Raw genomic sequence first — 109,791 nt, forward strand, 5'->3', positions numbered from 1 at the left:
CTACTGTGTGGGGATGGAGGGCGGGTAGCTTAAAGCAGTGCGGTTAGGACTCTAATTACAGCACTGATGAGGAGATTGCAAAGGCAAAAGAATCACAGAGCTCAGAGCTGCTTGCTCAGTGGCAGCGAGCTGACCCAGCATGCACAAAGCCCTGGATTCTACCTGATTCAAAGTCAATGGTGACCCCTCATGCCAGGCACTTAGGTAGCTGGAGACTTCTGTAGGACTGCCGTGTGACCTTCCATTTTTTTGCATACGATGAAGTGAATGGTTTCATTCTGTGATGTGCTCTCTCACCTCACAATGAGACCTAGGTAACAAAGGCAGAGGTCGGAGAGGAATGTCCGGAGAAATTGTGAGCCAAACAAACCTCCTTCTCTTAAGTGATTATCTCAGCATGCTAGGCCCCAGTTTCCCTGCTGTAAACAATAACTAGCAACCGGAGGATTTATTTGGGCTCACAGTGTGAGGGCAGCCCACAACAGCAGCAGCGGGGAGCAGGTCTGGTTCCACACCCAGTCAGGAGGCAGAAGGAGATGAATCTGCCGTTCAGCTCTTTTGCCTTTAGATTCAGTCCTGGAACCCACTCCAAGGAAAGCGCTGCCCACACTGGGGATGGGTCTCCTCACTTCTGTACCCTAATCTGGATAGGCCCTCATAGCACACTCAAAGATTCGTCTCCAAGGTGATCCTACACTCTGTCAAAGAGAGTCAGGATTAACTGTCGCACTAGGGATTCTGCTCCAGTGACAGGCAGTTAACTGACTTGAGTTTTTTAAAAATCTCTCTATGTGTAAAAGAAATTCACATATGCTTTTGCATAAAGGAAACAGTAAGAATGAACGTTTCTTCCTGGGGTTGGGGGTGGGGCAGCTCAACGACAACTTTCTTTAACTGAGACAGGGTATCTATCTAGCCTGCCCGAGTGAGGACTAAGTATTACTGCTGACTCGAAACACAGGAGCTGTAGGATGCGGGAGGGTGTGGGAGGGTGCAGGAGGGTGCGGGAGGGTGTAGAAGGTGGCTTTCTTGACACCCTTTCCTTCCCTAAAGATTGAGCCTTCATCCTCTTTAAAATGTTGGGCTATATATATACGCATATGTACTTATACACACACATACGTACACACAGATACATATTTACACATGTGTCATACACATATACATATATGTATACACACATATGTGTTACACATATACATATATTACACACACACGTGTGTGTGTGTGAGAGAGAGAGGGGAGAGAGAGAGAGAGAGAGAGAGAGAGAGAGAGAGAGAGAGAGAGAGAGAGACATCTTGGCTAAGGACCCCAGGGAACTTTTTCTGGCTGCTACTTGGTAATCTAAAGCTGCTGGTTGCAGGAAAGTGACCCACACATCTCAGCCTTCTTTTTTTTTTTTTTTTTTTTAAAGATTTATTTATTTATTATATATAAGTACACTGTAGCTGTCTTTAGATACACCAGAAGAGGGCATCGGATCTCTTTACAGATGGTTGTGAGCCACCATGTGGTTGCTGGGAATTGAACTCAGGACCTCTGGAAGAGCAGTCGGGTGCTCTTAACCACTGAGCCATCTCTCCAGCCCACATCTCAGCCTTCTTATGGCATAAGCAAAGAGTCATAAAGTTTCCTTTCTGAAGTTCCTTCAAGAGTTTCTCAACCAATCCAAAGAGGTGTCTCAAAAGAAGACATTTGAATACCTAAGAGATGTGTGGACTGGGCCCAGAGTCAGTAACCATCAGAGAAATGCAAATCAGAACCCAAATGAAGCACCACTTCCTACCAGTTGGAACAGCAACTATCAAAGAGACCACAGACAGCAAACACTGGTGGGGCTGGGGAGAGCAGAGCCTTGGCAGTGTTGCTGGGGAGCATGGACAGTGCAGCTAGTGTGGGAGCTTCCTCAAAACATCAAAGACAACTGCCATGTATAGGATCCAGCTACCCCACCTGCACTGCCTGCATTCCACAACTGGGAAAAAAAAACTCTTCCTACCAGCAGGAAATCAGATGAAAATAACACCCCCCCCCATCCAAGCTTATTCTTGGGCCTCGAATTTCCGTAGATGAACACCTGTCCTGGAGCAGCAGGGTCAGGGAACTGGAGGGACACACACCTTGTCCTGGTGTGAGCCTATGAGCCCTACTCTCCTTCCTTTCTGCAGCTCTTCTAAGAGACAGGCTTTCCCTGGCAAGCTTTTCAGAGCAGGTGATTCTTCCCCCCTGCCCCCACCCTGTGAGCTCTCTTTATTTACCTGCATAATAAGTTCAGACACTCTGGTGGGTGGAAATCTCCCCCTTCCCCCCAAAAGAATGGTGAAACCAGGGAAGGAGAGAGGGAGAGGGAAGGAGAGGGGGACAGGGGGAGGGGAGAGTGGGAGGGGATGGGGACAAGAGGGGGAGAGGGGGAGAGTGGATCTGAAGGAAAAACCTCAGAGCTCCTGTGTCCCCAACAGGCAGCCTGACAGGGCAGCTGGTCAAACAGGCTTTCCAGACCTTTGTTGGAGTTATTTACAAACATTTTCAACTTTCAGACTTCCTCTGTGGAGAGGGATTTGTGGATTTTTTTCTGCCATCAAATATCTTTTTCTTCTAGTTTCCCCTAACCACCAGGCCCAGGTTCTCTCAGCTGCCCCCCTCCCCCCCTGAGAGCCTGCTTTCCAACTCCTGGCCTGACACTGTCTACCCCCATCTCCTGTCTCTTTTCCTGTCTTCTGAGACCATCCCCCAGTGAGCATGACACCCCAGCCAGTTCAGGTTCTGCTTCAGAAATAGCGGGCGAGAGGTTGGAGCTCAGTGCTGTCGGCCATTCTATCCCCTTTGGCTGTCTTGATTGAGATCTGAGCTGCTACCAGCTGATCTGACCCAAGGCCAGAGATCCCACCTTGGTACCCATAACCAAGGATCCCACTGTCTCTGAAGCTCCATGCTCTAGTTTTACCAATTGTCCAACCAACAAATTCCCTGGAGGCTCCCAGTTTTCTCTGCACTTTTTTTCTTTAATTGTGAATCATACTGACATAGCCTGTACAACAGTACAACAGTGAGAAAAGTTTGCCTTAAGTAGAATTCACTGTCCAGAGTCACACACCCGTCAGAACAAACGCAATGGCAGCATTTCAGTCTCAGTTGGCCAGCCCTCTCCTCTGGGCGTACCCTGGTATTTGTTCCCTGCAGCCATTCTGGATTGGGGTATTTTTGCTTGGTTTCCAGGCCTTCTCAAGGAATGTTACTGGGTCAAGGCTTGGCCTTGACCTCTGACCTCTGTGCAGCTGATTCTGCCCAGGCTCCTGAAGACTGAGACTGGAGGCAAAGAGACACAGCACAGGGACAAGGATGTGTTAACTACTCTCTATGGCTGTAATAAAAAACCAGGACCCCAGCAACATGAAGAAGAGTTTGTTTGGGCTTACAGCCCCAGAGTCCACGACGGCTCAAGTAGCAGGTGTGGGGGACGGGAGCCAAACCTGGGAGCTCACATCTTGATTCACAAGTAGGAAGCAGAGAGAGAGAGAGAGAGAGAGAGAGAGAGAGAGAGAGAGAGAGAGAGAGAACAAACCTTTAAATTCTCAACTTCTACCCCAGTGACCAACAAGGCCATACTCAGGAGCCCCACCCCCCACAACAGTGCTATCAACAGGGAACCAATTTATTATTCAGAGGCGATGGGGGGACATCTCATTCAAACCACCGTACAAGGCATCCTCAGGGTTCCTTGGGCCTCAGCACCAAGACACCAACCAAGGCAGCAGTGGTCCAGATGGGGACCCACCCTTAGATACACACAGTATAAGCTACTTGTGAGACCAGAGGACGGACTTCTACTGAGCCACCTCTCTGCTTCCCCCTCTCTCGTAAGCCCCTGGTTTCTGACCTCCATGAACACTGCTGAGATGTGATTAGCTCAAAAGAATAGTGAACAGCCAATCCGAAGCTGGTTTCATACTTGAATATTCTTTTCTGTTCGTGGATGAAATTTCAAGTCCAAATCATTGAGACCGGGCTGAACAAAATCCACTAGATTAGAGCAACGGCAAAATTGATGTCCCAGGGACAATGACTCTCCCTGTGCCTGCACCATTTCTAATGTCAGGTACAGAAGTCGTCCTTCAAAGAAAATCAAACCAGTACCTGATGCAGTGCTAACAGAGTCTCTGAAAGGGGTAAGGGCGTGAGTCAGCTCACTCCATCAAAGTCCGCAGAAAGCAGTCTTCACAGAAGTAAAGGTGTTCTCTGCCTGTTCTGTCAGAGGCGACAGAGGGTGTGGGAGCAGGATGAATGGGATGGGAGGAGTTCAGAGGGCCCCTGGCTTTCCAGACACATGGTAGACTATCCCCTGAACATACTGATAGAAATGTCCCATTCGGAGTCCCAGTGTGACTTTAAGACCCTGGCCCTTTTCTTGAGTTTCCTAAACACATATCCCATAATGCAAACCTCCAAGACTCAGTCATGGTTGTCAGAAAGCCCCAGATGCAATGTTTGCCTTGCTTGGAGACCATCCCTGAAGGCTGGAGGCTGCTGCAGTTGAGCCTCCCAGTGGCCCTGAGCCTACCTACTCCTGCCTGGAACTCACCCTGCATCTCCCCCTTGAAGTGAAGCCCTTCCTTCTCTAAGACCTCTCTGGACCCCAAACTATGGGAAGGAGGACAGGTTGTCCAGTCACCTGTGGCCCTTTGCGTGGGATGGATTGACTCAAAATAACCTAGAGCCATGTGGGATGCACAGGACCATGTGGGAGGCAGCCATAGTATCATGGAAACTGCAGAGGGAATCACCATGGCAACCAGCTCTCTAGCCCTTTCTTCCCTGTGGCTTGGTCTCGACTTCCTCTCTCCAGATCAGTGCTGTAGGACCTAGGGTCTACGTAGATTTGCAGAATTGGGGAAAAAATGAGCATTTGGTATGTAGTCTCTGCACTAAAGGAGGAACCCAAAGCCCACAACCTTTCCAAAGCCACAGGTCCAACAACATTGGAAGGCTTTTCTCCCCCGTCCCAGAAATAATTTAATTGTTAGGATAAAGTCACAATGGATAAGGGTGGGCACCCCAGGCAATGACAGGTATCTTTATAAGTGAGAAAATGGAGCCATGAAGACTGACAGAAATGAAGTATAAGATGATAAAAGGTCCAGCAGAACCCAAGGAAGGGAAGCCGCAGCCGCAGAGCACCAGTAAGGGACAGCCAGAGGAGCTGCAGAGAAGCTAGGAGAGGGTCTCCAATGCGCCTAGGCTACCTCTCCCTTCGCACTTCTGAGGGCTGAGCCGTGTGGTACGGCTGTGGAAAGACTGCGTGGAAGTACTTTGTTCCGCAGTCACAGGAGACTCACGGCGCCATGGGAGCGGGGTGCGGTGGGGGTGAGGGTGGCTTTATTTAGTTCTGAGTGAGCTGTATGGCTCCTCTGTTCATGGGAGGCAGCCAGTCGTCTATTCCAGCTTGTCAAAGCCCTTTACCACCGTAGTGTCTAGAGTCATGGGAGCGCTGCCGCTGACACACGGGTGACAGGAAAGGAGTGACAATGTTCCGAGAAGGAATTTTGTTCTCCTCGGGTCCATTTCGTATGGAATGAAGAAAAAGAAAAGCTTAAATTGAAATGAATCACCCATAATGGCTGACATTTGGAAAAATAGTAATATAGCTTCCCTATATACAGGGTTGTTTTTTTTTTTCAAAGAAATGTTTCGTGTGAGTGAAATTATACATATGTATGGGTCACAGTATGCTAATTTGATGCATTGTGTAACATGGTGACAACTCTGTGTCATGTGCGTTTCTCCCTCCTTGGGCATTTACTATGTAGTATTGGGGATTGGTTCTAGTTCTTTATAAAATATACAATAAACATGACTTCATCATCCCACACCATTTTAATCTGACACTTACTTCCCCTCCCCCACCTTTCAGTGACTCCAGTGACCTCTGCTCTCAGTTTCTATGACATCACCTCCTCTGGCTTCACACGTAAGCAAGAATATAACACATGTTGGGTTTGGTTTACTTAACGTTCTTCTCCATGGAAAGGATTACATGCGTGCAGAGGCCTGCTCCCCACTGTCCCTCCTGCCCAGTCCTACCCTGACATCACCTGGGTCCCCTAAAAGGCTGCCCATCCACCTCCTTTTCTTTGCTAAGTTGTTGGATATACAGAGGTTTATCTCCATTGCGGATTACTCTATCACAGTGTGTGTACGTGTGTCCATGTGTGTGTGTGCATGTGTGCTACCACACTGTTAGGGGACCCTGCCTGGCATTCCCACTAGTCTTACATATTTGAAAATATTTCCAAGAGGATGGCCCCTTAGAAACGCAGGAAAGCCATTCTCAATCCAGAAACTAGGCTTCACCAGCCTTGCTTTTGTTTATCCTTGAGCAATTAGTGACATCACATCTTTTACAAAAGGACTTCCAGGGATGACGAGTCTTGACCTGCTTTGCACTCCTTGCTGCCTCTTGCCCTTGCTGCCTGCTCAAATGGCGTGAGGAGTCCAGTTTACTGGAAGTTTGGGTAAACAGCAGCTCTCTGAGTAATTAGTATCCAATTAGGCCACAGTTTCATGTCTGCGTGAGTCAAGCTCTTACCCAACCTCTGGGAAGAATTAAATAGGTCAGGCCTCTGTTTACAGAGCGGAGCCATGCTGACGGCTGCAGGCTGTGTTCAAGTTATCCCTGGTAGCTAGAGGAAGCCAGTCCATGCTCTCATGTTGGTCCTTGTGAAAGGGGCCTACTGAAGGCCAAACGACCGATCCCTTAGAGGGTCCGCAGTTCGCTAGTCTCAATTCACTATCTCCTTATGCTGACCATAAGGAAGGCCCAGCCCTGCCCTGCCCTATGAGTGACAAGTTTACAACACTATCCTTGTAGGCAGACGTGTATGTAGTGAGTCTCCCTGCTGACTAACATCTCAGCTGCCTTACAGTTCCCAACTATGCATTAGATTTTCAAAAGTGTATGTGTGTTCACATGCATGTAACACATATGGAGGCCACAGGTATTTTCCAGTGATGTTCCTGCCAGACTGGCTGACTTGCAAGCCCCAGAGACCTACCTGTCTCTGTCTCCCTGTGCTGGGATCACAAGTGTGGCCTCCAGTCCTGGCGTTTTTGTTTTTTTGTTTTTTGTTTTAAATGAGAGTTCTAGGGAACATACTCAGCCCTCATGCTTGTAAAGACCAGTAATTTATGGACTGAGTCATCTTCCTAGTCTCTTGGATATTTTAAATATAGTTTCCTCTGTACCCGCAGAGTACTCATTCCTGGTCAGCCCCGAAACACAATCTGTGTTCCACCTCCCTTACATAGGATGGTCTATGTTCATCTCCCTGTGTGTGTTAATACCTTTAGATTAGCTATAATAACCAGTATAAATGCAATATAAACATTATACTCTGCTTAGGAAACAATGCCTGGAACAAGACAGCAGAGATGCGGGTTTTTCCCCTTGAATAAGTTCTACCCACAGTTGGTGGCATCGTTGTTTGGAGGGAGAGCTTACAGAAGGGGAGGGGCCACCTGAGCCTGGAAAGGAGAGAGAGCAGGGCATGGCTGTGAGCTCACTACCTGCGCCCAATCATGGTGGACACTGCTCCATTGTTCTGCACACACCTTCTAAGAGGAAAAGCAAACACAATCTAGTGCAAACACAATCATGGTGACAAAGATGTACTCCAAATGGCTAGAGTGAACTGGTCTGAGCATTCCCCGTGCTTGTTTGTCGCTGGTTCGGTTGTCCGGTTTGGTTTTCAGTCTGCAGGGTCTGTCCTGCCACCTTTTGGTCCTGCGGTAGTGCACGTCTCCTGGGCTAAGTGGATCCCATTAGATGTTTACCAGCTGCGGGTTGCACATCTGTTTTTACTGCTATTGTTTGCTTGATTCTTTTTTTTTTTTTTCAGGTTTGACATTTTTCACTCCTGTCTACTTCATGTTTATTATATCCTCCTTCCTATTTCTGGGTTTAATTTTTCATCTCTTAACATGAAAGCTTAGGTCTTTTCTTAGCTGTTTCCCACAAACTTGTACATGCTGTGTTGCTATTCTCATTTAGCTCAAAATAGTGTTAATCCTTCCTGTGACTTCTTCCCTGATCCATGAGCTGTTTAGAAGTATGTTGTTTAACTTCCAAATAGTTGGGGATTTTCCAGATTCTTCTGTTGTTGACACATGAAGTTCTGCTGTGGGCAAAATATAAACTTTGTATGATTTCAATTCTCTTAAATCTGCTGGGGCCTGTTCTTGGGTTCAGCACAGGATCCGTCTGAGTGCACACACAGAGAGTGCATGCTCTGTACGCGTCACAGTCCACACGGTCACATCCACTAGTCATCTTGGCAAATAGCGATTTTTAGACCCAACACATTTGTTTTTAACCAACTTTCTGTTTGTTTGTTCAAAGTTTTAGCTCTGTGTGTGTGTGTGTGTGTGTGTGTGTAATATGGAAATGTTCATACCGTTGTGTACATGTGGTGGTCAGGGGACAACTCGTGGAGTCAATTCTCCCCTTCCACTTTTATGTGGCCTCTGGGAATTGAACCCAGATCACCAGGGTTGCGCAGCAAGCACCGTAACCCACTGAGCCCTCTCTCCGGCCCTTGTTTGCTCATCCTATGAGATTTGCCCACTTCCCCTTGGGCTCACCCATGCCCACCTTCTGAGTATTTTTACCCTCATATAGGCTCTCTCAGCCTTTTGATCAGAGTGTCACCAATGTGCATCGTGTAGCTACAGGATAGCTGAGTGAGTCTACCATCTTGCTTTTTTCCTTCCCATGTCTCCTAAATCCCTATTATACCTTTGCTTCCCATTCTAATGTTCTGGGGTGGATGCATAGTCTCTATTTTATACAGGTTATTGGGTGAAAAGCTATACCCCTGGTATTTCAAATGTGCACAGTCTAAGACGCACTCATGCTAAGATACTCAGCACCCAGCAGCTCAGCCACTCCATAGGTAACACCGCGTCCTTAGAATATCACACCTTTGCCAGATTTCTGCTGGGCTGCTTTATTTCTTGTGTGATTTTGACTGAAAAAATATGGTTTTGCTATTTCGCCTCAAATTTTGAGGACCTTTCTCTAAAGACAGGGTTTCACTGTGTAGTCCCGAGAGATCCACCTGCCTCTGCCCCCCCCTCCCCCAAGTGCTGGGGTTGAAGGTGGGCACCACATCTGGCAAATTTTAAGTGACTTAAAAAGTCACATCCACTTCTCTTGTGTGGGGAATGAGTACCCCTGTGCTCTCACGCAGAAGGCCAGAGGACCACTTCTTTCCTCCTACTCTACGATTCTGGGATTGTTCACATTGTCAGCTCTGGTGGCACCTTTGCCTGCCGAGCCACCTCCTGGCCCTTAAGTGACTTTAAAAGAAAAAATTTAACAAGGCAAATATTTTGGATGTATCCATCTGTCTGCTTAGCAGTGCTGGGTAATCTTTAAATCACGCAGACATAGGTTTCTTACGCCTGTGGTTTAAGGGACTTAGCTTAAATTTACTCTCCTAAATTTATGGCGGGTCCCTGGAAGTGAAGCGGAGTGGGTCTTTGTTTCCAAACGGATTTTGTTCCCATTGCCAAACAGTTACTTTCCACTCGTTAACACAGGGCTTATTTACTATCTGTCAATCTGCCTACTGTTAAACACACCCTGGTTTTCTCTTTGGCACTGCGTGGTTCTGAGAGAAATCCATTGCCACTCTTGCTCTCTTGGCACAGATGTTCCTTCCCTTGCTCTGTTCACAAGAATTCTTCTACTCTTTTAAGCTATTTTATATGAGGTTTTATCATGGACTGTATACACAAATGTGTATGCATGTGTGTGTGTGTGTGTGTGTGTGTGTGTGTGTGTGCGCGCGCGCGCGCGCGCACGCTATGGTACAGGCTTCTTAGGTGTCTAGCTGTATGATTTTCATCATAATTGGAAACACTGCAGCCATTACCCCTTCGGTGTCTTCTGCTTGTCCTCTCAGTGACTTCAGGGAGCTGGAGGACTTAAGCCTGTCTGCATATCACTGGAGTTCTCAGATTTTGACTCTCCGTGTTTCTTACTGACTTACCTTGCACGCTGACAGGGTTCTTGACCAGTATGTGACCAAGCTGTCTTTTTGCTCCTTTCTCATTTGGGCTATGCTAAATCTAGTAGGTCTATGTATGGCCTGGTTTGGGATCCAGATAACTCTGGGTTTCTTTGGAGGCTGCAGGGCTTCACTTTGGAAGGTAGCTAAGTAACCTGAAGGCTGGACACCTGGCAGGCCCACACATGCTTTACTAGGGGAGTCTAAAATAAAGATGCTCCAGCAGGGCCCGATGCTGCCCGGGTGGAAGTGGCTTCTCCAGGCTGTTCTGTGTGGAGCCTCTGTTCTCACAAGTCAGAATTTAATATCCCCCCCTGGGTGACCCCCACAGGGCCTAGTCCTTGAGTTATATCTTATAGCTCCCTGGTCATTTTCTACCTATAGATATTAAGGTGCATGCTGAGGGGAGCAAACTGCAATGCTCGCTAAAACCCACAAAAGCCCCCATGCAATTTTTACAGCTGTTATTCTGAATAGCTTCCTTCTGTTTGGAACTCTGCTCTGCAACTTTCCGTAACATTAGTTTCACCCGCTGCCTGAACTGTCATGGCTACCTCTTCAACTCATTGAAAAGCTACAGGGCTCTGTTTAGGATGCAACTTCTGCATCCGACATCTGAAAAATGCCTCAAGATAGAAAGTCAGGCACGTGTAGTTTAACCTTCAGTTTGCCCATTATTGGGGCTCATCTATGTTTCCATGGCTTAGGTGCTCCTCAAGGGTTCATTTACTAGGGCTTGGTCTCGAGACTGGAGACAGAAGAGGTGTTGAGACTTTAAGGAGTGGGTAGATTGTACCACTAGGACACAGCCCTCAGGAGGGATTAGCATAGCTCCCTTGGGATCATCATTCTCCCAAGACTGAAAAGGCCAACTCTACTTTAGAGGAGGAAGTTCCAGGGGAGGGGTTGGGAAGAGGACATTTCAAGAATCTGATTGAAGTGTTATACACATGGCATAACCAAACTCACTCTTTTGTACAACTCTTATTAAGGTTTCAATTTGAAAAGAAATAGGAGTGAATCTAATTTCTCCTGTACTCTGGTTTTCTTTCTTGTCATGTGATCTCTGTCTCTCACACAAAATGCCTCCACAATGCCTCCTACACTGATAAGAGACTGTGCCCTAACCTAGGGGACCCTCCTCAGAGAAGGCAATGCAGCCACCTGGATTTCAGCCTCTGTCAGCTAAATAAACCTCTTCCCTTTACACGGATCTCAGATGCTACTCTGAAACAATGCAATGGGAAACAAACTAACAATAGCACCAAACTATTTAAAGTCCATTTCTAGAAGAGCCGTCTAATCTGTTGTATCCAGATGTCAAGTAGCCGGGTAGTCAGGAAGCCTGGGTCTTGTTATTTCCTCAGGGTCAGAGGGCGGCAATGTCTATTTTTTTAAGTTAATTTGCGTCAATAGTTCTTTCTCCCTTTGTGGGTTTTTTGTTTGTCTGTTTTGTGCTCTCTCTCTCTCTCTCTCTCTCTCTCTCTCTCTCTCTCTCTCTCTCCATTCTCTCTCTTCCTTAGATTGGCTTCTGTGCCTTGTATTTCTTTCAAATTAAATTTGACGTTATCATATGTAATGGTTTTTAAGTTCCTAACTCATTAACCTTTATCTGTTGGTAGGGTTTAGGTAGGATTTAAATATGCATGTTCCTCACAGGCTCCTGGCTTCAAGGCTTGGTCCCAAGCTGGTGATGGAGGTGGTACTAGCTAAGGAAGTAGGCCCTAGGGGGTATCTCAATTCTTGTCCCTTCTGGTCACCTCTGCTTTCTGCCTCCACTGCACAATCTTGCCATCCAGGTGTCTTGCCTTACCTCAGACCCAGGGCTGCAGAGCCAGCTAACCATGGCTTGAAACCTCTGAAACTGAGAGCCAAAAATAAACCCTTTGTTCAGGGTTTGTCTCAGGTATTTTGTCATAGCTATCTGTGCCGCCCTGTCTCCTGTGCCCCCTCTCCTGTGCCCCCTCTCCTGTGCCCCCTCTCCTATGCCCCCTCTCCTGTGCCCCCTCCTGTGCCCCCTCTCCTATGCCCCTCCTGTGCCCCCCTCTCCTGTGCCCCCTCTCCTCTAACTCCATCTCCTATGCCTCCCTCTACGCCACCTCCTCTCCTCTTCCTTTCCATTTTATTTTAAAGTTCTGATTCAGAACTATGATCCTCACATTTTATTTTAACTTTTAGGCCCTGTAGTTAAGTTAGGACTATAGCTCACACAATGAGCAGGCCATGAATGATTCCAGACCATGTGAGCAATTAGGTAAGATCCAAATACTCTCGGGCATTGACACACCACAACCCACCTTTGTAAAGCACACAGCCTGGAAGAAAACCTATGCACCAAGAAGGACTCTCAGCCCCTGTATTTGTGTTGTTTGTGCCGGGAACTGAACACTAGGCCTCACGCACGCTAAGCAAGCAGTTCATCACCGAGCTGCATCCCTAGTCCAGTTAACAACATTCTCTGTGTTTCCCTGAAACCCTTTGGCAGCCACCGATCTGTTTTTTGTCATGGAGGACTTGCCCATTGCAGAGTGTGATGAACACAGAACCGTACAGGAGTCATATTTGGTGGTTAGTACTTTTCACTAAATACACAGACTCCAGTTCCCATCCAAGCTGAGCATGGGTTCAGTTCATTCTTTGATGGCAGACAATGTGTCCTGTTCTGACTTTCCATTCTTCATCTGCCAATGCCGGCCTTCTCATCCTTTGGTTATTATGGGCAGTGCTGCCAGGAACACTGGTGTACAGATGTCTGTGTAGACACGTGTCCTCGGTGCTCATGGAGTGGAACCACTGAGTCAGATGACTGCTCCAAGACCAGCTCCTTGGGGGAATTTTCAAACCGTATTTCAAGGCAGCTTCATCACGAATGTTTATTGCTGTCTGTCTTTCCTTCTTCCTGAGAGCTATCCTGGCAGGAAAAGCCTGTCACGCTGCCACTCTTATCTGTGGTTTCTTTTCCAGTAAAGATTTCAACTCTCTATGTATAGAGCCTTTGATTCTCTTTCCTCAGATCAAACCTGTTTTTTTTTAAGACTATCACCACTCATGTACGGTTTTTTTACTTCTAAAATTAGCAAAGTGTTAAGTTTACTGTGACCTTTTCAAATATCCTGAGTTTTTCTCTCCTTGCACACTCCTGGCCTTCCTTTACCCTTCCGTCCTGGTAGTTGCTTTTCTACTTGGATGGCACGCAGCCCCTATTAACCTCCATGCCTTCCTCAGCAGCGTTCCCCCTTCTCACAGTCTCTTCCCTGATTTCATTAACTGTACTCCAACTCACCCCCACATATATACACATCCATAAGCCAGAACCCATGATAAAAGAGACCATGGAATGTTTGTGTTCCTGAATCCGAGTTAATTTTTCTCTTGGCCAGGGTTTCCACTGCTGTGACAGATCACCACGACCATAAACAACCTGGGGGGTGGGGGTTTATCTCCGCTCACGCCAGGTTCTCTTGTGTTGGTGAGCACGGTTCACTTTTCCGTACATACCTCTATTCTCGCTCAGACACTATAACCAAAGAATATTAGTGGGTGAGGTGAGCTTGGGTGGGGAAGGTTTGAAAAGAGATTGCTGGTGTCAGGTTTCATTTGAGAAAGTAAATTTCTGTGGGGGAGACAGGTAAGAACCCTAGCATCTGGGAAACAAAGAATCGGTTGGTTTTATAGCCATCTTTTGGCAGAGCCATAGAGAGTCAGTGCCACGAAGGACGGTTCACTCCTGTAGTACAAAGCTGGCATAGTGCGGCAAGTCTCTCCACCATCTTTCCTGCTGTCAGACCTCTGTATCCCAGATGCTAGGAGGGATTCTGGATCTGGAGTAGAATCAGTCAGATGCTGGCAGGAGACAAATGGGTGCCAGCAAGCAGGTCTCGCCATCGGAGGCCATGGAAGTAGGTGCATTAGTCTCTTCTGGCCGGGTTTCTGAAGTCCAGTTCCTAGAAACAGGTACAGGGCAGTAGGTGGTGGAAGGAGTTGATGCATGTGCGATTGGAAATTTCCCCTAATGGTTGTTGTTACATAGCAACCAAATAGTCCCTGATCTCACTGAGATTCTGCAAGATTTATCACACCCTCTGAAAAGTCACTCCTGTCCGGAGTACATTCTACAGTCTGCGCTATGAACAGTGGCATTCATCAACACGAGAGGTGGGGCAGTTATAACACATTTTTCTGCAGAGAGTCGAATCTAGATAAACGGTTCACAGAAGGTTTGTCTAAGAGGAAAAGTTAATGTGCTACCAATTGGAATGAAACTCGAAAAAGTCAGAAACAAACCCTGGTGACTCAGAAAAGGGAGGGAGGCTCTTACACATGACTTACTATGGGGACCAGAAATCTATCTGGCAGTGGAAAGTTAGTATTGGATAATTCAAAAATATTTGGCAATGGTTTGACATAAAATACTCCATCATCAAGCAATATCTGAGAATGAAAATCTGATCGTTGAATGTGTACCTCCTAAATGTAGCAGGCAGGGTGGTAGCCTCAGGGGAGCAAACTGCAGTAAAAGATCAAAGACTCTGGCAAGTGAACATTAAAAGCAAGAGATGGCTGTGGATCTGCTGCATACGAAGCAAGCTTTTCCTAACCTGTAGGAGACCGGCCCAGTGAGCCAGGGTTGATATCAGTTCTATAGATGAGGACAGGGCAAACATTTGAAAAATGGCAAAGAGCCCGTTCAATGAAAAGTGGGTGTTGGCTTTGGAAGCTCTGCCGTTGGTGGCATCCCCTGTGATGTCCACAGGTGCTAGGGCTCTTCTGCTTTCCCAGGGGAACCAGAAAGGCAGAGCAGGTCACGGCTGGGAGGCTCTGGCCAGGGAAAAGTTTGGAAGGAAGGACTCTGAAAGCTCCTGAGGCTGCTGCTTCCAAGCCCTGTGAGGGATGTCTGTGAAGGTCCAGGCCTGAGCCCTGGTCCCAACCAAAGAGTGGAGCAAGAGCCTGCCGCTGCAGACATGTTGGGCTCCTGCCCTTGGACCCCATGGGAACAGGAACCTTCAGAGGAGGTCTCAGCCTCTCTCCCACAGATCTCAGAAAGAACATTAGTGAAACATTAACATCAGTGTAAACACACACGCACACACCCCGAAACAGTGGACCCCAAAATAGTGGAGGTGGGCCAAGGCACAGGATAGAGAGATAAATGGGTTTGCCGAAATAGAAAAGCATTCTGAGGAAACCGAAACTCATAGAATCAACGCTTGTAGGGAGCAGAAGGTCGAGCTGATACCATTCAACGTTTCATTCTTAAAATCCCCGTGTGCACATAACTAAGAAAACAGGGACACTGAACATGTGGAAATCGCAAGGATAAAATATTTCTCCCTTTGGCTAACCTAACCAAGAGCATACAAGAAAATTAGACATTTCCGGGGTCAGAGGAGGGAAGAGATAGTGGGAGAAATATAGGAATGCAGGCCAGAGGTCAACTGATAAATTCTCAACCAAATAATTCCTGAGACCTGGGAGATAAGAGCATCAGCTGCACAGTTGTGCTATTCAAAGGCCGTGATGGGTGGTGCCAGACTTTACTTCTCAAGAAGACATTTTAGAGAAATATTTATATGCCTCTAAATTGAGACACAATTTGTTCAAAATGCTGGGAGGGAGGGGAGCGGCAGTGAGAGAGGCGGTAACTGGGAACATGGAGATAGGAAGTTCCATAGTGAGCTGGTTCACAATGAAGATGTGCAGCTCTTACACTGTTGAATAAAAAGCTTGAAGGATTAGTGCAGGCAGATGACTCAGAGGGTAAAGGTCCTCAGTTTGTAAGCCTGGGAACCCGAGCTCTAACACCAGAACTCAAGTAAAGGTAAAAGGGGAGAACTGACCCCACAAAGGTGTACACATACAAACACACACACACACACACATGCACATGCACATGTGCACACACAGGGGCACACATATACACACATGCATGCACACATACACGATACATGTGCACACATATACACACTCATAGTAAGTATTTGTTTTTAATTTTGAAAAAGTAAACTAAAGAAGAAACAAGAATGACAAGCAGCTTTAATATCCTACTCTGAAAAATATAATGAAGATTTTTTCAAATGAGAAAGCTTTAGGGAGCGTGGTAACAACACGGATATAAGAAGAAAACTTAAATGTGAGTATATTACCAACCACAGATAAAATTTAAAGCTCAATTAAAATATCCCAAAAGGGACTTTCAAAGTTTTGAAAACATTAGTTACATCAAAATAGCATAGCCGAGAAAAAGATCCCAGAGACGCATAGTCTGTCTGTGAGTCTAAATCAACCCAAGCTCCAGTGTGTGACAGAAATAACACACACACATAGACACACACACACACACACACACACACACACACACACACACGCACACGCACACGCACACGCACGCACACACACGCACACAAGCTATAGGTCAGATTTAGATAAAAATAACGTTCCAATCCTAATGTACTTATAAATTATCTTAAGGAATTTTCTAGCAACCCTGAGGAAAACCTGTTCTACCTTAAGATGGGATGGCTTTAACATTAGAAAGTCTAGTATTACAGTGCTTCATGTCAATATTTCCCTCTAATGGAGATTGGTGGGCATTGAACATCAACTGAGACACATTTGAGAAGGCCTGAGTGAGGGTGAGGTGTGAGCAGAGGCTATGATAGAAAGGGCACCACATGGTAGGGAAGGTGTTGAGGTCCTTGGGTACATCAGACATCAGGAGGTCGTGGGGGCGGGTGGTGGAAGGGTGCAAGGCGGATCAGGGTTCATGGAGGAAGAAGAAAATCAACGAAAATAATTTGTTTAAAAATGCCACCATACAAATCTAAAGCCAGGTATGCTGATTTAAATAGTTAAATAAAGTCTTGGGAAAGGTCATAAGTGAAGAATGGCTCCTTTCATGTTGTGGTCACTCAAATGGCAGCATCTAACTGAACTGAGGAGCGTGGGAAGCATTTCTGAGGAAATTAAAAGAAAGGACAGTGCCTGCTTGAATTATGACTTCCCAGCGTGGAGAAGATCTGGGCCAGGTCGTAGGCTCTGAATAGAAATTACAGCTGTAGCTATTAGAAAGGGGAAGGTCAAAAGTTCACACTATACTGAGGATGATTAAATAGCATTAAGTAATTGGTTCCCAAGGGGACTAAGGCTAAAACACAGAATTTAGAAGAAAGTTTTAAAGGGGATAAATTTAAAACTGCTAAGTGCATGCCGGACAACAACCTTTCCATACACCCCATGAACAAACTGGATGCATGGTCTTACTGCCTCACACCATTCCAGTCTTCCAGGGAATGAACACACACACACACAGATACATGCATACATACACATGCACACACATACAAATATTCACACTGCATGTGCATACACATACGTACACAGATAACATATACACATACAGCTGTGCACATGTATACACACAGATATATGCACACATGCACACACACATGCAGATACATGCATACACATATTCACACTGCATGTGCATACACATGTACATACACACACATACACACACATATACCCATTGCATAGACATACATATATATACACACACATGCACGTGAACACCTATACACACACAAGCACATGTACATGCATGCACACACACACGTATGCACACACGTGCACACACACACACACACAAGTAACAAAACCAATAAAATTCAAGACAAAGGTCAACAGATGAGACAGATTCTAGGTGGATCTGAGAAATAACTTGAGGTTAAGAGCTCTTCCAAATGCAGGGTAACACTGGGAGTATAGTCTGAGATATGGTTGGGATGGATGATGGTGGGAACAGATCCCTGGCCTCCTGGGCTAGTCAGTCCGCCTAGAATCTAATTTAAGAAAATGAAGGTGACATCATCGCAGGTGTCTTTCCAGAACGTAAGTTTACAACACTTCTGGCTAGCAAAGTTGGAAGGGAGACAGGGCTTTAAAACCCTCAAGTTATTCTCTTGGTGGATGCTCAGCCTCTTTGTCTTCAAATAAAAGTGTCTGTGTGTCTTCCTCCCCCTCTAGGCTCTGGTGCTTCACTGAGAAATGTCAACTGCAGAAGCAGAAGAAAGCACGAGGTGAAAGACAGCACAGAACGTTCTCGTCTTTAAGACTATAAATATTTTGCCTTCTAGAAGGGATCTCCCATCATGAAAGCTTCAGCTCTTCCTGAATCTGTAAAAATGAACTATGGCACTTATGATAACTCCTAAATTCAAGCTGTATTTGCTGAATTGACTGGTAACATTTGAAAATCAATCTCTTGGATGTTTACAGAAGACCAATATGGTGGGGGAGAGAGGGGGAGTTCAATTCAAAACAAAAAGTCGAACTGCCAGTCAAAATACTCCATTCCTGCCAGGCACAGTGCTGTGCAGCTTAAATCCCAGCGCTTGGGAGGCAGAGTTTGCACCTAGCCTGGTCTACGGAGTGAGTTCCAGGTCGGCCAGCTCTACACAGAGAGACCCTGTCCCAAAACTACACACATTCTGTTCCTAAGCCTGAGTTATTTAGTAAAGTCAGCAAACCATACAAGCAGAGCTCTTCCTTTTGCTGAAAATCCTGCATTAAATGTTTACGAAGATCTGTGGGAGGTACTAGAGAGAGGGTATAATATCTCAAGAAACTTAGAGTGTAACTAGAAAGAAAAAGATAAATTAAGAAATAGGTAATATAATTCCTACAAATCAAGATTTAAAAAACAAACAAGTAATTCCATTTTAAATGTGGAAGAAAGCAGACCCAGGCAGAATAAATGAATGGGCTAAGCCCATAATAGCTTGTTAGTGGGAAAATGAAAACTGAAATTACAACAAGGTGTCACTCCATAGCTGTTAGAATTGCTCCCATAAAAATGATTGACAGCAAACTGTTGTCAGGATGCTGTGTGCCTGGGACATGCATGCATTGCTGGGGGGAGGACATGCTGTATTCCTAGGACATGCATGCATTGCTGGGGGCAGGACATGCTGTATTCCTAGGACATGCATGCATTGCTGGGGGCAGGATATGCTGTATTCATGGCACATGCATGCATTGCTGGGGGGAGGATGTTGTGTGCCTGGGACATGCATGCATTGCTAGAGACAGGATGCTGCATGCCTGAGACATGCATACATTGCTAGGAGCAGGATGCTGAATGCATGGCACATGCATGCATTGCTAGGGGCAGGATGTTGTGTCCCTGGGACACGCATGCACTGCTGGGGACAGGATGGTATGTCCCTGGGACATGCGTGCACTGCTGGGGACAGGATGGTGTGTGCCTGGGACACGCATGCACTGCTGGGGACAGGATGTTGTGTGCCTGGGACACGCGTGCACTGCTGGGGACAGGATGGTGTGTGCCTGGGACACGCGTGCACTGCTGGGGACAGGATGTTGTATGCCTGGGACACGCGTGCACTGCTGGGGACAGGATGGTGTGTCCCTGGGACATGCGTGCACTGTTGGGGACAGGATGGTGTGTGCCTGGGACACGCGTGCACTGCTGGGGACAGGATGGTGTGTCCCTGGGACATGGGTGCACTGTTGGGGACAGGATGGTGTGTCCCTGGGACACGTGTGCACTGCTGGGGACAGGATGTTGTGTGCCTGGGACACGCGTGCACTGCTGGGGACAGGATGGTGTGTGCCTGGGACATGCATGCACTGCTGGGGACAGGATGGTGTGTGCCTGGGACACGCGTGCACTGCTGGGGGGAGGACATGCTGTATTCCTAGGACACGCATGCACTGTTGGGGACAGGATGGTGTGTGCCTGGGACATGCATGCACTGCTGGGGACAGGATGGTGTGTGCCTGGGACATGCATGCACTGTTGGGAACAGGATGGTGTGTGCCTGGGACATGCATGCACTGTTGGGGACAGGATGGTGTGTCCCTGGGACACGCGTGCACTGCTGGGGACAGGATGGTGTTCCCTGGGACACGCGTGCACTGCTGGGGGCAGTGAAGAACAGCAAGTAAGTGCACATCCACCCTCTGACCCTTCGCTGCTAGATACGTCCCAGAGGGGAACTGTAACGTCTACATAAAGACACATGCGGATGTTCTATAGATGCCTTGCCTACTAAGATAAAACAATGTCCACTGACAAGAGAGTGGGCATTGGGCAGCGAAGGAACAAGGTACTGATGAATGAATCCACACCCTGCCCACTGTACAACAACAAAGCAGACAGAGTCAGAAAGCGGCTGCCACCAAAACTGTGTGTGGTCAATAACTCACTGCAAAAGTGCAGCCCGGAAAGCCTGTGGGTGTAGACATGTCTGGACCCTGACCGAATGGCTGTTGGATAGCTCTAAAATTGTCCAGTTTATCAAACTAAACATTTCCAAGGATGTGCTACGTTGTGCTTTGGTTGTACTCTGACTCTCGGATGCTTAGAAAATGTAAAATTAGAAATAGTTACAAAGGGTTTGCATTGTGCCAACTTCGAGATCCTTCAGATTGGTGAGTACCACAGAGCACAAGTTTGCCAGTAAGTTCTCGTCGTGGTTGTGAGAGATGCCACGGTGAGGCCATTTGCTCTGTGGAGATAGGAAGCCACCTCTGGTGACTGTAGCACTCAAACCTTTGGTGTCTGAGGCTCAAACTGAAGCATGGGAGGAGCCATACCACAGGCTTCTCCTCACTAGCCTACAAATGCTCTGTTGGGGATTTCACATGCAGAATGCAATTGTCGTATGAAATAGAATATTAGTCACAACACAAGAAGTGCAAGGAATGTTTTTTTTGTTGTTTGTTTGTTTGTTTGTTTTTCGGAGCTGAGGACCGAACCCAGGGCCTTGTGCTTGCTAGGCAAGCGCTCTACCACTGAGCTAAATCCCCAACCCTCAGGGAATGTTTTAGTGAGGCTTAAACCAAAAGTAAACTCTTACCTTCTGCAGAATAAGCCCACTGAACTAAGACGCATGTATCTATTCTTAGGTAATACAGCCCCACAGGAGTGAGGAGGTTAAAACTGGCTCTGTGACTTCAGACACATGGACATCTCTGGTGTGACACTAGTTGCCACATTGAGATGCACTCTTTCTATTAATGTTGTCACTCAAACAGATAGTTTGATAGGGCAAATTGAAAGGAGGAATGATTTATTTTAGTTTACACTGTCAGAGGGTTTGATCTGTTAGGACAGAGAGCATATTTCCTGTCAAGGCAGGAAGTAGGAAAAGGAAAATTCAGGCCTTATTTCCTCTCTCTCTTGTCTTACCATGTCCCCAGCCCTTGGGATGCTGCTGCCCACATCCATGGTGGGTTAGTTCTTTGTGGAAAATTCTTCACAAGGCACCCAAAGATGTGACTCGCCAATGGCCAAGGTGACTCTAAATGCAGACAATATAACAATGAAGATTAAGAGCCTTCAAATCCTACCATATTATCTCCCGGAACTCTGCTCATGGTAACAACACACAATTACCTTAAAAGTGTTTGCATATTGCCAAGAGCTGAGTGGTAGGGCTCCCTCAAATTCGTATGCTACAGTTTGATCCTTAAGTGAAAGAGCTGAGAAGCAGCATGGAGGTGACTGGGTCATGAGAACCCTGCTGAAGAGCTGTGGTGAAGATGGCATGAAGGTGTTTTGGGCTGGAGTGGGAGGCACAGGGGTAGAGAGAGTGTGATTTACAGCTGTCTCCTCCACTGTTAAAACCACCAAGTCACTCTGGGATTCAACAATTCAAGTACCAACGTGCTCCTTAGCGTGCTTTTGCTCAAGTGTGAAGCCATTTTCCCTGACTCCATTCTCACCTGATTCCCATTTCACCCCAGTTTCCACTTCTTCCCCCTCTCTTGAGACTCCAACCATACCTGTCAACCTTGCTGTTGCTTAAACATATGGCTGCTCCTGCCTTATGTGCAAGGGGCAGGAGAGATGCTCAGAGGTTAAGAACACTGGCTGCTCTTAGGACTCAGGTTTGGTTTCCAGCACCCATACGGCGGCTCGCAACTGTCTGTAGCTTCAGTCCCAGAGAATCTGATGCCCTCTTTTGCCTCTGTGGATACGAGGCACATACATGGCGCATGTATATATATATATATATATATATATATATATATATATATATATATATATATGCAAAAACTTATACACATAAAACAGAAGTAAATCTTTTTTTAAAGGATCTTAGTGGAAGCTATTCCACCTGCCCATTCCTTTCCCCTTAGATGCTCCGAGAGCTAATTTGTACACCTCTCACAAAGGTCATCCTTAGGGGGTAACCTTGACTGTCACCATTTAAAAGCATGCTCTGTTCTTCCATTAGCCATTTGCACACTGTCCTCTCTTGCTCTGCATTTCCTGTGTGTCCCTGGAGCTCATCACATGCTGTTCTGTACCTTGTGCTGCTTTGTTGAATTTGTTACGATATTATTTATCGTATGATTTTATTTTGTTTCTATTTCCTACTTCCCCTGCAACAATGTAACAATGCAACAGTGTAACCCATTGTACTCCTCTTTGTTTTACTGGTTAACTTCTCTCATGGCCCTAGATTCTTGACTGTCCAATAAATGATTCAGTAAATATTAATCACATAAATGTGTTACTTTTTTCAATGCCTCTCTAAGTTAACCAATGACTGTACCTTTACCATTGCAAGTCTCTCTTTTCATTTTTTTTCCTTCCACCTACACAACCTTCCACTCGGGATATTAATGAACAATGTTTTGGTCATCAAAAACTATAATGACTATTCTAAAAAATGCTATTATGCTGACCATCTGTCTCCCTAGTGGAAGTCAAGGTCTCCAGTAGTACTATATTATCTTCTTCTCCCTTACTGCAGTACAGCATGTACCAAATCAACACTACAAGGAAATACAACAAATGCCTCTGAGTGGCTCTCTCCTTAACTTGTACGCCAAGCAAAAACCTAGAAAATCAATGCGTGAAGGTTGTAGCTTTTGCATGGAACTGAATTGTAAATGATTCATCTCATTTGATAGCTGGGGACTGATTTGTTATGGTAATTTAGAAATTGGTGATGAGATGTGTGTGTGTGTGTGTGTGTGTGTGTGTGTGAGAGAGAGAGAGAGAGAGAGAGAGAGAGAGAGAGAGAGAGAGAGAGAGAGAAAGAGAGAGAGAAACATGATGCTACTGGCTTCACACAGAGGGTTGACCAGACAGTTAGGAATCAAGTGTCCCTGAAGAAGGTGATCATTTTCTATGTGAGTCACCAAGTATTCACCAGTATTCACTGTGACCTTTAGCACAGCTCTCCTGCCATCTGTTGCTTTCTGTTTCTAGATGTTTCCCTTATTCTTTTCTTACCACCAACTGATTGGTGCCATGCATGAGACAAAATGAAACTATCTGATAGTTGCTATTAGCCTGGTAATAATGGTTCCCATCCCTTGGGTCATCAATAAGACCACAAAGTAGATGCCCTTGGGTAGGATAGGAATTTCCAGCCAACCAAATTCATCTTAAGAATCGTGTGACGGTTAATTTCATGTATCTATTTGGCTGACATATAGATTGAACATGTATAGAAGGGAGAACTGTAAGCTGAGGAATACCAAAGGCCCTCTGTAGTACGGGCTAGCCTCATCTATCAGCTAAAGATCTGAGTAAAATGGAAAGGCTACCTGGGAGGAAAATACAAAATCCTTTCCTTTTGGGCTCCTTGAGCAGAGACATTGGTCTTCTCCAGCCTTCGGTCCTTCTTAGGCCTCTGCTCTGCATCTTCAGGTCTCGGGGCTTCTTGGTCTTCATCGTTAGCTCAGACATGGCCAGCCCTGAAGAAGGAGCAGCTTACAATGCTTTCTGCACCTCTGCTCTGTGCTGAGCAGATCCCAAGGCAGAGCAGCAATAGCAGGTACAGGAATCAGGGCTTCAGTGTAATCTACAGAGCCAAGCAAGACAGCGAGGGACCCCAAAAGACTTATGTTTGACAAGAACTTGGCTAACTCCTCTCTTGAACCCACTCCTCTTAGGACATCTATAGTCATGATGGTCTTTTCTCTACACTGCTCTAAATACCTAGAGTCAAAGCCTCTTTATCTCTGGCTACCGTTCAAGACATATTGCCTTCTTCCCTACCCCCTGCAATCTAATTCAGCCTTCGGTTTGGAAAGCAGATGGACACTTTACTGTGATGAGTCATGACTGTTATACCAAGCCAGTAGCTACCAGTTACTCCCCAGTCCTCCACAAAAAAGTATCACGATAGCCCAAATTCCTACCTCAGCAGAAGCTGAGCTTCCCTAAGTACCAGGACAACAAAGGAGGGGCCCATGGATACCACAGAGCGTCCTCATGCCTGAAGACGTCCCCTTGGCCAGCACATGGCAGGTAGATGTGGCAAGCCACCTGTAAGGACAGGAAAGTGAAGGTTTCCAAGCCTACATGGTGCCTAGAAAGTTCCCTTGTCTGTAACCAACCCCCTCCCCCAGGTACTTGCTTTGGGAAAATCACAGGTATCCAGAAAACAACCTGCTTGCTGCCATATTCCCAGCAACTGCGCTGCACAGTGGAGCCAGGGAGAAAGCCACGTGACACTGTTGGATTGCTGGGTGTTCATTTCCGCAGACATTTGCTGAATGCCTACTGTGCGCCAGTTCCCTGTCATCTGTAGCAGGCTCTCTCCTGTCTGTGTTTTCATTTGCTCTCTCCCCCTCTGTCCTTAATATGCCTAAAGCTAAAAGGAATGTGTGCTCCGCGGCAGGCCTCTACAAGTCCAACAGAGTTGGCCCAGTCTGATTCATGTCTTCTCCATCCAGGAGTAAAAATAGAGGCTGATCCATTCCAACCATCGTGAGAGATTAAAAGACTTCTAAGCCAAAACAAGACCTGAGATAAGCTGCTTGTGTGTTAGGGAGGAGACTGGTGGGTTCCCCTGTGCCAGCAGCGTCCGGGAAGGGCTCCTGAAGCTTGACGGGGCTTGTCCTGGCAGCCTCTAGGCTCCCCAGGTCCTGTTACACATGTATGCAAGAGGGAAAAGAGGCACCCGTGTGCATAGCCTGGGATGCCCCCAGCACCTGCTCCCATGGCTGCTGTCCCCATGAATCTCCTTGGAAAGTAGGAAATTACTTTTTTTTAAAAAGTCTCTGCCTTGTTGATCACAGACACCTTTAATAAGTTAATAGGTCTCTCTATTTTTTTTTTCTTGGAGAATTTCACACAGTACATTTTTACCAGAATTTTTCCCATCCCCTAGCTTTCCCAGGTCTTCCCCCATTTCTTACCCTCCCAACCTCATGTTCTTTCCTCCCCTTAAAACCAAACAAAAACAAAAGAAAAGAGGACCAAAAAACATAGGGGTCGACTCTGTGTTGGCCAACTGTTCCTGAGCACTCGGCCTGCCCCGGAATGTGCTCTGTGTCATGTCTTCATACGCAACTGAATAACTTCTCAGCTCTCACACGGGACTCTAGTCCTCTCCAGGAACACACTCACAGGACACAGGGAAGGGAGTAAGTGCTGGCTTATGTGGCAGGGTCTTCTTTCACTCAAGAGGGATCGGTGCTTGGTCAGTGAGGGAAGAGTGAAAAACCATTAGTTCTGATTCTGGGTTGGAGGAGAATCCAAAGAATGAAGACAGCTTAAGGGGCTCAAACAGAAATAGGAGGGAGGAGGCCCTGTGCCCTTCCCCTCCCACCACCTCAACACCTAGCCCAGTCCCAGGTCAGCAGAGGGAAGAAGGCAGACTGGCAGCATGAAAGCCATCAGACAGATCAGACAAAGCTTGTCTATTTTTATCACAGATGGTGTTCATACAGAAAAAGATTCTTAAGGAAGGTAGAAGGGAGGAGTGCAGGAGACAGAAAGTCAAACCCACACATGCACATGTACATACACACACACATAGACACAAGCATATGCACACAAACATGCACACACATGCACCTGTACATATACATACATACACACTCACATGCATATACACACATATACATACACACATTCACATATATACACAGATACACACAGAGACACACACATACACACATATACATACACACAGAGACATACACACAAGCATATATGCACACAAACGCACATGTTCACATACATACATATACACAAACACATACACACATACACACATACACATATATACACACATGCATATACACATGCACACATACACAAACACATACATACACACACACATACACACACACACACACACACACACACACACACGCTTAATATTTTAAAGAAAAGTTTAAAGTCCAAGCAGGCAGCTAACACAATGGTCATCTCTGTTTTGGTTCTGGAGGTCAGGTGTCAGCTGGACTGGCTTCTTCCTTTCTACCTCCCTCCTGGTTTCTGGCAGGTGCCATCAGTTTCTGGTATTTCTTGACTTTGGAAGCTGCACGATCTCTGTCACTTAAGGTCTGTTTCCATTGTCCTGTGGCTTTCATCCCTCTGTGTTTTGTTGCTCTTCTTAGCAGACCTCCAACATGTTGGATTAAAAACCACTCTCTTGATGCACAGTGTCACTTCAACTTGTTTATATTTTCAAAGTGCCATTTCCAAATAAGGTGACACTCACAGGCACCAGGGGTAAGGACTTCAGCTGAACTTTCTGGGGATTCTATAGAACTCACAACGGCTGCCAAGTACTCTAGGCATGAACTTCCTCCATGTGGCTTCTGAAATATTATGCAGGACTTTACGTCCATGCTTGTTCACGTTGGAACTCAACTTCCCTGGTTTCCAGGTGTGCTCCTAAGTGTCTTGTGTGTGTGTGTGTGTGTGTGTGTGTGTGTGTGTGTGTGTGCATGCATGTGCATGTGTGAGTATGTGCACATGTACCTGTATTTCTGCCACTTTTCCGTGTACGGATGACAGTCAGGAACTTTAATCATCCCTGTAACCTCCACACAAGGAGAGTGTAGACTAGATGGTTAACTGTACATGTCAGCCTGACAGAATCACAGGAAGCCCAGATGCTCAGCTGAGCACTGTTTCTTGGCCCATCTGAGACATTTTCCAGAAGAGATTATCTTTCAGTTTGGTGAATAAAAGAGCTGAGCCGCATGCAATCCTCCAGGGCACAAACAGAAGAAGCAGAGGAAGAGAGAATTCTCACTGCTGAGGCTGGGCTGCCCACACACTGAAACTCATACTAAGGCTGTTTAGTTCTTCATGCTTAAATTAGAGCTCAGACCGTCATTTCCCCTCTCAACCAAGACTAGGATGGTCCCACCGTCTCCTGTGGGTCCCGACCCGAAGGCAGACTCTGGCCTCTGTGAGCTGATGCTTCTTCATAAATTCATAAGGAGAACTAACCCCCTGGGTGGGGGTGGAGGGTCGTGCTCTGCATTGGAGCCTGGCACTGTGGCGTTACAGCTCCCTCCCTCAGGAAACACATCGCTTGCTTGAGCATTTGACCTCCTCTAACATCACACAAAGGTAGGAAGACAAGCCACATACCTTTGTTTTTCCGGATGTCAAGAGCCAACTTTAAGCAGCTATATTATTGGGCTTTGGAAAGGTCCCAGGTTAGCACCATCAGCTCCTCTCCAGCCCTGCTTCTGCCCCATGATCCCCATGTACCCCTCGAACACACTAAGTGTCAGTTTCCAGGCCAACATTTCGTGGGTGACTCTGACCTTCTCTGCCTCACAGGAGAATTCTAAGTGAACTAACTAAGGCACTGAAAAAGTGCCATGAGCCTGTGGGACAGGTAGAGCAGTTGATGCTGACTAGAACTACCATAATTACTCTCTCTCACCCCAGTGGGGCTAGCTTGATCTTTACCTACAGGTAATTTCTAGTAGAAAGCAACCATCAGGTCATCCATGACAAGTTTTTGTGACTTCCCTCAGAAGTCAGAAAGAGAGCCGGTGGCCTTCATTAAGTCACGTGCACCTACACGCTCTAGAGAAGGTTTCTGAGCTGCTCTTCAAGTGCTCAGGGTCTGGATACCACACACTTGCCAGTGCCTCTAGCTCTGACATGCTCTGTCACAAAAGCTAGGGGAGGTTGCCGGGACACAAAAGTCTCCATCACAGGAGAAGACTGCCTGCTTTCCACCTTTTTTTTTTTTTTTTTTTTCGGAGCTGGGGACCGAACCCAGGCCCTTGTGCTTGCTAGGCAAGCACTCTACCACTGAGCTAAATCCCCAACCCCCCCTGCTTTCCACCTTGAGGCAGGGGGAATATCAGTGTAGACCCAGAACAGTGTTGTGCCCACTGAGGAATCAATGAATGATGGTCTTATTGGATGTGTGACATCCAAGACTTGAAGAAAAGACTTGGGTGTGTCACTGAAGAAAACAGCAGCCTGGGACACTCTCCAATCCTAAGCCAGACTCGTTGTCTGGTTGGGCATCGTTCACACAGTCATAGTCACCCCAGTCTGTTCCCACCTTGAGATTTACCTTTCTGCCTTCCAGCCCTCCTCAGGGACTTGCCCTTTCTTGGCCCGCTCGCTGCCTGGGGAAGACACCTGATGCTGTAAAGGAGGGTAGAGTGGTACATTCCTATCCTTTACTGGAATTGCAGTTGTTGAAAAGCTGCCCAGTAAACAGCTAGCCCAGTCAGCACACGTCAGCAGCTCTGCTCCAGGGCTCTACCGTCAGCAAAAGGCGCAACCAGGCCAAAGCACTGAACAGCTGCTGTCCCGTCATTGAGCTAGCAATGTCTGTCTCTAGGCCAAAGGCAGCGAGGCACCCATATCTGTCACTTGCTGCCTTCGGGAGCCTCCAACATACCTTCAGTAAAACAGACCTGACTTTAACTTGAAACATGACCGTTATTCCTCAGGTTTGGCATTCCTTCCTGGGACTGGGCTGGCAGAGCGGTGTAGACAAAGGCACAAAGCATTAAATTCCTCAACTGAGCTGCCTGTGTGGGAGCTAGAGCATTTACTGTGTTATCCAGAGACACCAGGGTCCTGTCTGAGTGTCCTTGCCAAGAGCATCATCAAATCAGGTGTCAGAAACAGACAGTAGAGATGAAGTAAAAACTGACTGGAAGTTGAAGCGAGGTGGTCACAGAGACAGCTCAGCTGGTAAAGTGCTTGCTGGGCAAGGATGAATACCTGTGTTCAGTTCCCAAAATCCGTGTAAAAAGCTAGGCATCCTCAGGCAGGAGGAGGCTTGGGACTCCCTGTCCAGCCAACTAGCCTAGCCTAATTTAGGAGTCCCCAGATCCTATATGGAGGAGAGCCAACTTCTGTGAGTTGTCCTCACAGGATGTATGTGCTGTGTATGTGCATACTCCCCTCAAAACACTGCAAAACAAACATATGTAATTGTTTAAAAGCCAGATGGCTCCTAGAAAAGAACAATACACATGCCTACACATACACACATACACACACATATACACACATACACATATACACATAGACATATACACCAACACATATATGTACACACATACATACAAATACATACACACACATACATATACACACATACACATATACACAGACACACATACATGCATACACATACACACATACATACAAACACATACACATAGACATACACACAAACACACATATATGTACACACATACATACAAATACATACACACATACACACATATACACACACATATACACAGACACACATACATGCATACATGCATACACATACACACATACATACAAACACACACATACACATATACACAGACACACATATATGCACATGCATAATACAAACACACACACATACACAAACAGAGAGAGAGAGAGAGAGAGAGAGAGAGAGAGAGAGAGAGAGATCGAGCTGGGAACCCATACCATCCTCTTCAAAATATCCGAGAGGGAACCAGACATTGTGGCATTCTCCTATCATTGCATCACTTATAAGATAGAGACAGGGTAATCAGAAAATTGTTTAGCCTCAGCTAAATATAAAGTTTGAGGCCAGCCTAAGTTAATGAGACCATATCTCAGACACCAAAAATCAGTAAATAAAACAAATAAATGAAATATCTGTGAGAAGAAGAGACCACTGCTAAATGCAGCAGCAACTCCGGTGTTTAACAAAGCCCCAAGTCAGCCATTCTAGTCCTCTAGAAGGAATACAGAGATGTCCTGATGGAGTCCAAGCCAGGAGGGGACATAAAAAAACGTGACTAAGTCCTGAGGACACACCCAAGATGACAGGGGTAATCATGACAATGATTATTCTGCACTAACATGTAAATGCTCCCAAGGCAGACACTGTGTGCTCTACAGGATCTGCACCCAGGATGGTCAGGGGCAGGGAGCAGCTCAACATCAGGCACTGTGTCCTCTGTAAGATCCAGACCCAGGACAATTGGAGACAGTAGCTGAGTTTTGGACAGATGAGTTCATGTATGAATTTGCCAATAGTCTGTTCTGCCCCATGCCAAGCTCAGGCATGACTCTCCTCCCACACATGCAGGAGGTGGGCATGGAGAAGTTAGAAAATCATCCCAGGGCTTATAGCTGCATAGTGGTCAAGCTTAGCTAGGAGCTATTTTTCATGTTCCCAGAGGCTAAACCCCTCTCCCTACATGCTGCCATCATTAACAAAACAACAGCATGTGCATGTGTGAATGTATGCACATATGTGAGTGTGTGCATGCATGTATGTATGTGTGCCTACATAAGTGTATGTGTGTGTGCATATGCATGTATGTGTATGCACATAATGTATATGTGTTCATGTATGTGTGTGCACATATGTGTGAATGCACATGTGTATATGTATGTGTGCACTAATGTATGATGTTTATGTATGTGTGTGCATGCATGTGCATGTGTGTACCTGCACATGTGTGTATGTGTGCATATATGTATGTGTTCACACATAATGTATATGTGTTCATGTATGTGTGTGCACATGTGCATGTGTGCACATAATCTATATGTGTTCATGCACATGTGTATGCACATGTGTATGTGCATGTGCGTGTGCACGTGTGCTCCTCTGCATGCTGTGCACAGGAATAAGAACTCTCAATCTTCAGAAACACCCACGATAAGAACAAGCTTAAGAATTGTTTCTGAACTCTAACAGATAAAATCCCCAGCTGACCCCATGTCTGGGTCTGTCCTGGCCTCAGCCTCCATCCAGTCACATGGAGCCCAGGAGAAAAGGACTGTCCAAACCTTGTGTTTCTCTAATCTCTGAGATGAGGCTCAGAGTTTCCAGGAGGGGAGAGTTGCTACCCTAAGTGAGGAGAAAGACGCTCCATGAGAAATAGGAGTGAGCGTCCCAACAGATCCCTGTGGTAGACCCACACTCGCCCTCCGTTCATGGTGCTGCAGCAGGTTGAAGGGAGAAAGGCGGATAGCTATGGAGTACAGGGATGGTTCAAGAGCCCTTCACCCAACACACCCATGCTTGGATGAACTAAGACCATGACAGATCCAGCCAGGGTGTAACAGTAGTCACTGCTAGCTTTTTCTTGGCTTGGTCACATCTTGACAGCGATTTTCACATCCCCAATCCACTTGCTGGTCTTAGAAGCTCTCAGGAACCACAGAAACAAGGCCCCTAAGGACCAGCACCTTGAGGGCCACAGAGACCAGGCTGAATCACCATATCTGAATCAATGAGTCGGGAAGGTAGTGAGGTCACTAGCAGGAGCTGTGTGCTGGAACTGTAGCTCTTGGCACATTGTCAGGAGTGATCTAGACTTGAGCTATCTCAGTGGTGACAGTAGGCTAAGGGTCTGGCTCCTCCTCTCCCAGCCCCATTGATCTGTGTCTAGCAATGGCATTGATCCTATTGACTATGCCAAGGACAGCAAAAGGGTCTGTGCAGACAAACCCCCTCAGAAGCTTCACAGCAACCCCCCACCTCCTCAAGAGCCACAGCTGCCAGGAACAACATGGCTGGCAAGTACAGGCTGAGTCATGCTTGGAGATTTGAGTGGGTTTGCTGGGGGGCGGGGGGGGGGGAGATTCCTCTGCTTTTGTGTTTCCTAAGCACAGGGTTCCCTGACCCATGCAGAATGGGATATCTCACATCTTTATTCCATATGGTCCAGCTCCAATCCCCCACTGACTCCTCGCCTGCAATGCCAGGCCACTCTGGGCTACAGACAGGCTAGGGTATGTGTGAGTCCTACAGAGTATATCAGAATAAGCTTCCCTGAAAAGCAGCTACAAGGTCCCATCAGAGAATGTCACTGGAAGATCAGTGTTGAAATAAGAGTAATGTGTCACCCAGTTCCAACTTCAGCCTCTACATCAGGCGGCCTTCTCTGTGAGTATTCCCCCTATAAAGTACGGCTAAGGTGCTGGGATGTACTGTCTGGCTCCTTATGTCTCCAGCCACTCGGAATCTGTAGGATGTGACCAATGACCTTGTCAATCTCCATCAGAAGCAACGGCCGTAGACTCAGGGGCCACACACATCCTTCCTGGAGAAGGAAGTCCCAGGCAGCTGTGGTGGAGAAATGACCAAAGGACCCTAGGACCAGCGAACAGCTGCAGGCTGCCCTGGCCTCCTCCCATAATTCTTAGGGTGCAAGAGACAATGGGCTAGCCAGCTATACCAATTCTAGATGGAGCCCAGCCCTGGGCCTGGCACCAGTCTGGTGTTGAGGAAGAAAGCGAGCAGCTTTCAAAGAGTCTTGAAACTGCGTGAATCACCCTATCTGATTCAAATGAGAGCTTAGGTGGATCTGAAGAGAGCTCTTTGCCTCAGACTAATGCCCTGTTGCCTCAGAAATTTGGTTTCATAGAGCAAGGGAGCCTTCCATTTGCATAGTCTAAGCTCCCAGTCCCAGCAGGCCACCCACTTAGTAAGGCTCAAGGAAGCCTGACCCCAAGTGCCTGGGATTCCTCAGAGTTTGGCCCTCCCTTTCTCCTCCCTGACACACCCAGTCTAAGCTCACAGTTCAAGTCACAGACAGAGAAGATCCTTGAAGTCTTGGCAGGTCTCCTGGTTACTGCCTGCATCCTTAATCTCTACCAGACCTCTCCATTCTCCTGAAACTTTTGCTGCTCCTGGGCCCTGGCCACCCACCTGGGAACCTCTGTGAGTGTCAGCTCCCTGTATGGACAACAATCTCTGCCTCGTCCTCCACAGAGTTGATCCCAAATTTTTCTGGACACCACGTGGTTCTGGAACATTACACAGTCCCATCCCTTCCCCTTCAGGCTTCCTGTTGGCAGGGTAACACAGTGACAAGGATCCTTCCAGCTTCTGTACCCTCCTCACCTCCAGTGTGCCTGTTATCTTCTGTTGACACAACCTGAAGCCCCAAAGGCTACGTCAGCAGTCATCCCAGTTCCAGTGCAGGAGACAGGTTTCTGTCAACCAAAGCCCCTAACCTAACCTTGTGGTGTCTGGACAAGTCCTTCGTGGTTGGGTTTGGGAGATAGAAGTTGGGCTTTGCCTCTGTCACTGTTGCCTGTCTTAGATGGCCTGCTGTTCCTTCACAGTTTTTCTCCACAGTTTCCTGCTAGGGCAGCAGATTAGACCGTGCTTGGAGTTATGGAAGAATCTAGCTTTCTTTACTCTACAGCACAGACTCTCTTGCTCCTTGCTTTGTGGGCAGAGGGGAAGTTCAGGCAAGGCCTAGCCATGGAACCCACACTGGCCTAACTCATGATCTTCCTGCCTTGGTCTCCTGACACCTGAGATTGCAAACTTGTGCCACCTTATTTCCAGCGTTGGAGATCATATGATCAAACCCTTCATTTTGTAGACAGAGATACGAAGGCTTAGATGCAGCAGAAAAAAAAAGAAAAAAAAACTGTTGGAAGACCACACATATTCACAGCAGATGTCATAGTGCTGTCACCCCAGTCCTCAGGTGCTCCGTGGGGGTTTACTCAGCCAGGACACTACACAGAATCTACCAGCTCACGGAAGGAAGAAGGAGAAACAAGGTGGATTCTGGTAAGCAAGCACACTGAGAGGTCACAGTCATCCATTACTGACGAGAGAGAGAGAGAGAGAGAGAGAGAGAGAGAGAGAGAGAGAGAGAGAGAGAGAGAGAGAAGTATCATGGCATGGCGCAGCTGGCAAGCCATAGAGGCCAGAACCGAAAGGAGGAATGCCAGGATCCCACATCTGTGAACTGTTCAGAGCAGGCCAGCCCTGAGTGGCTTCCAGAGCTCAGGGTGATGTGACAGGTAGGACTAATGGGTGAACTAGTCCAGGACTAGCAGAAGTGTCCTGAAATTAGACTTGAGTTTTACATTCATGTGAGCTTTTCAACCATGTTTAGTGTGACATTATGGGATATCAGTGACATCTTAATGTGGGAAGAAGACGCCAGGTTTGGAACCCCGGCAAGTACTCTAACCACTGAGCCACAACCCACCTCAATACCTTAAGTTTTAGAAAAGCCTCGGACCACCTTGCTGCTGGCAGCCGGTGAAAGAGAATGGCGGATGAGAGAAGCGAGCCTCTCCTCGCTCCCAGGCAGCATACAGAGGCAGCAGTAGGTAGGTCCAGTTCTCACACACTGCCTCCACAGCGTGCCTCCTTGCAGCCTAGTGTGTTCTGGTCACCATGCAGTGCACCTCCCTCTCCATTTTGTCTGCCTGGAGCTTCGGTGGGAAGCGTCACTGTGTACTCTCAAACCCAGAGAATGGGGTCTAATGGGCTTCCTTTCCCCACCGGGAAGAAAGAGGGAACCTTGCTTGAAACTCGGGACACTAGCTCCTTGATGGTGTGAAGGATCATCTCTGATAAGCCTCTCGTCTGCAGGCAGTGCAGGCCTGCCTCTGCCCAGCTTTATCTAGAATCTGTGAAGCGACTTAACAGAGTACTGAGTGGCTACAGCCAGCCCCAGGTATCAGTCTGGATCCTCCGGACTGGGGGTGGGGGCAGGGCAGGGGCGGGGCAAGGTGGGGGCGGGTTGAGGAGAGGGTGGGAGGAGGGGGTGGCAGGAGGTGAGTACAATGGAGGTGGAGGAGAGGTGACATTCTCCAGGGGTCCCAACAAAGAAGAGAAGCAATTTCAAGCTGTTCCAGAGGAGAGAAGAAAAGAAACTTAAAATCCTGGAGCCAGTTGGAAGCTCATTTCTTTCATGTCGGCTTGACTGATCCTGTGTGGGCGGCACAGCTCCTGGCAGCGACCGTGTGTGTGGGTGGTGTTCTCAGAACAAAAGTTCACTGCTGCCACCGCCAGAGCCAGCACCTAGGCAAGGGCTTCTGTCCCCTCACAGCCACCATGGGAGTGTAGCCCAGGTCCACACACCAGACACAGTATATCCTGTGCACACACACACAACACACACACATACACACACACACCATACATACCATACATACAACAGACTGCACACACACACACACACACATACAACACACACGTACCACACATACCATATATATAACAGATTACACACACACACACGCACACACCATATACCACTCACACCAACACACCAACCATACCATACACACCCACATCATACCCACCACAAGACATCTAGCACACACACATACACGCACCATACATACGACAGACCACACACACACACACACACACACACGCCACGTGCTCTAAGCGCACACATACCGCTTCTCCCTGCACCCCATCTTTCTGCACCCGCTGGGGTCTCGATAGCCCATGAGTGAGGAGCTAGCCTGTCAGGCCTCCAACTTGAGGGAAGAGAAACATTAAAGCCCAGACAGCCTCAGTTATCACCGTAATGAGCCCTGGCTTTCATGAGCTCTGAGTGTCTTCAAAGAGTTTGGCAAGCACAGACTCATTAAATCTCCTACATTCTCCTGTCACAGAGGAAGAAGGCAGTAGCTCACCCAGCCCAGGCTGATCTCAGGCAACGAGACTGGCTTCCCGTCCCAAGTGACGCAGCCCCGAAACCCTACTCCGTCTTACCAAAGAGTCAGGTGGAAAGATTGGAAGCCCAGGACCGGCTCTGTGGAAGCAAAACTGAGGAGTAGGGACAAAGACAAGGTGGCTGGTGACAGGTGTCACCTCCTACCCGCACACAGTGAGGCTGCTGGCCAAGCCACCCTGAGGGCTGAGCTCGCTGGATGCTGTCCTCTGTGAGGAGAGGTCACTGGACCTCAGCTACCTCCTCCTCCTTCTCCAACCCCCTTCCACCATCCACTCTGGATAGGCAAAATGGAGGACAAGGAGTTGGAGAGCTGGGTAGTACATTCCCTTCCCAGGAGTGACCCATGACCATCCATCAGCACACCTCATCCCCAGGCTGGGTCTCACAGTGCCTCATAGAGATGGACCTCTTACGCCATGCCAGAGGGAGAGTCCAGAAGTTGTGTGTGCTTACTAAAAGCCCAGGGAGACGCTGCCCTGTGTGTACAACGGAACGGAGACCATTCCGGTTGCGTGAATGCGCTTCAGGAAGAGCTGTTTCCATGGTGTCTTTCCCTGAATGCTGAGCCAAGCCCCTCCTCCGCTACCACAACTATTCCTGCCCCTTGGCTGGCCAGAGCTTAACTGGAGCAAGGTCTCTGTGGGAAGAACATAGCCTCTGACCCACAGCTCCCAGGATGCTGACTATGAAAAGAGCTGTTCACCTCAAACCCAAGTGCAGCCCAGATACTCAGTTGCTTCCTTCAGAGCTGGGGCTGGCTGCTCTGCTCTGCTCTGCTGCATGGTTACCCAGGCTAGAGAGACACTAGAAACAGGGAAGCAAGCTTCGAGGAGGCACTGGGAACTACTGAGGGTGCTGCTCCTCCCTCCTCAGCAGAAACCTCACCTACTTCCATTTCTTCTAAAGCCATCCTTTTTAACTAAAACCCCTCTACAAATGCCACTTTCAGTGCTAGGCATAAACCCAGGGCTGACACTTCATTATTAGTGTGTATATGTGTATTCATGTTGTGTATGTGTGTGTGTGTATATACACATGTGTAATGTGGTATGTGTATGTATGTATATGTAGTGTGTGTATGTGTGTGCACATGTATTCATGTGTCTGTGCACATGTATGTGATTGTGTGTGGGGAGGTAGGGGAGCATGCTATATGTATGTGCACATATGTGTTCCTGTGTGTACATGCGTGTAGTCTAAGCAGATATGTGTTTTCGTATGTGAGCGCGTGTGTTGTGTGGAGGCCAGAGGACAAACCTGAGTGTTGTTCTTTCTCCCCTGCCGTTTATCCTGTTTTTTGAGACATGGGCTCTGTGGCTTCCTGGAGAATCTGTCTGTCTCTTCCTCCCTGGTGTAGGAAACTCGTGCAACCACGCCTGACATTTTTCTAAGTGCCCGTGACCAGTTAGGTGGGAGGGCTGCATTGGCAAAATGCAGACGCGTAATTTTGAGCAACCAAACCAACCTTGGATGCAATTAGTGCTGTTTTCAGAGCTCGGAACCGAGTGTCTGTAAACAGAAGCAGCTGGCTGTGCCACCAGGAGCTCAGCAGTTTTCGCTCTGCTTCCTCCTTTGCCTGCCCATTGAACACAGGTTGAGGAGCCCCTTTAGAGGCCAGTGTTCCTGTAGCTGACGGCAAAATCCCTCCCAAGGGGCCTGTGACCATCGAGTGAAATGTGGTCTGGAGGCCAGAGTCAGCACTTCTCATAGCTCTGGAATTTTTTCTTCCAGAATCAGTTATATGTGCCTCAAAAAAAAAAAAAATCAAATGATTACTGGTTATTTGACTTGGGTTATTAACCAAAACAATGCCTGCCTGTGAGGATACTGAAATTTGTACTTTGGTCATCTAGATAATTTTTTGGTTAAAAAAAGGAGACTGAGGAAAGGGGGAGGAAAGGGAGAAGGGGCAGGGAGAAGAGTGGCAGTTAATGGTCAAGTCTAGGTGGGAAAGGGAAAAGACAGGGCCTATTTTAACTAAAGGAACTAGAAAGAATTTTAAATGGAGGTAGCCATATGACATCTTGCTTCTCTGAGAAAGTGAGGAAGAGGCCAGTGTCTCCCCAGCTGTTTGTCCTCTCAGCAGAAGTATTCACGGCTTCCATGTAGGCAGCGAGAGCCTGTCTACTGAAACAACACCCTATCTCTCTGGTGTGGTTTTGGAGCAGTCACACACTGCTGCCCCCGTAGGTGTGCTTGCGGATCTGCAGTGCCGTCTTGTCTCAGTGCTGTGTTGCTCACACTAGACCTGTCCCATCCTACCTGCCGAGAAGGCTGAGAACCTTCTCGGGTCCCCTTTGCCCACAGAGAACACATGCTCCAGGCCCTTCCAGAGCCAAAGCTCAGAATTGCTGAAGGGAGGCCGTACTGGGTACCACAGTCCTAAATTATCTTTTTAGTAGAAGAAGGGCAGAAAAGTCTGCCTTCAGTGGGAGAGTGGGGACCGCTGATGCCTACTGAGCTGTTCTGGGATGGCAAACACAGAGTAGTTAGGACACAGGCAGGGTACTCAGATCTTCATGTGTCAACCTGAGGGCCCCAAAGACAGTTTAATATCATTCGACCTTACAATTCTCCAGCTGAGTCACCAAAATAGTACAAGCACAGACCAGCTGGTCCTCATTGCTCTGGGCACAAAGTCCCGGCCTAAGGTCCCATATGTGTTGGCATTCTGTCTAAGCTCCACCCCCACAGCTACCTGGCAACAGCCAGGTATGCTCGGCCCCACAGTTACCTGGCAACAACCAGCTGTGCCTGACTCACTATAAAAGGGGCTGCTTGCCCCCTCCTCATTATCTCCTCATCCTCTTCTCTTCTCCTGTCCTCTTGCTCTTGCCCTCTTCCCCTTTTCCCCTCTTCCCCTTTGTCCCTTCTCTCCCCATTCCCCTCCCTCCTTTCCCCCACGTTCTCATGGCCGACCATTATTTCTCTCCTCTTCTACTCTTCTTCTCTCATTAAACCTTTGCACTCGGAACCATCTTGGCCCATCGTGCTGAGATTTCTATCCCAACAATATGGGTATTTTTGAAATGATCATGTATCCTTGAGTCACATGAAGAATGATATATCATGCTCAAACAGAATAAAGATAGCCATCTCAATCTTACTGCAAGGTGAGACCAGGGCCAGGTGGGTGGGAAGGCAGGAACTTGTTCACGGCGATGGGACTTTTTTATATTGCTTGATTTCTTTTGCCAGCTGTTTCTCAATTACAAAGCAAATTTGCTTTGCAGAGTATCTGCAGCTGAAGCCAGCTTCCTGGATGAAGGGTGAGGCTCCCTGACCTCTCAGATAACTGTGGCTGCTGCTACACCTGACTGGACTGATACAGGTAACTTGATAATCTCAGAATGGAAAGCCCATGCTGGCTGCTCTGCTGAGTAGGCCAGAGGCAAGAAGGTCCCTGGAACTAGCTAGCCTAGGCTAAAGAGCAGGTCCTGGATCTCAGTGAGAGATTATGGCATGAAGTGGAAATGTCTGAGGAATGTCACTTAAGATTGCTCTATGGCTTCCACACGCATGTGGACACATGTGCACCCAAAGGCAGATGAACACATACATATACGCAAACACATGCACAGACACACACACACACAGACACACACATACACACACACAGACACACAGACATACCTGTACACACAAAAAGCATAGAAAACTGAACCATACACAACTTATTACCCTAAATTTCCTTGGCAGATGCCACTTCCCAAGAGCCCCTAGAATGGTCGGCCACCAGTTCCAGAGCAGCCACCCCACCAACAGAACCTTCCAGAAAACCTCAGTGCTTTCCAGTCCCAAGATCTTAACAGAAAAACACAAAACAAAAACAAATAGAACTTGGTTTTTGGCTAAACCCAGGGAGCCTTTGTTGAGACAGATCAAAGCTCTCAGGCTGCTTCTGTTAATCAGGGACTTTGTTTAAAAGACGTGAGGCTTGCAAGTCCCTTGAAGCAAAAAGGCACAAGAGGACTCCTTCAGCACCTCACAGGTTGATGTCAAAACGCTGATGTCAACGGTGGCCTTGAGCTTCTATGGTGACTTGGCTGCTTCTGGTGGGAACATCAAGGAGACATAAAAAGGTCCTCCTGAGGGGCTGGGGATTTAGCTCAGTGGTAGAGCGCTTGCCTAGGAAGCGCAAGGCCCTGGGTTCGGTCCCCAGCTCCGAAAAAAAAAGAACCAAAAAAAAAAAAAAAAAAAAAGTCCTCCTGAAATAATATCACAAACTGAGCCTCCTGGATGCTCATCACTGGAACCTGAACAAGATGAGGGTGGTGGTCCATATACTCATTTTCTACAGGAGTGTGTGCATTTTCTACAGGGGAAAAATGGTTCAATCCCCGGACCCCGGAAGTGCCCAGCATCTTGAACCTGGAGCTGTGGGGGGAAACCTCGGCTTCCTTCTTCAGCCCACCTTGCTGCTAAATACCCTGCAGTGGGAGCCTTTTGAACTGTTTCGGGTTTGCTTTCCCTGGCCACCTTCCCTGGCTTACAGATTCGGGGTCTATGGGTGAACTTAGACATCACCTGGTGCATCTTTCTTTTCCAAACTTAACTCTGAGTCATGCCTATCCCCATATCCAGTCCCACAAGCACACTTGCAAACAAGTAGGTGGGGGATGGGTAGAGAACAACTAGGGTCAACTGAAGGACAGTGGATGCCGCTGTGCTAAGTACAGCTGGCCCAAGAAGCCAAACATACAGGGGCTGGTTCTCAAACACAGGAGCCAAGAGACCTCCACTGCAAACCTACAAGCCCAACAAAGCTGCCTCCCTTCCCACCCACCACCCACCCGTCCAATCCTTGTACAACTTGCACCTCAGTCCCTGGGCTCGCTGTTGTCCTCTGATTCTCTAATGTCACCCTCTTGTCTTTCTTCTCTTTTGAATACACTGGTTACTCTTAAACCTTGACATGGAAAATCTCATGCCTTTCTCCCTCCCTGAGACCATTTCTCTTTTTCCTTTTCCCTCTACCAAAGACACCAAGCTGGTCTTGGTCTTACAGAGTATGGGGAATGTAGGGAGCAGGGGATCCCTGCAGGTGGGAGAAAATGTTAGAAGACCTGCTGTTAAGGTACCAGTTCACCATGTTCTGATAGTTCTCTGAGTACAGCAGGAAATGGAGGACTCCCGTTCCCCGAGGGGTATCCCTTCCTCTGACTAACCTTATTTGGGGAGGGTCTCTAACCTTATCTAGAGGATGAACATGCACAGAGCTTCCTGAAAGCCCTGCATGATTCAGCATGGAAGTCCCACGCAGCCATATGATAATTAGGTACTGTGTCATGACCAATGACCAATCAGTCCTTCCTGCTCATAACCCCCCAAACCCTTATACCCTTGGAGTAATAAAGTGGACCGTCTCACTGAAACTGACCCTTGGAAGTCCTTCCACCACGTGGCCATTTGGACCCTGCTCACTACTTGAGAAACTTATTCTAACGCTTTCCATTGAAGTTTGGTCAAGGCACACCTGACATGAGGTCCCTGGTACAAGTGAACACTTGATTGAGGACGTGTCCTGTACTAGGTGCCGTTAGAGTGCTAGGCTTGACAGGTGTGTAAACTGGGGTTTGTTTGAGGTATGTGGAGAGCCCTGCTCCAGGGAGCTGTTTCTTGATTAGAGAGCTGGGTGGTTGCAAGCATCTGGAAAGAGTCCCATTCTTCACCAATCTTCTGGGGCTTCCTGTGATATGAAATCCCTGAGTGGATTCACTGTCACCTATTTGTCATCAGCTAACCCACTGCTACCCTCTGTTACGGATCACAGGACTTCATGGACCCAGCAGCATACCTGCCCCTACACCATGGAGTCACGGGAGTGAGCGTCCTCTATTACTGGGGCCTTTGGTGGGTCCTCCTTCACTTAGGACTGTTTGTGGTGATCACTTGTGGCCAGAAACTTTAGCCCTCAGGCATAGAGGATGAGAAAAGGCGACCTCCCCCACCCCGCCCCCACCCCAGGGACATGATGCCTTGTGACTCTTATTCACAAGGGAAGACCATTGATGACATTCAGGGATCCAGGTGGATCCAAGTGCAACCTGACAATGCAGCATGGCAGGGTCTCTGGGTGGAAGGTACTCATGGCTAGCAATGGCTCTCCACACGTGTCTGCTCAATGCTTCTGCTGGTGACTAGAGCGGGTAAAGCCAGAACGGCACAGTGCTGCTCAAAGAGATTGACGTCCAAAGATGGTTCCAAAGAGCTTTTTAAAGGCCCTGTTTCTTCTCCTAGACTCCTCTCTACTGTACCATGCCTTCCTCACTTTGTGATGCTAATGTTTAATTTTATATAATCAGACATTTCCCCCACATGTACGTCTGTGCAGGATGCATGTGCAGTGCCTGTGGAGGCCAGATGAGAGTGTCCCTGAGACTGGGGTTACACGGCAGAAAGCATCTCGTGGGGGCTGGGAACTTAACCCAAGTCCTCTGGAAGAACAGCCAATGCTGCTAACTACTAAACCATCACTCAAGGCCACCTTAGTGTGTTCTTAAATCAAGAGACTTCACAGGATACAGACACCACCACCACCCCATCCCGCCCTGCCCCCCAGTGCACAGATGAGCCCTGCCAACAGCAGGATGGGTCTCTCCAGCCAAGGGTCTGCCTAGCCCGCAGGCTTCAGAGCTGCCTCTGGATCTGAGTGGGGCTCCAGGCAGTTTATGATTTCGCCTTTGCTTCTGGCACTTCTTAAAACAAACCTCAAAGATAAAAAAAAAAAAAAAAAAAAAAAAAAAAAACCCTCCTGCCTGAAATGCATTCCTCTTAGAATCCAAGAAATGACTCACAGAGGCTGGGCTGGCATTTATGTCCCCGTTAAGATGATTAGCTGCAGAAATCCTATTTTTGAAATGTAGACTTTGTACCCTACATATTCTTCTAGAACAAAACAGAAGAAAAATAATTCTACAGGGAGGTGGGGGAGGGACGGCACTCCTGTTTACATATTTAGTGTTCTCTAAAGACTTGCCACTCACTTTACAATTCACTCGAGTTTTAACACAGGATTAAAGAGATTGAAAGATCATTCACTCAGTAAAGTCACTCACAGTGTTCTTTAGGAAACATCTCATCGGTGTGTGAACGAGTGGAAGACGTTTGCTCTGAGTGATGAATGAACAAGCAGATATCTCTTTATCCCAAAGAGAAACAAGACTCCATCACTCCATGGCTGCACAAACCTTTGAAAAGTTAGATGTGAAATAAGCCAGCTACAAAGTGACAGGTGCTGTGGAGGGCACTTGTGAGAGCTCCCTACTGCTCCCTACAGAGACGAGACATCGGTAGAATGGGGGCGTGAGGCTGGGGCAGGGGGCCATCATGTATTGAGGAGACTTAGTTGGGGGACATGAAAGTGTTCGGAGCTGTATGGTTGGGATGGCTCTACCTCTGTGCGAGCGTGCTTGATGCCTTTGGAATGAACCCCTAAAAGTGGTTGCAATGGGAAATTTTATGACATGCAGATTTTACCACAATAAACATTGTTTTCTCTAGGAGCAGATGTTGAGAAATATTGGTGGCCTGGGGCTTCTTTCTGCTTCTTTTTCATCTTGGCAATGCCAGTTTTTTTCCCTCCAGAAATGACCAAGTGACTCATTCTTCAAAGCCAACCATTGGCTGGGCCTACCGTATTCTATCACAGACGAGTGCAGGTCCAATAGGGCAAAGTGATTTCTCTGATGGGCACACAATGGATAGTCGGATAGTTGGCAGGGGACAGGTGCAGCTGTCCTCCCCTGGGCTGGTGTTCAACTGTAGGAGCCTGATGGCTCTGAGAAGTATGTTAAGTTATTGTGTCCGTTACCCAAGTTTAGACAGCACCCCTTTGTTCTGGTGTGCTAAGCCTCTCATTGTCAAAGCAACAAGGTATCAGGTGGGCCATAAAAGCCAGCCCTAGTCTACACCCACACAGTTAACCGTGTGGGAAGTCCGGGTTTCTAAAAAGGTTTTATTTGTGTGATAACTCCCACATAACAATGCTGTTCACAAAAAGACTTTATGAGTGCCTGCTCAAGAACAATGTCAACCCTAAACTCCTTCCAACCTGAGAGAGAGGCATGTGCTCTTGTCGGAGACTTTAATAGAAAATAAAGCAGCAGGAGTAAAGATCACTGATATCACTTGACGTGCCTGAAGCCGGGACGTATATTCTCATCTTGTAAGTGTTTTCACAATGCTTACGTAGGGAGTGTTACGTTTCAGAACTGCGTGTGAATGGCCATAGAGAGCACGGAAGGCAGCCACAGTATTCCAAAGATTCACAACCTGTTAAGCACAGTGTGTCCAGAACATCAGGTTTTTCTCTTTACAGTTCCCTGTAGATTTTGGTAAAGTAGGGGTCATGGAGCAATGCCTCATCAAGGATAGACCTAATTACCAGGTTAAGTTTACAAAAGAAATGTGTGCATTGCACCCATGAGCAGGCCATCCCACCTCCACAGGAGGGTATGTTTAGAGGGAGGTCAGGCATACTGGTGTTACCATTCTTCAGTGCTCATCCTCCAAGTGTACACCTCCTGGGAGCAAAAGAGGCCAGAAAATGGATATGCCCATTGCTACCAGTCTGAGGAGGTTGTATCAGGAAGACCTCTTTTCTTGGGACCAGGAGAAACACTGCATTCAAAATCAGAGGGGCCACAGGATTCCTGCCAAGAGGCAACCACCATGTTTGCCTGCCTACTTCCATTTTCCATAAGTTACTGGAGATGTAGTGTTCACTTGGGATGGATAACTTCCACTGTGCTCTGGTGAGCTCGCACCTCACCTCTTTGTCTTGCACACTGGGATGGAAAGGACATGGTTTTACTGGAGATTCTAAGGGAAACTCCAGGAGCACCCTCCCCAGTGGAGTTTACATCTTGTGGTTACAAAGGCAAGCCACATTGGAGTTCTATATAAAATAAGGACGGTGAACCCTGGGGTGGGGTGGGGGGACCAGCTGCCTCTGTGGGCAGCCATTGCTCTGCTATAGAGGGCCCCTGGCACCAACTAGTCCCCAGTCTTTGGGAATACCCCTGACTGTAAAGAGACTATGCTGCTAGCTCAGATCTCTATTCTTTCTCCTTCTCCACCATCTAATTTTGCTATCAGAGGCTGATCCTAGCAGGGCAAGGGCAAGGGCCTGAGGCAGGTAGGTCTGAGGTGCCCCCCAGAAGCAGTAGCCTGCAGGTTCGTGCAGCACTCAAGCCCAGCGGTGTGATGGAGGTGTGAAGATGGTGTCCCTGCACCCCTGAGATACTGTAGGTTTTCATCTGGAACCTAAGGGTGGATGGACTCCGAGTAACTAAGGTCACAACCATCTGAGAAATGTTGGGAGATCCCACCTGTGAGGCTAGCACTCACCCCGCAAGTGGCATCCCTCCATCTCCCTTATACATCATGAGACCTGGCCCTGTGTCACCGGCAGACCACAGAGTAATCCATAAGGAATCCAAGCCCAGGCACTAGCCCATCTCTCTGCTCAGCGTTTTCTATTCCTCTGTGACCACAGCGGACCGGCAGAGTCAGAAATGTCACATGGGGTACTCTATAAATACTCCATAAATTTTAAGTCGTGTGGTTTTCTGAATAGGGTGTCAAGACTGTGGCGTCCTGCTCTAACCCATCCTGGGAACAAACATCCCTTTAGCATGTGCGTCCATACTGTATTTTCTACCTGCCTGTTAGTCACCTATAACCAGCTATCAGTCCGACAAACACCAGCGCAAGCCACCTCTGTGTACTTAGAGCATTCGCATACTACGTGGGAGGACCGCTGTATCTCATTACAGCACTCCCAGTGGAAGTAATCTTGCCCCAGTGGACAAACTTCAAAAGACCTCGTTGATTATCACTGAGAAGAAATGCCACCGGCATTTAACAGAAGGACAGAGAAGCTGTTGACACCATACATATGCACCACAGCCTCAGTAGACTGTGGTCCCAATCCAAGGCAGCAGTAGATGGGAAAGAAGGATCTTAAACTCAGAAAGAAAAGGGTAACGGGGAAGATTTCATTCCAGGAGGAAAGGGGGCAACAGGAAAGATGTCTTAGTGGATGAAGACCAGAGTTCAGGTCCCCAGGACACACAAGGAGTCGGAGGTAACAGCATTCATGTGAATCTCACTGTTCCTGCAGTGAGATAGATGGAGACAGATCCCAGCTACAGGCTAGCCCGGCATGCGTAACAGTGAGCAAGGGACCCTGCCTCACATACGCCATGGCATATGTGTGCCTCCGCTCAAGGACACGCAAAAAGACCCACGATAAAGCTGGCCTTGTTCCTTTCAAAATTCAGACACCTTCCCTTTGTTTACTCACTGGAAACAAGTGAGTCTCTATTCCAGTCCACAGATGAACTATAGGTCCGTGTGGCTGGCTGGTTCTGACACATCACAGACAATGAAGTGTCATCTGTTGTATGTCTGGAAGAGACTCCTCAGAGCTAACAGAGTGAGCAGACAAATAGCCCTCACCCCTGAGGCCCCCAGAGCTTCTAGAAGCTGGAACAAGGTCCACCCTTGTTGGCTTGTGTTTGGACCCAAGACTCAAAACTGTTGAGACTCTCCAAATTGTGAATTTGATTTTGAATCCTGCCCCCTTATACTTGACAGTGACATTCCCAAATTACATTTTAAAATATCCTTAGGAGTTCAGTGTAGTTCAGTGGTAGACTGAACACCTAGCAGGTGGGAGACCTTGGATTCAATCCCCAAATACTTCAAAAGTGAATTCAAGACCCTTAGATATGTCACTGAAGCCATTGCAGAAGACCTTCCCTCCACTGCCTCAGAACATGGCTGCATTTGGAGTTAAAACCTCTAGTGAGGGGATCCAGTAATAAGAGTCCCACTCCATTACAACTGGTATCATCTTAAGAAGAGATCAGGAACCATAAATGCTCAGAGGGTTGACCATGAAACTTCCAAACCTCCCTCATCCATGTTGGCTACCCCATGGCTACCACATCGGCTGCCCTTCTCACAGGGATGGTTTACTGAGCCCAACACAACAGAATCCAGTCAGTGAGTATCTCTCAGAAAATGTGGCACCCAGAACACTTGAGGTGCTCTGAGGACTCACTAACCCTAAGACCAGCTGGGCTCTGTCCCTTACTGACAGATCTTGTCTTTTCCCTCCAAGAAGTCAAGACCGTAAGGATACCAGGCTTCTGTAGCTGTTGTTTCTCAGGTTGTCCAGGCAAGAACTAACGAAGACCCTTGTGATGGTTGTTTTTGACTGTCAATCTTCCATAGTGTAAAGTCACCTGAGAGGAGAGTCTCATAGAGGAGTTGTCTAATCTTGCTTGGCCTGTGGGCATGTCTATGGGAGAGTGTTGTTTGACCTATGGGCATGAGTACGGGAAAGTGTTGCTTGGCCTATGGGCATGAGTATGGGAGGATATATTACTTGCCTTACTTGATGTGGGAAGATTCAGCCCACAGTGGATAGTGCCATTCCCTGGGTTTGGGTCATGGTCTGTATAAGAGTAGAGAGAGCTAGCTGAGCGCTAAGGACATGTTCATTTCCTCTGTGTTCTTTATAGCATATATTACTATGTGGATGATCTTTATGTGACCTTGCTAGCTGGGCCCAATTCCTGTCAGCTTTCAGTTCCTTCTTCCAATGGATGATAATCTGGAATGGTGAGCCAACTAGACTCTTCCTCCGCTGCACTGCATTTTACCAAGGTGTTATCACAGCACAGCTGCCATACAAGGCAACCCTCTTCTTCCTACTTCAGTGAGATTGGGTGTAGGGGGAAGGGGTGATTTTGAGACTGAGAGAAACATAATGGGATGGTGGGAAATCCATGAGGAAATGAAAGGATTTCCTAATCACTGTTGGATCGAGATAAAGGTTTGGCTGACATCAGCCATTCTAGAAGAAATATTTTCTTTCAAAAGCCAAACTTGTACATGTTTGAGGTTAAGAAAAAAAAATTATCCTCAAGACAATCATGTTTGGGCGCAAACAGGAGAGATCCCACCAAACCAGGCATAAGCGAAGTCAGGGCCACAGTCTACTTAGTAGTGCTTAGGTCTGCAGTAGATCTCCCCAGACACCTCCCATCACTAAACTGTGTGTGAGCATGTGTGCATGTGTGTTTGTGTGTAATATATTGATACATGTGTGGTATGTATGCATAGGTATACATGTATACATGTATGTGTGTGCACTGTGTATTTGTATGTATGGGTGTGTGGTATGTATGCATATGTATACATGTGTACATGTATGTGTGTGCACACGTGTGTATATGCATGTGTGTGCATGTTGTGTATGTATATATTTGTGTGTGCACATGTGTACATATATACACACATGTATATGCATGTGTGCTTGTGTGTGTATACATGTGCATGTGTGTAGGTCAGAGGCCAATGCTAGATATCGTCTTCCTCCGTTCCACCCACTGAACTTGAAACTGTCCTTTTCAGTTAGACCACCCTGTGACCAAGTCCTCAGACTGCTCCTGTGTTCACATCCCCTGCACTGCAGTCACAGGACATGCTCTGTCACACTCAGCTTTGATACGTGTGTTGGTATTACACTGGGGTCCTCATGGTTACAGTGCAAGCACCTTCACCAACCGGAGTCCTTTCCCTGGCTCTGCCTGCACATTCCCTGTGGGCTGATAACAGCCCATGAGGAGAGAAGTAGTCCTTGAGGAGCGAATGCATTTTAGCCATTGTTTATCCAACAAACTCTGTGCTTTACAGTGTTAGCACTTCTCTTCAGGGAGAAATGCAATAGAACATAAATTGGTTGTTTGTTTTTCCTAGAGAGCCTTTGTGTTACTCAGCTCCCTGTTTCTGTAACAGATGTTCTATGATACACCAGCTTCTAGAACAAAGAGGATTTATTTTGGCTCACGTTCCAGAGGTATCAGCTCATGACCCAGGGCAGCACATCCTGGTAGCAAAGCATGGCAGAGTAAAGCCAGAAAGCTCACACCTGGAATGTGAACAGAAGAAGAAGGGCCTGGCGGTCCAGTGCCCCCTTCAAAGGCATAGTCCCAGTGCCCTGACCTCCTCCATGGTTTGTAAATGCTAGGCCCAGGGAGTAGCCTTGTTGGAGTAGGTGTGGCCTTGTTGGAGTAGGTGTGCCTTATTGGAGTAGGTGTGTCACTGTGGATGCATTAAGACTCCCATCCTAGCTGCCTGGAAACCAGTACTCTGCTAGCAAACTTCACATGAAGATGTAGAACTCAGCTCCTCCTGCACCATGCCTGCCTGGACACTGTCATGCTCCTGCCTTGATGATAATGGACTGAACCTCTGAAGCTGTAAGGCAGCCCCAGTGAAATGGTGGCCTTGTAACAGTTGTGTTGGACATGGTGTCTGTTCACAGAAGTAAAACCCTAACAATGACACTCACTTTCTAAAGGTTTGTCACCTCCCAGTTGCACAGTAAGCTGGAGACTAAGCCTTCAGATTAGCCAGGCTTTCAGTATACAGGGAAACAGTTCAAGTCCCAAGCTGTAGCAATGGTGGTCACCACAAGGGGTTAGGCATGTTTTTCTAGACATCTCATCTTTCCTCATATCTCCTTTCTGACCAGCAGCCTACAGTCTGGGAAGAACTGCTGCTCACACACACTGTGTACCATGGGATTAGGAGTCTGATGGAGGGAGCATCCTGTCAATCAGAACATCAGAAGCAGGGAATGAAGGGGGAGGGCTTATCACATCAGAAGCAGGGAATGAAGGGGGAGGGCTTATCACATCTCTACTGCTCCATCAAGGTGGGGCTCTGCCCCGACTCCTTTCCCTCCTCTCTCCCCCACCTTCTGTGGCTTCTGCTGAGTCACCATTCTCCACTGGAAATGCTACTGGTTCTGCCCTGCTGGTACTCCGTCCCCTCCTCATGCTGCCCAGGAGGATCATGGGATGGGTTAATGGGACACTACTCAGTTTCCATTCCCCAGGTCAGCTCTACTGCTGCTCCTGTGATAACCGACCAGAAACTGGGCTGCTTTTAAGACTTGCTGTTTGGGGGATGCCGAGAAGGAAAACATTTCTCAGTTCACAACAATGGCTCTGTGAATTAGACTTAAGAAGAAACCCCTCAGCAGTGTACTGGATACCCAGTGTACTGATGCATGCATCGCGGTAATTCACGGAGGCACTCTGCAAAGAACAGTTCAAAGACCAGAATTTGGACTAAGTAGCTGGGACGGGTACTTCTAATTGTCAACTGGACACAACCTGAATTACCTGAGATGTCTTGATGAAGGTTTGGCAAGCGTGGCACGGCTAGTGGGCATTTCTGCAAGGAATTCTCATGATTGCTTTAATGGAGGTGAAAGACTTGCCCACTGTGGGCGGCACCATTCCCTTTCTCCTCCTCTTCTCTTTCCCTTCTCTCTTCTCCCCTCTCTCCTCTCTCTCCTCTTTCTCCCCTCTTCTCTCTCTTCCCTCTCTCCTCTCCCCTCTAACCCCTTTCCCCTCTCTCTCCTCTTTCTCCTCCTTCTTCTCTCTCCCCTCTCCCTCCATTTCCTCTCTTTCTCTCTCAGCTTTGTGCCTGAGGTTAAAGATGTGATCTTTCAATGTTTTGCCACTCCCTGCCTCCACCTCGCCATAATGGATTCTTACCCCTCTGGAACCATAATCCAGAATAAATTCTTCCTTACGTTGCCTTCGGTCATAATGTTTTATCACAGCAACATACAGTCTGTAGCTTGTGAGGACAATAACATAGTCCCCTAAAGGGCAGGCTACCTATAAAGAACAAACCAAAGTAGGAACCTGTGTCCCCCGAGAGTGGCAAGTCTCCAGAGGTAGATATATGGGGAATGTTGTGGTAGGTCCGGTAGGAAGAGCTGTGGCCAGACTCTCTGATCTCATCAGAGGCTGAGAAGTGTCTGTTATCAGCTGCTGATTAACTTCTACCCCTCCTCAAGGAAGAGGTGGAAACACTTTCACAAATCCATGCCCTGCCCGTAGACAGAGAAGTGCAGGTCAGTCTATGTTTCTTCTCAGTCGCTCACAGTAAACCTGATGCTAAGGTGTCAGGTTTGGGAATGGGAAATTCTACCACCCATCCCAGGAATACCCAGATAGTACAGACATATTTGTCAGCGCTTAGTAGGGCATACTGCCTGAGAGAGAGCTTAAAGGAGAAACATTTACTTTGGTTCATGGCTTCAGCGGTCCATGATCAGCTAGATTGTTGAGTAAGGCCTGCAGTGCACATGTTGGCAATGGTTCACCTCGTGGAGGTTGTGAAGCAAGGTGAGAGGAAGTGACTGGAACCCCACAGTCTCCTTCAAGGTCACGTGAACTCAGTTGTACTAAGACCTCCACCAAGCCCTATCCCTAAAGATCCACCACTCCCTCAATAGCACCATACACCAGGAGCCAACACACTATATCACCAGGAGGCTCTCCACCACCTGGTTCTTAATTTAATGATAAGTACCAAGACTCTTGCTGTAAAATGCCACGTACTCATGGGCTCTAGCACTGTCAGCCTGGAGGGCGAAGGCATCAGTAGCAAACAGAGCAATAAGCCAGGGTCAGTCTCAGCCAGTTTGTGTGTTAGGAGCGCTCCACTAGGAGTGCTCTACAACCCTGAGAGCTGATGGGTGCTCCATCGGACCCCAACTGCAAAGTCTGCTCTGGGTGCTTCCCAAGGGATTTTTATTGTTGAAGAAAATCTTGGATTAGAGGGTTGAAAGTATAGGGTGTAAGTGGTGTTACAGATAAGAGAAGTTCCTGAGCTGGCCCCAAGGCAACAATCAAACAGAGTGCAACACCGCCAGGGCTTGGAAAACCCCAGGCAACATGCCACAGACCAGCCCCCATCTCCTGCAGAGGTTTACAAACCTCTGAAGGAGACTTTGTGCCTGCAGCAGCCACATAGGAGAGCACTGAGGCAACTGTGTGCACTCACTCAGGGTGTAGTTTACATTAACTCTTTTCCCAGTCCCACTCAGAAGATTCCTTACCCCCTAAAAGCATGCTTTTAAAGGAACTGCCCCCCCAAACAGCCGCAACAGAGCTCGAATACTAACAAAACACATCATTAAGCACGTATACGACTTCCTTCCAGGACATTCTGTCCAGATGCGGGAGGCGCTGAGAGCCTTTATTTACAGACCACCCTCCTCACTACCCCCATTCACCCCTCACTTTATTAAACTGACTGTAGGCAAAGAAATCAAAGGCTCCAGGGCGCAGAGAAGCGAACTAATTAATAGCGGGTTCTGAAGGCAGAGCCGTGATTGTAAGACGTTTCTTCACTGTAAGTCCATTCTGCTCTTACTTTCATTGTGGCAGTGACAAAACCAAGTTAAGGAAGGGAGGAAGGAAGGAAGGAAGGAAGGAAGGGAGGGAGGGAGGGAGGGAAGGAAGGGAGGGAGGGAGGGAGGGAGGGAAGGAAGGGAAGGAAGGAAAGGAAGGAAGGAAGGAAGGAAGGAAGGAAGGAAGGAAGGAAGGAAGGGAAGGAAGGAAGGAAGGAAAGGAAGGAAGGGAAGGAAGGAAGGAAGGAAAGGAAGGAAGGAAGGAAGGAAAGGAAGGAAGGAAAGGAAGGAAGGAAAGGAAGGAAGGAAGGAAGGGAAGGAAAGGAAGGAAGGAAGGAAGGAAGGAAGGAAGGAAGGAAGGAAAGGAAGGAAGGAAGGAAAGGAAGGAAGGAAGGAAGGAAAGGAAAGGAAGGAAAGGAAGGAAAGGAAGGAAAGGAAGGAAAGGAAGGAAGGAAGGAAGGAAGGAAGGAAGGAAGGAAAGGAAGGAAGGAAGGAAGGAAGGAAAGGAAGGAAGGAAAGGAAGGAAGGAAGGAAGGAAAGGAAGGAAGGAAGGAAGGAAGGAAAGGAAGGAAGGAAGGAAAGGAAGGAAGGAAGGAAGGAAGGAAGGAAGGAAAGAAGGAAGGAAGGGAGGAAGGGTTTATTCTGGCTTGTAGGAACAACCAATCAGGGTGAGAGCCTTAGGCAGTCGGTCACAGTGAATGTGATCACTGGCTCCTTTCTATCCAGTTCAGAACCCTAGCTGATGGGATGATGACACCAATATCCAGGGAGTGTCTTCCCTCGGTCGTACAGCCCTGGCAACTCCCCTCAGTTAAACCTCCCTGGATATATCCTCATAGTTGGGCCCAGAGGCATTTCTCCTAGGTGGTACCGAATCCTGCTGACCACAGTTCCAATGGTCCAAGTGGATTGCTCCAGAGTGATGCCTGCTCTTCCAGAGGGATGTCTGTCTGCTGTTCCACAGGGATGTCTGCCACTCCGAAACACCTCCTAGTGGGCACAAGCCTATCCCTACCCACTGTCACTGCTGCCATTCCTGTGACGGCTTTCGGCGTACTGAGTTCAGGGGTGCTGCATCTCCAGACAGGTGGAGGATACCTGTGTGTGGCTCTAATTTGTAAATACTTCCAATGAGGTCAGATGGGCCCTAATCCAATGACAGCTATCATTCAGACGCAGGCAGGCACAGAATTGAGATGCTACAGGATTCCCTACAAGCCTTGGGACACCAAAGCCATTTGGCAACTGCCAGAAACCGGAATGGCAAGGAAGGATTCTCCTGCAACAAGGAACCAACTGGTTGGAGGAGCCAATTAGCCCCCCAACAATTGAAATGATGAATCTCAACACTTTTAAGCCAGAAAGCCCCAAGAAACTCATTTGGGGCCTGAAATGCCTCCTTGGAATACTTCATCTCCAGAGCCAATTAATATTCCTACTGGGTGTGAGTGTGTGTGCGCGTGTGTGCGCGCGTGTGTGCGTGTGTGTTGTATGTGTGATACCTGTGCAGGTACATGTGTGTGACCACCCACATCAACCTTGGGTTATTCCTCAAGAGTTATCATCTCGCATTTTCTTGTGTTGGACATCTGAGATCTTCTCTGTCTGCACAGCCCTAGCTGGCCTTTGAATTTGCTAGACAGACCAGGTTGGCCTTGAACTCACAGAGACCCCCGTGCATCTGTCTCCTGAGTGTTTTACAGACGTGCTCCGTCACATCCGGCCCACCTTGTGTTTTGAGAAAGGGTTTCTTGCTGGCCTGGCACTCACCTGTGAACATGAGAGACCCTCCTGTCTCTCTCCCTAGTGCTGGGAATACAAACAAGTGCTCTTATGCCCCCCCACTTTAATATGGGTTCTAGAATGCAATTCAGGTCTCTGTGCCTTCAAAGCAGTTACTTTGCCAACTGAGCTATGTCTGTAACCCAATATTCTTATTAAACCCCATCCTTTTCTCCTGCTTTCTGAGGTTTCCATCTCAGCATGATTTAAGATATAAATTTAAGAGTATGTAGTGGTTTGAATAGGAATGCTCCCTCCCCCCTCCCGCCCCCAGGCTCATAGATTTGAATGCTTGGTCATTAGAGGATTGTGCTACTACGAACAGATTGGGAAACGATCTTTACCAATCCTACAACAGATAGAGGGTTTATATCCAAAATATACAAAGAACTCACAAAGTTAGATTACAGGGAGACAAATAACCCTATTTAAAAATGGGGTTCAGAGCTAAACAAAGAATTCACAGCTGAGGAACATTGAATGGCTGAGAAGCACCTAAAGAAATGTTCAACATCTTTAGTCATAAGGGAAATGTAAATCAAAACAACCCTGAGATTCCACCTCACACCAGTCAGAATGGCTAAGATCAAAAACTCCAGCGACAGCAGATGCTGATGAGGATGTGGAGAAAGAGGAACACTCCTCCATTGTTGGTGGGATTGCAGACTGGTATAACCATTCTGGAAATCATTCTGGAGGTTCCTCAGAAAATTGGACATTGTATTACCTGAGGACCCAGCTATACCTCTCTTGGGCATATACCCAAAAGATGCCCCAACATATAACAAAGATACATGCTCCACTATGTTCATAGCAGCCTTATTTATAATAGCCAAAAGCTGGAAAGCCCAGATGCCCTTCATACAGAAAATGTGGTACATCTACACAATGGAATACTACTCCACTATCAAAAACAATGACTTTATGAAATTCATAGGCAAGTGGATGGAACTAGAAAATATCATCCTGAGTGAGGTAACTCAATCACAGAAAAACATACATGGTATGCACTCATTGATAAGTGGCTATTAGCCCAAATGCTTGAATTACCCAAGATACACAGAACACATGAAACTCAAGAAGGATGACGAAAATGCAGATGCTTTACTCCTTCTTTAAAAGGGGAACAAGAATACCCTTAGGAGGGGATAGGGAGGCAAAGTTTAGAACAGAGACTGAAGGAACACCCATTCAGAGCCTGCCCCACATGTGAACCATACACATACAGCCACCAAACTAGATAAGATGGATGAAACAAAGAGGTTCAGGTTCAGGCTGACAGGAACTGGATGTAGATCTCTCCTGAGAGATACAGCCAGAATACAGCAAATATATAGGCGAATGCCAGCAGCAAGCCACTGAACTGAGAATAGGTCCCCCGTTGAAGGAATCAGAGAAAGAACTGGAAGAGCTTGAAGGGGCTCGAGACCCCATATGTACAACAATGTCAAGCAACCAGAGCTTCCAGGGACTAAGCCACTACCTAAAGACTATACATGGACTGACCCTGGACTCTGACCTCATAGGTAGCAATGAATAGCCTAGTAAGGGCACCAGTGGAAGGGGAAGCCCTGGGTCCTGCTAAGACTGAACCCCCAGTGAACGTGATTGCTGGGGGGAGGGTGGTAATGGGGGGAGGGTGGGGAGGGGAACACCCATATAGAAGGGGAAGGGGAGGGGTTAGCGGGATGTTGGCCTGGAAACCAGGAAAGGGAATAACACTTGAAATGTAAATAAGAAATACCCAATTTAATAAAGATGGGGGGGAAAAAGAACAGTGCTACTGGACAGAAATTAAGAGGTGTGGCCTTGTTGGAGAAGTATTTTATCAAAGTGGGTTTGGGGGTTTCAAAAGCCCAAGCCAGGCCTCCTGCTGTCTTCAAATTCAGATGTAGAATTCTCAGCTACCATGTCTGCCTGTATGCCTGCTACCAGTGCTCCCAGCGTAAGGATAGTGGAGTAAACCAGTAAGCACACCCCTGTAAAATGCTTTCTTTTCTAAGAGTTGCTGTGGTCATGGTCCCTCTTCATCAGCAAGAGAACACTGATTAAGACAGAAGGGCAAAGACCCTTTTAGGATTTACTAACTCCAGCAAGTAATATCCCACCCCAGATCCTCTCCTCTGTTAACTCTGTGCAGAATGGCACATGCGTGCACGTGCAGGGGCACACACATGCGTACCAGCACACACACACACACACATACACACATACACACACACACACACACACATATACACACACATACACACACACATACACACACATACACACACACATACACACACATACACACACACATACACACATACACACACATACACACACACATACACACACATAAACACACATACACACACATACACACACATACACACACATACACACATACACACACATATACACACATACACACACATACACACATACACACACATACACACACATACACACACATACACACACACACACGCACACACACGCACACACACATGCACACACGCAGGCACGCACACACAGATATAGATGCTGCCATGGTAACTTTTATTGTCAACTCGACTGTATTTAGAATCACCATGGAAACACCTCTCAGCACATCTGTGAGGGATTTTCTCAAACAGGTTTATTGAGGTGGGAAGGCCCAGCCTAAGCGTGGACAGGGACCATGGCGTGGTCTGGGGTCTCAGCTCAGAGAAAGTGAGCTGAGCACCAGCATTCCTCTCTGGCTCCTGAGGGTGGATGACCACATGAGTGTGACCATGGCCAGCGCTTCAGGACTCCAGCGCCATGACTTGGGGGAAGGGGGTGTTGCTTTGCTTGATTTGGGGGACAGGCCTCTTCTCAGACACAGAGCAGTGGTGCTCAGGGGGGAGAAACACAATCAGCCCAGAGCTGGCAACAAAATGGGCAAAGAAAATTAGCATTAAAAGCAAAACAATGGGCTGGAAAGATGGCTCAGAGGTTAAGAGCACTGACTGCTCTTCCAGAGATCCTGAGTTCAAATCCCAGCAACCACATGGTGGCTCACAACCATCTGTAATGAGATCTGATGCCCTCTTCTGGTGTGTCTGAAGACAGCTACAGTGTACTTATATATAATAAATCTTTAAAAAAAAAAAAAAAAGCAAAACAACAAGGATCTGGCTGGCTGCCTCTGTTTCATTCAGGCTTGTCCCTCCCTCCCTCACTCTCAGTCTCTGGCTCTCTTTGCTTGTGTATCTAACTCTCCTTCTGCTGGTATCTCTGGTTTCCTCTCAAGTAGATGATGTCTCAAAACCTCAGAGGACTTGGAGCCACAACTCCATTCACACACAGGCCTGAACGCCCTGATTGGCCATGGACACAGTTACCCTAGCAACATGACTCAAAGCTTCCTGCCTCACACCTCCACCCAACCCACGCTCAACGTCACCTTCATTACTCTTGAGGACACCACAGGTTATTAAAGCCATGTAATGAACTCAGCTGTGACAAGAGGCTCTTCCTCACTGTCGCCCAGTAACGCAGGCAGCTGAAAGTTCCACCTTTCAGGGGGACAACCTGTGACCTGTTGCTGGTTCTCTCTCATGCTTTGGACCATTTGAAATTTATGTCCAAATAGCACTTGATGAAAATCTAAGGAAAGAGTCAGAAAGTTGCCTACTTCATCTTCCGAACGGATGAGAACCCCTTTGTCTTCCAGGGCACATGACTTTTTTTTTTTTTTTTTTTGTTCTTTTTTTCAGAACTGGGGACTGAACCCAGGGCCTTGTGCTTCCTAGGCAAGCGCTCTACCACTGAGCTAAATCCCCAACCCCCAGGGCACATGAATTTAATGTGAACAATAATACTGTCTGTTACTGATGGGGCTGCTGTAACAAAATGCCTCAGGCTGGGAGGCTTGTTGTCTTAGTCAGGATTTGTATTCCTGCACAAACATCAGGACCAAGAAGCAAGTTGGGGAGGAAAGGGTTTATTCAGCTTACACTTCCACATAGCTGTTCATCACCAAAGGAAGTCAGGACAGGAACTCACACAGGGCAGGAAGCAGGAGCTGATGCAGAGGTCATGGAAGGATGTTTCTTACAGGCTTGCTTCCCCTGGCTTGCTCAGCTTGCTGTCTTATAGAACCCAAGACCACCAGCCCAGGGATGACTCCACCCACAATGGGCTGGGTCCTCCTCGCCTTGATCACTAGTTGAGAAAATGCCTTACAGCTGGGTCTCATGAAGGCATTTCCACAACTGAGGCTCCTTTCTCTGTGATAACTCCAGCTTGTGTCACGTTGACACATAAAACCAGCCAGTACACTTGTAAATAACAGAAATTATCTTTCCATTCTGGAGGCCGCAAGTCTGAGACAGAGTCCCTGAGGGGTTCCAAATCTGCTGGGGACCACTTTCTGGTAGATTCACTTTCTCACCTTGAGCTCATGCTGGAGAGGGACAAGAAGCCTCTCTTATAGGGGAATCTAATTCCATTCCTCAGGGACTCCCCTTGGTGATCTATTTACCTCCCAGAGGTCGGGCATCCCCCTACCATCATTGTGGGTACAAGGCTCTCAACGTCAGCGCTGGGCAAAGAAGGGACACACATTGAGACCATTTGCAAAGCCGTCCATTGCTGGACATGTCTGAGGAGAATATAGACTAAACCAAAGAATCTGGAATTGAGAAGACAACTTGGGCTGGAGAGATGGCTCAGCAGTTAAGAGCACGGGCTGCTCTTCCAGAGGTCTTGAGTTCAAATCCCAGCAACCACACGGTGGTTCGCAACCATCTGTAATGAGATCTAACACGCTCTTCTGGTGTGTCTGAAGACGGCGACAGTGTACTTATATATAATAAATAAATCTTAAAAAAAAAAAAAAAGACAACTCACCTTCCCAATTCTTACCCTAGAGGACAGAGGGAGATAGAGATGGGCTTGGGCCCCAAACACACTGGCAAAGGCTCTCAGGGGACCCAAGTGGGAAAAATATTATGCCTTTCTTTCCAAGAGCACCTGACTCAGTTCTCCCCACAGCACATGCAGGTGATGGTCCCAAGGAAATTCTAGTGGTCCTGTGGCCTGGACAGCAACAGTATCTATCTGTCCCTGTGCATCAAGAGCTTCTGCATCACACTCTCTCTTCTGTGGCCAAGCATCGACGCTCGATTGTTCTCGGCACTTTGACCTGTCGTAAGCTGCCACTAACCACTGCCCATGCAAAAAAAAGCTTCTCCTCTGAGAGCCACGCTAGTCTACCCGTATAAAGATGAGTATTTAAATGGGGGATCCACGTAGACCCCACAAGCAGTGTGTTCTTCCAGGCCTATGCCCTCTCCAGCCCGAGGGTCTTGGCCAGGCGCCCAGTACCATGCATGGCTTTCTACTGTGGAAAGTACCTCAAACCCAACCAGAAAGCAATTGGCTACTCCCAAAACACCAGTGGGCACCGTGATCGCTAGCTTCTGGGTGATTCTTGCTTTGATAACTGTATCTCAGCTTGCACACTTTCCTTTCAGGCCCTTATGTCTCTTTCCTGCCCTTGAACAACCTTTTTCTGAAATGCAGCTTTCACATGTAAGTGGTTAAGGAGCTCAGGAAGTGAAACTTAATATCACTACGTCCACAATTATCCACATTTCTACTTAAGTATCTGGTCACTGGCACCTCATTAATACAAACGGAAGAGAGACTGCCAGTTTGCTTGTATAATCCCTCTCAATGTGTGTCGGCTGGGTGGGTCTACAAACTTAAAAGCAAGACACCGGCTCAGCCTAGAGGCAGTGGGAGAGGCTGGACGCGCTCCAAGACTGAAGATCATTCACAGGCCCCTCTGGCTCTGACAGGCAGAGGCCATGAGCAAGAACCAGACTGGCAAGAGGCTTCGGGTCAAGGCCAGCAAACAGATGGCAAGAGCATGGGGTCTCGGTCCACAACCCTGGGAAGTGCACTCTGCTAACGACCAGAAAAAATGAGAAATTAATTTTCTCCGAACCTCCGGGCAAGAGCTCGGTTGGTCAGTTCCACAGCTTCGGTTCATGAGACTCGAAGCAGAGACCCCACTGAGCCACGCTGGCCAACCAAGTCACAGGCTTGTGAGAAGATGGCGGGAAGTGATTCAACGCCTTGCTTATCCTGTGGTTCCAGCATATGGCTCTGAGAACCTGTGTCGCCTACCTCTGAGGCTTCTCCCAAACGCTTTCCACCTTATTTCTCCAGCAGAACAGACTCTGTGCTCTACAAGAGCACCCTGACACCCCCCTTTGCGAGGGACCATGGATACCCACACCTGGACCCCAACATCATGTCTTCCCTCAGCTTCTCGAGGGCTTTGCTCACTTTCCAGTGGGAGCAGCTGTCGCCATGGTCCACTCAGCCCTGGGTTCTCTCTGTCTACCATATGCATGCCTACTTACAACTTGTCGCACTGAACCAGGGGTTCTCAGATGACAATAATATTACTCTTGTCTGCCCCTAAGGATGGTGGGAGATACCCAAGACATTGTTGACATGTGCCCAGAATGTGAAGATGGTGATTTCACTTGAAAATCAAAATAGGTAGAGTAATAAAATATAAAACAGCGTCCATGCTAGCATCTTGGAGAAAGGATGAAGGATGGTATGGCATTTGCAACAGTCCACTCACTGAAGCATGGTCCGATTCTTAAACCACCAGCTCTGTGAGAACAGGGTTTCCCTTGGCACTGCTGTGTCCTGGTGACTTGAACAAAGCGTGACCCATAGCAGGTGCTGCCTGGGTATGTCTGAGTGGGCAAATGCAGGAGTGATGCCGTTTGTGACTAACGGTGTAGCTATCTGTCTGTCCATCCACACTGGCTTCCCGGTCATTACTTGTTATCTGACCTTCCTCTACCAGAGAACTGGAACCTACGTCAGCTTCTCTTTTTTTGCTTACCCTATTGGGTCCCAAGTCATCCTTGCCACCAGCATGGGTTCCTGGACCCTCTAACCTCGTCCATTCACTTCAGGGGACCTTGTGTCCCTGCCTCAGAAAGGACCAAGGCAGGGTCCCTCCAACCCTCCCACCACCCTCACTCTCCTCCCATCCTCACCTGACTTGCACCCACATTCCAGAGCTCCGAGCTGGATGGAAGCCTTGCGCTTTACTCTCAGAAGGTGATCAGGGCTCTCATTCTTTATTTATTCAGACCGGCCTTCTGAGGTAAGCGAATGGAACAGCCAGCCGTCACCACAAATAAACCCAGACTGGCTGGGAGCACACTGAGCTGTGAACCACAGGAAGAAGACAGAAAACACGAAAGGGATGGTTCTTGGAGAAGACTTCCTCCCAGAACCTAATGTTCTGGAAAAATCTTCCTAATCAGTCATTAATTGGTACATTATCAGCACCATGTGCCAACAATTAAGTGGGTAATTCCTGTGATTTCGAGAAAGCAGAGTAACGAATCATCTCGGCAGCCAGGCAGGGAGAAATAGCTCTCCCTTGCTCTCTCACTGCTGCAACCTGAGGCCTCCACAGTCTCCTCCACCTATCTGGTGGTCCTCTGGGATTTACTCACCCTGCACGGCCCGTCCTGCAGGCTGATTTTCCCTCCAGGCCTCTGGATCCTCCCATGTTGAAAACAAGTCTTAACTCTTAGAGGAGGCTACATTGTCCCAGCCTATGACTCTTGATTAGCCGTTTTGTGTTTGGTACCTCTTGGCCATTCACATAGAACACTGCAGGTAATTTTAGCAGCTCCAATTGGTTCTGTAACAAATTTATTTTAAACAACTATGATTCATCTCTTAATCATAGAGTTTTACTGTACTGTCATTACCAAGAAATCCTAGAGTTTATTCTCCACTAAAAATAATTAAGGGATCTTCAAAGTTCAGCCCTCTGTTTTGGTCAGAACTTTCTATATTATCAAGATGGCTATAGCTAAGGGATTGCTGGCAGGAAAGAAAGGAGGAGGAAAAAGGGAGTGAGGAAGACTATGGAATAAAAAGTTGTATGTGTGCATTCATGTGTGTGTGCATATGCACATGCATGTGTGTGACTATTTGTGTGTGGTGCGTGTATGGTATGTGTATGTATGTATATGTGGTGTGTGCATGTATGCATGTATGTGTACATGTGTGTATATGCATGTGTGGATATGTATACATGCATGTATGTGTACATGGGTGTGTGTCTGATGTGTGCATGTATGTGTGCATATGCATATGTGGGTGTGTGCAAACATGTGCATGTATGTGTGTGCATGTGCAAATGGGTATCCACATACATGTGTAGAAGCCAGAGGTTTCTCCCTCAATCACTCTCCCTTGTGTTTTGAAACAGCTCACAAATTGGCCTGTAACTTCTTAGTTTGGCTAATCTAGCCAGCCAGTAGGCCCCAGGAATCCTTCTCTCTCCATGTACCCAAAGCTGGCGTGTCAGGTGTGTTCTATACCTGGCTTTTCATGGATGCTCAGGAAAGGAACGCAGTTCTCCATGCTTGCGTGTCAGGCACTTTGCCCACTATGCTATCTCCTTTGCCCCTCAGAAGTCTCAGGCATACACGCTGGTTCTTCAAACTGCTGGCTGAGTCAATAAAAGCTCCTATGGTTGTTTGAGAGCCAATAGGCTCATGTATTTTAAAGTTTGGTTTCCCCCATTGATGCACTGTTTGGGGGAAGTTATGCCTTGACGGAGGAAGTACATCACCATGGGCAGCCTTTGAGGGTTGTAGCCTTGCCCACGTCCTGTGCTCACTCCCTCTTTGCTTTCTCTGTGTAGCTGTAAAGTGATCTCTGGACTTCCTACGGTGGCTGCCTGCTGCTATGTCCTCCATGCCATATGGACTCTCCCACCAGAACCGTAAAGCAAACCAAAACACCACCACCACCACCACCACCACCACCACCACCACCACCACAACAACAACAACAACACCTCTTAAATTGATTTTAGTCATGCTGCCTTATCACAGCAACGATAAGTGACTAACGCGTGGCTCAGGCTCTCCTGGGAGCTTTCTTCTTCTTCAGGAGGATATGCTGGAATATGTGGCGGTCGCCGTCTCTGATGTACAGAATGATTGACAAGGGGGTGGGAGCTGTGGAGAGGAGTGTCAGAGGCAGGTGCAGCCAGCACTCCCGAGGGCATGCAGGAAGAAGCCATACCTTACCAGGAGACCCTCTAATGCAGGTATTGCCACCAGTCTACTACATTTAGTGATACCCAGGCATGGGAGAGAAGAGGCAGAGACTGGGTGCAAAGGGCTGCAAAGTGCAAAAGGGTAGGAAGAATATTCAGATTAGAGAACATTTGAAGCCTCTTAGAGTTGGGGAAGGAACTTTTCCTGCTCTTTCCTCTTTCTCCACCCAGGTCCTTAGAGACCTAACAGGTTGAGGAGTAGCAAACACGGCCCAGCATGCCAGTAATCAGTTTCTAGAACAGTGGTTCTCAACCTATGCAGCAGGACCCCTTGGGGGAAATCAGGTATCAGATATCCTGCCTGTGATACGTTTACACTGTGATTCATAACAGTAACAAAGTTACCTTTATGAAGTAGCAATAAAATAATTTCATGGTTGGAGGTCACCACAATGTGAGGAACTGTGTTGAAAGTTGGTAGCGTTATGAAGGGTGGGAACCACTGTTCTAAGCAATGAAACATCGCTCTAGGCTCTTTCTGGTATTTCCAGGCAGCCCGTTGCACGAGAAGACAAATGATTGCTATTGTGGGTGTTCTCTTGGATGACCCAGAGGGATCCTGCTTTTCCAAGGTCCAGTAAAGTGCAGGAAGCCTGCAGGAACAGGTGCATATGACGCAGCTTTTCTGGAGGCCGAGAATACCTCTTCTTCCCGGGAGTACTGAGCTAGTACTGGAAACTGTGTACCTCACAGTACCTGGGCAAAATTACCTGCTTGCAAGACACACTGGTACCTATGTTGTGATTTTATTTATTTTCCCTGAATCTGGCGAGATCTGTCTAATCCCACATCTGTGTTTCCCTAGCAAGAATTTGAAGAGCAATCCAGACGTGGAGTTTATTGGAACTAGAATCTCCAGGCCAGTCTTGGATTCCGGAATGAACAAAAGCCTTACTGCCTTGAAGAAGGACCCTTCAACCTGAGCGTCGGTGCTGAGCCCCACTGTCGAATGCCATCACTCCATCCAGAGTTCTGGTTGACCTCAGAACGGAGTTCAGCTCCTGTTCTCCACTACTGAGAAAGACTCTGATTTGTCAGATTCCTGAAGCACTGGGTGACTTCTGTCTCTATCCATGCAAAACCCAATTCAAGGCCTCAGATATGCTATCTGTGTTTAAGGGAATGGTATTCCTTGGTTGATGGAGTATAGGTAATAATAGTGTCTCTCTCTCTCTCTCTCTCTCTCCTCATTCTTCCTCCCCCACTGTGTATGAGGGGGCACACACAGATACCCTCAAAAACAAGAAAAGGTGTCAGATCCCCTGGAGCAGGAGTTACAGCCAGTTTGTGAGCTGGCTTATGTGTGCTGGGAATTGAGTGTGAATCTTCTCCAAGAGGAGCCAATGCTCTTAACTGCTAAGCCATCTCTCCAATCCTCTAGTTCTTTAATTTTTTTTTTCTTTTTTTCGGAGCTGGGGCCCGAACCCAGGGCCTTGCGCTTGCTAGGCAAGCGCTCTACCACTGAGCCAAATCCCCAACCCCTAGTTCTTTAATTTTTAAATACACATTATTTCTTTATAAAGAACTTTCCATGGGCTTGCAGCTTCTTTGTTTTATGTGCCATGGAATTGTTTTTAAATGGCTGGACTGTTTTATATTTGTTACAAAAACTCGACAACCTGGGGGATTGGAGGGTTGGGTGGGGAGCTATAAAACTGCAAATGATCGAAGCTTGGAGATACCGGAATTTTAAAGAAGGTCCCTTTAATTGTAATGAATATTATTGGCGATATCTGATCAACACGCCCTTTCTCAGAAACAGCGTGACTTGGAGTTGACATTCCTAGGATCTCAGCCACACTCTTTGGTTTCCTGGTAAACCTTCAAGCTCATCCCCGGAGGTAACCACCTGGGACTGAGGGTTTCTATCGGTGATAAAGGGACGAAAGTTTCAGTTCTGATTTGGATAACAACAAGAATGAATCAACCAATAAAATTCTGGGTTAATGGAAAACTTCATTTGAGATGCGGGGGGGGGGGGGGGGGGACAAACAAAAAACAAAAACCCAGCATGGTGAGTTTCCTTATGTTTACCACAAAGCAGCCTTAACTCCACCCTGGAGTATGTAAATATACCAACGGTTGGTTGTATACCTTGGCACTGGTTTTTTAAAAAAGAACTTATGTAAACACACCCTATGAAAACTTAATTGTCACTTTCATCATTCAGTCAAATAACCGATGAAAGAGATGGCGTACAGCCATCCCGGAAGGAGTCGCTTTATGACAGCCGGGCAATAGAGACGGTACATTGTGCAATGTGCCCTGCCTCCCCAATTTATGTGACATTTAGGGTCCCTTGGCTACGCACACCTGCCAAGGATCCTTTGAACGTGGCCCAGAAGCACCACCTCAGTAAATATCACATTTCTAGGTCTGTGTATGTGTTTCAGTTCCTGGATCATGTTTAATAAAAAAAAAAAAAAAAAAAAAAAAAAAAAAAACCTAACTGATTATCGTTAGGACCAAAAGTTAAGCTTCAACTCTGATCTCATAGTGAAGTAGAAAAGTCTTCCTGGGAGGGGAATGCCACCGAGAGTGACTCCCACAGAAGCAGGAAGCTGTATGGGGCCGTCGCAGGAGTTAGTCTGGGATTCCACAACTTCTTACATGGTCTTTTGACTGCACCATGTCCAGAAACTGCCAGTATATGCCTCACGGTTGGTTGGTTTTTATCTTTTCATTTTAACCATGAGGGGATGGCAGTCGAGGGGTGCACGAGTACCTCCAGGCAGCTGCCCTGGCCTGAACATCCGTTTCACAAACTCTTCTCAAACCTCACACCCTCACTCTCTGGTGGACTTGGGGGAGTGACAGACAATCACCACAATGACTGCTTCCTTGGGAGTTTCTGGGTTGTCTCTTCTTCAGCCACCTCATGGGAATCTATACCCCAGTTACAAGCCATCCCCCCACCCTCAGCTCATGGATACTCTCCACTTCTGTGAATGAGGCCAGCAACCTCTCTGGTTTCAAAGGTCCATCCCCCAGAGAAGTGCAGGTGACACAGAGAAGTGACACCTGGCCACTTCCCAAAGAAATGCAGACCTTCCCGCCTGGCAAAGACACAGAGACCGGCTCATCTCTGACTGTTCTGAAGCCCTTCTGCATGAGGCATAACATAATTCAAGCAAGATGTGGACATCCACAGGGAGGTATGCCCAAAGCAGGTGAGACCCCTCCCCATGTGGCATCTCCAGAGAACTCCTTAGGACCTGTGGAGGGAGTCTGCCATGCTCAGATTTTCTAGTGTCTCTTGTGACTGAGGTAACATCCACACAATAGGAAACCAACCCATGCCAAATGGACAGCTCAGCACCAGTCAGCCAGTTCACAGTCCAAGCACTACCGCTGTCCAGTTCCAAGACATCCTTGTCAGCCCAGAGGATGCCCACAGTATTGAGCATAGTTAGTTAATCCATAAAGCCCAGCGACCACTGCTGTCTATACAGATCTACCTATCCTGTCTCAGACCTAAGTGGAGTCAGACAACTTGTAACCTTTAGAATCCTTGCTATTTAGCCCATGTTTCCAAGACACGTCTGCGTGTGGCTTGTATTGAATTATAAATCCTTTCCTATCTGAACACCACTCTACGACCTCCCACCGTCTCTGTGTTTCCGGGATTCATCTGCATGCAGCTCACGCAATGGCTTCCATTTCTCTGTGGCTGGATGTTCTCCTACTGTGTTCTACACGTTGCTGGGTGTCCCCGAGTACATTCTGAGAAATGTAACCTTAGGCGAATTTGTCCACAGAGGCGAAAATGAGTCTAGTTAACGGATCTGAACTTCAAAGACCGCTTCACAACAGAATCCCACGGCTGCTCAGCCTACTATAAACCCGCTAACCATAAAACCTGCCGCCTCACTCTTCAGCTGGGTGACTCTATAGCCCACCATAGCACTGAATTGTGTGTCGGACGGTAAAGCTCGTTACACCCTGGCTTGTCGGACGGGGAAGCTCATTACACTCCTAACTGTGTGACTGTATAGCTCACAATAGCCCTGGCCTGAAGGATGGTTTAGTCCAGAGTAGGTAAAGCTATAAGCCTGAACATCACAGGGCAATTCTCAGCACCGTGAGAACTCTAAAGCCCTGAAGTGGGCGCTTTTAGCTCTTTTTATAACCTGATAAGATGGCTGCCTTACACTCTCCTTGTCCGACCACAAAGCACCAGCCCTCGCTTGTGTCTGTCTGTGTTCTTATCCACACAGAACGTTTTCTTTATTTGCTCGCTGAGGACTGTTTCCATTGTTTTTACCTACCCGTGCCTCAAACAGGCGCCGTCCCCCTGTGAGTGCCTTTATATGTGTGCTTGGGCCTTGTTTTCAATGCTTCAGGTTATCTAAGGCAACACACAGATTTTTACAGCTGAGTAACTGGGCACAGCCTTGGCTCGGGCATCTGGTTCATGACTGAGCAGTTCAGGAAGCCAGGTCACTAGGCGACTTGGTTTTGCTCTCACAGAGCCAGGCCTCTCTGAATCACAGATAATGATCATCTCCCTGCTGATGTCCTGCTACCTCCTGCTCTCCAAATCTCTCCTCCCTTGAAGCTCAGTCCCCATCAGTCTCCCCACAAGACTTTCCCTGGTCATCCCTCGGGCTGCTCCACTTCCCTCCTCCAGAACCCCCTCTATTATCATCTAACCTAAACCCACATGAGCTGTTTTGTGAACCCACAGGGCAAGTTTGACTCATAGGTCTCTCACAAACTCAGGCTTGCTATAAGGACTATGTGAACATGAGCGTAGAGATTGCATGCCATGGTGTGTAAAGGAAGCCTGTGGAGCCAACGGGATGACCTGATGACAACAGTCAGCCTTTGTGGTAGTAGTGTCATAGCTGCCCCATGGTGACAGTCTCTCTGTGCTTCATCATTCAGCAGCTCCGAGAGCAAGCCACCCGGTTTCTATGACCTTCTAAATGGTGCTTCATGTCACCCGCTGGTGATGTTCTCAACAGTGAACCTACCAGAAGATTTAAGGGGTGACATGTCTTGGTGCCCCCACCTTGCCCTGTTAGCAGCCATTGAGAATGTGGACTGGTTCAGGCTTGTATGTTAGAGGACCTCACTGCCTACCCAAACCTCAGTTCACCATGGCGGCACCTGATCTTTTGCAGAAATGGTTGCTAAGGAGGTATTTTAGGGACTTCTAAAAGACACCAATAAAAGCACATCCTTTAAATGCACCCTGTCAATCTTGTTCCTTGACATGTCTTTTCACTTGATGATCCCAGGGTGGCCAAAAGACTGAGTGGACTTATAGAAGGAAGTGGGGAGGAGAGAAAGGGAGGGCAGAACAAAAGAAGGAGGAGGGAGGAGGAAGAGGAAAAGGAAAGGAATGTAAAGAAGACACAGAGCAAGGATGAAGAAGAGGAGGGAGAGGAGGAGGGGGAGGAAGAGGAGGAGAAGGGAGAGGAAGAGGAGAAAGGGAGGAGGAAGAGGAATAGAAGAGGAAGAGGAAGAAGAGGGGAGAAAGAAGAGGGGAGGAAGAAGAGGAGAGGAGGAAGAGAAGGAAGAGGGGGAAGGAGGAAGGGGAGGAAGAGGAGAGGAGGAAGATAGGAGGAGTGTCGAGAAAAAAAAGGGGAGAGGGGGGAAAGGAAGAGAAAGAAGAAGAGGGGGAGGAGGAGGGAAGGAAGAAGAGGAGGATGAAGAGGAAGATGAGGGAAGGAGGGGAGGAAGGAAGGAGGGGAGGAGGAAAAGGAGGAGTAAGAGGAGGAGGGGAGGAAGAGAAGGAGTGGAGAAGAAAAAGGGAGAAGAGGAGGAAGAGAAAGAGGAGGGGAGGAAGAGGAAGAGAGAAGGAAGATGAAGAAAAGAAGATGGTTAGAATCCTAATACCCTCTCTTTTTCTCCTAGATCATTGCTAGATTTAAGAGGAAATGCTGCCTTTTAATCTCAAAGTTTGAGGAAAAAGTGACATTCCCATCGTCATTCATACCAAATAAAGAAGAGAATCTGCACATTGGCCCATGGCACCAATCACTTTGCATGGTAGGATTACAGTAACGCTGCCACCTATTTGATCACAGAAATGGATGGCTTTCGAGTGCAGCTGTGCCTCGATGGTGGAGCACTTGCCTAGCATGCCCAGGGTCCTGAGATCTATCCCCAGCACCATCCACTGGTACAAAGAGAAAGCAAGCATAGATGACTTCATTTGAAATATACATACTAAGATGTGTGTTACCCAGGAACACAGAGCAGAGCGAAGAGCAGGACCTCTGATGGTGAGCACCGACACATTCAGAGGCTCAGCTCTCCTCAAATTAACATCCACAAGAGCTCAATCCACAGGCACTGTCCTGTGAAGAGAACAGAGAAACTGACCGGGGAGAATAAACTCTGAACACCAGCTTCCATGCCGGTGATGTGGGAATCATCAGACCCTCCCTTTCTCAGCAAAATATCCAACAGAAACACTGCCCTGGCTCCTGCAGGGCCTTGCTTTTCCTTGGCATCTTCCCTCCCTGTGTCTGTCCTTTCCATGTGCGCTATGTCCACAGGGCCCTGGAGAGGCTCAGGGACCCAGGGCACTGTGACCTCAATGCCTGCTGAGGAGGTAAAGCCATTGAGCTGGCTGGGTGCCCACAGTCATTGTGTACATAGAACTCCGGAGCAAGATCACCTGTGTGTGTGTCCTTCCAGTTTCGTACCAGCCACAGATCCCATGCTGCAGGTTTGTAACAGTCGCTATTTATCTTAATGCAGAAGAAGCATCATCCTTTTGCAGAAATAAAAAGAAACGAGGGAGAAACAGGGCAGGAAGCAAGTGACTCTAGAGTTTCAGCCTCTTGCTCTGCTTATGTGAACAAAAGACATGCTACTCTTAGCCAAAAATATTGTAGAATTGTAGATGGGAGTGGCAGCTCATCTTGTAATCCCACTACTCAAATGGAACTGAGGCAGGAGATTACTGCGAGTTCAAGGGCGACTGGTGCTACAGACCTAAACCTGTCTCAATATATAAAATATAAAACAAAAACAAAATGTAGCAATCAAAAAAAAAAGTGTTTACTCACAATAACCTAGAAGTTAAAAATTGACCCAATTGTGTAGTATTGGGAACATGGATAAGTAAATCATACCGACAAAGGAGAATGATTGGTCAAGAAGGGAAATCTGACACATGCCCAAGCCCATGGGACTCAGGTGCAGGAAAGAAGCCTGTCTCAAAGGCCAGAGGCTACAGGATTCCCCTTCTGTGGGCTCTCTGGAGGATGCAGATTCATAGAAGTAGAGGAAAAGGGTGAACCCCAGGGTTTGGGGAAGAAGACCCCTGGGGGCTGGGGAGAGGACCCCCAGGGATTAGGGGAGAGACCCCTCCAAGCTGGGGAGAGGACCAGGAGGAACTGTTTGATGGAACAATTGAGGTCTACAGACAGAAAGTAACTGGACAGAGAACAGCCACACAAGTAGGATGTATTTCAAAAGCCGTGCTCCTGGCCGTGACGTAGGTGGCAAATCTCCCAGCCAACAGTGAACCAGACACAGTAGCTCACACTGGTGATCCTAGCAGAGATCTGGGATGGCAGGATGCAGGCTAGCCTGGGATTTTTTGTTTCAAATAAAGAAAGTAACAAACGTCATTGTGCTTGTGCTTGTCCTTTTCCGCATTGCCACGTAGTAGCTGAGTTACAAAGAAACCAGCTACACTGTGGACCCAAATCCTCAGGCAGGCAGCTCTCTACCAAATCCTCCCCAGCAGGCTGCCAGATTGCTCTCTATCCTGACTGCACTGCATGTTTGAACACTCTTGATAGGTAGAGGGGAGCTTGCATTAAAATGGCCAAGGGGTCTATCCTACAAACTAAGTCATAACCGCTATAGTAGAACCCAGTACAGTTATGTCCTGAAGACTCCATCCTGTGCAGGAGCTGAGAATCAAAAATGGACAGGTGCTTGATTCGAAACCAGCAACTCAGGTTCACTAGGCCAATGTGTCTACATCCTGCTGAACACAGCCGAGGGCTTCATGATCGCAGAATCATGGGTATCGCTATGTTGAATTAAATAAAACCCTTGCCTACAGCAGGACTAGCATTGCATGCAAGCACCATGAACCCTGTCCTCTGAGGAACACAAATTCATTCTCTCTCTCTCTCTCCTCTCTCTCTCTCTCTCTCTCTCTCTCTCTCTCTCTCTCTCTCTCTCTCCCCCTCCCTCCCTCCCTTCCTTCTTTCCTCCTCCTCTTCTCCTTCTTCTCTTCCTCCTCCTTCTTTTTGGAGACAAATCTTTGTGTAGCCCAGGCTAGCCTCAAACTCACTGTGACATAGAGAATGACCACCTTGATCTTCAGATTCTCCTGACTCTACCTTCTGAATGAGTGCTGAGGTCACAGGCATGGGCAGCCAGGCCCACTTTTAATGCAGTTGGGGAATTAGACCCAGGGCTAAGCAAACATTCTACCCACTGCACTACATCTCTAAACCTCTAACTCCTATTCTAATGCTCTGTGATTGCCATCTTGAAATTCCTAAATCCTGAGCATGGAGTCCCTATTTTCCTTTGGCACCAGGATCTGTAAACTACATGACTTGTCATGCCTACAAAAGCTAGCTTGTATTCTAGTCAGGGTTCACAGAAAGGAGATACAAGGAAAAGAGGACTTGGGAGCCCACAATCTGGATAACACCCAGAGGAACAAAGTTAACCATCCCAGGAACTTCTGGTCTACCAGTGACTGACTAGGTCGATTGATTAGCTGCTGCTCCCGGAACTGCCTGCTGAGAGGGGAGAAGACTCGGGTCATGGAATGAAAAGGATTTCCCTGGAGTGTGAGCATGCTCAAACTGATAATAAATAGAGAATCTAACAAGGAATAACCTGGATGATTAGTGGGCCATAGAACAGAGCCAAATAATAGAGCAAACAGCACCTTGGGAGATGAACTGTGAGCTCAGTCCTGACCCTGGACTAGATGTGAAGCATCAAAATCCTCCCACCCAACCCCCTTCTATCATCCCTAAATGGCTTCCGCTCTGGTGAAGACTAGCTCAATGACCCATGATAGACAGCTACCCCTTGCCAAGGGGTTCCTACTGCTTCCTGTTTCACAGGAGTTATCTCAAGTCCTTCCCGAAATTGGAAATTGCTGTTAATTGACCCATTTTACAGATAAGGACCCAGAGGTATCTGAAACCTTTGCAACTGTCCCCATGGTGACAAGGTCAATAGGCAGAAGACTTTGCTTTTTAAATGTGGGTTTCACCTTGGGTAAGGGCTACATGGCTGAATATTGTCAATGTCCTAAGGCAGTTCACACTCAGCTCATTCATATGAGTGAACCCGTGGATGGATCTAGATCATTCTGCATTCTGGAAATCAGCATGCTGGGAAAACAGTTCCCTTAAGGACAATGAAAAGCAGAAAGAAAAAAAAATAAGTACAACAGTCTGGGGTGAGAGCATTGTTGAATCGAAGCCCTTGTCTCACCCCAAGCCAGCCTGTTTGACAAATGAGCTAGCTTGCCTGGTCACAGCATCCTGCAAGAAGATAAGCAGACAGCTGCCCTCTAGGTAATGAATCTGCAAGGCTATGGCTGCCTGCCTAAGAGTGAAGCTGGGGCAGAGTGCAGGGAAAGTGTGGGTTCCTAAAGCAGTGCGCTGGGCTTGGGATGTGCCACCCACGGCCTGGGCACCTGGCATTCAGGTACTACTGTCTTCTGGCACACAGCCTGCCAATAGGTTTGTATGCCATCATCCCTGGGTTTCCCCTATCGAACGAACACCACCCTGGACAGTGGCCACCAGTTTCTTCAGCCTCGATGGAAATGTACCACCTCCCTAAGATGTTGCATGGAAAGTTACATGGTCATTGCCTCACAGGAGCCTCAAAACGCACACGACATCCCACAGCAATTCCAAACCATACAGCATTTATCATTTTTTTTTTTAAATCTGTGGGTGGAGGGGAGAAAAAAATCATGAAGTCCCTGAGTGGATGACTCACTGCAGACAAAATGACAAGGCAGTTTCTGAGCGGATGGGGGACGGGACACTGGGCAGATGCTGCCCTGGGCTCTCACGTGCACTCACTCACTCATTCATCATTCATTCACTCATTCTTCATTCATTCATTCATTCATTCATGCATGCATGCATGCATGCATTTGGCTAAGTGTCCTCAGTGCCAGCTGGGCACTGTGGCAGGCACCAGGGAAGGGGTAATGAAACAAAACAAAACAAAAATCTCTCTTCCCTTGGGCTCCCACTCCATGAGGGAGAGAAGAAATGGACAGAACATGTGTTTGGGTGATAAGAGCTGTGGGGTGATGTTTGTAGGATGGGAGAACTGCCACAATGGAAAGGAGGTGAGAGGTGAACTTTGTGGCATTGCCAAGGGAATATAGTCTATCCAGGCAGGGGAAGCGAAGGGCTGAGGGAAAATTAGACAGAGTGTGGCGTAGGCATGACCTGGAGGAAGCAGAATGAATGAAAACGAGCAAGCAGGAGGAGAGTGCAGAAGGCCTGGGGAATCTCTGGGGACGTGTGGGCATCCACTCTGACAGGTGGCAACTGCAAAGGATCCACGTGAGTGGACTCGCTGCTTTCCAAGGCTGAGAGGAGGCCTGGAGGAGAGCATGGCATCAGTCTTGGTGCAGAACAATGGAGCAGATGATCTGAGGTACATGGCCAGAAGCCAGGGATTCGTGTTGCAGTGCAAGGTTGGGCATCCCTCAACACCTTAGGAGGCTTGTGGCATTCCCTCCCTAAAATGGCCTAGGTGGTGGGAATCCACATGTGGACCTTAGCCAGTCTATCAGGTTCCCTGAGTGGTGGCACTTCCATTTCCAGCAGCCCTAGGATGAAGTCACTGTGTGTTTGACACCAGAAAGACCGCTTAGGTGGAAGGATCCATGCTGGATATATGACTGCCGCTGTGTGCCTACTGTGGTGTGTGTGTGTGTGTGTGTGTGTGTGTGTGTGTGTGTGTGTGTGTGTTTGCGCTTACCACCAAGCCTCAGGCTTCCAGAGAGGAAAATGTGTACGGCCAGCACTCATTCACTCTAAGGAGAGTCTGCTTTTCAGACCATAACTTAGGCTAAGGAACAGATGAGTTTCAACATCTCTGGGAGCTATTCTAGCCTTATCAGAATGAAAATAGAAGTCACAACCATGGAACTTGCAGACGTATTTCCTTTCTCAAGCCATGCACGTGTGGTGGGTTTGACCAGGTAACAGGGCAGCTGTCTGGAAAGAAGTGACTTACACTAGGGCTCAGAGCAAACCACTGTAGCATACATGTTCTAGATGCCGCATGAGCTAACCATTGGGTACCACAGGTTAACCTTCTGCATCAGTACCTAGGGTGAGTGTCTAATCCATACCACCCATGGGGACACACATGGCTCAGGACAGCTGTGAATGAAGCCCAACACTAACTAAGAAACCTACTTCAAACACTACACATTATGTGTTTTTCAAGTTCAGTTTTTCACAAACTTCTCCAATAAGCTGAAACGCTGGCCACCCAGCTGGTGAATTCTTTATGCAACTGGCCTTCTGAACTGAAGTTATCCATGTGACAAAGCCTTTCGATAAGACCTAGGTCAGGATCTGACGCCAGCAAGGCAACTGGGATGGGTCAAATACTAATAACCAAAAAAAAAAAAAAAAAAAAAAAAAAAAAAAAGGCTTAGCCCTGCCACTCAGTGTAAATTTACTATGAAAATTATGATATAATTAAGTTTGAGATCTCAAAACGAGGTCATTCGGAATTGCCTATCTGGTCCTAAATCCAGGGACAAGGTTTTTCTTAGAGTCATAGACATAGAAGTCAAGGTCACAAGAAGATGGATGAGAGATTAGTGTGATACAATCACAAATCCAGGGATACCCAAAGATACCAGAAGCTGCAAGGGATGCCCAGAGCCACTAGAAGCTGCAAGGGATGCCCAGAGCTACCAGAAGCTGCAACAGACAAGGTTGGACCCTCCCTGAATCAAATGGAGGAGTGTGGTCCTGCCCACACATCTTTGCTCTAGAACCACAAGTATGTGAGACAGGAAAGTCCTATTATTGAAGTCTTCCAGTTGGTGGTACTTAGTCACAGTCTTAGTCTACACAGCTGTAACGAAATACCTGAGACTGAGTACATTGTTAGAAAACAAAAAGGAGTTTTGTCACAATTCTGGATTACGAGAAGTCAAAAAGCTTCTAGCAGACTTGACTGCTTGGTATGGGCTACTGTCAGCATCCAAAATAGCTCAAGGCTGTGTTTTCTAGGACAGGAGGAACAAAATGCATTCACAAAACATGAAAGAGCAAATGTGCTAAGCACTGAATGGAAGACCATGCATTCACTCACCAGGCAAGGAGCCTTTTGACGTGATCACACACACCTTAAAGGACCCATAATGTTCCAACACTTCTGTTTTGGAGGGACTTATTGAGACCATAGCACCTCAGAAGAAAGGGTACATGTACCTTCTGATTCCTCAGTGTTAAACGCCTGAGACCCAGACATATTTCCCAGAAGTAAGAGACAATGAAAGGTATCATTTTAAGCTGCGACAACTGTAGCAATTTATTCCTGCAGCAATAGTATGGTAAGGGTTTCAAGGGGGTGTCCAACTCATGCTACCTGTCCAGATGGCCAGAGAGGGCCTCCAGTGAGTACCTTTAAGTTGAGAAGCAATGGTTAGAAGTTTCCAGGAGAACAGCAAAGATGTAGACCTGTGCAGACTTTAAACATAGCAGTTCTAGAAAGCAGAAGACATCAAGGGTTCTGAAGAGCAGAGAACAGAAAACTCTTAAGTTCTGGGCCAACAACCAGAAGTCATAGGCATGTGGTCTACACTGTCTTGCTGGGGAACCCCATGACTCTGCCTCCTTCTGTCACCTAACCATCATGGCAAAAGCAATGGTGGGCAAGCCACCTTTGCTATGAGATTTTGCCTCCTGGAGCGTGCCCAGTAGAGTAGAACACATGATATCAGCCTTGACACGTCTCAACAACAGATTCTTCAAGATGACATATTTCTGAAGATTTCTTTCCAAACATGTTTTTTAGACCACAGTGACATGGAATAAGCCAGGAGCTCTCAAAATACCTTGAGTCACCTGCTGGGTCTTGTAAACCAAGAATCCCACACGACATGCTGTATTTGTCTAAAGTCTTCCCTGGGATGGGAAAGGCTGGGAAAGCCCTGGTGTGTGGACCACAGAGGATGCTCCATTACTCATAGCTAGAGAAAGGAGCCTTGCTGGAGAGGGAGCCCACCTGGGAAAAGCCAGATACCACACCAGTCCCTTGCTTCTCTCTTTCTCCCCCTCCCCATCTTCCCTCTCCCCTCTGCTCCCCTCTCTTTCCCTCTACTTCTCTCACCTCTCCCCCTCCCCTTTCCTCTCCTTCCTCTCCCTCCCTTCTCTCTCCCCTCTCTTTCCTTTCCTCTCCCCTCTTTCCCTCTTTCCTCTACTCTCTCTGCTCTCGGCCCTCTCCCCATATCCCTTACTTCTCTCCCCCCCACATCCCTCTCTCTCAAGTTCTGTGTCTGGAGACAAAGACAGCTTTCCTGCTCAACTACAGAGAACATTGCCCGAGACAAGATAGAATGCATTCAGCAGGATTTACAAAGGTGTGAACACCAAACAGGGACCTTGACATTGCAGGAAAGGATGGTCCTTCTGGGTTATCTGACCCACACACAGGTCTTGTCACTATTTAGAATGTGTTGTTGTTGTTATTGTTTTAATCACTAAATGTGTTTGAATAACACCTTTTCTTAAACTCAGCAGGCCTATTCATAAACTGTGAATTTTTCATTACACCTCCCGGCAGCCATGCAGAGCAGCTCCATGTACGTTCCCTAACGGTTCCTGTGTTGGGGACTTAACCCTCAGTTACACGTGCCAATGGTGTCTGGCACTCAGGAGTGGAGAGTATAACCAGTGTAAGATGTAGACATGGCGATAAAGTCCAGAGGCTCTATGAAGGAAGGCGGGGCTTGGAATGTACCTCTGTGGTCTGGTCAAGAACTCACCTGGGAGGCACAGAGCCTTGGCTTTAATCCCCATGACTACAAGGAAAGAAACATTTAAAAAATAAAAATAAATTTGGACCAATGAGATAGTTCAGTAGGTAAAGGGTCTTGCCACCACCAAGACTCACAGCAAGTATGATCCCAGATATACTCACAGTAGAAGGAGATCACCAATTCCTACAAGGTATCCTCTGACCTCCATGTGTATTATGGGATGCATGCACCCACACATACTCACATTCACACAATAAATAAGAATTTAACTTGGGTTCGGTCCCCAGCTCTGAAAAAAAGAAAAGAAGAAAAAAGAAAAAAAGAATTTTACTTTAAAAGTAATAATAATAAACTTCTATGGTGGCTTGGCCCATGGGAAGTGGTACTATTGGGAGGTTTGGCCCTGTTGGAGTGGGTGTGGCCCTGTTGGAGTGGGTATGGCCCTGTTGGAGTGGGTGTGGCCCTGTTGGAGTGGGTGTGGCCTTGTTGAAGTAGATGTGGCCCTGTTGGAGTGGGTGTGGCCTTGTTGGAGTAGGTGTGGCCCTGTTGGGGTGGGTGTGGCCCTGTTGGAGTAGGTGTGGCCCTGTTGGGGTGGGTGTGGCCTTGTTGGAGTGGGTGTGGCCCTGTTGGAGTAGGTGTGGCCTTGCTGGAAGAAGTGCATTACTGTGGGAGTGGGCTTTGACGCTCCACCCAGTGTAGAAGAAACCCTCCTCCTGACTACCTGCAGAGGATAGTCCTCTCCTGGCTGCCTTCAAATCAAGTTGTAGAGCTATTAGCTCCTTCTCCAGCACCATGTCTGCTGGCCTGTTTCCCACCATGATAATGGACTAAACCTCTGAACCTATAAGCCAGCCCCAATTAAATGTTGTTCTTTTTAAGAGTTGTCTTGGTCATGGTGTCTCTTCACAGCAATGAAAACTAACTAAGACAATCTCAAAGCTACTGGTAAAAGGATGAGAGAGGCAATCTAGCACATTTGCTCTTTCTGGTCATGTAATGCCATCATAGGTCCTAAAACAGTAGGAGAACTGTCGCTAGATAGATGTCAGTCCAGTGCTCAACCTCCAGAACTGCAGGAAACATTTACATTCTCTATAAACTACCTCGTCTCAAGTATCGTGTGGGAGCAACAGAAGATAAATTAGACCCTTTTCGAAGGTTAAACCCAAGTACTGTCAGTGTTATTTTGTCCCAAATAAAGGATCCGAGAGATAGGTCAGGTCTCAACTGCTGCTCCCTCCTCAATTTTTTCATCCTATCTAACCCTCCTCAAGTCAGGAGGCACAAGGGCCTCATGTGTGTTTGCCTGGTAAGCACAGTTTGGGTGTAAACTTTTAAGGAAGTGACAGCCACATGTCTTGTAAGCCACAAAAAAAAAAAAAAAAAAAAAATCAACTTGTCTGCGATGAAGAGGAAGCCAGTCTCACGCTTGCCTCTTTCCACAGTTACACACAGTTCATCCTGAGAAAAATCACGGGTCGAGCAGCTACATGCAGCCGACACCGGTTTTGACTGGTGGAAGCTATGAGGAAGCTATGCTAGGCAGAGACCCCAACTCACTCACTTGTCTTTCTCCATGCCCCCCTGTGGCCAGCCACCGTGCCTCATCCATGGAGGTGGTTTCTTCCATGGCTGTAGGACAGTCTCACTCTTTGCTTCTTCTAGGTTCTAGATGCCATCCACTTCCTTGGCTCGTGGCTGGTCTAACCTTACCCTGTTCCCACTGTTCCTGGCCTTTCCTGGCTCAAGCCCTCTTCCCTCCTTCACGTGATGTCCTCGTGGTTATACCTGGCCCATCAGGTAATTCAGAAGTGTCTGTTACCTAACTCAGGATTCTTCACAAAGTACAATGTCCCTTTCACTGTGTCGAGAGACGTTTCCCAGCTTCTAAGGACTGGGACCAGGATATCTGGGGACTTTTGGTCTGTCTGACATACATTCCTCCACTTTTGTGACTGACTAGAGTGAACCCCTCTACTCACTCACACCCCCACAGACATGAGTTCCCCCAGCAGACAGCATACCTGGACCCAGTCTGGTTTCCTCCATGTGATGACAGGCCTGGTCTGTTCTCCACAAAGCACCCCAGTTCTGTGTCCCTGGCCTTTGGAAGTCATGCTTACCAGAAACGATACAGGAATTGCCTATCTAGGCTACAGATGCCTTCTCAGTGTGTACCCCACAAAAGCTTCATAGTCATCCACCATTCAACAACCATGACAGCCACAGGGGACTGATTCTCAGCAAGTCCAGGCAGCTCTCCCAAGCCGATACCCTCTGGGTTCACTGTTCCTTCTGACCTAAGCCACCCTAGACTCTCTTGGGGACGGCTATCAAACTCATATGAACTATCTTCCCAATGGCCACCTGGTCTCTGCAGGGGCCACCACCACACAGGTCATTCCTGACTTCTTAGTTCCTGCAACATTCTCCTCACTCACAGAGTGAAGTCCAGAAGGTCAAGTCCCCAAAGCCCTCCTGAGAGAGCCCTAGCCCCCTCCACTCCTTCTGCCTCTCTGTCTCCTTCACTAGGTCCTCTCCAGCAGGGAATTCTCTTTCCTTTGCCATTTGGTTTTCAGTCCCTCAGCTATGAACTGGTCCCTGGGTCTTAGCATCAGCCACTGCACTCCTCTCAGATGACGCTTTCCTCAGAGGCTCCCGGGAGTCTGGATCGAGGTCCCCTCATGCTTCCTATGCTGAGACAAATCCTAAACACAAATCCCTTAGAATACCGGCATGGTGGTTCATCGCCATGGAAACTTGCCATTTTCGGGATCCCTTAGGAGGAGGTGAGACAGATGTTAGGATGTTAGGAGCACTCCCAGCTCTTGCAGAGGACCTCAGCTCCTGGCCACAAACACCAAAGATGTCAGCATCCCAGAAAGTGCTAGAAGAGGTTCCTCTGTACAACCTCCAATCCTGCCAAAGCCTCGATCTTCACTGTGAAGCTGCGTAAGACAAAACAGTTCGGCCATTTAGGCTTCTCAGACTGTGCACTTGGTCCTGGCAGACAGGCACAGTGAAGGCTAATGCCACTGTTCCCTGAGCTAGGTCTACTAAGAGAGGAGGCAGGGTCCCCTGCATGGGCTAGGACAGAGGTGAGCTGGACACAGGTGAGAGTTGGGTGGCCAGCTTGCTACTTCTTGGACACTGTGGCCAGGTCACCATACCATGGTAACACTGGAGGTTCCTGCAGCAGTGTTCGCCATCTCCTCTCTGTGGTGGCCTAGGGCACTTTCTGTGCTGGCAGTGGGTGGACTCAGCTTTATGGGAGTCTGGAGGAACCTTTGATAAGAGCTGCCTTCATCCAGCCTGCAGAATGCTCCTGAATCTAGACTCTGGCTGCAGCTGTAGGCTCTCACTGTCCCAGCAGCAGCAGGAGCCATTTAGGAGCCTGATCCCTTGGGCAGCTTCCCAAGGTACACCGTCCCTTCAGCTATGCCCTGTTCCCTTCAACTATCCTGAACTGCTGCTACTGTTTAAACCTGAGCTCAGAGCTGAGGTCCCAGTTTGGGCTCCAACCTACCCACTGCTCTCTCCTACACAGTGCCTACCCTTGCCAAAGGTCACTGCTTCCTCATGTGATGGTATCTGTCGGGGGTGTTTGTTGGCTCTTTATGTGTTTATTGCCTGAACCCCAGCTTGCTTCCATGGAACAGGATCCTATGGTCTTATCCCCTTCCTCTCCGTGTACTTGGCCAGGAACAGAATTTGGCACACAGTGGGCAATGTGTGTGTGTGTGTGTGTGTGTGTGTGTGTGTGTGTGTGTGTGTGTGTATTTATGGAAGAAGTGGGGGAGAGAGGGAATTTCTATCTTTAGCTTTTCCCCAAAGAAGCTTCCGAAGGCATTTTTAGAACACATCGAGTATTTGAGAAGATGGGCCTCGTAAACTCTGTTAAAAGATTTATGCCTCAGGCACCAACTTTTTCTTTCCACTTTTAAATATCACAGTCCACCATTTCAAATAAGAACCTTCAGCTCCAAAACTGAGGCCTTACTCCTCCTCCCCCTCCTCCTCCCTCTTCTTCCTCTTCCCTCTCCTCCTCCCTCCTCCTCCCCCTCCTCCTCCTCTTCTTCTTCCCTGCCTTCTTTATTCCCCCTTTCTCTTCCTCTTCCTCCTCCCCCTCTTCTTCCTCCTCCTCCTCTCCCTCTCCCTCTTCCTCTTCCTCTTCCCCTCCTCTTCCCCCTCCCCTCCCTTCTCCCTTCCCCCTCCCCCTCCTCCTCTCTTTCCTCTTCCCTCTCCCTTCCCTTTCCCCTCCCCCTCCTCCTCCCTGCCTCCTTTATTCCTCCTCTTTCTCTTCCTCTCCACTTCTTCCTCCTCGTCTTCCCCAGTACTTTAAATAGATTCCATGAGGCTAACACAGACACTGGGTAGACACAGCTCTGACTCTGACCATGTTCGCTTGCAGAGCACTGCCCTGCTCTTCCTGGTGCCGCCCAACTCTTCTTGCATGCTGAAGAACTTTCACTAAAAACAACACTAGGGATTTCTGAGGGGTTCTCTAGGCTGCTTGCTTTGTAAGTTTCAGTTCATAAGAGCACGGCCACCACCATTTGTTTACAAAACCCACAGCGTCATTTCAGAGTCGAGGAGTCAGGACATTAGGACAGGGACCATATGGCTTCTATGGCCCCTTAGGAAAACATTCCTCTGATTTGCTACACACAAAGCCCGTTGACCAGATGGTCTCTGCCCTGCCTGTGGACTGACCCTAGGGTGGAGCTCAGGGTATCACTGGATCCCACCCCTTTCCTTTCTGGGTATATGGAGCCCCTGGTTTCCAATCGAATGACAAACAGAAGTGATCCGGGTGCTTCTTGGCAGAGGCGGTGAGCTGACACCAGGATAGTGTTCTGTTTCCTTTCCCTAACTCCTGGCACCTGGCAGATGTCTAAGGGTGAAGTCAAGGCCTCGAGTGGTCATGGTGAACAGAGCTCTACTCTGCTGACTGCGGTGGACTGCAGTGGACAGGGGCACAGAATGAGACTTTTCTCCCAAACCTCTGAGATGTTGGGGTATTACTGCCACCAGTCCTGACCAGTCCTGGAGTCTTTTGTGAGAATCATTCATCCGAATGTCTCAAAGCTTACAGATGTGGCTTTGCCCCTGCCACAGGTGAACATTTATTTTAATTAAAATTGCCACTTCCTCGTTCTCTTCCCCCCCTTCATATGTATCTCAGTTCATTTAGTGTTACCTGTATGATGTATACGATTTCCATAGTTGTCAAGTGAACACTTTAGAGCAAACCACTAACAATTCCTTTGCTCAAGGTCAGGTGGCAATTTCTTACCACCTTCAAAGGCATGAAAGATTGTTCTAGAATGCCAGCTCTGCCTGAGAACCCTGGGCTCATGATAGCCCATGAGGAGGAGCAGCCTCCTCTTGCTACTAAGGATTTTGGTGATAACAGTGACAACATTTTAGCTAGGTTGGTTACCATGGCAACTGCTGAGCCCATTTAATCTGTACAAGGACCTCACAGTATAGGGTTACGGTGCTCCTCATCTTTAGAAGCCAGAGCCTGTGGGAATTGGCGGACTCCAGTTTGCTTGCGACCTTCGGACACACATCTCTGCTCGTATTTCTGCCTCCCAGGATCATGGAGATAACACGATGAGATTTCAAGTCAATTTTTCTCAATCTTATAGATACGGGTGGCAGTGTCTGGCTGTGTCTGTGAGTCTGAAACATGGCATCTATATAGCTGACCAACTTGATCAGTAAATAACCGTTCTTATCTGATAATTACACCATGGGACAGCCCAAAGCTTTAGGAAGAAGCCAGGATCCATCTAGAGCCACAGGAAAGGGAGGCTGGAGAAACACGATATGTAGAGTCTCCACTATCGAGACCAGCAAGGGCTTGCTGTCCACTCTCCTCCCTGCTTCAACTGAGAGACCCTTCCCAGCCATCATAATTCAGGGAGAGCTGATGCATTGGTCTCTAGAGTGTAATGGCCCATGTCTGCTGAACATCTTATACCAGAACTGTCCTTAACCCAAGGACATTTCCAGCACCACATGTCAACCATGCAAAGCTGAGAGCTTTGATGCAATTCTTTTTTTAAAGAGCAAGTCTGACTGTGTTGCTCGGGCTGGCCAGGAAGTCTTGAGTTCACTGGATCCTTTCACCTCAGCCTCCCACAGAGTGACATCTATAGGCACTCCCTGTCATGCCTGGCAGTTTAGCTTGCCCCACACACGCACACACACAAAAAAAGACCACAATAGATTCTGGCATCCTAAATGTGTTCAAGAGCCAACTGCCGGCCTCATTCCACTCCAATTAGCCAAAGTGAGTTATCGTCTGAGATTCCCCATAAAGCTAGCCTTCTAATTGTTGTGGTTAAGCAGGCCTCAGGCTGAGCAGAGAGATGGGAGCCAGCCTCACAGAAGCCAGATAAAGCCACAAAGAGGATAGAGCGTGGGGCATGGTCAGTCTTAGCCTCAGGCTTCCCATTTGGTTTATAGAGACACACAAGCATGACATCACCTCAAGAAGGAAATAAAAAAAAAAAAAATCGAGCAGTTAAGCTGATGACTTAAGTTCTCCCAACTGCTTAGCAACCCAGGAAGCCTGGGTTATCTCATTCTGCTAAAGCTTGATGCTAGCATCTGGAGCCAATGTCCTTATTCCTTCTGGTTGATGAGCCCACCAGGACTCGAGAAGTCCAGTGACCCGTGAGGGGATAGGCTGTACATGAACTGGGACCACACACCTTTGTAACTAAGATGGGGAGCCAACAGCACTGTCCTGTCAACCACAAACTCCTGTCATCTCTGGAGAGACCACATAGAGCTCTCACAGGAACTTGAGATGGCTACCTGCACAGAGCAGACTCTGTAATGCACCAGCCTTGACTGTCCTATCCACAGGGATGGCTCAGCTCCACCTTCAACCAACAGGCCATGTGTCTGCGTTGGGAGATTTCCACTGAAACATAGGAAAATCAAAATGGAGTCACTGGTAACAAACCCCACAACCAACGTTTCCCAAACTCCTGGCAAGTGTCCATTCTAGTTTTGTTTCTGTAGTTGTGGTATATACATTTAAAAAACAAATTATTATAGAAATGGTTTGTTTTGTTCTATAATTTCAGGCTATTAGATGTGTTCACCCTCACAAGAAAATTAAAGCAGGATCTTAAAACCACTAGTCATCCACAGTCAGGGCAGAGAGAATAGACCCAGGAACCCTCCCAGCTCACTTTCTCCTCTCTCATACTGTTTGGGACATTTTGTCCAGGGGATGGTGTTGCCCACAATGGGTTGGTTCTTCCCACATCAATCTACAATCAAAATGATCCTCAGAGACATGCCCAGAGGCCAACATGATCTAGATAATGCTTCACAAAGACACTCTTCCATGATGATTCTAGGTAATGTCAAGTTGACAGCTAACAGTACCCAGCTCGGTGCAAGTGGAAGACCTTTCACAGCATGCTCCTGACAGTGGAAGCTGTCAGGATCTCTACCAGTGGAAGACCACTCAGACATGCTCCTGATGGTGGGAACTGTCAGGATCACTACCTTGCCCAAAGGTCACCATGACCTTACATAGAAAATACTTCTGCAAGGACATTGTCTATCTAACTGTGAACTGTGTGTGTGCTCAGACAGACAGACAGACAGACAGACAAACACACACACACACACACACACACACACACACACACACACACACACACAGTCCTGTTGCTGGTCTTCTAGTCAAGGACTATTTGTTTACGAGCTACCTGTTTACTCTATCTTGCCTCAGTCTCCCCAGATGCACACACAATTTGCTACAACACATGTGTTAGTGTCACTCCAGAATAAACCAGTCTTTTTGGAGACTGTCTCTGACATTTAGATTACTATCACTTGGGGCCAGTGATTGGAAAAAAAAAAAAAAGATTGTAGCTTCTGGTTTTTTGTTTGTTTGGTTTTGGTTTTGTTTTGTTAACCAAGAGACCACAGTCAACTCCAGAGCCATCTTTCTCTTCAACTGTGCACAGAAAGTCACTCCCCCTCTCTCAGAGGCATAGCCAATCTCTGTGGGATTCGCTCTCCTAATTTCTGGTTCTCTTCCTTTCTGCAAATTGGTCTTAGGAAACAGATCTGCCTGAGCCCATTTTTCCTGTGGAAATGGAGAAATAGCATCCATTCTCAAAGATTCTGTCTGGCCCAAGAGTGAGCTTCATTTCACATGTAAATGGCACTAACAGCTCCTGCATCTCTTTGGTGGCACTTGCCTCTAGGGACACACAAGCACAGCACAGCTTGCAGACCTGCAGCTCTGTCTCCACAGAGCTATAGCAGGTCTATTTCACAGTGCTGACACTAGTCACCAATGTTTGAGGGACAGACTTCCTGCCAGGGCCTCAGCCACATGCATACAAGAAGAAGAGGAGGAGGAGGAGGTGGAGGAAGAGGAGGAGGAGGAAGAGGAAGAGGAGGAGAAAGAGGAAGAGGAGGAGAAAGAGGAAGAGGAGGAAGAGGAGGCAGAGGAAGAGGAGGAGGAAGAGGAAGAGGAGGAGAAAGAGGAAGAGGAGGAGAAAGAGGTAGAGGAGGAGGAAGAGGAAGAGGAGGAGGAAGAGGAAGAGGAGGAGAAAGAGGAAGAGGAGGAGGAAGAGGAAGAGGAGGAGAAAGAGGAAGAGGAGGAAGAGGAGGTAGAGGAGGAGGAAGAGGAAGAGGAGGAGGAAGAGGAAGAGGAGGAGAAAGAGGAAGAGGAGGAGGAAGAGGAAGAGGAGGAGAAAGAGGAAGAGGAGGAAGAGGAGGGAGAGGAGGAGGAAGAGGAGGAGGAGGAAGAGGAAGAGGAGGAGAAAGAGGAAGAGGAGGAGGAAGAGGAAGAGGAGGAAGAGGAGGAGGGGGAGGAAGAGGAGGGAGAGGAGGAGGAGGAAGAGGAGGAAGAGGAGGAAGAGGAGGAGGAAGAGGAAGAGGAGGAAGAGGAGGGAGAGGAGGAGGAAGAGGAGGAGGAGGAAGAGGAAGAGGAGGAGAAAGAGGAAGAGGAGGAGGAAGAGGAAGAGGAGGAAGAGGAGGAGGGGGAGGAAGAGGAGGGAGAGGAGGAGGAGGAAGAGGAGGAGGAGGAAGAGGAGGAGGAAGAGGAAGAGGAGGAAGAGGGGGAAGAGGGGGAGGAGGAGGGGGGGGAGGAAGAGGAGGAGGAGGGGGAGGAGGAGGAAGAGGAGGAGAAAGAGGAAGAGGAGGAAGAGGAGGAAGAGGGGGAGGAGGAGGAGGGGGAGGAAGAGGAGGAAAAAGAGGAAAAAGAGGAAGAGGAGGAAGAGGAGGAAGAGGTGGAGGAGGAGGAGGATGAGGAGGGGGAGGAGGAAGAGGAGGAAGAGGTGGAGGAGGAGGATGAGGAGGGGGAGGAGAAGAGGAGGAGGAGGAGGGGGAGGAGGAGGAAGAGGAGGAAGAGGAGGAAGAGGGGGAGGAGGAGGAGGGGGAGGAAGAGGAGGAGGAGGGGGAGGAAGAGGAGGAGGAGGGGGAGGAGGAAGAGGAGGAAAAAGAGGAAAAAGAGGAAGAGGAGGAAGAGGAGGAAGAGGTGGAGGAGGAGGAGGATGAGGAGGGGGAGGAGGAAGAGGAGGAAGAGGTGGAGGAGGGGGAGGAGGAAACAACAACAAATGGATATCAACTCAGTTCCAAATGTCACTGTCCAGAACTTGACCTCTGGAGCCTCATCCTACCCAGGGGCATGGCAGAGAGGAAGGGAATGCATCTGTGTTCCCTCATTAGACCCAAGTCACCCAAGGGAAACTACTTACCAGGAATGTGCCTCAGTTTCCACTTCTATCAAAAAGGGTAGCACTAAGCCTGCTCCCAGTGTAGCTTCAGAGATTAAATGGACCCTGGTGTGTAAGTACCTTGGCCCAGCACTGGCAGAGGTAATCCTCAGACTAAGGCACCCCTGGAATGAGCTGCCTCTGACCTCATCACAAAGGGAGAAACTGAACTTGGAAAATATCTATGATTTTTCTGAAGTTCACACATCTACTAGGTGGCAGATTCATGTCACCCCAAAATTAAATTCACTTTTCCAGAACTGGAGAAGTGAGGGTGGGTGAGTAACTTCAAGAAGGCAGTTGCTGCCAACCTCCAGCCTCTCAGTTGGCAATTGGTTCTAATGCTTTGAATTAATCCAGACCCCAAAGTCAGGACTCTGCATGTCCAAACACTGAAGATCCTTGTCCCCAGTTGGTTTTTGATCAATCAATAAAGGGCCAAGGGCCAATGGCTGGGCAGGTAGACTGAGACAGGACCTTTAGATTTGCATGGGCTAGGAATTGGGAGAAAGGAAGGAGAGAGAATCGCTGGCTACATGTGACAATCAGGGAAAGTGGCCACACTGGCCACTTCCCCAATTATGTTTGGGGTAGCAGAGATGAAAAATAATTTTTAAAAGATATTAACTCAGAAGTACCTGAGGGAGGTGTTTGCTAGCAGTGGGAAGGATTAGAACTGCCCAGCTAGTCAAGGTGTTTAAAATTGTGTGTGTGTGTGTGTGTGTGTGTGTGTGTGTGTGTGTGTGTGTGTGTGTGTGATTAGTGAATCCCGAGGGCTCTGGCTGGTGGCTGGGTACACAACCTTCCAGGAGCACAAAAGCAGTTTAACTGAATTCACCACTACACCTCTCTTCTGGGAGCGGTGCGCCCACTCTGGCAACGTTTGCTATGATTCTGACCCATATGTCCTGGAGACCCAAACTCAACTAATTGTGGTGGCCACTGAGCTCACACCTCTGCAATGACTTGCTAGTAGCCAAACCCTCAGCCAGCCCTGCTGGCTAAGTGGAATACTAGGCACATAAGAAGGTTTGAGGTTTGTGTGAAAAACTCCAGGATTTAGTACCGTTTAATTCTCAGTACCAAGGGAGATTAAGTCAGAGCCAGCCTGTGAAGCCCCCCTGCATTACTGTAACAAAATATCCAACGAACATGGCCTTTGGAAGAAGGACTTATTAGGGCTTCTAAATTGAAGGTGCAGTCCATCATATTTGGAAGCTGGGACACCAGAGGTGTGAGGCAGCTAGCTGGTCACACTGCACCCGTAATCCAGAAGCAGAGAGAGGAGTCGCATCTTTGTTTTCTTCAGTCCGGGAACCAGCCTGTCCACTACATTCAGGCTGGGTCTTCTCACAGCAATGAACACAATCTAGAAACTTAAAATCCCCAGAGGGTGGTCTTCTGGATGATTCTAGACCCTGCCAAGTTGACAGTCAATATTGTCACCATGCCTAGCGGTATCCTCACTGCGCCTGGGTCTGCCGTCTCACTGGCATGTGCCTCTTGTCCTTATGGTCACAGGTGATGTTGGCACAGAGGGATCAGGTCTAAAAGGCAACTTCCCCTCCAAGCATGGGTTTCCTGCAAACCTGTCCTTGCTGATTCTCACAGGACCTTCAGCCCCTCCTCCACTCCCCCACGGCCCCTGTCTGTCCTCCCATGCCGGCCCACACACCAGCTTCCCTCCATTGTCTGGGTTGGAGGTAACTCTCCTCACAGCTGCTAGAAGGGCTGATGAGTCAGCATGACCAGAGGTCAGTGCTGAATGACAGGCTGAAGGGAGGAAGCGCAAACAATGATCAGCACTGATCTTGTTCCATAAAGCACCACGTCACTGCTAATGCGGCAAACACCACCTCTCCCTTCCCACTCATCTCAGAAGCCGGATTTCAGCCCAAGGCAGGCCCAACAGCCTGAGTTACATCCCTGTTGGCACCCTCATTTACTTGGACGTTTGTATGAGCCGCAGTTTCGCCAGCCTCAGGACATGGGTGAGGACAGAGAAGGAGGGAATCCCATTTGGAGCAGGGAGAGAGGCTTCCCAGAGGTGCTCGGTCGGCTCTCACAGCCCACGCAGGCTGTTGGCGCAGACTCCTGCTGGCGCGCGCAGGCCACCCCGGAATCTTTTCACTCTGCCCAACAGAACTGCGTCCAAATCATCACAATGCTCCCTCTACCTCCCCATCCCTCTACCTCCCCAGACTTCCTTCTGTGTCTCCTAGCTCACCTTGTACTTCTCGTTGAAAGCCAGGCATACTGTACTGGGTCAAAGAAACCCAGCAGTAGTTACCATGGAGACTGCTGGTCTTGGGTTTCTGCTCCCATAACTTGTAGTTCTCTTCGTCTTCCTATCAGACTCTCTAACTTCAGGAGTGGGGTAGTGTTTTGTCCTACGACCTCAGTCCTTTGACTGGCTGAAGCCATGAATTTTCAGTGTGTCAGGCTTTTCTTCTTTTGTGTCGACAGGACCTTCCGAATTTCTTAGATGCCCTACAGAGACTGAAAGTATCTGACGAGGACCAGGATATGTCTAAGTCAGTACCGTGCTTGCCGTGCAGATGAGGACCTGAGTTCAGTCGCTGGAAGCCATGTTTTGGAAAGTTAGTTGTGGGCACCTCTGCGTTTGTTTTCCCAGCACTGGGATAGTGGAGACAGGCACAGGGCGTTGCTGGCCAGAAAGTCTATGTAGTAAGATTCCTTGTCTCAAAAAAAAAAAAAAAAAGGTATTTGATGCCTAATGTGCCCACATGATGCACACAGAACAATCACGAGGAAACGGAGATTTATCTACTCCTTTCATTCCCCACATCCACACTGCCTTTTGATGTCTGCCTGCGCCAATGCCTCCAAAATACTGCTTGCTCCATGAGCTCTATCCTGGGGAGTCCACCCCAGGCCCCGTCGTTCCCCCATTGCTGTTTCTGACATCTTTAGATCTAGCCAAAGGCTGTTCCCTTTCTTTAAAAGTTTCCTGAAACCCTAGTCAAAACTTCTGGGGGCTGGGGATTTAGCTCAGTGGTAGAGCGCTTACCTAGGAAGCTCAAGGCCCTGGGTTCGGTCCCCAGCTCCGAAAAAAAGAACCAAAAAAAAAAAACAAAAAAAAACAAAAACTTCTGGCCGGCTTGTTCCAATTATCGATTGGAGACAGTGTATCTGAAATGCTTGCCCATACCACTGTAACCTGGGGTCTGCCTCTTAGGAGACCAAGCACCTTGGCCACATTGAATGTGGGTCTGGTCACCGACCCATGCCCAAGAGCACATGAGGAACAAACATTAGTTGCCTATGACTCTCAGGTCCCATGCAGACAGGCACACAACAATGGATGGATTTCTAAAAATATTTTAATTGACACCACTGGCCTGCATTTTCAGGAAGTGATCAAGAATGAAGTAAAAACACTGTCATAGGAATTCTTGGGCAGAAGTTAAGATCCCGAGAATACAGTTTGGAATAAAGCAGCAGCTCCGTCATACCACTGGGGGTTTCCTTAAGAGCTGTGGGAGGGGAGGAGAACAGAACAGAGAGACCAAGAAAATCAAATGAGAAGAGAATTAAAACCCACAAAGGGGGGGGGGGGCTGAGCAAGACAGCCCAGGAGGGACTGCTCTAGGCGAGGAAATGCTTCTTCCTAAGGCCATTAGCATTATTACAGCAGAAACGCTTGGCTCCCGGGCTGTTGCCCACTCTAAGTATTCCCAGTGCCTCCTGTGAGTGGGTTTCTGACATACAGCTCTGGGGCCTTGTGTTTGGACAGACATAAAGAGAGGCGCAGCAGCAGCCACAAGACATCCCTACATCGTGTTCATTCAGAGAGAATTAGAGGACGCGGGTCCAGTTAAGCTAGAGTTAGTTGGTATCTATGAGGCTGATATACAAATGAATAGACAGCAGTGAGGCAGAGGTGTACCTCAGAGACAAGGGAATGGTGTGGCCTCTGTTCACTGTGAGAGGTCGGATACTGAGACCTACCCATCAAGACAGACTGTGTGGAGAAAGGAAGACCTGGAGGCTTCTTTATTCTACTGTATTTCGTCAGTCATACTAGACTAGGACTTCAGTTGTCCCAAGTGGGAAGAGCTGGTGGTGGGAGGGTGGGAGTGGGGTTCACAGCCTATCAGTCAAGAGCTAGGAAGCAATGAGGTGGAGGGTGGGGGGAGAGGGCTACTTATAAAGGGACTAGCTAGCCTCCTGCTGTGAGTCAGGCAAGCCACCAGAGCCCAAGACTGATTACTCTAAACTTAGAGTAATAGATGAAAATTCTCTCTGTCCCTCTCTCCCTCCCTTCCTTCCTCTCTCCCTCCCTCCCTCCCTCCCTCTCTCTCCTTCCCTCCCTCCTTCCCTCTCTGTGTGTGCATGCATGTGTGTGTGTGTAACATATCATATACTTGTTCGTGTGTGTACATGCACATGTACACCACAGTCAACACTGGCTGTCTCCCCCGGTCACAAGACAAGGTCTTGCACTGGTCTGCAGATCATCAATTAAGATACACTGGTTGATCAGAAAACCCTTGAGGGTCCTCCTGTCTCTATTACCCAGGTGCTGGGATTACAAATTTAGGAGTCTGTGCCTGGCTTTTCATGTGGGTGCTGGGACTCTGCCCAGCAAGCCTTTTACAGACTGAGCCACCCCATCCTCCCAACCCCCAAGTCTAGCTGAACCTCCTCCAGCTAACACATTATCCGCTGCAAGGAAGAAACCCAAGATGGGCCTCAAACACATAACACAACATTAATGTAATTGCCAGAGCCCTCCCAAGGGGCGGCATGGGAACGCCACAGAAGCAAAGCAAATCCAAATGAAAACCCCCTCTGCACAGTCCAAGATGCCGAAGGAAGCTTTACTGAAACTCGGGTAATTTTGTTTGGGAAAACAGAGAGTCAGATTACAAGCACGGCTTGTAAGAGAAAGTTATTGAATGCTTTCAAACAACTTGAGCTAGAGCGCTTGGCACATTAAAAGCCATCAGCGTTTCTGCAGGTGTATATCAGGTTTAGACATCTGATTCCGCTTACCTGGCCCTGGCAAAGCCAGTGGGCCCTGCATTAGACATAACCACTCTTGCTTAATGCTTTTCTCAAAGCCCGTGTAATTCACTACTGGGGTTGTATTTCATGTTTAGGCTGTCTGGCTTGCTTTGTTCTTAAGCAACCAACCAACACGGGCAGACCAAGCATTCTTAAAGAGTTGTGAAATCACAGAATGTAAATGCTGGGAGGTGGCTCTGAAATCCAGATCCAATCCCTCTGTCTCTCTGAAGGCACTGTAGGCACAAGAGAGGACGGGATACACTGCCCTGGGCCACAGAAGGAGAGATCCTCAAACATGAAGGGACCAAACTTCAAATCCCACAATGCTTCTGGTATCATACCACCTCGATTTAACACACCCACTGTCAGGTCTTTTTCCCAGTTTGCAAGGAGTTCTCCATGAAATATCTTTTTAGCATATAGTCTACCTCTAAAAATATGTGTACGACTCCGTATGTCGGAACAGATAACCAGGGCTTAGAGAGATACCCAATTAGCCCATGATCTCCTGGCCTGGGGTAGACCTACCTCCTTCAGTTTTGAAAGAGTCATATTCTTACTGTCCCAATCAAACGTGGTTCTGCCACCTGACCTTTGTTCTGCAGTAGATCCAGAATACCCCATTCCTCCCCCAGCAGGTTCTTTCCCACACACACCTCTAACACCCAGAGCAAGAAGTAAAGAAATGTTTAGCATATCGGCAACGTGGAAAACCATTGGGCCTATCTGAGTGGGTTGGGTACAGCAGGCTAGTCACAACGGGGTTGTGCGGTAATGGGAATGGCCCTGAGCCTTTGTTCCACAGAGCTCATGGCCAGTTGTCCTCCTAAAACAAATGAGGCATTGGCCTAGCTGTCTGGTGAAGTCACAACCTGAATGCCAAGGCCTAGCCGCTCATGGAGTCACCTGTCCCCAACATGTGACATCAGAATTGGATTTGAACCAGCTCTGCCGGCAAGTCCAGTGGGTAGCCAAAGGGGAATCCCAGACTTGAGCAATGTATTGTGTTCCTGTGACATACAGAAAGTGACTTCTGAGATCCTTTCTATCGTGTATATTGGTAACAGGAAAACCATTCAATGAGACAAACTGGGTTTTTGTTTTTGTTTTTGTTTTTGTTTTTGTTTTTAAAGAATTGGGATACTTAGTAGATTGGGGCAGAAGAAGACCCTGGGCTAGACTCTGACCTTGTCTCTATGGACACAAATCTTGTTTTTTTCCCCCAGCTGCAATAATGTTGGAGAGTCTTTGAGCATGAGCTGCTGTGAGGGTCTAATTCTCTCATACATGTGAGGGGCATCTAAGATGTGCCAGCTTTTATAAATATTATCATGCTTTTTCTTAGTAATAAGGCAATTTACAAGATGAAGTGACTCTATGATTCTCTTACTGTGTCTGTGCACCAGCAGACCAGTTTGAGCTGGCCTAGTCAGCCCTGTTCCACCACAGTTTGTACTGAGCTCTACAGTCCAGTCTTGCTGACCTGCAAAAGTTTGGGTAAGCCCATACAATGAGTGTAAGCACAGTTCATGGTCAGAATCAGGGGCCCTTGGGAAGACAAAGGAATCCAGCAGAATCTGTCCCCATGAGCAAAGCAGGAGAATTCTCATGGCAACCTGAAGCTGAGAACGAGGGAGAAATGGAAGGCAAGTTCAGGAAGACAACTCAATGGGTAGAATGTTTGCCTAATGTACACAAAGTCATGGGTACCAGCACCTCAGAAACCTGACACAGTGGCATGTGCCTGTGACCCTAGCATTTGGGAGGTGGAGGCAAAAGAAACAGAAATCCAAGGTCACCCTTGGCTACACAGGGAGTGTGGGATCAATGAGCTCTCCATTTCCAACACAAAACCAACCCAAAAAGTGTAGTGAGGAAAGCTTAAAGAGATAGTGACATCTCAGCTTAACCTTGATGGACAGCTAGACCTTGATGGACGGCTAGACCTTGATGGACAGCTAGACCTTGATGGACAGCTAGACCTTGGTGGACAGTTAGACCTTGATGGATAGCTAGACCTCGATGTATGGCTAGACCTTGATGGATAGCTAGACCTTGATGGACAGCTAGACCTTGGTGTATGGCTAGACCTTGATGGATAGCTAGACCTTGGTGGGCAGCTAGACCCTGATGGATGGGTAGACCTTGGTGGATGGCTAGACCTTGATAGACGGCTAGACTTTGATGGATGGTTAGACCTTGATGGACAGCTAGACCTTGGTGGACAGCTAGACCTTGATGGATGGCTAGACCTTGATGGATGGCTAGACCTTGATGGACAGCTAGACCTTAATGGATGGCTAGACCTTGGTGGATGGCTAGACCTTGATAGATGGCTAGACCTTGATGGACAGCTAGACCTTGGTGGACAGCTAGCCCTTGGTGGATGGCTAGACCTTGATGAGCAGCTAGACCTTGGTGGATGGTGGCTAGACCTTGGTGGATGGCTAGACCTTGGTGGATGACTAGACTTTGGTGGATGACTAGACCTTGGTGGATGGCTAGACCTTGATGGGCATGTGGGGCTCTTGCACACAGAGATAGCTATAAAGGCTTTCACATGTAAGGGCCACCTTCTCAGCAAATCATCAGTAAAGGCTCAGGGAACAAGTGGTCAGAGCTAGTGTAAGAGTTCACCAGGGTAGTCAGAGTTAACCTGTTCAACTCAGCAGGATAGAAGAACATGTGATTCCATATCCACCTCCCCTCAGCAGGTAGAGACTATCGTGGAGGTAGGAAATCCTATTCTACTCCCAGCTGGCATGTTCACTTCCTGGAGGACTGACCTTAAACCGAAGCCACACTTTGACTTTACAATTCAGAAACTATAACTTGGCCCAACTTAGAAACCGTCAAGGTGGTCACTTAAGCCCAAGTTACAGAGAGTGCTAGACACTAGAAGGTGCAGTGGAATAGCCCTGATGTAAAGGGAACAGCCTAGTTATTTCCTTTTGGTACCTGACAAAGGAATTACATTTGTACTGGAGGGAGGGGAAGCTTTAATAGATATCATGGTGGTCGGTGGTCTGAATAACAATGGTCCCCATAGGTTCACATATTTACATGCTTGGTCACTAGGGACTGGAACTGTTTTAAGCGATTAGAGCCATAGTTCTCCCTAACACTTTGACTCTTTAATACAGTTCCTCATGCTGTACTGACCCCTAACTATAAATTCTTTTCATAGCTACTTTGTAACTGTAGTTTTGCTACTATTGTGAACCATAACATAAACATCTGATATGCTGGATATCTGACATGTGACTCCTTTGAAAGGGTCATTCAACCTCCAAAGGGGTCGTGACCCACAGGTTGAGAACAGCTGCTCTAGAGGTCATGGTGACCAGGGGGACACTGCCACCTCCCCCAGGACATTGCCACCACTTTGACTCCTCAGTGGCAGAGCGTCTCAGCTACTACCGACAAACATACTGGAAGCCAAACGAAGTAGACCAGAAAGGGCAGAGCACTCTCTATGTGTGATTGACAACAGAGCCTTCAAATCTGTCCCTAGTCAGCAGAGGAGCCAAGTCCACCTCTCCATCATAGTGAGCAGGCACAGAAGCTCCTGAAAGAAGTGGAGGCATTGTTATTGCGCAGTGATCTTTCCCTGCAGAGCTGGTGTCTATCTGCCAAGACATTTCCCTTACTCATCCTCTCTGCCCATCTCTTGGAACAGCTGCCTCAGATAAACCCTGGGCCAACCTCTGCAGCTAGCCAGCCAGTCCTTTCCTGTGTGTGCCACACACTGCCCTGCTCTGGCTGCAAGCGGCCCAGTGTCCTTAACCTTGGCAACGAGCCTGAGAATGAAATATACTTTACCTCCTGGGGAAAGTCTTCATGGGTGTCAAGCAAGCCTGTTAGTCCTGACTCCCTAGCCTGGCAAGCCAGCAAAACTTTTCAGGCCTCTGAATTATGGAAGCCATGCAGGGAAAATAGAAAGACAATGGAAGATTCTAGCATCTAATACCAAGTGTGTGTCCATCAGCTACTGGCAGTCACAGTTGAGGCAGTTGGGGCTGTAGCTCAGGCTGTAGGCTTTCCTAGCATGTGTGAGGCTCTTGGTCTGATGCTTACTTAGGAAAGAGGGTACCTCTGTCCACTCCCATGTATCTTGGGTACCCTGGTAATAGGAAGTGTCAACTGTGAAAGGGATGGCTCTGAGGGTTCTGAGTGTGTTTGAGCCCCCGGAAGCTGGGGAAAACATTCTTCCACTCCCAAAGGCCCCAGGTCCTGCTTCACCACAGGGCATTTGTTGACATCTCAACAAATATCACCCTGGTTCCCTGTTATCTCCTCCTTCCAGGAGCCTCCACTCAATGGGAGTGGCAGGGGATGTTCTTCGTAGGAACTGAGAACAGGAAAACCCAGCCTCTGTGAGCTGTGCCCTGTGAGGATAAACAGCCCGGTGATGTGCTAACTAGTCCGACATATCCTCACACTCTCAGAAAGATGACATGACTTTACAGGCGGGCATCAGAGCTGTCCTCTCCCCGTGAGTTGAAATGACAGAACTTCGGGGAGGACCCCGGACCCTGAAGTCCCTAGTGCTTATGTGATAGTTTGAATGTGGTTCTTTCCTTCATGCTTCCAAAATCTCATATAGAAACTTAATCTTTATTGGTCTTTACTGTTGTTGTTTGAAACAAAGTTTCTCTATGTAACGTATGCTGGCAGCCCAGTTCACCTACGTCATCAGCATCCCCAAGGCTGAGATTACACCTATGCACCGCCACCGCCAGCTCACATTGAAATTTGATTGCTGATGTAACAGTATCGAGAGCTGGGTCGATATTTGTTCATTCCAAGGAACTGACAGCTGTCTTGCTGAAGTAGGTTCATTGAGTGAATGCAGAGCAAGCCCAGCCCCAGCGTGGGCTCCCTCTTTTGCATGCACCCTCTTTCCCTTCCTCTTTTCTGCTGTGTTACAACACAGCATGAAGTCCTCTCCAGATGTTACCACATCTGGACCTCCATCCTCCAAAACCGTGAGTTTGTGATAAAGAAAACATGCAGGTGGGCCTTCCCAGGATGGTTGGGACCATCTGCTGTTAAGTCAGAGCTTGTCTGCGCCCCAATCATGATTCAAACACAGCAACTTCTCCGTGGGAAAATCATTCAGAGACTCAGCTATTACCTCCCCGAGGCACAGAGAGAAGCAGGTGACACCCTAGCCTCCCTTGTGACTCTGTGCATTGCTCCAGGCAATAGCTCCGGACTAGACGTCAGCTGCCTTCCATCATGGGGTCTATGTACCTGCCCATGGGCAAGGATGCACACTTCCTCATTTTCCCCAGCTGTCAGCAAGAGCTCCTAGTATTTGAGATCCTTGTCTGGACCAACACAGCAATAAGGTGGTAATCAAGCTTCAAAGAAGTGTCTACAGTTCTAATAGCACTGCCTATGGAGATTAAACGTCACAAAAGGAACTGTGCCTCCCTGTCAAGTCCAGCCCCTGCAGAAAGGGCTAAGCAACTCCAGGTAGAACTAACATCATATTTCACTCAATACCTGATGTCTGCAGCAAATTCTAACCCCACTGTGGCACTGGGGCTCTCTCCATGCCTTGTTCTCTTTGCCCTATCTGGAACCAAACACACTTACCCCAAGTTCCCATAGCCCCTTCTCTCCTTCATACTCCCGCCCCAATCCACTGAGATGTGGACTGTCAGCCTCCACCTGGAATTACTTTTCCTGAGTGCCATTACAAGAGACAGATCTTGGAGGGTTGGTGAAATGGTGCAGCAGTTAAGAGCTCTTCTTGCTCTTCCAGGGAACCCAAATTCAGATCCCAGAACCCACATCAGGGAACTCACAGTCTCCCTTCGATGAACTAATTCCAAGGCCTCTCTGGGTACCTTCACTGGTGGGTACATACCCCAACATAGACATATAAATAATTAAAAATAAAGTATCGTCTTAGAAACAGGTCAACAGGAAGAGAAAGAAGAGGAAAGGAAAAAAAAAAAGAAAAGAATTAATGAGCTTGAGAAAACCAAGCAGCCCTGGAGAAGTCAGATGCCAGCAAGCCCCACCCCTGTTTGTGAGCACAGGGAAGCATCATTGGGTATTTGCTCCAAAGTGGCAGATGTGAACCACTTCAGTATCTGAATGTCTAAGGAGAAAGTCCCGCCAGTTTGCTTGCCTTTTAAGTGTGCTAGATTGAGTGCAACTCACTCTTGCTCTTTTGAGCCTAAAGGTCAAAATTATTCAAAGATAATTCCATAAGATGCCAAGAGTCATGTGTACTTAGCTGCTCTTTGGCATTGCTTAGAATGTGGTTGTATTTTGGAAATCTTATTTGCTTCTCTTCCATTTAAATTATTTATCAGAAACCTTGTCAGGGTCTGGGGAGCTGCTCAGCAAGGAAATCCCCGAGGACCTGAGTTCCGATCCTCAGCACCCAACATGAAAGACGGGCAGTGTGGTAGGTACTTATAATTCCAGCATTCAGAGAGCAAAGAGTGACAGGGGATCCCCAAGGCAATATGGCTAACCAGACTGTGTGGAATTGGTGAGCTCTAGGTTCGGCATTTTACTTAAAAATAAAAAAGTAGAGAGCAAGACACCCAACATCAGTTTCAACCCTCCACCATGCAGATACATGCACACACGCACACACACACACACACTCACACACATACACTCACATACACACATACACATACACAGACAAGCACACACACACATAAGCACACACATACATACACTCACATACAAACATACACATACACTCATACACACACACAAGTACACATACACACACAAGTACACATATACAAGTACACGCACATGTGCACACACACATGCACACACTCACACATATACATTCACATACACACATACACATACACCCATACATACACATATACACACAAGCGCACACACACACATAAGCACACACACACAAGTACACACACACATACACTCACATACACACATACACATACATACACGAGCATACACACACATAAGCACACACACAGAAGTACACATACACACATGAGTACACACACACACACACACACACACACACACACACACACACCAGAAACGGTGTCCATTCATTTATTATACTGATACAAAAATCTATGTGAACATCGGTCCAAGCAAAGCTGTGAAACAGAATGTTCTGTGATGATGTCAGTCACACCCCAGATCCGTGCTATGCCTGGGCCAGCTGCTCAGTACCACGACAATAGAAGGGCTGGATTTCAAAATAAATTATTGAAAACCTGAATAGAAACACATGGAAAGCCACTTCTAATCCACCACCAGCCTGTTTTCTGTTGCTATAATAGAATGCATAAAGCTGGGTGCATTATAAAGAAAAGAAGTTTATTTAGCTCATAGTCTGGGGTATTGAGGGTATGGTGCCTCATGAAGGTCCTTTGTGTCACACAGTGATGGGATTGCATGGTGAGGCAGGAAGCCAACGGGTGGAAAGGACATAGTCTTTCAGACTTCCAGCCCTTGGAGTACCTAAAAGATATCACGGAAGGCCTTTTAATCCTTGCTGAGGGTGAAGCCCCAGTGACTGACAACCTTCCACTCTGTGTACTTCTTAAGAGTCCTCTGTATCTCATACCACCATGCTTAAGAGCAAGTCTCTGACACGTGAGCCTTGGTGAGCTCACCATAGCAAGAAGCAGCAGCAGGCCAGGAAGGCCGTAGGGGCTTTCAGCCTTCACCCTGAGGACTAGAGCAAGTCTATGTTACCCAATCTGAAGCTGCCGCAGTGGTGGCTCCTGAGGTTTTAAGACGTCAGCGAGAGGAATTGGGTTTTAGGTTCTTTCTATGTAAAGCTTGTGTGGGTCTTCTATAGCCCTTCTGCAGGGGCTGTGTCAGTCCGGAACTGTCTTCACATCCTTTCTTCAGGTCCTTTGTAACCCAGGTGTCCTAGTGGGCTGAACTCTATCAAAAGGACTTGTTTGGATTCCAGCCCTCAGTTCTGGTAAATGTGACCCTGTTTGGAAATAAATCTAGATTTTTTAGGGTAGGATCAGATTAAGAATCTTTAGAAATGGTCCCCCTGGGTTTCAGCAGGCTCTACACACACTATTGCTGCTTCCTGTCAGTACAGGAAGGGGCGGAGTCACACAGGTAGACACAAGTCTAGAGGAGTATATCTACGAGCTAAGGCGATCTTGTTGCCCCCTGTTGGGAACCTTCGGGATTCCTTTAGGAACCTGAGCAGATTTCTGGCCCTGCTGACCTGTGTCCTCCTGCACCCGGCATGCTGTGAGAGAGCAGCTTCCTGTTCTTTCAGCCTCCTTGTGAAAACAAACACCAGCGCCATCAGCTCCCTTGCTGACAATAATCAGGTCTTATTTGGTGTCTTGCTTTTTGGAAAATCGTGAAGAGCAGAATGGATCCATTATATAGCTACAGGCTCATATGAAAAGAACCAGATCTCTCAGTTGAGTTTGACTGACTGATAGGTTGGAAGCTCTAAACATCAACATGAGAGCCAGCTCTTCCAGGGGACCCTAGGGAAGGAAAATAGAACTCGGAGATGCCTGAGGCTAGAGGATCGTCACCACTCTAGGATTTTTTTTTTTAGATTTATTTATTTATTTATTTATTTATTTATTTATTTATTTATTATAAGTAACTATAGCTGTCTTCAGACACACCAGAAGAGGGCATCAGATCTCATTACAAATGGTTGTGAGCCACCATGTGGTTGATGGGATTTGAACTCAGGACCTCTGGAAGAGCAGTCAGTGCTCTTAACCACTGAGCCATCTCTCCAGCCCATCAAGCAGACCTTGTATATGAACTTCCAATACCGAGCTGCCACATGGAGGGGTAGGGGACAGTACAAGGCCCTGCTCTGAGTTAGAAGCCAGGAGTTCCCTTGTCTTAGTTACTTTTCTATTGCTAAGAGATCTGGAAGAGATACCATGATAAAGGCAATGTACAGAAGGAAGAGTTTACTGGGGACTTATAGTTTTCAGAGAGTTAGTCAATGACTATTATGGTGGGGAGCATGGCAGACAGGCAAGGCCTGGTGCTGGAGCAGCATCTGAGAGCTTACATATTGAGACAACAACCTCAAGGAAGTTGGGGAGGGGGAAGAGGGGCTTGGAAAGTCATATGCTTTTTAAATCAAAAGCCTATCCCAGTGGCACACCTCCTCCAGCATGGCCACACCTCCCTAATCCTTCCCAAACAGTCCCACCAACTGCAGAACAAGCATTGAAACATAAAGCCTATAGGGGCCATTCTCGTTCAGAGCACCACACCCTGATACTGGATGGCAAAGAAATTCTTGTATTTTCACTGTGCTTGGGATTTTCTCCTCACAAGCAACAGAATGGAGTGTCCGTCATTTGAATGTTGCTACTGTCAGTCATTTGAAGGTTGCGTGCCGCTGTTGGAGATGACATATATAATGCTGGTGTGTGGATCCACTTAGAAGTTACACTAACACTACTAACACTAGTGTAACTTAGAAGTTACACTGAGATGGACAGACAGTCCATCTTATCTTCAGAACACGAGTGAAGACAACATGAGTTAGCACGGTATAGATCCGTGCCTGTCGTGTCTCGTTACCTGCATTTTAACAAAGTGGCTTCCTTGGGAATCTGAGGTCATTGATTCCATTCACTTAAAGTCTGTGCTACTTAGGAGGTGTCTGGAGGCTTCGGCAAGCTGCCTAAAGGGTTCATGGCGCAAAGCTGACTACAAAATCCTGACTCAGATCTTAGAAACCTGCGCAAGTCAGGGCAGGAGAGATGGCTCAGAAGAAAAAGAATCACTGGTTGCTCTTGTAGAAGACCTAGGTTCAGTTCCCAACACCCACATGGTGGCTCACAACCACCAGTAATGCCAATGCCAGTTCTAGGAGATTCCATGCCCTTTTCTGACCTCCACAGGTAACAGGCACAAATGAGGTATACTTATATAGGCAAAGCATTCATATATATATATATATGTATATATATATATGTATATATATATGGATATGGATATATCACACATACACACACACACACAGTCACATTCACGCATGCACACACACACACATATACACACACACAGACATACCATAAAATAAATCTTAAACTTATGCAAGTGCTCTGTGGTGGCTGGGGATGTGTTCTACAGAGTTGAACTTCTTAAAAACACACCGCGAACTGAGAGTGTCACACAGGGCCCTAACAGGAGCAGTAAGAATCGACTGCCCCTGTGTGGAGCAGTGTGGCTGATGAACAGCCATGATCCCCACCGCGTGGGCACCTGCCGGCTGCCAATGAGAACAGGCCTGTTTGTCACCGTGAATCACGTCATTCCAGCACTGACTAACTTCCAGGAATCAGACGGGAGAGATGATATGTTTTGTGGTTTGGCATTTGGAGCTAAGCCCCGGCTTCACTGGTAACTGCCAACATCTGCAAATCATCAAGCTCTTGAAAGGAATCAGCTGCCGCAGTAAGATAGCCCCATCATTCCTACATAGGGGCCAGCCTCCTTCCAGGCCACGGAGCAAAGTAGTGAGGCCAGGAGCTATTGGGGCAAAGCCCAGGCCCCTGAGCTAGTTACACCAAACACCTATAAATATGGACAGTGCACACTGTGTGGGCAACTTCATTTGACTCTCACTTTGCCCATGCAGCCAGAGCAAAAGCAGTCCTGTGTCAATGTCAAAACTCAGGTTCGTTTGAGCAAATGCAGCAGAAGGGAGCCTTGGATTCAAATCCTGCTCCTTAAATGCTCTGATCAATCAGGAAAGACAGATTAGATGTTCGATAAGCCTAAATCCTGCCCAGAAAGTCGGCAGGTTCGAGCGCCTCACCCAGGCATCCATTCCTGCTTGCACAAGCTCGTGGACTCTTGGCAACTGACTAGGAACAACAGGGCAGATGTTTGTGTAGGAGTAGGCCTCACCCAACATCTGCCCCCGTGGTGGGGAAGGCCTGGGTGTTGCAGACCGTGCTGGAGTTCCCTGCTGGGTGGCAAGGCAATTAGCTGGTGCTGCATCACGTGTGGTCTAATTACTGGGGGGAACAGCAAACTGCTCTGCACGGCTGTGTCATTCCCCCCCCCCCCGTTAATTCTCTCTCTAACTCACATGCCTGTCATAAAGGTTAATTAAAAGCTTCAGCAGACTCCTATCCTGTGCAACTGGACCAGACAGTATGGAGTGACTGCCCTTTGCGCCCAGAACCAGAGGGAGGAGGAGTGTGCCACCAAGTTCAGAGGGAAATCAGGTACTCACTCGTAAAGAGAGGCTGTGATAGTTTCTGGTAAGGTCAAACCGGTCAAAGCAGACGTCACTATAATGTAATTATGACAGTGCTGGACTGCTGAGGAGGGTGGGCAGAGGAAGCCACACCCTGCTGGGCTCTAGGAAGACTTCCCAGAGAGGTAAGTTCTTAAAGAGGTAATGTGGGCAATTAGAGGGAGAGTGAGGGTGAACGGAAGTCAAGAAAATGCAGGGATAGAAATGAAACCATGAGAGAATGGGGATCCATGATCGGAACCTGCAGACAGACCTGGGGTCTGGAGATGCAGGCTGGTTAATAGAATTCTCCATTAGCATGGACAACGTCTTGGCTTCTATGCCCAGCATAACAAAAGCTTCAGTGGAGATGCACACTTCAGAAGCAAGGAAATCCAAGATCATCTCAACTCCACAGCAAACGCTCCACTGGATACAAGGAGACCCTGTCTCAAAACAAAATAGTCTCCTGCAGAGACTGTGTCTGATATGGGAAGGAAGACTTCAGGAGGTGGAGAATGTCCAACCTCAAGCACTAAGATGATTGGTGACTGACACTCAACCAAGTCAGAATGGCCAAGGCACCATGTGAGCAGAGTCTGTGGCATCTAGGACTTGGCCTGCTGCTGGCTTAAGAACCTTGACCTCAACCCATCACCGCCTTTCTTGGAGGTGAACCGAATGGTGTGGAGCAAATCCTTGGTCTACAATAGAGTTAGAGCATCGTATGCATACGTATGTGTGTGTTTACAAATATCTGCAGGCATGTATATACGTCACACTAACATCGCTTCACAGTTTGATGCCATAGAAGGCAAAGGAGTTAGTTCTTGAAGGAAAACGGACACAGTACACTTGCCAAGCAGGAAGATTATGTGTTAACACTGCCACTGCCATTTCTAGCAGGGTGGAGACATCCTCTTACCTAGATACTAGACCTGAATCCCTTGCCATGTGACCATAATGACAGTATCTCAAGCAATTACTTTAATTTGAGACTTCATAATGACAATTGAAAGATAACCTCAGCTTGACCCACTTCAGTATGTCCCACCGCAGCAGGTACACTTCACAGATGGTGCAAAACACACACACACACACACACACACACACACACACACACACACACACACCAGTAGTCGCCTACAACTGAAGTCCTTACCAACATCTTGTCCTGACCCTGGGCCCAAAAAGCTATTGAACCAGAGTAGTTGCCCATTTATATCTGTGTTTGTGAATGAAACCACATTGGCCTCAAACTCATGGGGGTGAACCTGTGTGGTGTTGAGCCTCAAAGTATTAGTTTAAAATGAACTTGTGTCATCTCAAGCCTTAAACAGTTGCTTCCTCTCATTTCTTCAAGGTACAAATGCTTGAAGCTCCTTCTTCTGGCTTTCCAAACACTCATTCATGGTCATTGTTACACAGTCACACTATACAGTACACCAGAGGATTTGCTCCTCTCTAACTGTAACTCAACAGTGACTCCTGCTCCTTTCTCTATCCTCACCTAACCTCCTATAACCACCGTTCAACTCACATCTCCAAGATCAGCTCTGTGTGTGTGTGTGTGTGTGTGTGTGTCTGTGTCTGTGTCCGTGTGTCTGTGTGTATATGTGTGTCTGTGTGTATGTGTGTGTCTGTGTGTCTGTGTATGTATTGTGTGTATGTCTCTATATATTATGTGTGTGTTTATGTATATGTGTATATGTCTGTGTGTGTCTGTGGGTTCATGTGTGTTTGTATGTATATGTGTATATTGTGTGTGCCTGGATGTCTTTGTGTGTGTATGTGTATGTGTGTCTGTGTGTGTCTGTGTGTGTATGTGTGTGTGTGTCTCTGTATGTGTATGTGGGTATGTATTATGTATGTGTGTCTGTGTATGTGTATGTGTGTCTGTGTGTGTATGTGTGTGTGTGTCTCTGTATGTGTATGTGGGTATGTATTATGTGTGTGTCTGTGTGTATATGTTGTGTGACTGTGTATATGTGTGCATGTCTATGTGTCTGTGTGTATATGTATGCATGTCTGTGTGTCTGTGTGTCTGTATGTGTGTCTGTGTATATATGTGTGCATGTGTGTGTGTGTCTGTGTGTGTGTGTGTCTGTCTGTCTGTGTGTGTGCATGTACATGTTCGAATGCTGCATTTAGCTGTATCTGGAGACTTTATTTTTAACTTCTTCCCTAATTTTAGATCCAAATCCACCAGATTTAATTAATTTAAAATTAAACTAAAACTATTTCAATGACCTTTTTAGATCCTTTATGTAAAAATAAATTTAGCAAAGCCCAAAAGCAGCTGGAATGTGTCACAATGGAGAGAGGCTGCTACACACACCCACAAGGACACTGAACATAGTTTTGCCTGCTATTAATTTGCAAACATATGTGTGGGTCTTGTGCTTTCTGAAATGGGGTCTAGGAATTGCTAAGCACATCCTGACACAGACCTCATGAAACATCAGAAGTTGGACTTCCAGGGTGATGAGGGGCTAGCCTGTCCAGTTCCTTCCACTGATGAACACAGCCAGGCCCTCGCAGCCTACAAAATACCAGTCAACTGGCATGGCTCCCCAGAGATCCCCACTCCTTCCGGTCCCAGCTCTGCACACAGAAACCCCTTTGCTAATTTGAGAGAGGTGCATGCCAACTGAAGTGTGTGTTTAATGAAAAGCAGCTTGCTCCGCTCAAGTCAAAGGCTTGGGGTATCACACGTGGATCTAAGCTTCCCCACTGCAAACGCACAGAGCTTTGAGGGGAACCAGCAGCCCCAGACCTGAAACAGGGGGTCCTACAGATCGTGACACATTTTTCTAGGTATTTTTTTTTCTTCATCTACAAAGAAGTAGGAGCAGAAGGGGGAAGAATATGAAACCAAAAGGCCTTATTATTACCTGCACAAGAGGGCCATTGAGGCTGGCTGAAGTCAGAGCAAGGCTTTGAAGATTAATGGGCGCATATAAAAGTTGGTGTGTTATGAGCTTTCTCCTTGACATTAAACAGAGCACACAAGACTCACATATAAAACGCGGTGAGGAGCCCGGGTTGTAATTAATGCCATAAAGGTCTCTTTATCAGATTCCATCCAGGCGTCACAGAGGGTGGTGAAGAGTCAGACAAGCACTGTTTGTTCTGGATAGGAAAGGGGGCTGCGAGTTGATGTGGTCCTCAGAAATGTCCCTGCTTGCCAAGTCAAAAGCCAGAGTGATGGGAAGGGCACTTTCAAGCGCAGGAAGCCACTTCCAGTCAACTTGGAGGGTCAGTCCCTGGAGGACCATAAGGAACAAATCCCCCCCCCCCCCCGCATCCGCCCCTCACACCGTGTTCCCCTCTGCTTTAATGGGGAAGACTGGAGGTAGCCTTGTGACTTCAGCACTTCAAAAGTCCCAGGACACAGGTTTGGGAGTGCAGCTCAATAGGTGAAGTTTGCTTCGCCCACATAAATCCCGGCTCAACCCCTAGTAACAAACAACCAAAAATGGCGGCACATGCCTGTAGTCCCAGCATGTGGGAGGTAGAGGCGGGAGGATCGTGAGTTCAAGGTCAGGCTCAGATATATAGCAAGTTGGAAGCCAGCCTAGACTATCTCAAAAATAAAAAACATACACACAAGAAGTCCTCAGGTTCTAGAAAATGACCTTCTTACAAAGCCAGTGAGTTCCATGTAGAGATGCCTCAGGGTATAGGAATACAGCTGGCAAGTGCTGGCGGGAAAAGGGCCCGTGCCGATCTCAGCAACTCTTCCAGGAAAATAAAAGTTATCCAAAGCAACAGGACATTCTGTGAGGTCCCAGTTACATACACTACTACTTCATGTAGTCCTGTCACACTCTGGACTCTGGTCTGTGCCAGGTGCTCTGTGAGGGAAGCTGGGGTTAGAGCTGAAGAAGGTTAGAGATGGCCACACCTGGGGAAGTCGTGCTCAGAGCTGGTTACATTGTAGCAGAACTGATTACACGGTATCAAAGGGACAAACACTCTGCACCTAAGCTGCTCTGATGGCCTGAATTGTGGCCCTCAAAATCCACAAGTTGAAGTTCAAAGCAAAAATAAAAAAACTTGCATTGAAGACAGAGTCCTTACAGAGACAGTGATGTTGAGTCATGCTCTTAGCAGTTGGTGCAGACTCATAGCTAGCTGGACAGAGCCAGAGGAATAGGCAACTGTGAAACGCTCAGCCCCAAATGAGACACCCTATATCAAATAGTCATTCCCTACATGGCTCGGCAAACATCTCGCAAGAAATGGGGAGGGGGATTATAGGAGCCCCAGAGAGGACTACAGTGAACTGGTGTCTTCTAAACACGACACCGTGACGGTGGCACTTGTGAATGAACACACTGCAAATGTGTCTGCCTGCACACAACCAAGCCAGTCAACCTCCTAGCAGAAATGGTGGAGGGGCGTGTTAAACTGCATTCCCGGCTGAGGAGCTTTGAGCAGTTATGGCTGTTAGAACGGGGCAAGCCAGTCTTTAGGGAATGACCTGGCTAAGTGTCCACGCTCCAGTGGATGGGACACTGGAGTGTCCAGGCACAGTACTGGGCTCAGTAGGGTACACACAAAGAAAAAAAAGGAAGAAATGGTCGTAAGGGAAACACAATGGAGAGCAGGGTTTGGGATGAGGATTTGATAGTTAAAATACCTTGTATATATGTATGAAATTCTCAAAGAACAAACTTTTAAAATGAGGCTCTTAGGCTAGGTGCTGATCCACTCTGGTTGATGATCATGGGAAGAGAAAAGTGGACACAAAGACCCCAGAAGAAAAGCCATATGAAAGTACACTTGGGTTGGCAGGAAGGTGGCAGTGCACACCTTTAATCCCAGCACTCAAAGGCAGAGGTGGGAGGATCTCTGGGTTCAAGGTCAGCCTGGTCTACAGAGTGAGTTACAGAACAGCCAGGGTTATGCAGAGAAACCCTGTCTTGAAAAGGGGGGCAGGGGGGAGGAAGGAAAGAGGGAAGGGGAGGGGAGAGGAGGAGAGGAAGGGGGAGGGGAGAGAGAAAATACTGAGGTGACTGTCCATGAGATGAAAGAGAGACCTAGGGAGAAATTAAACATGCTCAGGGCTTGAACGTAGATTTCTGAATTGCAGAAGTATGAGGAAATCCACTTCTGCTGAGGCCCCAGGACAGGTGCTTTGTTATACCCACCTAAGCAAACACACTTTGTTACCATTAGACCACCAGAACCCACTTGACTCTCCAGCCTGGAGCAAGGCAGCCCTGCAAGCTCAGTGTTCTCACTGAGGTACCCCCTCCTCCAGGAAGCCCTCCCTGACTATTACCTTCCCTCTGCCCCAGCCTGCAGCTCATAGAAAAGATGAAAAGGTCCTGCACAGCCCAAACCCACTGATCTGAAAAATCTATACGGAAAACTATGTGGGAATTCTCCCCATGAAGAGGTAGAAATGCCATCAGGGCCAGCCACCCTGAATCTGGGTAGAAACCTCTAACCGTATGCCCGTGTCTTCTGGCACCGTTCACAGCAGTCAGATGTGGACTCATCACGTGGCCATGAGCAAGCGAGTGACTGAAGAAAACGCAGCGTATACAGTTAGCACTCTTAAGCCTTGAAGGAGGAAGGGGGTCAATCTGGCAGTCTGCAGCCAGGCAGAGAAGCCCGGAGGACCCTGTGTTAAATGAGAGAAGCCAGACACAGAGAACTAGCGCCTCAGATTCTAACTTCTATACACATGCACATGGATGTAGAGAGAGACTGTCAGACACGGTTATTGGAGACTGGAAGGGGAAGCAGAGGGGGAGGTAAGGGAGTGGTGTGCGTGCGTGAGGCATGACGTCAAAGGTTCTAAGGCACAGTAGGATAGCAACAACTGACAGCAGCTAAACGCGTGCTTCAATCGTTAGGAGAGGGGATCCTGAATATTCCCAGTATGAAGAAACGGCAGCTGAGATGGTGGGTACGCTGACTGACCCATTTCAACTCTGTGTAATCCTACATTTTTGTATGTGTGCACGTTTTCATTTATTATGTCCTCCTGTGAGGGGAGCAGGGTGAGAGGGACCCTGCAATGAGGCACATGTGGAGGTTAGAGGACAATTTACAGCAATCAGTTCTCTCCTTCTACCATATGGGTCCTAGAGATCAAACTCAGGTCACAGGGCTTACAGGGCCATCTCACTGGATCTGTACATGTGCGTTTTAACAGCACGCTGTGTCTGTGCATACACTCAAGGGTAATGTGTCAATTAAGTTCCAAAAAAATCTGCATAGCTCTGCAGAAGGAAAACATCATGTTGCTGGGGTGTCCTTGGTTGCAATAAGCAGCCCGGAGACAGAGGAAATTCATTCCAGAGACCAACACAGCTGTGGAGCCTCTGAACAAAAGGAGGAAGAAGCCAAGATTGTGCTGGGAGACTCAGATAACAGTAAAGGAAACAACGGTCTCCACACTGCTCCTGAACAGGCTTCTTTTCCCGTCCCTGAATTTGTAAAGACCTCAGACTGGATCACTCCTCGGGGGCCCAAGTCTTAGACTTCTATCCGCAGCGTATTTTCACACAAATAAACACTTTTGGGTTTTGTTTTGTATTAAGTTAAGTTATACCAAAAGGATTTTCTGTTGTCCTGGGATGTTAAGGCAATGTAACAGTAGTCAAGTCCACACAGGACTGTTTATTCTGTGTATGCTTGTATGTGTATGTGCATATGTGTGTATCTATCTGTGTTGCTGTATATGTGCATGTGTAAGTGTGTGTCTGTGTTGCTGTGAGTACAAGTGCATGTGTATGTGTGTATGTGTGTCTGTGTTGCTGTAAGTGTGCACGTGTTACTGTATGTGTGCATGTGTGTGTTACTATATGTGTGCATGTGTGTGTTACTATATGTGTGCATGTGT

The 109,791-nt window shown here is 47.7% G+C and overlaps 2 long non-coding RNA genes across 7 annotated transcripts; one reads left to right on the forward strand and one right to left on the reverse strand.

Moving 5' to 3' along the window:
• Positions 1-12,212: 12,212 nt before the first annotated feature.
• LOC103693523 (uncharacterized) lies at positions 12,213-37,139 on the reverse strand. 6 transcript variants are annotated; one of them, XR_015633358.1, is made up of 5 exons: positions 36,135-36,222; positions 24,249-24,375; positions 23,652-23,801; positions 21,277-21,388; positions 12,213-14,008 (listed from the first exon to the last, which is right to left on the reverse strand). It is a non-coding gene; the product is annotated as an uncharacterized LOC103693523 (long non-coding RNA). The 6 variants fall into 6 exon arrangements; XR_015633357.1 differs by having other exon boundaries at positions 12,215-14,008; positions 35,810-36,257; XR_015633356.1 differs by lacking the exon at positions 36,135-36,222 and adding an exon at positions 24,467-24,537 and having other exon boundaries at positions 12,215-14,008.
• Positions 37,140-38,496: 1,357 nt separating this feature from the next.
• Positions 38,497-64,086, forward strand: LOC108352314 (uncharacterized). Its single transcript, XR_015633362.1, has 3 exons — positions 38,497-38,884; positions 39,005-39,102; positions 63,726-64,086. It is a non-coding gene; the product is annotated as an uncharacterized LOC108352314 (long non-coding RNA).
• Positions 64,087-109,791: the final 45,705 nt, after the last annotated feature.

This window comes from Rattus norvegicus, chromosome 11, assembly GCF_021556685.1.
Source record: "Rattus norvegicus strain SHRSP/BbbUtx chromosome 11, alternate assembly SHRSP_T2T, whole genome shotgun sequence".
Lineage (NCBI taxonomy): Eukaryota > Metazoa > Chordata > Mammalia > Rodentia > Muridae > Rattus > Rattus norvegicus.